We start from the raw sequence: 144,179 nt of genomic DNA, 5'->3' as shown, positions 1-144,179 counted from the left end.
GAAGCATTGGCTTCACATGGATAGGAGTGTGGCGGGTCGCACGATCTGGGACCTGGTGTGGAAACCTAAGGGGGACAGGCCCAAGAATGCTTACCTTAGCACCCCCACTGGCACCGCCCTTAAGATCTGGGATACGGTCTCGGGGGACAACCGCTGGACTACTTTCCCATCGCCCTTCACTCCCATCCATTTTAATCCGGCTTTTCCGCCTGCGCTTCGGGAGGGCCCCTTTGACGCTTGGAGGGAGGGAGGATGCCTAGCCCTCACGCATTTGTTCCACGGCACTGCCCCGTTGACTTTCCCGAATTGTGGACGAGACTATGGGGTTGCCGAGACGGAGAGGTTTCGTCATGGCCAACTGCTACACTGGGCCTTGTCCCCGGCGGTTCGGGAGGCGGCGACTCGGCCGCCTACCCCCTTTGAACCCTTTCTATCCCGCACTTCCACTATGCATGGGGCTATCTCTTTCATTTATAGCCATCTCCTGACCACAGCTGTCTCGCCCAGGCCACGGTATATGGGTCAATGGGAGGGCCTTGTGGGGCGTGACATCACGGATGAGGAGTGGTCCCACTTGTGGCGAGACCTGGCCAGATTTAATCACTCGATGGATCTTTGGGAGGCACATATTAAAACTATGATGGATTGGTACCTCCCCCCTGCTAAGCTTCATCGTATTTTCCCTAGCTCCTCAGATAGATGTTGGCGGGGCTGTGGCCTGTTGGGGGACTTCCGCCATATCTGGTGGGACTGCCCGGTTATACGCCCCCTATTGGGAAGAGATTTTATCCCATATTAAGGACATCCTGGGGTATACGATCAAGAACTCTCTGGAGCACGTGCTGTTGGGCCTTCTGGACCCGATTTTGGAACATCAGACGCGGGCAGACAAGAAGATCTTTTGGCTCTGTATAGGAGCTGCTAAAGTCACTCTGGCGGCGGCCTGGAAAAAGAGGGAGGCCCCAGCGATTTCATTGTGGCATGCGAGATTATGGAAGTTGTTGAGCATGGAGCGTATGGCGTATATATTTCTAGGGGACTTCAAAAACTTTATTTTCCGTTGGGGGCCGTTGGTGCGCTTCCTTTCTCGAGGGCTTCCGGCTGCTGTGTGCCCGCCGTCGATCCGAGCCCTCCATCTGTTTCAAGTGTGACTCTCATTAGACGCCTGCTGTGGTGTGGATGTGTGCTGCCACCACTGGAGGGGGTGGGGGACGGTTGGGAAGGGGGGGGAAGTTCTATTGGTTTTCTTTTTTTAGTTTTGGTTGAATGTTGCGCCAGTCCTCAATGGCAGGAGGGGAGAGCCTACAATTATGGGTTTGGCTGGTCCGACCCCGGTAATTGCAGGTTGTTGAGTGCTCTGGCTGGGTGGCCTTCAAACGCCTGTGTAGCCTCTGGGCTGACGACCTGGACTTGGTCCCTCTTCATCTCTGTTAGATTGTTGCCTAGCTGGGACGGACTCCAGGATTGTTCCTAGTCATAGCGGCCCCCCTCCGCGTGTGCATCTCCCCTGCGTGGGAATTGTGACGGGACTGCCGCGTGTTTCCTTTTTGCTTTTGTTTTTACTTTCTTGAAAAAATAAAAACACCTTTGACAAAAATCCTACCCACAATAACATGTTTTATTTGCTATTCAGTAAACTTTGTAAAAAATCATGAATTTATAATTAATTAAAATTATTTTAATTTTTATAAAAGCTAGAACATTTAATTGTTTTTTTTATCAAGTTCATGATACTTTTTAAAAATAGTAAAAGAAAATTCTTCTGCCTGTAGCAGAGGAAGGCAGGTCTGACAGCAGTGAAACAGAGAGGCCCGTCTGGTGTCCGGCTCCTGTACTATTCATGACCTGGCACTGGTTTCTGGGCTAACCCCATTGAATCATCCTGACTGTGTCCCTCTTCTATGTTCAGACACCATGACACAGACAGCAATGGCCATGCACAGTCAGGGGCTTGCCACAAATGGCATTTTGTAGTACATAAAGCAGTACCACTAACGTTCTGCACTTTGCCATTCAGACACTAGTGTGCAGAGACCTCTGTCTTTCTGTGCATAGATCTCTGCCAAGTGGCAGACATCTCAGCGCATGTAGGTATGTGTTTCAGTGTTAAGCGTGGGAGGAACAATGAGGAAAACATGGAATACTTACTCCAAAATAAGGGGAAGCTTAGAGAAAAGTAAGAATTAATTTAGTGAGGAATATGCTAACACAAACACACCCACAAAAGTGTAAGACCATTGCTATTCAATCAATCAATCAAACAAACTTTATTCGGCTTTTACCAAAAAAAACATAAAAAGTTCAAATATAGAATAAATGTACAACTTTAAGAATCTGTAAAACCATACATATGCCACACCACACCTCAATATCAATACAATCAAATTAATGCTGGGTTGGTAAAAACAATTTGGAAAGTTCAGAGAAATACATAAATACAAAAAGAAATAAATTAAAATAATCTCTTAGCAACACATTTGACCCTAACTAACCCTCATCTTTTAATCACAGCTGGATCTAACCCTAACAGGATACCTTAGAAAACTGAGAACATAAAGTGCACTGCTAGCTGAAAGCATTTGTATAAAAGGTAAAGGCAGGTCGGACCTGCCTCAAATTTGCCTTTTTTTGAATGGGGATAATATATGACTTGCTGGGCAACTCAAAAATACAAAACATTACAAAATTAAGCATGTCCTGTGGAAACTTTCCTTTAATACCTGGGAGCACCGCAGTATACTATCAATAAGCTCCAAGTCATACAGAATTGTGCTGCCCGTAGACTTCTTCCTCGTTGGCATTCTGCCAAACAGGCATTAAAGAGCTTGCACTGGCTGCCTATCAGAGAAAGGATCCAGTTTAAAGCTATGTGTCTGGTCCACAAAGCCTTCTGGAAGAATGGCTCTCCCATTCTTCAGTCACTGATTTCCCCTTATCATCCGAAGAGAGACCTTCGGTCATCTGGATCTTTTCTTGCCCTTCAACCCAGAATCAGGAGGGCCAGATGTGGTGGCCGAACCTTTTCATATAATGGTGCTACCGGTTGGAATGCTCTTCCGCTTCAACTACGGAAGGAACCTAACCTTTTATCCTTCCGCAGGCTACTAAAAACTTGCCTGTTTTAGCTTCCTTCCTTGTCTCCTGTTCCTTGCCTGTCTGTCTGCAGTGCTGGGAGTCCTACGGGTAGCCATCGCGCTTTATAAATGTCATTCCATTCCATTCCATTCCAACTTTCTGTCAGAGCCACAGGGCAAAAGACTCTTTGCTATTCACCAACTACACTGGTAAAGTTACTCCAGCACTAAAAGTTTCAGAGCAGGTGTAAATGTACTCCAAATCAAGAGCCACACATAGCAACTCATGGATTCTGCAACACACTTTCATAGAAAAAAATGAAGGTAGAGACATAAAATATCACCCCATAGGAGCAAATGTTAAAATAATTAAATATGTTGACATTTATATGAAACATGTATATATCAATTATACATGTATGTATATATATATATATATCACCAACACTCGCCCACAATCCGTATATTTTCTTTGAAAGACGAGGCGAACCCAGATTCTGTGATTTCAAAGATTTATTCCGTGCCCTGCACCGCCGCCATTACGCGTTTCAGCTCCCAAAGAGCCTTGGTCACATGATACACCACATGATTGACGTTACACCATTTAAAGTGACACTGCGCGGGAAGGGAACGACAGGCTCTGCCGTGTCAAAATCATAGACATAGACAACATACCAGCTTAATGCTTCCAAATTCCCTTTCCACTGTATAAGTTCAAATTTGTAAAAAACAAATCAATATTCTTAGCATTGTAACAATACTAAATGTGCAAAATAATGCTATGTACAAACAGATGCAAGTGTTATGGTCTAAATACCAAACGAACCTCATGGTCAATAAATATATGAATAAATATATAAATATATTCATTAAAAACAATCATATATGGTTAAAAAGGGATTAAAAAAAAACGGGTTTAAATAACCACTCATATTTTAGAAAACCCTAATACATATTGTAACTTTGGTTTAAATCCATCTATGTATAACCTTATTGACACATGAATAAAACTTGCTCATATTTGTTGAATAACTACCACACTGGGTAATTGTACATAGCAAAAACTAATAGCACGCTGAGTCAGTAATCTACCCGGTGTCATTTTCAAATGGTGTTAAAAAACCTAATGTGCAAAATTGTGCTATAAATAACAAAAATCATAAAATTGTGTGTGTACAAAAATGTTTTAAAAATCTTATACTATCATAGGTTTAAAAAGAGAGAATGCGGTAGTGATATAAATGTTCAAAAGACAGCAGGATTGGATATTAGTTAAATCAATATATCATAAGTGAGTAAAAAAGTCCTCACTAGAATTCAATCCATTGGGGATCTTGCTATCTAACTCAATTATATATCTTGTTTCTAGTTTTCTAAGTAGGGAATCACGATTCCCGCCTCTCCTTAGGGGAGGAACTGAGTCGATCAAAAAATATTGTAGTTCACTAGATCTCCTAGAGTGTGTTTCGTCAAAGTGGCGGGATACTGGGTAACTAGGGTCACCATGATTGATAGCTCGAATGTGCTGCAAGATTCTTTTATGTGCCTGTAGTTTTGTACTGCCCACGTAGCGTAAGCCACATGGACATTCCAGTACATAAATAACAAATTCTGTTTTGCAAGTGAGTTTTTTATCAATTTTGGTCATCCTGTCACTCCATGGAGTAGTATATTCTGTTTTGTTTATTCCATGTTTACATGCTTTACAACTTGCACACTTTATGAAACCTTTGCTAGTGGGCAACCACGTGGAGTTATCAATCAGCTCAGGACTGCTTTTGACCAGTTGATCCCTCATAGAGCGTGCCTTTCTGAAGGTCAGGTTGGGTGATCGACACAAAGTGTCTCCCAAAACTAAGTCACTTTTGACCAACGCCCAGTTCCTAGAGACAATCCTTCTTATGATATGCTGTTGTCGACTATATGTCAGGATTAATCTAGGTGATTCTGAGGTACCTGGGTCAGTGGTAAGACCACTAGATGATTTCTTAGTTAGTGCCTGGGTCTTACCCCGATCATTGGCTTTAGATATAGCTGTGTCTATCATTTTCGTGGTATATCCCCGAGTCAGAAACCGTTCTCGGCATTCTGATTGCGCCTTAAAGCAGTCTAAGTCAGTAGTACATATTCTTCTGATGCGCAGCATCTCCCCAAAGGGGATACTGTGAATCAGGTGTGCAGGATGGTGGCTAGTAGCATGTAGGAGAGAGTTTCCAGCAGTCGCCTTTCTATGGAGTCTAGAGTGTAGGTGGTTATTAAGGATAAACAATTCAACATCAAGGAAACAAATACTGTGACAACTGATTTGACCTGAAAATCTGAGATTCAAACTATTGTTGTTGATGGCGTCAATGAATTGGAGAGCCCCAATCTCCGGGCCCTTCCAAATAATCAGAAGATCGTCGATGTACCTGTACCAACGAACTATGTGGTTACTAATGACCTCTTGAAAGGATGCCATGAGGACCTGTTCCTCCCAAAGTCCCATATGCAGACAGGCATAACTTGGGGAGAAACAGGCCCCCATCGCCACGCCTCTAATCTGTTGGTAAACAATTTTCTGAAATAAAAAGAAATTGTTCTCTAGGCACATGGAAATGATTGACATCAGCAATTTGTTGTGTTCAGTAAAACAAATAGGGCGTTTGTTCAAGTAAAACTCTACAGCTTTAAGACCGTCTCTATGATTGATGCTAGTATATAGCGAAGAAACATCAGGAGAGATGAGCAAATAATTATCATGCCAAACAACATTTTCCAATTTGCGCAAGAGATCACCAGTATCTAGGATAAATGAGGGTAACTGTCTCATAAAGTCTTGTAGAAAAAAATCTACATATTTACTTGCATTCTCTAAGATACTGTTGCGGGCTGATATGATTGGCCTCCCAGGTGGTACAAGGGCATTTTTATGAACCTTTGGTATAAAGTACAATACCGGCATGACAGGGTTATCGTTCTTAAGGAAATGGAATTCATCCAATGTTAGTAACCCTTTGCTCTTCCATGCCAGTAGGTTGGAGTAAAACACTTTCCAAAAGGCTTTGACCGTAATCATGTCACTCCTTCTGTAACAATCAGTCACATTTAGTTGGCTGAGAGCTTCTGCCATGTACATACTGCGTGGCCAAAGAACGATGTTGCCACCCTTGTCGGATTGTCGGACGATTATGTCCTTATTATCCTGTAGTTTTTTTATCAAGCAATAGTATTGATTGTCCTGTGCAGTGTACTTCCTTTTGATGGCCCCCTGTTTTTTATACAGGGATTTCAGTTCCTGTACAACCTTGTCATGAAATAGGTCGATGTTGTCCTTGATCATGATGGGGCAAAAAGTTGATTTGGGTTTGAATGTTGTTAATGCCCCAACATCTCGTCGCGCTAATTCTTGGCTGAACGTTGATGTGCTCTCGCCAGACTCTTGTTGTAGGTCATGTAAATCCCGCATCAAACCCATGTCACCCACCGTTAAGGCCTGCGTGATATTATCGGAAGCCTCAACTTGCTTGTTTCTGGCGGGTTGTAATAGATGAAACTTACGCAGTTTCAATTTGCGTATGAATTTGAACATGTCGATGCGGCATTCTGTATAGTTGAAGTCACTCTTAGGACTAAAGGACAAACCTAAGGACAATGTAGATCTCTCATTTTCAGTTAAAAGAATGTTGGAAAGGTTAATGATAGTTTGGTCATCCTTGTTTGCATTTACTTGCGCACCCACTGCTTCTTTGCTTTCTTGTTGTAGTGATTTTTGCCTGCGTTGTTTACATTTCTTTCGTCTTTCCCCTCTTTTGAAGTTGCGTCCGAGACGTCCTTGGTATTTTGGACACATGGACGTAGGGTTTGTCTTCTGTCTTGACGTAGACAATCCAACTCCTGCCCCAGAGAGAATTTCTGAAACCCCGACCTCTGAGCCCTCAAAAGTTCATTATCGGACTCACTGTCGATGGCAGAACTCAAGTCAGAGATTGACGTTGAGGGAACCAGGTCATTGGATGCGCCACTAGGAACTGGTATTGGTAACGCTATTCTTTTATTCTTTGCTTTCACGCTGTCGTATTTTTTAGAGAACGTGAACACCTGCCCATTTTCATAGTCTAATTTGTCCCTCTGGAATTTGTATGTTTTTCTTTTCTTTATGATCTCTTCCTCTCGTGCAAGTCTGCCCATCATATCCTCTCTATACTTAGTGATAAGGGCTGTCACCTCAATTTTGTTAATTTCCATATTGAGTAAGTCAATCTCTTTCTGGATTCTTTCACGGTCACTCTCTGCATATTTCATGAGGAGAACAACCAATCTGCGTGAGGATTCTAGATTGCATTCGGCCCACTCCGAGAGCATTTTGGGGTCAGGATTCTCATAACTAGGGGCAGGCATTATACGAAGCCCCCTCGGTATGCGCCCAACTTCAAGATATCTACTGAGGGATTTATGCTCCCACCATTTAGATTGTTCTGATTTCATCAGTTTTTCCAATTTCTTAAAGAGTTCACGTACATCAGTACTGTCATCCAATGTACTACGAGCCACTGGTCTGGATACAGGTTCATTGCTCGGTGAATCATTCAACATATCACACGCTGCAGCCTCTCTACTGCGTAGTGTATCAGCGGACATGGTGCAATATTGTGTGGGGCAAATTTTGGTGGTGTTCAAACGTGCCTGATTGAATGTCACTTGCCTTCAAACACCGCACACTCCTTCACCGGGCACTGCGTAAGCTCCAAATACTGCTATGCTTCCGGCGCTGGTTTCTTCTGATTCCAGCTCCTCGTCGCGTTGCCGTAAGTGCTTGTTTTCGCCGCCCGGGGGTACCGCGGTTTCTCCTTTCTGAAGACTGTATTTATCCCGCCAAAAGATTCGGAATGGTAGCTTCTTGCCGCTTGACCCAGAATACGAAGGAGGGGTTTCGCCAATACCGAGGAAGCCACTCGGTAAATATCACCAACACTCGCCCACAATCCGTATATTTTCTTGGAAAGACGAGGCAAACCCAGATTCTGTGATTTCAAAGATTTATTCCGTGCCCTGCACCGCCGCCATTACGCGTTTCAGCTCCCAAAGAGCCTTGGTCACATGATACACCACATGATTGACGTTACACCATTTAAAGTGACACTGCGCGGGAAGGGAACGACAGGCTCTGCCGTGTCAAAATCATAGACATAGACAACATACCAGCTTAATGCTTCCAAATTCCCTTTCCACTGTATAAGTTCAAATTTGTAAAAAACAAATCAATATTCTTAGCATTGTAACAATACTAAATGTGCAAAATAATGCAATGTACAAACAGATGCAAGTGTTATGGTCTAAATACCAAACAAACCTCATGGTCAATAAATATATGAATAAATATATAAATATATTCATTAAAAACAATCATATATGGTTAAAAAGGGTTTAAATAACCACTCATATTTTATAAAATCCTAATACATATTCTAACTTTGGTTTAAATCCATCTATGTATAACCTTATTGACACATGAATAAAACTTGCTCATATTTGTTGAATAACTACCACACTGGGTAATTGTACATAGCAAAAACTAATAGCACGCTGAGTCAGTAATCTACCCGGTGTCATTTTCAAATGGTGTTAAAAAACCTAATGTGCAAAATTGTGCTATAAATAACAAAAATCATAAAATTGTGTGTGTACAAATTTTTTTTTTAAATCTTATACTATCATAGGTTTAAGAAGAGAGAATGCGGTAGTGATATAAATGTTCAAAAGACAGCAGGATTGGATATTAGTTAAATCAATATATCATAAGTGAGTAAAAAAGTCCTCACTAGAATTCAATCCATTGGGGATCTTGCTATCTAACTCAATTATATATCTTGTTTCTAGTTTTCTAAGTAGGGAATCACGATTTCCGCCTCTCCTTAGGGGAGGAACTGAGTCGATCAAAAAATATTGTAGTTCACTAGATCTCCTAGAGTGTGTTTCGTCAAAGTGGCGGGCTACTGGGTAACTAGGGTCACCATGATTGATAGCTCGAATGTGCTGCAAGATTCTTTTATGTGCCTGTAGTTTTGTACTGCCCACATAGCGTAAGCCACATGGACATTCCAGTACATAAATAACAAATTCTGTTTTGCAAGTGAGTTTTTTATCAATTCTGGTCATCCTGTCACTCCATGGAGTAGTATATTCTGTTTTGTTTATTCCATGTTTACATGCTTTACAACTTGCACACTTTATGAAACCTTTGCTAGTGGACAACCACGTGGAGTTATCAATCAGCTCAGGACTGCTTTTGACCAGTTGATCCCTCATAGAGCGTGCCTTTCTGAAGGTCAGGTTGGGTGATCGACACAAAGTGTCTCCCAAAACTAAGTCACTTTTGACCAACGCCCAGTTCCTAGAGACAATCCTTCTTATGATATGCTGTTGTCGACTATATGTCAGGATTAATCTAGGTGATTCTGAGGTACCTGGGTCAGTGGTAAGACCACTAGATGATTTCTTAGTTAGTGCCTGGGTCTTACCCCGATCATTGGCTTTAGATATAGCTGTGTCTATCATTTTCGTGGTATATCCCCGAGTCAGAAACCGTTCTCGGCATTCTGATTGCGCCTTAAAGCAGTCTAAGTCAGTAGTACATATTCTTCTATATATATATATATATTTGAAGGGTCACAACGAGTGAAAACCTGAGTGTCCCCGAAGCCTCACCGCGTGATGGAAGGAAATGAGGAGATCCTCATCCTGATGACAGAGGGAGTTTCGGAGCTGGGACCACAGAAGGCAGCTGCCTAGTGGTGAGGAGCAAGGCCGTAAATTGGCACATTTTGCACAGTGGATGTTATTTTTCTCGCACTTTAAAGACAGACATTGGTCTATGAATTTAAAAAGACACTGGTCATTGATTTAAACGATTTTAATTTGGTGCTGAGAATCAAAGTATTTTTACAATTTCGATCTAACGGACTAACGTGCAAACATTAGAGACACATATTTGTAACAGCACTCCCAGCAGTTGAGAAAGGCTGCAGAGACTGCTGAAACGTGTCCTGAACTCAAGTTGCCAATAGGCTTGCCAATAAAATAAAGGAAGTACTTGTTGGGTCTTGAGTGCAGATTCCTTCTTGCAGTATGGAGAAATATTGGGAATATATATATATATATATATATTCACTGAAAAAACCATAGGTTTCACACATGTTATAGTTAGCGGAAATTTTACTGATAAAAAACCAATGAAATTCCCCCGTTATAGTTAGTGCAGGCAACTATAACTCACGCGACCGCAATCCTCTGCTGATGCTAATACTGTATTTAGACACTTATTTGCCCATGTCTTCTTCCATACATTTTTAGCTATACATATATTACAAATATTTTTTTTTCATAAAGACACATATGTCATCAGCAGAAGATTGCGGTCGCGTGAGTTATAGTTGCCTGCACTAACTATAACGGGGGAATTTCATTGGTTTTTTATCAGTAAAATTTCCGCTAACTATAACATGTGTGAAACCTATGGTTTTTTCAGTGAATTTGCAAGGTTTTTTAAATGCTAATTCCTAACTATAACGTGTGTGAAACCTATGGTTTTTTCAGTGAATTTGTACGGTTTTTTAAATGCTAAGTTACTTTACGCCATTCGTGGCGTGCGCGCCCACTTAACGCAGTTCGTTCCGTGCGCGCACGGTGCGCTTCGCGCACCGTGCGCGCACAGTGAGCACGCGGTGCGCTTCGCGCACCGCGCGCCCACTTTACGCAGTTAGTGCCGTGCACGCACAATGGGCACGCGGTGCGATGACAAAGCAAGAAAGCACGTCAACAAATCTGTTTCTGCTTTCCTCCGTGACTATGGTATGGGTGCCATTTACCACAACAACTTGCGTTATGACATGCAAGACATTTATAGAGGAGATGGTGTGCACTTCAATGATGAAGGGAACAGAGTCTTCCTCTTGAACCTTAGACTCTGCATCGGTACTTACTTGTAGGTACCACTAAAAAAAAATCATTTCATAAACACAACGGCTCTTTTTAGAGCCCCCTAATATCTAAACACTTAAATCTGATTTTCATTTTTTTTTTTTTTTTTTTTCTACCGTACGCTTACCGTAAGCTTACCGTACGCGTACCCCGTGATTTTTTTTAAAATCAATAAATGTTTTCTTTGTACTTTACAGTCCTTCTTTGACCCCCTCACAAATGTAAGGGGGTCTGTAACTCTCCTCATTGCCCCCTTTTCTTGTTTTCACTCTTTTTTTTCTGAGTGAAATACACAAAATGGCGGCCGCCGCTTCCTGGTTTCGGCTGATTCGAATGTTTACTAAGATCTAAGAGCCAATCAGAATCGCGCTCGCGCACGCCACCGTACGCTTACGGTAAGCGTACCGTAAGCGTACCGTAAGCGGGCTCAGATATATATATTGATTTAAAGGCTATTTTCTCAGAATCTACTGAACAGATTTACACCAAACCTACAAAAGGCACTTCCTTGACCTAGGGACTACCTCTCTGCCAAATTTCGAGTAATTCTGTTCAGCCGTTCGGGCTGTAGCTCGTTCTAAAGGTCCTATGGAAAAATGCATGGGGAAAACGCGTTTTGGGACCCCCCTTTTATCTCAGCCCCCGCTTGACGGATCCCCCCGAGACTTTCAGGGTAGGAGCGGAGCGTAGCGCCCCACCTATTTTGAGAAATTCGCGAGGATTCATCGACCGGCGCCAAAGTTATTCAAAATAGAATGTTGAGGTTTTCCTATGGAAAAGGGGTCCTAACTATAACTACCTACTGGCGACCGCCAGTAGGTAATATATATATATATATATATATATATATATATATATATATATATATATATATATATATTACCTACTGGCGGTCGCCAGTAGGTAGTTATAGTTAGGACCCTGTTTCCATAGGAAATCCGCAACATTCTATTTTGAATAACTTTGGCGCCGGTCGACGAATCCTCGCGAATTTCTCAAAATAGGTGGGGCGCTACGCTCCGCTCCTACCCTGAAAGTCTCGGGGGGATTCGTCAAGCGGGGGCTGAGATAAAAGGGGGGTCCCAAAACGCATTTTTCCCATGCATTTTTCCATAGGACCTTTAGACAGGGCTACAGCCCGAACGGCTGAAAAGAATTACTAGAAATTTGGCAGAGAGGTAGTCCTCAGGTCAAGGAAGTGCCTTTTGTAGGTTTGGTGTAAATCTGTTCAGTAGATTCTGAGAAAATAGCCTTTAAATCAATATATATATCTGAGCCAGCTTACGGTACGCTTACCGTGAGCTTACCGTACGCGTACGGTGGCGTGCGCGAGCGCGATTCTGATTGGCTGTTACATCTAAGTAAACATTCGAATCGGTCGAAACCAGGAAGTGGCGGCCGCCATTTTCTCTCTCGCACTCTGAGGGGGGGCTGTAAACAAAGGCAAAAAACATATAAAGGGGCTGTTTAGACAGCGCCCATGCACATAGCCATGTTAGTTGAGTCCTCAAAGATCCCCTAAGGCCAAAAACGGTAAATTTTTATTTTTTGAAAATTTCGCCGATTACGCTTACCGTACGCGTACGGTGCGCTTACGCTAAAACTTTAAAAAAAAAAAAAAAAAAAACACTCTCTGTGCATGGCGTATTATTGTCATCACTTACAAATTAAATTTAACAGATTACCTATCACAAGGAAGCGCATAATATGTCCTCCGCGTGCCCACCTTGCGTGTACGGCACTAACTGCGTAAAGTGGGCACGCGGTGCGCGAAGCGCACCGTGCGCGCACGGAACGAACTGCGTTAAGTGGGCGTGCACGCCACGAATGGCGTAAAGTAACTTAGCATTTAAAAAAACGTACAAATTCACTGAAAAACCCATAGGTTTCACACACGTTATAGTTAGGAATTAGCATTTAAAAAACCTTGCAAATTCACTGAAAAAACCATAGGTTTCACACATGTTATAGTTAGCGGAAATTTTACTGATAAAAAACCAATGAAATTCCCCCGTTATAGTTAGTGCAGGCAACTATAACTCACGCGACCGCAATCTTCTGCTGATGACATATGTGTCTTTATGAAAAAAAAATATTTGTAATATATGTATAGCTAAAAATGTATGGAAGAAGACATGGGCAAATAAGTGTCTAAATACAGTATTAGCATCAGCAGAGGATTGCGGTCGCGTGAGTTATAGTTGCCTACACTAACTATAACGGGGGAATTTCATTGGTTTTTTATCAGTAAAATTTCCGCTAACTATAACATGTGTGAAACCTATGGTTTTTTCAGTGAATATATATATATATATATATATATATATCGGTTCCAGGCAGGCGAAACGCGTCTGACTCTGTTCAGCTGACATTAAAACAACTTTCCAAACGACACGGCGTCGACATTCCGTTTTTCTGGAAATCGAATTATATATATGTTAGAAAAACCCCACTCCCACACCGGAAAGGGTGGTGGTAACGGGGTCTCTCCAGACATACACAGTGGTAGCTTGGCTCGAGTGGTCAGGGGTCAGGCACCGTGTTAAGCATACGCAATACCCATACAATAACCATGCGTGCATCCGTTCCAAAAACGACACTACACCTTAAAAATTATGAAAATATCTCTGTGTTTATCTTAAATTTTCTCTTAGTTGCAGGGTTATGTCACAAATACAATACAAGAGGATTTTCTTCAGGAATAGCAGGTCAATTAAATAATAACGCTTTACAGGTGCAATAAATAGGATTAGGTCATAAATACACAAGGAATAAATATAGGTGTGATAAATACGTAGGGCAAATAAATACTGTCAGACAATAAATACCAGGCAGGAATAAATACAATCAGACAATAAATAACACTCCTTCAATAAATAATATAAGCAATCAATAACAATTGCAAATCAGACCACATTGATGAGGTAGATTGATTTTACCATGCCCAAGTACAGCTTGTGGTCACTGGGGTGGCCTGGGAATGTCCCACCTAGTATGGTCAAGGCTGGGGCCTAAGCTGAGGTAGAATGGGGGAAACCTAAGGTTCTGGCTCACCAACTGCACAGTCCCTCACACAGGTTCCTGCACCAGTCTCAGTTTACCCCCCCTAGCACTCTCAGGTTGGTCCTAACACCCCTCTAGCCCCTAGAATGGTCTTTTAGGGCTCCACAGGGCCTCATATGCCCTTTCTACCACTTACTGCCCTTTTCTCGGTGTTCGGCTCCACTCGGCGCCGGGTCGACGTCGATGGGCGGCTCCGGTTCGATGACGAGTCGATCGGTTCCACTTGACGCCGTGTCGATGCCGTCGGCTGGTTCCGGTTCGATGTCGCTGGGTGGCCTCGGTTCGATGTCGCGTCGATCCGCTTTACCTGACGCCGGGACGATGCCGTGAGGCGGCTCCGGATCGATGACGCTGGGCGGCCTCGGCTCGATGTCGGGTTCCGGCGTCACAGGGTCACGGCCTCCCCGCTTCCGGGCGACTCCGGTGTGCGACCTCCACACCCGACCTCCGTCGGCTCCACTTCGGGTTCCGGCGACTCCGGAGTGCGATCTCCACTCCCGACCTCCTGCGCGCTTCGCCTCGACTTCAGGCGACTCCGGAGTGCGATCTCCACTCCCGACCTCCTGCGCGCTTTACTTCAGCTTCCGGCGACTCCGGAGGGCGGACTTCACTCCCCCGTCGACGCCTCACCTCGACCTCAGGTGACTTCTACTTGACCTCCGGTGTCTCCACACGACCTCCGTCGGCGCCCTCACTCGACCTCTAGCGGCTCCGGGTACGACGTCTGCCTTCTGTCAGCGCCGCTTCTCCACCTCGGGCTCCAGGTCTCCAGGCTACTCGACGTCGGGTCTCCAGGAGGATTCCACCAAACAGGTTAGGAACTTGCTGTTCTTCTCCTTTAAGGCCTGTTCCGGCTGTTCAGGTCCTTAAGATGATTTTCTGGTCTTTATCCCACACAGGGCACTAGGCTGGGCTTGGTCAGTAGGGACTAGCATCAAGGGTGGGTTTCTGGACCCCACTCCAAGCACTGGTTTCCACCCCTGCTGCCTCACTCCTTCCTCCTTCTGTTTCTCTGTCCTCTCTCTTCACTAGTCAGGTGCCAACTGCCAATTCCAACTGCCAACTCTGAGCTGGCTTCCCAACATTCCAAACCTGCCTCACACTGTCACAGGGTTCTAGAATGTTCTGGAAGGTACTAGTAGGTTCCAGTGATGTCACAGGTGACAATGGGTGGCCACCATTTTGTATCTCAGGCCCTCAGACAGAAGTTCCAGGGGTAGGGAAAATGGCTCCCTGACACTGCATCAACACTAAAAAGTCTGGTGGTTCCCAAAAAGGAAACATCTTAACAGGGTTTGAGGCAAAAGTGGGACAAAATAAATAATGATGAGGAGGGACCACCCAAAGGGCTGACAGGTCTAACAATATATATATATATATATATATATATATATATATATTACCTACTGGCGGTCGCCAGTAGGTAGTTATAGTTAGGACCCCTTTTCCATAGGAAATCCGCAACATTCTATTTTGAATAACTTTGGCGCCGGTTGACGAATCCTCGCGAATTTCTCAAAATAGGTGGGGCGCTACGCTCCGCTCCTACCCTGAAAGTCTCGGGGGGATTCGTCAAGCGGGGGCTGAGATAAAAGGGGGGTCCCAAAACGCGTTTTTCCCATGCAATTTTCCATAGGACCTTTAGACAGGGCTACAGCCCGAACGGCTGAACAGAATTACTAGAAATTTGGCAGAGAGGTAGTCCCTAGGTCAAGGAAGTGCCTTTTGTAGGTTTGGTGTAAATCTGTTCAGTAGATTCTGAGAAAATAGCCTTTAAATCAATATATATATCTGAGCCAGCTTACGGTACGCTTACCGTAAGCTTACCGTACGCGTACGGTGGCGTGCGCGAGCGCGATTCTGTTTGGCTGTTACATCTAAGTAAACATTCGAATCGGTCGAAACCAGGAAGCGGCGGCCGCCATTTTCTCTCTCGCACTCTGAGGGGGGGCTGTAAACAAAGGCAAAAAACATATAAAGGGGCTGTTTAGACAGCGCCCATGCACATAGCCATGTTAGTTGAGTCCTCAAAGATCCCCTAAGGCCAAAAACGGTAAATTTTTATTTTTTGAAAATTTCGCCGATTACGCTTACCGTACGCGTACGGTGCGCTTACGCTAAAAATTTTACTAAAAAAAACAAAACACTCTCTGTGCATGGCGCATTATTGTCATCACTTACAAATTAAATTTAACAGATTACCTATCACAAGGAAGCGCATAATATGTCCTCCATGTGCGCACGGTGCGCTACGCGCACCGCGTGCCCACCTTGCGTGTACGGCACTAACTGCGTAAAGTGGGCGCGCGGTGCGCGAAGCGCACCGCGTGCTCACTGTGCGCGCACGGTGCGCGAAGCGCACCGTGCGCGCACGGAACGAACTGCGTTAAGTGGGCGTGCACGCCACGAATGGCGTAAAGTAACTTAGCATTTAAAAAACCGTACAAATTCACTGAAAAAACCATAGGTTTCACACACGTTATAGTTAGGAATTAGCATTTAAAAAACCTTGCAAATTCACTGAAAAAACCATAGGTTTCACACATGTTATAGTTAGCGGAAATTTTACTGATAAAAAACCAATGAAATTCCCCCGTTATAGTTAGTGCAGGCAACTATAACTCACGCGACCGCAATCTTCTGCTGATGACATATGTGTCTTTATGAAAAAAAAATATTTGTAATATATGTATAGCTAAAAATGTATGGAAGAAGACATGGGCAAATAAGTGTCTAAATACAGTATTAGCATCAGCAGAGGATTGCGGTCGCGTGAGTTATAGTTGCCTGCACTAACTATAACGGGGGAATTTCATTGGTTTTTTATCAGTAAAATTTCCGCTAACTATAACATGTGTGAAACCTATGGTTTTTTCAGTGAATTTGCAAGGTTTTTTAAATGCTAATTCCTAACTATAACGTGTGTGAAACCTATGGTTTTTTCAGTGAATATATATATATATATATATATATATATATATATATGTGTGTGTGTGTGTGTGTGTGTGTGTACACATAAATTTAGAGTGTCGCTGGTGTTGAGAGTGCTCTATACTGGAGCTGCTTTCCACCTAAACTTGAGAACTACCCAGAGTTCTCTGCTTCTTTTTTTGCATAATTTATGCGTCACTCTATGTCTGAAAGGGTTCTGTTGTGACTTATACTGGGTGCTCCCTTGTGTCTGGACAGAGCTATACCTCTCTGAAGAGCTCTAATGAGAGCGAAACACGTGTCAGGGGTTGCTGTTATTCATTTCAGGTTGGCTTTGATGGTATATTTCCAATCCAAAGCTGTAATACTGTGCCTGGAGTGGTAAAAGGCTTTCACCAGTTTACAGCTCGGCATGGATAGCACTGTGCTAATACTATGCGTAAAGACTTTGCTGTACGAATGGCAGAAGACTTTGTCCCTTTCTATTGCAGCTTGGATGGCACTGTGTTAGTCCTACGCTTAAAGACTTTGATAGAAAAGAAGGAATTTGAGGTGAGCAAATTTAGAATGTCGCTGGTGTTGAGAGTGCTCTACACAGAAGCTGCTTTCCACCGAAACTTAAGAACTACCCAGAGTTCTCTGCTTCTTGTTTTGCATATATATATATATATATATATATATAGCAGGAGACTTCTCACCCACAAAAATCCAGTGTGGAGGAATGGCACTCAGCAGGCTTGCGATGTTCAAGATGTAGTTTTTATTCCATCATGAAAACAAATCAGTAAAACGCGTCTACGCATTTCGGCGCAGAGCCTTTGTCATATATTAATTGAATTTATCCTAGAACCATGATATGTGAGGTGGTACATACAACTAAAAACTGAAACTATGCAGCCCTGACACGAACAACTGTGACATTGTGTTTTGCATGTTCGAGTTGCTTTGGGGTAAAAATGTTAAAAGAATGAATGTGAATGTCCTGAGTTTTCCCCTTTTCTAAAAAATCACGCAGGATTAAATACGACAGGAATGAAGCAAAAAAGACTTAAGGTACATCTTTTTTACGATGTCCTTGCATGTTCTGTGAAATAATTGTAAGGGTCAAGACTGATTTGCATATGGCTACATCTGAACTGGGGTGGCGTGGTGAGCAAAATAACGATGAATTAAACCCAGATCTGTGACTGGGGGTGAATGTTTGACAATGTTCAACATTATGGCCATCATCTTTTTGTGTTGCATTTTCACCCTAAGTGGGTCCCGTGCTCACTACGCCACTGGAGTCAAGCTATCCTGGCTGATGAGGGTTGAAAGCCTGAAACTGGTCCTCGGATGCTTGATTCCTGTCCAGGGAAGACATGGCCTGGCAGTTCGGTCTGGACTGTTCCCATGAGGCACAGAGTCAAGACTGATTTGCATATGGCTATGTCTGAACTGGGGTGGCGTGGTGAGCAAAATAACGATGGCTTAAACCCAGATCTGTGACTGGGGGTGAATGTTTTGTGGTAAATATTCTTTTTACCTTGACTGAATTTCATACGGAATCTAAAATAAAGTAAAATAGCTCAGAATAACAAGAGGCAGAATCCGTGGTATAAGAGATTTTCTGAATGGGCTTTATTCCAAAATGGCCGACTCGAGTGGCGGCCTTCAGGTTCCGTCACCACGAGGGTTCAGGAAGTGAAGTACAATACTTTATTGACAAGAAGTAACTTTTATAGGTCATACATTACAATGAAACGAATGCAAAAGGCGTAACAATTGATAAGGAAAATGACATAGTAATACGTAATCGAAACTAGGCGTAATAAGGAGCAAAAAGAAACATGATTGGCTCTGATTATCATACATAGGTGGATCTATAAGATAATACTTAACATAGATGCGCGCGCAGCAGCATGACGTGTGATTGACGTGCAACTAGGGGGTGAAGGGGACTTGACATTTAGCTCTACATGTGGAGACAAGAAGTCTGGGGGGTCAAGTCAACCTAATCCCAAATCATATCTAACATCCTATGTTTAGAGAACTATGTTATCCGCAAGGAAGGACTCTCGGACAGAATCTATTCTATACTGACTGTGTGTGCGTGTACAAGCGTCTAAGTGTCTATATGAGATGCGAGGGGCAGAAAACTTTCCATGGCAACAGGGCTATGAATTACGTGCAGGAGGACGGAAAGGCCGAGTCCTTTGCTTGTGAGCTAAAGGAGATGTTTACCTAAATCACTAGACAGGAATGCATCGGCTGAAGAGCAAAGTAGATAATCTGAAGGTGAAATACAGCTTCTTGGCAGGCAGGCGAAACTGGCCGAGGCAGGCACTGTTAGCTGCACAGGGAGTAGGACAAAGTTCATGGATACAGATGCGAGCTCAAGCTGAAGCTGTCAGAGACAGAGAGCAGGGAGAGGCTTTGAGGACAGGATCGGGCCTACTTGCCTGAACTGTAAAAATGGAGTAACTTAGCCACATAAAGTCGGTGGCCTTTCATACTTAGGAATCGAATATCCAGCCCATTGATGGCGGATCTGACAGAGAACATATTGACGGTGGACGCACATATGTTTGCGTCTTGGAAACTGGAACTGGAGGGAACATACATGTACTTGTGACATGCACATAGAACCGTTGGGGTCCAAGATAGGGGACATAACTGATCAGGAAAATCCACATTTCCACATTCCCTCCTTGTCCCCTACTTGCCCTTCAAGAGATATCAATCTTCATCATTCCATTGATTTGCTCATGGAGCATCATTTCTTCTTCCTTCTTCTTCCGGCATTTTGAACGAGAACCTTGATATGGAATGCATGATGTGGCACACAGACCACAAATCGCTGGTCCACATTGCAGGCATAAACAACAACTGAAGAGCATAAGAAGGCCAATACCTAGGAAGGATAGAACTCTCCATCCCCAGGCTGATATCACACTCCAAAACCACCCGGACCACGTCCAGGTGCCTGGATTCTCGTGTATCTGGCTCACAATCTTATGAAGGCGTGTTATAGCTTTATATACAGATGGCGAATTTTCTGGTATGAATATGCAGCAGCTGGATCCGATGACCCTGCAAGCTCCGCCCCTATCGGCCAGGATGACGTCAAGGACAAGACGATTCTGGAGAACAACAATTCTCATCACTGATTGTTCCTCTGTCAGATTGCCTAGGGCGGCTATAGTCTCGTTTACTACAGCTTCAAGAGTCTTGGTTAGTCTACGTATCAGCTTACTATTTGATATTGTACCTATATAGGGAAAGATACCTTTATTGAAATCTACATACTTATCCCATGCCGTCTCAGTATAATCGACAACTGGGAGATCTCTTCGCTCTCTATTGTGTACTAAATGAACATTTCGATAATAATCAGGAGGAGCTAGGAAAACAGGTGGCAAAAGGAATGCTATGTAACAGGTACCATCCCAATCTAGAGGCAGACGCATATATGCCGTCTGACCACATATAAAGTAAGAATGGCGGGAAACTCTAAATGACGATTTACCTTGATCACTATATTCTACTGTAGTAACGCATTGGCTATGGCCCATATGTATGGAACCAACTTTTCTTACACATAATTCACCCTTGACTGGAAATACTGACATAGTGGGCAGAATTAGTTCAACTTCGGATTTGACATTCAGAATCATAAGATTAGGTGTAAAATTACCTAATTTATACACTTCATTTTCTAGATCAGTTCCTGTTCTACTGGGGTGACCCTCCTTATTAGGGTGACAGACTTTGAATAAAACTAGATTCAGATTTCCCCATATCCAATGTTGTTGATAAACTGCTGTGTCTGGGTCTATGGAATTTAGTAAACTAAACCATGCTCCACAGGAGCCATTATGTGTGAACGGATGTGGAAAGAAAGGCAGAACTCCTTTGTTATTCTGATAGGGAGGGAGTCGGCCACACACCCAACAATTGGTGGCATTACTAGTCTGATGGGAATGATGTAACATACTAATGAAAGTGTTATTGCGCAGCGCAAGTCTATAAGATAATTCATGTGGCGGTAGTTCACTAAAAGAATGTTCAGCAGCAACATTATAAACATGTCTAGAAATAGGATGATATATGTGCAAAATCACACTCGTAATAATTATTAAAAGACTCAATAAAAACAGAATTAATAATGTCCTCATACAGTAGCTACGCAGTGATTTACAATACGCCTGTCGTTTCAACATTTCTCGGGTTTTTTCTCTACTCAGGTCCAAGGGATACATGTCAGAGACAATTCAACCGCTTCACCTTGGAGAGGACTTAAACAATCAAATTGCTCGACTGTTTGGGCCTAAGCTTTAATTTATAGTTCTGAGAGTCGTTCTGCTCAACAAAGGGAAGTTTTGAATCAGTCTGTGAGGTAGTGCAGGGCACAGTGTCTATATCCGAAGGTAGTCCATGAAATTTCTTGATGTGGCTGGAATGTATCCAGCCCTTGCGGCCCTCAACTTTCACGGCTGTTCTTGTGGTCAGCAGGACTAGCTTCGGTGCTTTCCACCTGGGCTCCAACTGGGTCTTGCGATCGAAATTCCTCACAAACACCAGATCACCCGGAACAACGTCATGGGGTTTCACCTCAGTGTTGTCAGGAAAGGCTGCAGCTACCTGTGAACGACAAGATTGTAGTGCAGACATCAAGGAAGCCAAGTAATCTGTTAGCATATCACAATTAACATCAGTTATTTTACGTGGTATTGGCGTCCCCCACATATTTGGTGGTCTTCCGAAGATCACCTCATACGGGGATAGCCCTGTTCGAGAGTGTGCTACCATTCTTATGTAAAATAGTGCAACTGGTAAGGCTACTATCCAGTCAACACCTTTCTCCTTACATATTTTAGACAATCTGATTTTCAAAATTTGATTATGTCGTTCCACGAGACCTGCTGCCTCGGGGTGTCGGACACAGTGGAATTTCCACTGATATCCCAACAAAAGTGAGACATGTTTCATTAATTCGGATGAGAAAGGCTGGCCGTTATCTGAATATACAACACGTGGTAAACCGTACCGTGGGAAGAATTCTCGGACTAACTGTTTGGCAGTAGTCGGGGCCGTGTAATCTGATACTGGGTACGCCTCAGTCCATCGGGAGAGAGCGCAGACAACTACAAGAACATATTTGAATCCTCGACATCGTTCCATCTGGATATAATCCATTTGGAGCACTTCAAAAGGATGATCAGGAGTCTGGAATCCACCCTGTTCTACGGGAACACTTTTTCCTGGGTTGAACTGACAACATATCATACAGGTACGGACCTTTTGTTTAGCTGCTGCTCGTAAATGTTTATTGAACCAAATGTGTTGAATGCTATCTAGCATAGCTTTCTCTCCTAAATGTGCCGGGCTGTGAATTGTAGCTATAATGGCTTGGACCATAGAGTCAGGAAGAAACCATACAGATTTCTCTTTCGTCATCCATCCCTGATCTGTCTGGATCCCTCCTAGTTCAGTCCATTTCTTTAATTCTTCTGCAGTAGCATGTGTCTGTATGTCAATTACGTCGAGTGCGGGATCCTTAATTGTCATACACTGTGTTGGTGTCTGAACTATTGGCTTTGTCATGTCTAATGTGCGATTCTGAGCAGTCTGTTTAGCTGTTCTGTCAGCTAAATCATTGCCTTGAGAAATGATATCAGTAACCTTCGTGTGTGCTTTACATTTCATAATCGATATAGCAGTGGGTAGATGTATTGCGTCTAATAAGGCATGAATGAGGGATCCGTGCTGAATGTGGGCACCATGGGAAGTTAAATAACCTCTCTCTCGCCACAGCACGCCGAAGTCGTGTACAACTCCGAATGCATAACGTGAGTCAGTGTATACATTAACTTTCTTATTTGTGGCTTGAATACAGGCTTGTGTTAGAGCAATAAGTTCTGCTGCTTGGGCTGACAAAGTATCTATACAGTTTGTCTCAATAACTTTAGTGTCTGTTGTGACTGCATACGCGGCCACTAAATCTCCTGTACTTGTTCTCATGCACGATCCGTCTACATACAACGTCAGGTCTGGATCTAACAATGGAACGTCTGTCAAGTCTTGTCTAGGTTTCGTCTTTATTTCAATAATTTCAACACAATCATGAGCTAGTGGGTCTGTTCCAATTACAGGTAACAATGTAGCAGGATTCAATGCATTACAACGTCGGATCTCTATGTGTGGCTGAAACAATGTCAGTTCATAACCGGTAAGTCTTGCTATGGTCAAGTGTTGTGTTTGTGTTCGGTTCACAAGAACTTCTACTGCATGTGGTACTTGTACTGTCAATGGATGTCCTAACACTATGGCATCGCTTTGTCTGATTGCTAAAGCTGTTGCTGCCACTGATTTCAGGCACGCGGGCAAAGCCTGAGCTACGGGATCTAATGTACTGGAAAAATAAGCACATGGCTTGCGCGATCCTGCTTGTTCCTGAGTGAGTACTGACAAGGCAGTACCTTCGCGTTCTGTAACAAAGAGTGTAAAATGTTTGCTATAACATGGTGTTGCTAAAACAGGTGCTTGACATAAAGCTTTCTTTAAGCTTTCAAAAGCTTGTGTATGTTCCTGAGTCCAAGGGAGAATAGTCGATGTGGCTGCCTCCTGTGTGGTTAACTGAATGAGTGGTTTTGCTAGAAATGCGTACTGAGGGATCCACTGCCTACAATATGAAGTGAGGCCTATGAAAGCCCGCACCTCCTTTTGTGTCTGGGGTATTGACATGTTAGCAATTAACTGGATGCAATCTGGTGTAAGCTGCCTTCCCTCCTTGGACAGCGAGTGACCAAGATAAATAACTCGCTGGACACAGAATTGCAGCTTAGAAGGAGACACCTTGTGCCCCTTGTCGGCTAGAAAATGTAAAACTGTCAGAGAAGCCTTTTCACATTCGGGTTCGCTTCTCGCGGTGATCAGCAGATCATCGACATATTGAAGCAGTGCAGTATTGACTGGCATGTGGATACTGTCAAGTTCTCGTTTCAGTGCTTGGCTGTAGATGCTGGGGCTTTCTGTGAATCCTTGGGGAGCGCGTGAGAATTTAAAGCTGCGCCCATTTAAACTGAATCCGAACAAATATTGGCTTTCCGGATCTATTGGGACGCTGAAAAAGGCATTCTTGAGATCAATTACAGTAAAGAATGTTGCTTCGGAATCAATTGCTGTCAATAATGATGATATATCGGGGACCACAGGAAATTGTGGCACAATGCACTTGTTTAGTTCACGCAAATCAATAACCAATCGGTATACTGGCGGAGCAGTAGGATCAGTTCGTTTAAGAATCGGAATTATCGGTGAATTACATACATTGGAGTCTGTTTCTACAACTACTCCTTGGGCAATTAGCTCATCAATGATTTTCAACAAAGCCACTACAGCATCTTGCGGTAACTTGTATTGTCGCATTCGTGGTAATACCACTCCTGCCTTGAGTGTAACTCGGTATGGTGTAATGTTCATGTAACCTACATCAGTAGGGCCTTGTGCCCATAGATGCGCTGGTAAAGTCTGTAGTCGGGGATCCATGTCTCTAGACACATAGTGACCTTTAAAATCACGTAAAAACAACCTTACTCCTTCCGAAGAACAACATATTATGGCTCCTAGGGCTTTCAGAGTTTTAATTCCTAACAGATTTTCTGGGCATGATTTAGTAAGCAATAAATCTGTAGTTCGTGTCAAAGGTCCTATCGTAAGTGGAAGAGGCTGTGATACTTCATTAACAATAGGTTTTCCTGAAAAACCAAGGGAAACATTTTGAGAGCCTGAGAGGGGTGCCCCTGGAACTTCACTACGTTTTATAGTTGTTCGACTTGCCCCTGTATCGAGTAAGAATTTTCTATCTTGACCTAATAATTCACTATGTACATAAGGTCCTTCTTGATCTACAGGAATCTCGATAAGGGGTAAGTCAACTTCCCTCTCTAGGCTGGTTCATGCGTAACGCTGATACTCAGGATATTCATACTGTGCAGTCTGATACATTTGTCGTGTTGTGGTTTGTGTGGCAGTAGCAGGCAACGGTGGTGCAGCTGGCACAAACTGTATTGGCTGTTGTGCGGCTGGCATGGCCTGGGAATGCGGCATAGCTCCTTGTTCATTCTGATCTTGTCTGAGTGGCCGTGATCTTTCTTGTGTTTTACCTATGGCGATATTATGCTTTAAAACTGGACAATCGTGTACGTAATGACCTGGCTTTTTGCAATAATTGCAGGTCCCTTTTACCTGTCCTGCTGAATCGGAATGTGTCATACCCTTTTTATGTCCTTCAGCTGGTACTGTCTGAGACACTAGCATTTTCATTTTTGTATCTTTCATGCGTCTTTGTTCGTGCTCTTGTTCATCTCTAATTCTATTGTGATGATACTGTAACATTTGTAGCATTTGTGACGGAGTGTTACTTTGCCAGGTACTCTCGAATTTCAATATTCTATTCTTTACTGGAGGTAATGCATTTTCTACTAATTTTGTCACAAATAAATGTGGATACGACTCACTACTTGTTTTTATACCACTATTTATTCCAAAACATTTTTCAAATCGGGCATAATAATCACTTGTGTCTTCATCATGCTTTTGTTTACAGGCCGTGATTGCACCCCAATCTTCCTTTTTCGTAGTTAATAAACGTGGCAGTACTTGTACTAGTAAACCTGGTAATGCTTTGACTTTATCCCCGAGCCCTGAACCTGCAGTTCGGGCCTTTTCTTCCGTTTCTAATGCTGTCCAATCTATCTTTTGGTCTCCCACTTCCCACTCTTTCTCTTTCAGTTTTTCATAAATGCCAGCAGGTAAGAGCACCTTTAATATCGTCATAATATCAGGATAGGTATACTCTCCCATCAGTAACATGTCCTTAATTTCTCGGTGGAAACCCGCTGGGTCTTTGTCATGACTGGGTACTACTTTCTTCATTTCTAACAATTCAATTTTTGATATGGGTGTGTATACAAATACACGGTGAAACTGATTGTCTTCGCCTTTTATTGGGTGCACTTCTCGTAAGGGATTTTGTCTATCCATACAATACGGCGTTCTTTCTCTGCGGGGCAGCGGGAAAGAATCCGGACTTACAAAAAGGACATACTGTTTACGTGACACTAATATTTCTTTAATTAACTTATTACTAGAACCTCTCCATCTGTTCGTGAGTAGTTCCGTTAATATATCAGGTAAAGGACCAGGGTCAGCATGTTGGCTCTTATATAATATAAGGAGTTGCTGAATCATATAGATTCCAGCTAAACGTTGTTCATCTGCACTGAGGTTAAAAAACGTGTGTGCTACGGTCTCATCACCGTATTTTTCAGGACTGTCAATCCAGTGAACGGCTGATCTAGCTAATTCTTGCTCATCCATGGAATCGAGGAGGTGGTAACCCCTTCGTTCTCGTAGTATTTTATCTGCGGCTTGAAACAAATGTTCAGGAGACTTCAGATTTATTACAGGCGTCGGATACGTTCTGCTATTATTTGGACATACAGAGTGTATGGGATCAGAAAAGCATCTAGTATTATCACAGGATCTTCCTCTGCCTACGTAGGCTATGGTCTCTGACTGTCTTGCGGAATTCCCTGATTCGGACACTTCATCTTGCTCGAATTCGTCTGTTTCCAATCTTTCTTCATGAATACGTTCTATTTCTCTATGGATTTTTCGGCACATGGCTATTATACAGTTTTTCTTATCGTGTCTCCCTTCTGATATATTCTGACTCCATCTTGTAAGCATAAGCATTGCATTCGGGTCTACCCCCGGTCGGTCTTGATTTCTGATCACACAGTTTATGAGGAAACGTAACAGTTCCCCCTGTATCTCTACTTTCTGGAATTCCATAGCTCTGTTAATACATTCTGGGTCTCGCCCTGTTTGGACAAAATGATATATTTTATCTAGATGCGTAATCATTCCTGGTAACCTCGCTAAATACTCTGCGGCTCGTCTGATACGTAATGATGCCAGGACCATTTCATCCTCTTTACCGGCCACCGGGTCATATCTACAATCTATAAGGAGTTCCTTAAGCGTACGTTCACTTACGAATTTGGGTGTACGTGAATGCGCTGACTCTTGGAAAACAAGTTTATTTATTCTAGGTGGTGTAAAGGTATTGCTAGCACCTCCCGTGGCCCCATCTGGGGTGTCGGGTGTGAATGGATTCGTCGAACGTGACACAGCAACTATAGGTGTCGATACCACTGTCGGATCGATTGCGGGGACAGATGAAACAGATGTGCTTGCCGGAGTTTGAGTCGGAATTTGCTGTTGCACGGGGACAGATACCTGATCCTGACGTTGAACCCCTCCGCCAGACGATCCATGTGGTGCGGGGTTAGCATACTCGGGAGCTGCGTCATCTAGATATGAGGAAAGAAAAACATCTTCTGCGGTTCGGGGATGCCCTTTTGGATGTACCTTAATTGGAAATAATGGGGGTGGCAAGTCTTTTGGCATCTCCGGAACAGCCTTAGGTAGTCCTTCGGCTAGGAGGGGATACATACCTTTCATAAGAGCATTTCTTTGTCTATCTATTTGTTCTGATTTCACTCGGATACCTTCCTCAATTAATAGATTTTCTTGAACTTCCTTTGAACTTTCTTTACTCCTCTCTTCTTGTCTACGTGCTTTTTCTGTACGTCTATGAGATTCTTTACGCCATAACTCAACAGCGTCTTTCTGTGACTGTCTGACTTTTCTTTTCCATAACTCTTCCTCCACTTTCATGATGCACTCTGCATCCCAGGTTCCCGCTGCGGGCCACCTTTGACTTTCCGGCAATCCCTTGGTATAATCTACCCATAAATCAAGAAATAATATGGCATCTAAGCCATGCTTGTGATACATAAAATGCCCTGGAGTGTCCCTAGGAGGAATAGGAACTGCTTCTTCAAGCACCCCTTTTCTAGTAGTAATCTGTCTTAACTTCGAGAAGAGCGGCATATTGACAACTGATCTGATACTTACTCTTGAACTCACTTAATACGAAAAAACACAATAATGAACAGTGAACAGTGAACAATCATTCATACCACAATATGCAAGACATTTGAACAATTTAAACATTAAACATTAAACATTTAAAAAAAATGACCGACAATGATGACAGTCTGCATAACTAATCACCAAGCTGAATTCTTGACAATAACTGAATACTTCGGAATACTTGATATACTGCTAAACAGTACATATACACTGCTAAACAGTGCAGACCGGATTTGTGTACCCAAATCCGTCTTGACCGGCACAACCTATGTGCGCGTCAACACGCCTCCCCGGCGATGGTACTCACCGAGTAGCTCCTTGAAACGGAAGGCCTCAGAGAATGGACGGGACTCGATGACTGCGGACAGCGGACCCTCTGGACATCGGGATTTCGAAAACCTGGTGGGCCTCTGTATACCTCGGATCTTGCTCTCTCAGCTAGGCTCTGGTCGGGATACTTCGCACTTCTCACCGCCTCGTCTGGGTTGATCGCAGCCTCAGTCGCCCCCGCTTGACCGGAGGGAGCTACAGGAAATCCTGCTGGTACGCGTTTATGGTCCGTCCAGCTGTGGCAGGAGACCGGGCCTGCAACGCACCGCCGGCGCGTGAGATGAGAAAGTGTCCCTGTTCGGGCGCCATTATGTGGTAAATATTCTTTTTACCTTGACTGAATTTCATACGGAATCTAAAATAAAGTAAAATAGCTCAGAATAACAAGAGGCAGAATCCGTGGTATAAGAGATTTTCTGAATGGGCTTTATTCCAAAATGGCCGACTCGAGTGGCGGCCTTCAGGTTCCGTCACCACGAGGGTTCAGGAAGTGAAGTACAATACTTTATTGACAAGAAGTAACTTTTATAGGTCATACATTACAATGAAACGAATGCAAAAGGCGTAACAATTGATAAGGAAAATGACATAGTAATACGTAATCGAAACTAGGCGTAATAAGGAGCAAAAAGAAACATGATTGGCTCTGATTATCATACATAGGTGGATCTATAAGATAATACTTAACATAGATGCGCGCGCAGCAGCATGACGTGTGATTGACGTGCAACTAGGGGGTGAAGGGGACTTGACATTTAGCTCTACATGTGGAGACAAGAAGTCTGGGGGGTCAAGTCAACCTAATCCCAAATCATATCTAACATCCTATGTTTAGAGAACTATGTTATCCGCAAGGAAGGACTCTCGGACAGAATCTATTCTATACTGACTGTGTGTGCGTGTACAAGCGTCTAAGTGTCTATATGAGATGCGAGGGGCAGAAAACTTTCCATGGCAACAGGGCTATGAATTACGTGCAGGAGGACGGAAAGGCCGAGTCCTTTGCTTGTGAGCTAAAGGAGATGTTTACCTAAATCACTAGACAGGAATGCATCGGCTGAAGAGCAAAGTAGATAATCTGAAGGTGAAATACAGCTTCTTGGCAGGCAGGCGAAACTGGCCGAGGCAGGCACTGTTAGCTGCACAGGGAGTAGGACAAAGTTCATGGATACAGATGCGAGCTCAAGCTGAAGCTGTCAGAGACAGAGAGCAGGGAGAGGCTTTGAGGACAGGATCGGGCCTACTTGCCTGAACTGTAAAAATGGAGTAACTTAGCCACATAAAGTCGGTGGCCTTTCATACTTAGGAATCGAATATCCAGCCCATTGATGGCGGATCTGACAGAGAACATATTGACGGTGGACGCACATATGTTTGCGTCTTGGAAACTGGAACTGGAGGGAACATACATGTACTTGTGACATGCACATAGAACCGTTGGGGTCCAAGATAGGGGACATAACTGATCAGGAAAATCCACATTTCCACAGTTTGACAATGTTCAACATTCCGTCCATCATCTTTTTGTGTTGCATTTTCACCCTAAGTGGGAAGGGTATGCCCAGACGTGGGTCCCGTGCTCACTACGCCACTGGAGTCAAGCTATCCTGGCTGATGAGGGCTAAAAGCCCGAAACCGGTCCTAGGATGCTTGATTCCTGTCCAGCGAAGACATGGCCTGGTAGTTCAGTCTGGACTGTTCCCATGAGGCACAGGGTCAAGACTGATTTGCATATGGCTATGTCTGAAGTGGTGTGACGTGGTGACGATGGATTAAACCCAGATCTGTGACTGGGGGTGAATGTTTGACAATGTTCAACATTCCGGCCATCATCTTTTTGTGTTGCATTTTCATCCAAAGTGGGAAGGGTATGCCCAGACGTGGGTCCCGTGCTCACTACGCCACTGGAGTCAAGCTATCCTGGCTGATGAGGGCTGAAAGCCCGAAACCGTTCCTAGGATGCTTGATTCCTGTCCAGGGAAGACATGGCCTGGCAGTTCGGTCTGGACTGTTCCCATAAGGCACAGTGTCAAGACTGATTTGCATATGGCTATGTCTGAACTGGGATGGCGTGATGAGCAAAATAACGATGGATTAAACCCAGATCTGTGACTGGGGGTGAATGTTTGACAATGTTCAACATTCCGGCCATCATCTTTTTGTGTTGCATTTTCACCCTAAGTGGGAAGGGTATGCCCAGACGTGGGTCCCGTGCTCACTACGCCACTGGAGTCAAGCTATCCTGGAACGGTGAGGGCTGAAAGCTCGAAACTGGTCCTAGGATGCTTGATTCCTGTCCAGGGAAGACATGGCCTGGCAGTTTGGTCTGAACTGTTCCCATGAGGCACAGGGTCAAGACTGATTTGCATATGGCTATGTATGAACTGGGGTGGCGTGGTGAGCAAAATAACGATGGATTAAACCCAGATCTGTGACTGGGGGTGAATGTTTGACAATGTTCAACATTCCGTCCATCATCTTTTTGTGTTGCATTTTCACCCTAAGTGGGAAGGGTATGCCCAGACGTGGGTCCCGTGCTCACTACGCCACTGGATTCAAGCTATCCTGGCTGATGAGGGCTGAAAGCCCGAAACTGGTCCTAGGATATTTGTTCCGTTTCCAGGGAAGACATGGCCTGGCAGTTTGGTCTGGACTGTTCCCATGAGGCACAGGGTCAAGACTGATTTGCATACGGCTATGTCTGAACTGGGGTGACGTGGTGAGAAAAATAAGAATGGATTAAATCCATATCTGTGACTGGGGGTGAATGTTTGACAATGTTCAACATTCCGGCCATCAGCTTGCATTTTCACCCTAAGTGGGAAGGTTATGCCCAGACGTGGGTCCCGTGCTCACTACGCCACTGGAGTCAAGCTATCCTGGCTGATGAGGACTGAAAGACCGAAACTGGTCCTAGGATGCTTGATTCCTGTCCAGGGAAGACATGGCCTGGCAGCTCGGTCTGGACTGTTCCCATGAGGCACAGGGTCAAGACTGATTTGCATATGGCTATGTCTGAACTGGGGTGGCGTGGTGAGCAAAATAACGATGGCTTAAACCCAGATCTGTCACTGGGGGTGAATGTTTGACAATGTTCAACATTCCGTCCATCATCTTTTTGTGTTGCATTTTCACCCTAAGTGGGAAGGGTATGTCCAGACGTGGGTCCCGTGCTCACTACGCCACTGAAGTCAAGCTATCCTGGCTGATGAGGGCTGAAAGCCCGAAACCGGTCCTAGGATGCTTGATTCCTGTCCAGGGAAGACAAGGCCTGGCAGTTCGGGCTGGACTGTTCCCATGAGGCACAGGGTCAAGACTGATTTGCATATGGCCATGTCTGAACTGGGGTGGCGTGGAGAGCAAAATAACAATGGATTAAACCCAGATCTGTGACTGGGGTGAATGTTTGACAATGTTCAACATTCCGTCCATCATCTTTTTGTGAAACATGTAGGCTGTCATCATTAATTAATGGATGTATGAACCATTGCTTTTCATGACACATCCTTGCTCCATTATATTTCACCCATGACATGGGTACCCACAAAATTAAGAGATATTTTAGCCTCTACCAAGTCATTTTACGAGAAAAAATAAATCTGTTCACTTATCTAGAAGAACAACTTTGTAACAACAATGTATCTCCCTACTCGAATGAGGAGAAGGCACCTATGATGAAGCATCAGTGGATGAGGTGTTGTCTCTTAATCTATTAACATGTCTGTGAAGTGGTAGATAATTACATAACAAGGTAGCCCTTGGTCAGGAGGCCTCATGCCCTCGTTATATGTTTTTTTTTTACAGATGTTATTGGCTTTGAATGTAGCAACAAACATCAGCCATCCAGTGGCAACACACCATATAGTATTTAGTACAGATCCAAAACAAACTCACGCAACTCCCCAGCCAGGTCATCCCACCCACCTACCGGAGTCACGCCCTCAAACCTACAAGGCAACTCCAGTGTCCCGTCATTATCTGCCCTATCCCGCAAACCAATGGCAGGGTACACCCACAGTCAGTGCAGCAAGGGCCGTACAGGAGGAGCACACACCTACAGAAAGGGTCAGAGGTTCATCAGCAGGTCTAGTCGATGGCCGGGGCCACCGGACTGCCAGGAGATGCCACCTATGAAGGGCGTCCTAGGTCTTTCAAACTGTCCACCAATGTTCCCCAGGCCCTGGACACCTCCATCGAGCCACAACCGTGTGTGCCTCTCTGAGCAACACACCATTTTCATTCCCAGCCCATCATTCAAGTTTTTTTCCCTAGAAGCTTTCCAATTTGTGGTGCTTTCTCTATTCGTTATTAGGAAGGCTAAATCTTGGAATCTGCTGGTAACCGTAGTTTTGGCGGTATGTGGGAACCAATTCACTAAGCAGTGCCCCGGAGAGCAGGGAACCTCCCGCAGTGTGATGTCAGTGAGTGTGTGATCTCTTCCCAATGGTCTGCCAGGGATGGTCAGGTCCATAGCATATGGAAGAGTTCCGCTCCAACCACCCCACATCTTGCGCATGCTGCACCAGCAATATTGAAATATATATTAACTCTCCCAGGAGTGAGGCATAGAAATTGATCAATTTAAATTGAGCGTTCCGAGAGACTCTGGGGGACTGTTCTAACAAAGTCGCCCAGTCAACCCCTGGAATTGGTATTCCCAAGTCCTTGTCCCATCTGGCCCGTAAGGAGTCTAGCGGTTGCGTGCCTTTGTATGTTGATGTGTATCTAGTAGGGAGCGGGGGTGGCTCCTCCGCTATGGCGGACGAGCAACGCCCCACTGCCTGCAGAGGCAACGAAAAATTAAAATATCTTAATGCAGATCATTTTATTTTTCATCCTGTGGCTGAGTCTTGGGGGCGGGGCCACAGCACTGCAGCAGGGGGGAGAGGTGCTGGGCCCTACTGTCAGCGTGCATGCCTGTTTGGCCAGCTGTCTTAGGACATCCAAACTGTCATGCGCACTGACATCTCTCCAACCCAGCTGTGTTGCTGGGTGGAGAGATCAGCAGGCACAGGCTCCCAGCTTCCAATAGAGTGCAAAACAAGCCCGCTACGCCCAATCCCAACACTGCTCTCTCAGTGAGAGCAGCCTCGGCATTGGCCGCAGGCGAAGCTGGGTGCTTCAACCTGTGCCCAGAGGAGAAGACCGGCGAGCAGAAGACTGGTAGGTGAGTTTTTTTATTTTATTGTTTCAGCCCTATCGCGCTGTCCTCCCCACGCTGCCCCATCACATTTCCGTTGCACCAGCCGCTACTGGTAGGGAGAACGTGCGCCGGCTCAGGTCTTTCACTCTCCTGATATGTGTGTATAATACACTGACCTATGTCTACCATGCGTGGTGTATAGAAATGTCATTTTATATATAATCCCCCTGGCCCACATGGGCGGTCAAGTAGCCAATTGTAGCTTGTATACAGGCTGCATAAGTCCCTTTTACAGCTTGGCCTTCTTACACTCACCAAAGAGACAACTGCTGTGGGTCCAGCCCAGGGTGTACCAGTCCACGGCAACAAATCACCACCAGCACGTGTATGGTGCACCTGGAGAGACCTGCCACGCGCCGCTGGCCAACAGAGGACTCGAGTTTAGATCATCGCTGCAGGTCCCAACAAACGACAAACTTTTACCGCTTCTGGACAGCTCACAGGAGCAAGCAGGTCTGGGCAGATAGCAGCAAAGTGGCCCCAGCAGATCTCTCCCCCATCCCCCCCCCCCCCACACTGTCTGCTCAGAGCCTTACATTTTAAGCGAAATATACAAGGGACAACACAGGTGGTCCTCACGCACATCATGGAAACACTTCCCGCACTGGATGAAAACAAAGGCAACATCCTTCCAACCCCTGGCCCTTCGGGGTGTAGCATGCTACCATGTAGGCCAGCGCTTCAGCGCCCACCATAGGGGTTGCAAGCGCTATATCCATGTTGCAAAAGAATGCAGTACCCTGTGACGTGTCTGTGTTTACAGTGATTTGCATTGCGGTGTCTGTGTGTGCATCAGACATGCCTTCTGTGTCTCTCCTGCCCATATGGCCGCCGTCCCCAGCAGATGGCACCTGTCGTCGTGTTGGTGTTGTGGGCAGCACCCTCTGCAGCAGCTGTGCTGACGGCTGGCATCCCTGCAGTCTCACACTGAACGCAAAGCTGCCCCCACAGGCCACACCCATCGACCTTTTTCGTTCTCCGCGTCCCATTATCCTTTCTTGCTTTCCTTCCTTTCTTATTCATTAACTTATCTTCCTGTTTCTTTTTTTCTCTCTTTCTAGTTCTGCATTTCGTTCGCTTTCTCCTTCAACAATCTCTCCCTCTCCTTCGCCACACTTCGACCCCGCCCCCCGTTTTGCGGCATATCTGTCTCCTTGAGTTGGTGAGTCACCCCCCCCCCCCCCCACGCCACACAGGTCACGTGCCTGTGTCTGAGCTCCACCCCCTGCCCCCTCCATCTCTCGCCATCTCTTGCCGGAGCCCTCCTGGTACCCTCTCTCCCTCTGATACCGACCTTTCCTTCCGCAGAGGTAAGGCGACGCTTTAAGTTGGATTATAGATGTGTTTATTTGTTTACATGCGGTCCATAGCGCGTTGTACACAGCTTCCTTGTATAGCGCTATAGTGCCCCAAGCCCTCCGCTCCTTCCCTGGATACACGCACACCTTTCAAGGCAGAGGCATCCATGTATCTCTTGCATCAGGACCAGGGGCGGGGGGAGAGCCCCGGTCCATCGACCTCCCCCACGCGCTCGGTACCATGCAGTCTCTTGCCGGGAGCCCACCTCCGCTGCAATGGACAAACGCGCCCCCCCCCCCCCCCCAGGCACGAGGGTGCAGTTTCCAAGCTGCCCTAGGCCACCCTCTGCTACCTGCATGAGCGAAAACACGGGGGTTCAGTCCGATCCCCGTATTCATGTCCATGGACAGCTGCACCTCCCCCCCGATATCTTGCAGCCCTCTCTCTTCCGATGCCCAGTCAACCCCCGTCCCACCTGCCCCAGCCAATGCGGTCCCTCGGTAGTGACCTCCGCTGAATTTACAATGTCCTTGAAGTTATCATTGGTAAAAGCCGGTATCTATCACTTACTGCAGAAAGTGAAGGAGGCCGGCTTGGGGGGCGGGGGTGGTGTAAGGGGTATGTGGAAGATTATGAAGGGGCATAAGAAAAAAAAACCTTAACGGTGGACGGCGCTCACCCTTTATCGCTTGACAGATGCAGTGTTCTGCAGCAGTCACTCTGTCATAACCCTCTCTGTCAGCGAAATTGAGGGCCCGGCACTGACAGCAAGTCACAGCCTCGCTGTCAGCGAAACTGAGGGCCGGACACTGACAGCAAGTCACAGCCTCGCTGTCAGCAAAACCTGAGGGCCCGGCACTGACAGCAAGTCACAGCCTCGCTGTCAGCGAAACTGAGGGCCGGCACTGACAGCAAGTCACAGCCTCGCTGACAGCGAAACTGAGGGCCAGACACTGACAGCAAGTCACAGCCTCGCTGTCAGCGAAACTGAGGGCCCGGCACTGACAGCAAGTCCCAGCCTCTCTGTCAGTGAAACTGAGGGCCGGACACTGACAGCAAGTCACAGCCTCGCTGTCAGTGAAACTGAGGGCCGGACACTGACAGCAAGTCACAGCCTCGCTGACAGCGAAACTGAGGGCCGGACACTGACAGCAAGTCACAGCCTCGCTGTCAGTAGAACTGAGGGCCCGGCACCGACAGCAAGTCACAGCCTCGCTGTCAGTGAAACTGAGGGCCGGACACTGACACTGACAGAAGGTCATTCCCACTCTTGCAACCGAGGGCACTCTTTCTCTGTTATAAACTGAGGGCCACGCAATGGCATCAGGTCATACCATCGCTGTCAGGTAACTGAGGGCCCAACACTGACCAATGACAGCAGGTCCCTCCCTCTCTGTGACTGAAACTGAGGGCCCCGGCGCTAGCCTACCCCTGACACCGAGTGACAGGGGTATGACCTGCTGACGAGTCCCAATGTCACCGAGGGCCCAGACACTCCCGCGCAGCCAGACCTGCGCTGTCATAACAAAGAGGGTTTTTTTGGGGGGGTGGGGGGAGGGCGGGGGGTTTATGGCTGAGCAGCCATTCACTGCCTGAGGGGCACCGCGGGGCCTCTCAGTGCATCTGGGCGGGGGCTTCTTTTTGAAACATGCAAGGGCGGGCGATTAATGAGCCCGCATGGGGGGGGGGGGGGCGCTAAGGGGCCGAAGCTCCCTATGTTCTCATCCCAGTACACAGCTCAGTGGGTTAATGATCCCGCTGCAGGTAGAGAGTGGCGCGTGTGTCACGAGCTACAAGGGTTAATCCCAGTGCTTTGAATGGGCCGCTACTGCCCGGTACGGAGTTCCGGCATATTTTGAGAGCGAGAGGACCGGCACTTCTCAAGAGAGATGTAATACCTTTAATTGGAGAGGACCGGCACTTCTCAGAAGCAAGCGGGTACTCCGGTACGGAGAAACTGCTCTCCGATTTTCCATTTCAAGCACTGGCTGATCCCCGAGAGATTATAAGGAAAGAGCGGAAGTGAGAGAACAGGGCAAAGGGGGGCGGGGGGGGGGGGCAGATGTAGAACTGGAGAGGGGGTGCGGGGGCACGGGGGTAGCGGAAGAGTCTCGAGAGCCCGGAGATGGGGCGAGAGAGGGAGAGCAGTGAGGAGGGAGAAAGGAGAAAGGAAGAAAAAGGATGGTGGGAGGTCGAAGATGAAAAAGAAGGAGTTGGTTACGGGAGCAAAAGAAAGTGGGGGGAAAATGGTTTTAAGAGACGGAGAGAAAATGCGCCGGGAAGGAGAAGAAGGAAAGGGGAGTTAATGCGCGAAATGGAGAGGGGCAGAGCTGGAGAGGAAGGAACGAGGGCCGGGGTGAGGCGTGTGGGGGTGGGGGGAGGACAGAGTTGAGGGTGGACAGGAAGGGAGTCCGTGAAGGAGCCAGAGAGGGTGGCACACGGAATGATAAGAAAGAGTGAGTGGGTGACAGGTGGGGGAGTAAGAGAGAGACAATGTTGTAAGAAAACATGATGACCCCTACCCCCCCCCCCCCCCTTCATTTGGTGATGGGTCCCTAAAATCCATTTACAAAGGCTCTCTCACAGATATACAAAGGCATTGTCCTGAGCGGGGGGCCTTCCGGGGTGCCCCCATGCAGAGTCTTACCTTGCAGTCCTGGGGAGGAGGGATGGAAAGATGGCGTCAGGAGGGGGGTGTAAGGATAGTGGTGGAAAAGGGAGACAAGGAGGGACGGAGGGAAGGGACACCGGGGTAGGGAAGAAGGCAGATATGGAGGTGGGGTGGGGGGTGATGCTGCCGTGGTCGCTCGAGGTGCACGCCCCACAAACAATCAGACAGGCGCGCGCCCTGCAGGAAATAACTGTTGGATGGAAAAATCAATGCCTTTGCAGAGGCGAGCAGCGAGGCACCAGGGCATGAAAGGCCTTGCATACACCCACTGAAACATTACCAGTACCCTCCCTTAAATGCGGGGCCTCAGAAAGAATGGGCATGCAACTTGAAGCCTCTCTGAAATACTACGATATTTAAAAGGAGGTTGAAATACTATCAAAAGGCTATGAACTAAAAATACCATGGCACCCCTTAAACTTTGGATGAGTGAATAGCATAATGTGCTTTAGTAAAAGGCATATTTATTGGGGTCTTTATGGCAATATAAAAGACCCCTACCAGTCCTGGATACTCTGGGTACTCACTCACCCACCCTCCACAGCCCTGGATACTTTGGGCACTCACTCACCCATCCCTCGCACCCTGGATACTTTGGGCACTCACTCACCCACCCTCCGCAGCCCTGGATACTTTGGGCACTCACTCACCTATCCCTCGCACCCTGGATACTTTAGGCACTCACTCACCCAGCCCCGCAGCCCTGGATACTTTGGGCACTCACTCACCCCCCCCCCCGCAGCCCGGGATACTTTGGGCACTCACTCACCCATCCCTCGCATCCCTGGATACTTTGGGCACTCACTCACCCACCCCCGCATCCCTGGATACTTTGGGCACTCACTCACCCATCCCTCGCACCCTGGATACTTTGGGCACTCACTCACCCCCCCCCCCCCCCGCAGCCCGGGATACTTTGGGCACTCACTCACCCATCCCTCGCATCCCTGGATACTTTGGGCACTCACTCACCCACCCCCCGTAGCCCTGGATACTTTGGGCACTCACTCACCCACCCCCGCAGCCCTGGATACTTTGGGCACTCACTCACTCTTCCTTCCCTGGATATCTTGGACACTTACCCCCTCGTCCACTCATCCCTCTCTAGCAGCCAGAGACACCTTGGGCACTCATTCACTCTTCCTTCTCTGGATACCTGGGGCACTCATTCACACACCCAGTCCCGTGATACCGGCTGGGGGCTCTTCCCTGCTCGAGTAGACCCCCTCTTGCCCACCTCCTGACATGAAGCACTGAAGTGATTGCGAGGCGACACTGACAACCTCACAAAATCGATCATTAAACAGTATATGGTTCAGATCCTCTCACGGACAGTGCTTCAGCACCCTGGACAGCAGCTCGAGGACAGGACATTCTGACCCCCTTTAATCCTGTGTTCCGGCCTTTAGTCATGGGATCCCAGCCTTTAATCCAAAAGATTGTGCAGTCTAACTCCATAACTCCATCTGTTTGTCTTGGTAAATGCTTGCACTGTGTTTCTTTTACATAGTGCTTAAAAAAATAAATAAATAAAATATATATATATATATATATATATATATATATATATATATATATATATATATATATTATATATATATATATATATATATATATATATATATATATATATATATATTACCTACTGGCGGTCGCCAGTAGGTAGTTATAGTTAGGACCCCTTTTCCATAGGAAAACCTCAACATTCTATTTTGAATAACTTTGGCGCCGGTCGATGAATCCTCGCGAATTTCTCAAAATAGGTGGGGCGCTACGCTCCGCTCCTACCCTGAAAGTCTCGGGGGGATTCGTCAAGCGGGGGCTGAGATAAAAGGGGGGTCCCAAAACGCGTTTTTCCCATGCATTTTTCCATAGGACCTTTAGAACGAGCTACAGCCCGAACGGCTGAACAGAATTTCTAGAAATTTGGCAGAGAGGTAGTCCCTAGGTCAAGGAAGTGCCTTTTGTAGGTTTGGTGTAAATCTGTTCAGTAGATTCTGAGAAAATAGCCTTTAAATCAATATATATATCTGAGCCCGCTTACGGTACGCTTACCGTACGCTTACCGTAAGCGTACGGTGGCGTGCGCGAGCGCGATTCTGATTGGTCTATTAGATCTTAGTAAACATTCGAATCGGCCGAAACCAGGAAGCGGCGTCCGCCATTTTGTCTCTCGCACTGAGTGTTGTTTATCAAACATGATGGCCAAAAACATGTTACGGGGCTGTTTTGACAACTCCCTCCCACATAGTCATGTTGAGGGAGTCCCCAAACATCCCCCAAGAGCAAAAACGGTTTTATATTTTTTTCGGCAATTTCGCCGAGTACGCTTACCGTACGCTTACCGTAAGCGTACGGTAAAAAAATAAAAATAAAAAAAAACACTATCCACACTTACCCCACCCCCTGTGCTTTTGGTGGCCGTAGGCCACCAAATGTACAGGGCTTATTATTAGGTAAAAAACTAAATTTTGGCAACATGAAATTATAAAATCGAAATAAAAAAAACACTATCCACATTGACCCCACCCCCTGTGCTTTTGGTGGCCAAAGGCCACCAAATGTACAGGGCTTATTAAAGTTGATAAAAACCGTGCACGGAACGAACTGCGTTAAGTGGGCGCGCACGCCTCGAATGGCGTAAAGTAACTTAGCATTTAAAAAACCGTACAAATTCACTGAAAAAACCATAGGTTTCACACACGTTATAGTTAGGAATTAGCATTTAAAAAACCTTGCAAATTCACTGAAAAAACCATAGGTTTCACACATGTTATAGTTAGCGGAAATTTTACTGATAAAAAACCTGTGAAATTGCCCCGTTATAGTTAGTGCTGGCAACTATAACTCACGCGACCGCAATCTTCTGCTGATATGTGTCTTTATGAAAAAAAAATATTTGTAATATATGTATAGCTAAAAATGTATGGAAGAAGACATGGGCAAATAAGTGTCTAAATACAGTATTAGCATCAGCAGAGGATTGCGGTCGCGTGAGTTATAGTTGCCAGCACTAACTATAACGGGGCAATTTCACAGGTTTTTTATCAGTAAAATTTCCGCTAACTATAACATGTGTGAAACCTATGGTTTTTTCAGCGAATATATATATATATATAAACACACACACGTGTCTCTCCCGTTCACTACAGAGGCGGGACTAGTCTCACTGTCCACATTTGCAAGCGGAAGCGCTCCAGGCCCAGACGGTATTCCTCTTGATTTGTCTGTTCAGGGTACTGATGCCTGGGTTGACTCTATACTAGCTCTATCGAATGCGGTTGCACTGGGAGCATCCGTTCCTGAATCTTGCAAGGGCGCCAAAGTTATACCGGGATATAAGAAAGGCGACAAGTCTTTACCGGTCAAAAATAGGCCCATTAGCCTTATTGATTGTGTTCAAAAAGTCTTTTCTCGTTTGATTCTGATAAAAATTCAAACGTGGATACCAGATTGGGATATCATAAGCCGGCTTCAAGCGGGTTTCCGACAAAACCTCCACGATAGTCCAGGTCTTTCGGTTTCTTATACATTTTTTTAAGACTCTTTTGATCTGCAAGGGCAACTTAATTGTTGCCTTCGTTGACCTAAAATCTGCCTTTGACCTGGTTGCGTGCTTGAGGCTGTGGCAGGTTTTGAAGGCATGGGTATGTCTCGCGATATTCTGTCGCTACTGATTAGGCTACATGAGGATTCAACTATAACCCTCAGAAGGGGGTCACAGGGCCAACTGACCGGCAAGTTTCAAGTGCTGAAAAGTGTCCAGCAAGGGTGCATTCTGGCGCCCACTCTCTTCACTTTGTATCTAAATGCTTTGGTTGACTATCTTTCTGACTCCCCTGCGGAAGTCCCTGCTATAGCTAGCACCAAAATCCTTATATTGCCATTTGCAGACGACACTATTTAATATCAAAACTCCGAGTGGCCTGCAAATTCTTCTTTACAATTTGTTGCCTTCTGTCATGTTCGTGGCTTAGAAATCAATGCAGATAAAGTGAAATGTATGGTGATTAGCAACCATCAAAAAGGTAAGGGAAAGCTGATGCTAGTGGATAAGACCCTCGAGAGGGTTGATTCGTTTGATTACCTAGGGATCAAACTGTCGGCCAACATGTCATGGTGTCCACATATCAATAGGGCCTGCTTGACAGACTGTTGGCACCATCCTGAAAGAACATCGGGGTTCTTTCACTAAGCCAATAGCACCAGCTCTACAGGTGTATGATGACAAGACCCTTGGCTTGGAACTATATGGTGCGGAGCTGTGGGGCTTTGCTGACGTCTCTGTGTTGGAGAGATCGGAGAACAGTTTAAGATCACTGACCTCCCTTCCGTCAAGTGCACCATTGCACCCTCTATTTCTGGACATGGGAGTTTAAAGGTAGTCCTTACAGAACCCTTGCAGCTCCTGCTATTCGGGCAAAGATTATGGGCTACTCCAGAGCTGGCCCACTATGCTGCTGCCTTAAAAGACATCATTAAGTTAGATAGATTTCACAAAATTCCCTGGTTGACCTCAACCAAAAAATTGTTTTTTTTCTCGGCTTTGGGGGTATTTGGCACCACCCTACTGTACCCCAAATCCCCCCCAAGGAGGTGCTAAAAAAAGAATATTGCACATTTATGTTGCAGAGGGAGGAGTAAAATATTGCATGCACTTCACTGACGGGGAATTTTTGATGTTTAAATCAGTGTATGTCTAGAAAAGTCCTGGGACTTGATTGTTGTGCCTTTAGCCCATCAATTTAGAATAGGGTCACTCCCTCTGAAATCATTCACTGCATAATGGTGAGGATCTGTCTCTGGGAATTGCTCTTTTTTTCTTGATCAAACCAAGTCTATTTGCATGCCCGGCTTATGTCCAGCCATGCTCCAAAATGGCTGGCACCCATTTGTAGACAACTGGGCACATCTAGCCACTGAAGCGCTTTCAGGCTATTGAGATCGCACCCCTCCGTACTCTTTGCCTGTACAGTTGCAACATTTTTGGGGCTGATGTGGGTGAAGAGAACTGCCTTAAAATGATTATGTTTTTTATATTGATTTTAGGATAGCGATGCACTGGTACTGGTCTTATCAATTTTTTAATTTTATGTCATTTTTAACAATTTGTGCATTACATTGTTGATTTTAACTTGGCATTGTGACACTTCCTCATTAACAATGTAATAATGTGTTGCAAATTTTCATTAATTACTTATTTATTATATTTTATCAAACTTTTATGACTTTGCTGGAATAAAGTTATTTTTGACTTGACTTGATATATTTAATTTAAGAAAATAGCTCGAGTTGGACATTGCCGATTTCCTAACAGTAATGTAGCCATGTTACAGTGCCTCTCACTCCACCCTGACAGTGCCCTGCAGAGCAGCACACTTGCCCTTTGACCTCGCCTCCAAAGGTGAACCAAGGAAGCTGTTGGTGGGTCTTGTGTGGTCTTATAAGTGACTCTATCTCTTCTGTGAATGGCTCGTAAGCGCAGGTATCTCTATAGGTGTCTCTTTACACCTGTGGCTACAGAGCACAGAGCAGTGAACACATGACATATGTTAGGGGGCTGTGGCTGCAGCCAAGAGATGGTGGGATAAGATGGCTTTGGAGGTTGGGTGTTAAACGGGTAGGATAGCCCTGGCAGTAGTCTAGGTGTCAGATGGTTAGACGTCCATGGTAGTAGGCTGCGTGTTAGATGGGTTGTACGTCCTTGGTGGTAGGCTGGGTGATAGATGTGTTGGGCAGCCTGGGTAGTAGGCTGGGAGTTAGATGGGTTGGATGGCCCTGGTGGTAGGTTGGGTATTAGTTGGGTTGGATGTCCCTGGCGATAGGCTGGGTGTTACATGGGTTGTACGGCCATCACGGTAGGCTGGGTATTGCATGGGTTGGACTTCCCTGGTGCTAGGCTGGGTGTTAGATAAGTTGGACGCCCCTGGTGGTAGGCTGGGTGTTAGCTGGGTTGGACAGTCCTGACAGCTGGATGTTAGATGGGTTGAACGGTCCTGGTGGTGGGCTGGGTTTTAGGTGGGTTGGACAGCCTTCGGAGTTGGCTAAGGGTTAGGTGCGATGTACAGCTCTGCGGGTAGGCTGGCTCTTATACGGGGTGGACTGTCTTGGTGGTAGGCTGGGCGTTAGACTGGTTGGACAGTCCTGGCGGTAGGCGGGGCAATCAACAGTTTGAACAGGCCTGGCCCTAGGCTGGCTCTTAGATGGGTTGGATGTCCCTGGTGGTAGGCTAGGTGTTAGATGGATTGGCTGTACCTGGTGTTAGGCTGGGAGTTAGATGGGTTGCATGTCCTTGGTGGTAGGCTGGGTGTTAGATGGGTTGCATGTTCCTGGTGGTAGGCTGGGTGTTAGATGGGTTGCACGTCCTTGGTGGTAGGCTGGGTGTTAGATAGGTTGGGAGTCCTGGTGGTATGCTGGGTGTTAGATGGGGATGACCCTGGCGGTGGGCTGGGTGTTAGGTGGGTTGGATGACCCTGGCGGTGGGCTGGGTGTTCGATGAGTTCGACGTTCCTGGTGGTGAGCTGGGTGTTAGATGGCTTGGTTGTTCCTGGTGGTGGGCTGGATGTTACCTGGGTTGGACGGCCCTGGTGGTAGGCTGGCTCTTAGATGGGTTTGACGGCTCTGGTGGTAGACTGGGTGTTAGATGGGTTGGATGACCCTGGCGGTGGGCTAGGTGTTAGGTGGATTGGACGACGCTGGTGGTAGGATTAGATGGGTAGGCTGGCTCTGTAAGTTGGATGAGTGATGTTTGAGGGAAATGAGGGTCTTGGAGGTAGGCTGAGGACAGGAGAGCTCTGTGTTAGGCTGGCTCTGGAGGTAAGCTCTGTCAGGATTAAGAGGCGTGAAGGGCGCAAAGGTAGGAGGAGGGTTAGTTGGGTAGTAAGTCCCTGAAGTGTTTTTGGTGGGGTGTACGGGAAATTAAAAGTCCTGAAGGTAGGCAAAGGAGGAAAGCCCTACAGGTACATGCAGCAGAGGTCGAGGTGTCAAAGGTCCTGCAGTAGGCTATGGCTATTAACAGAGGTAGAGGTCCTAGTAGGCTCCAAGAGGCACAAGGGTAGGCAACCCTGGGAGTAGAGTCGAGTAGGAGTGGGCATGAAAGAGGGATCAGCACCATGATATAGGTTTGATGGAATTAAAAGAGAACAGTATTTTTCAGGATCCTAAAGCAGGTCCTATGAAGTAATCCTAATTTTACAGCCTACTGGTAGAAGCAGAAAGGCCAAAACAGCAAACTACAACACCACATACCACTAGCACAAGAAGTGCAGAAAAGCCCGCCATGGGCAAACAGGGATCACATACAGGTGACCAGAGACTAGATATAGAGTCTGTCTATACAGAAGCAAATCAGGCGGGGAGGTAGACCTCCAGCTGCGGCCTGCACAATTGTGCCTCGTCGTCGTCTGTCGAAATATCCCCCCACCCCGCCCCACCGCTCTTACCTGCACGGGTCACAGCTGCCTACAGTGTGATTCACTAGAGAGTGAGGGACACTTCCGGGGAAGAAAGGAAAACTATGAGTCACCCTTATTGAAATGCAGGAAAACAGCAGAAAAAGCAGAAAAGCGTGCTTGTGCATTTCACAGAAAACAAGCATTGGCAAAACCATTGGGTCTCTCCTTTCTTTGCCACTGCTTTTGGTGATGCTGAACAGCAGCAGTAAAAAAAAAAAATGCTTTTTGCTGGTGCTGTTTAATATCATAAAAAAAAGTCCCAATGATGGGACTGCTGTTGCCTACAGAATGACAAAGGTGCCATTTTCTTTCATTTCTCACTGACCAATCTAAGATGATGAATGCCACTTAGATCAGTCAAAATATATATATATTTGTGGGAAAACACTTTCGGGGTGGGCCAGCAGCAATTTTGTGCCTGACCCTCACAATTTTTTTTTTTAAAGAATGGTGGTAGCGGTGGGTGGTCAACAGAGGAGCCAGTGGGGGAGAAAGTGTGGAAAAGCAATGTAATGGTGGGCTGAGAGCATGAGGGGAGAGCAACATGTAGGGGAAGCAGACGAGGGAGACAACAACACAGAGGGCTAGTGGAGAAGCACACTAGGAAAACAACAACATTGAGCTTGGGGAGGAGAAGCACACTGATGAGAGCGAGCATCAGAGTATGGGAGAAGAAGCAAACAGATGAGAGAAAGCAACACAGAGCGCAGGGACGAGGAGCACACACAAGAGCAACAGCTGGTAAACACATGCACTCTCATGGAGTGCTTAAGTGAAAAAGTAGTTCCCTAAAAGTGAGCAGTGAAAGGACACAAGTAAAGAGGATATGCTCAGGGTTTGGGGGGTAGGGGGAATACAAACACAAAAAGGACAAGGCAGGTCAGATCAATAAAGAAGCAATCAAATGAATGAGACATTAATGCCGGCAAATGGTGTGCAATGGCGGGCTTTAAGCCTGCATAAGTTCGTTGCCAGCTGCCAATAGGTCTTTTAGAAACTGACAGCTTGCCGTGTCTGGTAGGCATGACCTTAAAATTGCAAACTTTGCTGCTGATAAACTGCCCTGTTTCACTGTGCATGCGGTAGGACCAGGCTTGAGGGCAAGCCCACACAAAGTAAAAGGAACGTAGCATGAAACTCAGTCAAACTGGCAATGACTAGAATTTACATGGAGAATGACCTTAAGGTGGAAAAATCAAGTATAGCTAAGAGAGATTAGAAGCATTCCTCCCATAACATTTTGAGTGTTTGATGTACTGCCCTAGGAGGCAAGTGTATGCCCAGACATGGGTCCCGTGCTCACTGCGCCACTGGAACCAAGCTACACCCAACTGACAAGCCCCATTCAGGGTGAAGCCAGTCTTGGACAGTGGCGGCTGACTGCTTTAGAAAGTGGTGCGGCGATCAGGAGGGCACTCCAGGAATGCCCTGAGGCGCAACCCCAAAACTCTTAATCGTGGTCTATTACAAAACAGTGTTTATAATGGGCCATGATTAAGAGCTCAGGAGTTAGGGCTGAAGGCAGTGCGAGTTTCTCACACTGCCTGGCAGGGTGTAGAAATAAATAAAAAGTACAATAAATGAAAAAAATTAAAATGCACTTACCTACTCCAGGCCTCTCCGGTTCCGAAGTTCGGTAGTAAGGGGTCTCTGAGCCAACTCCCCTAAGCAATCCATATGCTGCTTTCATGCAGTAAACAAGCATGAGAGAAGTGCCAGGATTGGTTGGAGCGGGCTGGCTCAGTGCTCCTGCAGGCACTGGAGGCCTGTGTCTGCTCTCCACCTCACATGTTTAAGACAGCTTGGGCAGGAGAGGTTTAAAGTGCGCATGTCAGGCTGGCCATTGCAAGATGCCTGGCCAAAGTGCCATACACAGTTTAAACTTTAGGTGTGCACCATTCCTCCTCCCCTGCTGCCAAACAGCAGTGATGGCCTCGCCCCAACACCTGGCTTGGGCTGACCTGATAAATAAAAAGGTAATAAAATAATGTTATTACTGTTTTATTTTTCATGTTTGCTGCGCTGGCAGCAGGGTGGGTGATGCGCCTCTGGCCTTATGGAGGCTCCGCTACTGGTCTTTGGTTACTTCCGGTTCAGGGAGGACCTGGCCTGGCAGCTCGGGCTGGACTGTTCCTATTGGAGCAGGGTCAAGACTGATTTGCATATAGTTAGGTTCAAACTGAGATGGCATGGTGGGTAAAAGAATGATGGCCGAGCAATTGCCAGTGGTTAGACTTAATGCAAGCATTACCCCCATCACCTTTTGCATAATCGCTGTTTATTGTATTGCCAACTGTAATTTTGGAAATGTTTGTAATATTGTTGCTCACCTGATGGTTTCTCTTTGGGAAAGCTTATGCTCAACACAGTAGGTCTAAGATGGTGATGGTGATGGTGACAAGCCAATGATGAAGGCTGAAGGCTTGATAGGTTCATTGTGAAATATATGTCTGAAGCAATATGATTGATCTGTTTATTACAAAAAGTTATGAGAGAGCCAGTTTGCCTAAGCAATTTATTGTGAATAACTTATGTTAAAGCCAATATGTCTTTAACGGTAAATTGCTATTGTAATGTATTAAAGCGTGTAGACAGGAATTTTGTAACATGGAATCTCACGATTTCCTATAGTAAGGAAGGGCTTTTGTGTTAGTTACCCCCTCTGACAAGTCCCGGGGCAGAAGATTTGCCCTGTAAGAATCCTTGTCGGGCCCTCTTAGTGGGGGCTGGACACTGTTTTACTAAAAGTAGTTTTGTGCATATTTGTAATTTAATGACTGTATACATGATGATTGCCTTTTGGGAAAGATATTGCTTGATTCATTAGGTCTTTAAGAGTGCATTGCTTGCACACTGTGACGGCAGACAGGCACTGAGGTACATCGGATCGCATAGATTTCTTGTAGAAGTCGAGGGCTTTGGTGACCACCTGCCAAACCTTGGGTGTACAAGATGTTCTGTTTGATAATCCTTGGTGACTCTCTTAGGAGTTTGTATATTGTTTTGCCAAGGGCCATTCTTACATATCTATAATTTTATGACTATATGCCTGATGGTTGCCATGTTGGAAAGCTTATGCGCAAGCTGTAGGCCTGAGCTGGTTTTGGCCTCAAACAAAGGGGAGTAAAGACGGAATTAGGAAAAAGGGGGAGCTCTCCACTCAAGACAACACAACAACAAAACAAAAAAATTCCCTCACCCCTGAATTTATTTTTCCTTTTCACAAGTGAATTAAAGCCCCAAACATAGAACTTCACTGTATGGGGACGAGCCAGGGGTCGTGGTGGTTGCTTACGGGAGGCGACTCCTACTTTGTTTAGCTGTAAAATTAAGCACCAGGTATGACATTGTTCTTTTAAATGGGCTGTGAACACCCCTGGTCTTTCTGGAACAGAAGATTATACTGACTGGTCCCCATACAGTGACATTCTATGTTTGGGGCCTTAATCCACTCGTGAAAAGGAACTAAACAAATTCAGTGGTGCGGGAAACAGCTTTTTGTTTGTTATTGTGCTGAGCTGGTTATGGTGTCCAGCCAATGCTCAAAGCTGTAGGCTTGACTGGTTCATTGGGAAATTTATTTTACTTTAGGTTCCAGAGGTCCGCTCTGTTTATTATGAAAAGTTACAACAAAGGCAGTAGCCCTAACGGATTTGATTGTGAAAAGCATGATGGGCAGTTATTAAACTGTGTTAAAACCTGTAGCTACTGTAGAGAGATATTTGTTGCGTGGACTCTCATTGGTTACCGCAGAAGGCAATGGGGTTGGTGTTGTTTATTTCTCTGACAAACCCTTGGGTAGAAGCTTTGTACTATGATTATCCTTGGCCCTCTTGAGTGGATTTAAAGAGTGTTCTTCCGGCTGTAATCGGGTACTTATTTTTAGTTTTAACACTCTATACCTGAAGAGTGCCTCGACGGAAGGCATTTGCTCAATACAGTAGGCCTGAGATGGTTATGGTGATAAGCCAAAGATAAATACGGTGGGCCTCATTGGTTTATTGGGAAATGTTATATCGGAGGCCATTGGTCTGATCTGTTTATTCTGAAAGGTTAAGACAGAACCAGGGGACCTGATTTATTTATTGTGAACATTTGGTAAAGCCTGTAGACCTTTAAGATGGTATTGTTATTACACTGTGTTAAAGCCTGTAGACCTTTAAGATGGTATTGTTATTGCACTGTGTTAAAGCCTGTAGACAGGTATTTAGTTCCAGGTGATCTCATAATTTATCCCGTAGGCATAGTGTTCAATACCCCCCTCACAAACCCTTGGCGTAGATATTTTACACTCTCAGAACCCTTGTTAGGCCCTTGTAAGAGGAGTTGCACATTGTTTTGCCAACTGTGATTTTGAGTTTATTTATAATTTCATGACCGCATACCTAATGGGTGTCTTGTGGGAAACCTTATGATCAATAAAAAAGACCTGAGTTGGTTGTGATGTGAAGCTAATTTCAACGGCTATACACTGATTGGTACATTGGGGAAAGTTATGTCAAATACCATCAGTTTGCAAATTAATGCATAATTTCTCGAAATTGTGGGAAATTGTTTGCAATTTCCACAAAGGAAAAACCTCAGTTTCACCTGGCTTAGTTGTCTCACAGTCTCTTAGAAACAAGTAACTTCTTTCAAATCTATACATACGAATACAGAGGGCCTTTAGATCAGCCCTATTCTACTATGAGTCCAATACAGTGTCATTCACATTCTGCTTCTACCTACGGCAGCAACCCGCTTGGGCCTATGAGTCAGCCCACTCCAGCCATTGGCTCTATTCATCTGTGAGCGATGGCATTTTGCCTGATCACACGCGCACATTCATCTGAAAACACGTGGGCTTCAGTGCCAGAGTTGGTGAGCCAGTACTTTCTCTCTTTTTATAATTCCCCTTTCACTTCTTTCCTCCTCCTTTTTTATTTTGTTTCTGAAGAGTTACAGACTGGATATATGATGACTTATTGAGCGCCTAAACTCACCAGTGACTAAAGAGGCACTCTGATTTATAAGCCACACCCATTGGCATTGCCAGTGCTTCTTTGTTTAGGACGTGCCTGCTCCTTGGAGGCTTTAGTCTTGCATAAAGGTGTGCATAAAGGGGTGCAGGTCGAGCAGTAAACGACCCCCCCCCCCCTTCAGCGCCTTGAGACCCTCACGGGTGAGTAGCACGCTCTATAAATGTATTGATTGATTGATTGATTGACTTTGAGCTCTGAAAGTGTGACAAAAGGCTGGAGATTACCTTTACGGCTCCTTCCCGATGCACACATAGGCTCTGCAGTTCCACCCCTCGGCCCTACCATCTAACAAAGGGGGCGCCCCAGGAAGAGTCGCCAGCAGCCCTTTGCTAATAAAGGCTGTATTGAATGTTTAGGGAGCCTCCTCACCTCAGTGTCTGGATCTCCACCCACAGGAATGCATGCAGTGAGTCAGCACTGTCTGGGGAAGCTCTCCTCGCCCGCCATCTTCTGCACATCAAACCAGAGGCGTCCTGAATGAATGCCTCTCTGATTTATAATTAATACTGTGAGCCAGGCTTGAGGATGCACATCAGTAGAATCCCCTGCAGCATCTGCAGAATCTCCTGCCAATGATTGCAGCGAGCCGTCACTGTACACACCACTCCATGAGCCGACCAGCTCTCCCTGCTGAAGCGGTGATGTGGTGGTACGCCGGAAACATGGGCGTCCGCAGAAATTTTTCCAGGGGGGGGCGAACCTGGCAAATGAAGGGGCGTGGCTAATGTTAATGGGGGCGGGGCTAAAATGGCAGACAATCCGGATCGGGTAATGTTCAGGCCAACCTGAGAAAAACAAGCATTGGCATAGCCAATAGGTCTCGCCTTTGGGACCTTATGACTGACTCACTGACTGAAGAACTTATATAGCGCACTTCTGCCAAGGCGTCTTGGTGCTGGGTAAGTATGATGCCGGCAGTATAAGTATTTAGTTCTGCAGCAGGTCCCAAAGGCGAGACCAATTGGCTATGCCAATGCTTGTTGTTATATCTGGGCATGTTGAGAGGCTAGGGGACTGGGTCTCGATGTCAGGTTGGGAGCACTGCAATGACCTACTCAATTTGAATGCGTAGATAATACAACCGGAGGGGTGAAATGAAAGGTTCACTACCAGGAATAACAGGAAAGTAGAAAGTTAGGCTGGTTAGAAAGGTAAGGAGGAGTAGAGGCAGGCATGGTGGTGAGGGGAGAAACAGATGCATGCTAGGAGAGCGCTGTGAGGGAGTGAGGCGAAATGGGAAAAGGCACTGAAGGTGGGTCGGGTAAAGACCGTAGTGAGGCAAACAGAAGGGTAGCGAGGGGTGAAGGGTAGACAAAGAAGTGAGGTGTAGGAGTAAAAGATTCAGGAGCAGAGACAGGTAAATCAAAGCTGGAGAGGGGAGAATAACGCAGTCGTAGAACCAGAGAGGGCCAGGTAGAGAGAGGGAGAGGTGTGTCAGAGACAGGTAGAGACAGCTGAGGAAGAGGGAATAATAAAGACTGAATTAGACTGGTGAGGTAGAGGGGTGCATTGATATAAAGGAAGTGCAGAGATGTGTCACAGATGTTACTGAAGTGGAAAAGAAGTAGAGATATTGAGAAAGAAGTAAGGCACAAAAAGAAGTAAGGGGTGAACAGAGGTAGAACGAGTGGAAGGGGAGAGATCACGTAGAAGATGAATGGCAGGGTAAAATGAGCGATCAGGCAGTTAGTGTGAGGAGTGGGATACAGAGGCATATGTGGCAGTGAGCGCGAAGTGCGGGGTACAGAGGGATATGTTGTGGCAGTTAGCGCAAGGTGTGGGGTACAGAGGGATATGTCGTGGCAGTTAGCGCGAGGTGTGGGGTACAGAGGGATATAAGGCAGTGAGCGTGGGCAGGGCCGACTTTAGCGCTCGTGGGGCCCAGTGCGATAATGCTTTTTGGCACCCCTAATGACCACCTCCACTACAGGTTCTTCATAACCATCCTTTCACAGCGCCCCTCAAGCCTCCGTAACCATTCAGTCTCAGGTGCATTTAATTCATTTTATAGCGCCGCTCCTATCAGTGTAAGGTGTCACAACACTTTACATCACACAGATTACATAGAGACAATCAATCATAGGTGTGTAAATCAGTGCATAGGAAATGTTACATAAGAGAGAGGACAAGAAGGTGTAGGAGTCACATGTCATCCGTACAGGTAGGCAGGATAGTTTAAGAGTGCTTGGTCAGGAGAATCAGAAACCTAGAATTTAAAACCTAGCACCATGGATGGGGGGGTTCTCTTTGTTAATAAGAATTGATTTCTACCCAAATTAACCCATTTTGCCACATTAGGATAATGAAAAACTGGGGGGAAATCATAACGCCCTAGCCCAGTTTGCATGCATCTTTGATAAGTTACTTGCTCACTGTTCCACATTAGGATTTTAACTCATAAAGAGTTATCAACAATATGGTCTCTCTGACAAAAGTGTGACCCACTGACCTATTTACATTACATTATACGCACTTTGTGAGCTGCACGTTCTTTGCAGCAAGCATAGTAACCCTCTGCGCTACCTTAGGATGAGTAGAAACTTCCACTACACAAAACTTTGATCTCTCCCTCTCTCTAAGGAAGTGCATTAATCACTGCAGTCATTTAGACATTTTTATAGGTGGCTGAAAGTTTCTAGGAGTCCAGGAAAGAAGCAGGTGCTTTTAAAATCATCATATTAGGGCCCCCTACACGAAGTCAGCAGCCGGTGCGGTGGCACCGGTCGCACCGCCCTAGAGCCGGCCCTGAGCACGGGGAGTGGGATACAGGGGGATATGAGGCAGTGAGCGTGGGGAGTGGGGTGCAGGGGGATATGAGATAGTGAAACACAGGGTCGGGACGTCCTGCCAGACATGATAGGGTGCATACTGGCAGATAGATATGTTATTGACACAAGTCTGTGTATGTTTTAGTGGGATCTGAAAACCGGGCTATGCTGCAACCTCAGTTTTTGACTTGGGAGAATAATGCATCGACCCCCCCCCCCGAACTTCATTCAGAAGACCCCTTGCTCTCAGGCTACAGAGTGTTCAGGGCCGGCTTTAGCGCTGGTGGCACCCTGTGCGACAAAGTTTGTTGGCGCCCCCCACGGGCGCTGCCCACAGACTCCCACACTACTACCCTTTAACAGTACAGTACCCCCTCAAGTCTCCATAACCACTCTCTCTCAGATGTATTTAATAGTGCCACCTGTACCAGTTTAGGGTGTCAGAGCACTTTACATCGCAAACACTACTCAGATGCAATCAATCATAGGTGTGTAAATCAGTGTATAGGAAATGTTACATAATACAGAGGACTACAAGGTGTAGGAGTTGCATGTCATCCATACTGGTAGGCAGTATAGTTTAAGAGTGCTTGGTCTGGAGAAGCAAAGACTCAGAAAGTAAATCAGAACCCGATGGTTGGAGGTTACATTTCATAATGATGATTTTTTTTTACCGAAAGGATCTCTCTGACAAAAGCACTGACCTATTTAAACTATATGCATTTTGTGATCTGCATGGTACACATTCTTTGCAGCACACACATTAACCCTCTGTGATACATAAAATGAGTTAAAACTTCCACTTCACAAAACTCCTTTTCTCTCCAGGAAGAACATTAATCACCAAGTTATCTTGACATTTTTATTTTTGAATGACAATTTCGGAGGCCGGCAATGCAGCAGGTGCTTTTAAAACCGTAAAATACTTCTAAATAGGCGCCCCCTCGAAGAGTCAGCACCAGTGCGGTGGCACCAGTTGCACCGCCCTAAAGCCGGCCCTGAGAGTGTTAAAAGAAGGTCTTTGTGTCCAGACCTAACCACTGGTGCTTGTGGCGCGCAGCTCAAACCGGCCATTGTCATTCTGTTTGTGGCAATCAGTCGCAGACAGAATGACAATGGGCGGGAGGGGCAGCGAGGAGGAGTGCAAGGAGCCCCATCAGGGAGTTGAGGCCTCTGGCAGGGAACACCTCTGCTCCCTGCAGGGCCCGTAATCCCGAACAAAAGGCGTCCGTAAAAGCATAAGTGGCCACAGGGGGGGCAAGGAGGAGCAGTCCAGGGGGGGGCAAGCGCCCCTCCTTGCCCCCCCCTGCGGACGCCCATGCCCGGAAATGGACAGACTGCTGGCCGTACTCTAGCGCCAATCAAAGTACCTAATATAGCACTATCTTCACATGCAAATAATGCTTTTCCTCTCCACATTCTGGCATCCTCAAATTGCCTCTATATTGCTTCAGCAAGAGATGGGAGGGAAATGAATGTCCCAGGGGAGGCCAGGGGTTAGCTCAGTAGGAAAGGCCCAGGTAGGTGCAGGGGCTACGGGGTCAAGGGTTAGAAGGTCCTGCAGGTAGGGTAAGGATATTCAGAGGGAGAAGAGGTCCTGCCACGCTACCCTGGGATTAGGCTCGAGTAGGAGTAGGTTTGAAAGAGGGGTTTGGACCATAACGGAAGCTTGATGAGTTTGTAAGAGAAGTGTGTTGTTCAGGAACCTATAACAGGCCCTGTAAAGTAATTTCACAGCCTATTGGTTGAATCAGAAAGGCCAAAACATCAAACTACAATACCACATACCACTAGCACAAGAAGTGCAGAGAAGCCAGCCATGGGCAAACAGGGATCACATATAAGTGACCGCAGACTAGATATAGAGGCGAGCCGACACGGTCATACGACACAATTAGTAATGAAGATAGACACTCAATGTAATTTACTAGAGACTGAGGGACACTTCCAGGGAAGAAAATGACATAGGAATTATCTGAGTCACCCTTATTGAAATGCACGAAAACAGCAGAAAAGCGTGCTCCTGCATGCCACAGAAAACAAGCACTTGCAAAGCCAATAGGTCTTGCCACTGGATTTGCCACTTTTTTTGGTGATGCTGAACACCATCAGTTAAAGGCAATGTTCTTTGCCGGTGCTGGTTAATATCACCCCCCAAAAAAGCACATTGACATGACCTCTGTCAAAGTCATTCCATAGGTGCATGCATGTGTCATAATGCATGCACTTGCCTCCAGAATGACACGTACATTTTCTTTTATTTGTTATTGACTTATCTAAGATGATAGCTGCCACTTAGATTGGTCCATAAAAAAATGAAATTGTAAGTGCCCGAAAGCACTTTCTTGGAGGGCCAACAGGAATTTACTGGCTGGCATTTCCAAACCTTTTTTTAAAAGGACGGTGGTAGTGTGGGGTGGGCAACGGAGGAGCTAGTGGGGCAGTAAGTGTGGGGGATGGCAATGGAATGGTGGGTTGAGGGCACGAGGGGGGAGCAACATATAGGGGAAGCACAAGAGGGAGAAGCAACACAGAGGGCTGCAGGAGAAACACAAGAGGGAAACAGCAACGCAGAGCCTAGGGAGGAGAGGCGCAGAGAAGCACACGAATGAGAGTGAGCAGTATGAAGGAAGAAGCAGACAGATGAGATAAAGCAATACAGAGTGCAGGGAGAAGGAGAGCGCACGAGAGAGACAGCTGAAAACACATGCACTCTCATGCAGTGCTTAAGCAAAAAATGATTCCATAAAAGTGAGCAGTGGAAGGACACAAGTAAAGAAAGAGGCTATGCTCCAGGTTGCGGGGAGGATGGAACCAAACACAAAATGGACAAGGCAAGTCAGATCGAATAAGAAGCAAGCAAATAAGAATGACATTAAAGCCGGCAATGGTGTGCAATGACCAGGTTTTAAGCTCCTGTAAATGTTTTGTATGCTGACAATAGGTGTTTTAATACCAGACTGCTTGCTCTGTCCTTGGAATTGCAAATTATGTTGTTGATATCTGTCCTGTTCCACCGAGCCTGTGACAGCATCACACACAAGGGTAAGCCCACACAAAGTGAAAGGAATGAAGCATGAAGCTCAGCTAACCTGGCAATGGCTAAAATCTGCCACGAAAACTGATTTTTGCTTAAAACATCTGATAGTCAGCTCTCTTGTTTCCTTTCAAATGGCTCTCTCCTACCTTTCCATCTGGTGCAAGCCTCTGGCCTCTAAGCAGACCCATCACATGCATGTTTGCCTTACTCTCTGTTAATGTATTTCTGAAAATTGGCCACAACTCATTTTGAAGATCACAACCTCTCTTGTTTTAGAGTGATACCCCTGCAACCTAACAACCATCTACTCTCCTCTGGTTCATCTTTTTACCCCACCAAACATTAGCATGAAAACACATACATACACACATACATACATACAAAAATGATCATTCCAAACTGATGTTATTTTAATCTGCCACAATAAACTGGAGTGAATATATAGAATGGGATTAGTGAGTGCCCAAAACTAATCCCAATAACCATCAATAACCAATAATGCTGAATTAACCTTTGACCTTTGGTACTGGAGCAGCGTGCTGCCTGGTGTAAAGCACTTCAATGCCTCGTCAGGGGTAATAAGCCATATCTTGAGTGGACAATGCAATACAATAAAAGACAGTGCTGTTCACCGGTCTGCATTGTGAAGGTTCTGTTTCTGCTGGCCTAACATGTTGCTGGGTTTAAAGCTTTTACGTTCACAAAGACGTGCATGCACGAACACTTTCTTTACGATGCAACATAACTATCAGCAGTCTGCTGGAATATCTTTATTTCATATGTTTCCTTCTATCCTTTCAGTTCACTATTTACAATGCAAATATCGTCTTCTGACTCCTTTTTGTAACACACTTTTCTGAGGTTTCGGCTTTACTCTACTAATGCAGCCAGTTCAGCAAAAGACCCCTAAGCCGGCTTTCATAATGTTGTAGCCAGATGTTGCTTTTGGAAGGGAGTTGATTTCAAGGCCAGTTGGGGCAACACACATACGATTGCCTGTTATCAAACTCTTCCTCTAACAAAAAGCCAGATCTATTGGCTTTCCCAATGCTTGTTTAGCATCATTAACAATGACATATGGGCCGGTCTTTAACTTACGCTATTCTCCACAGGAATAGGTAAAATTTTGTGTCTGTGGTCTAACTCACTCATCCATTGCACGTGTTCGCACTTTACGAGGGTGGGGGAAGTGGGAAACAAACTTCACATAATGTTCCATCAGCCCCAGGGTCAACAGTTTGTCAAGTTGATGGACGGCTTCTCATATGCTTTTTAACAAGTCCGCCCTTAGGGGACACAGTGCCTTTCAATACGATGTGCCCCAGAAGCAGGGCACTCATTCATCACAGATCAGGCCGGACTGGCCATAGCGGGCACCGGGCAATGCCCCGGTGTGCCGCACGGGTGGGGGCCGGTTTTGGGCCCCTGGGGGCCGTTTTTGTTACAGGGCCTGTAACAAAATCGACCGAAAACCGGTCCTGGCAAAGAGCTCGGCGGCACCCCCAAGCCCCGGGGGGCCGGCCCAGCACTTTGCCAGGGCCGGTTTTGGTTCCCAGTCCGGCCGTGTCACAGATGCCTAAGTGTAATTGTGCGAGCTGGAGCTCTTCTGATAGGTGTGTCCGCGAATATCGAATCAACTATATCAATGGGACAGAGTATCGAGGACAGAATATAAAAAATCAGATATTGACAGGTAAATAAATCTAGATTTTCTGTAGCTAACTCTGTAAATATGAATCAACTTAGTAATATATCTTCAAGGTACGTAGATAGGAATAGTAAATCTCGACTTCACTATACGCACTTAGCTTTCGATATTTAGTCCCTCGTCATTCTGTCCTCGATATAAGTATACCACGATATTGTTGGTGTCAATATTCAGTAGTACAATTCTTCTGAAACATTAAAACCTGGCTTTATTCTGGAACTTTTGCAACAATTGTGAATCACCACTAGGTGGCGCCCAGGCCCTTCACTCACCTAATCCAAGCGCCAGCCAGGTTGTACCACAAGCCCCTCACCTTCATTTGACATTTGGAGGACATAATGGCGCGGCCCCACCATTTCAACACATCCAAAACTGAGCTCACACCACCGTCTATCGCGGCTGATAATTCATTCTACAGAACATACGAATGCATAATTTGAATCATAAGCTACAACCAGGGGCAACAACATCACTGCCCTCTTGAGACATAACATTCCATGGAACATAGTCCAGGACAGTTCTGCACATGAAGACTAAACAACCTCTTCGGCCTGGGCATGGGTGGATCTGGGTTTCTGGTCTGATGCCAGGATTATAAGGGTCTGTGAGTGAAGTGAGGGGCTTGCCTCAGTGGTCAAAGAATTGGCGAAGGGTTGCAGTGGTATGGGTGGTGAACGTTGGAGATGATTGGTAGACGGGTGTGAATGGGGTGGGAACCTTGTGTTTTGCCTTCTCTCTCCTAAGCTAAACCCCCCATGTGCTTGTCTCTCTTTCTCTCTCCACCAGAAATAACCCCGCGTCTTCCAAAATGTCCATCCAGAAGATTCACGCGCGCGAGATACTGGACTCGAGGGGCAACCCCACCGTGGAGGTGGATTTGTGCACTGAAAAAGGTGAGCACCCCCAAACTAACTCTAGCCCCCCCTTCCCGACTTCCTGGTGTGAGACCAACCGAAACTGATCGCACTCTCATAAAAGTGGAACCCTAGAAGGACAGTGTCCCTCCTCCCCTCAAAGCAGGAGTCCGCCTGATATACCTTTATCATTCCTTAAGGCGACATCTCCAAAGAGATCACATTTCACCCTAAAGATGAGATCTGCTCCCCAAACAGAGCAAATCCCCCTAAAGGTGAGCCCCAATAAATGTACACCCACCCCCATTCAAGGTTTGAGCTTCTCCTCAAACGTCCCCTGTGTCTTACAGTTGACAGCACCTCAAACTGATGCCCCTCCACGTAATACTCCCCCACCTAAACGTATCTCAGGTCAAAGGGGACCCCCAAAAAATGTTTTACACAATATACAACTCGAGATAACAGGAGTCTCCCCTGACCCGCTCCTGCTCCCTCGGCTGAGACACTCCCCACACTTTGAAGAGTGGTGCCCCGTCAATGCTACATACACCCAAACAGGTCCTACGCTCTGACCTGACCCTGGCGCCTCAGCATGGGAACTCCCCATGCTGAAGCCACCTCTGACCCCGCCGCCCTCAAGGTCAGCTGCCCTTAGCTTTATCTGACCCTTGTCCCCTTATTACACGAGCCGCAAACTGAGCGCACCCCCTAAAGGTGAGACCCCTCAAACCTCAAGGTGAGATGGACCCTGATCTGAACACCAAGTGGAATCTGAACCCCAAAAAGTCCTCTATCTGTCTCACCGTGACAACCCCCACACCGATCCCATGCCGCCTCGCAGTGACAGCCCTCCCCTTACCCTCATCGCGCCCACCCCCCTCAAGGTATGAACCGCCTGAAATGTCCATACACCTGTCAAGGTGCCAGCCCCCTCCATGGTCCGAGCCCCACTCCATGCAGCTGCCTTCAGGGGGGTTGAGTGAGTCTGCAGGCAGGAGCAGACACTGACGCAGCCGTGACACCCAGGGTCCAGCCAGAGGGTGGCGCTGGCGAGGTATCAGGAGAGTGGCGTGACAGAAGCAGCGACAAGCGACCTGCTTACTCGAGTACGCTATTGAGCGAAGGCCTGGAAGAAGCATGCAGACAGCTACAGCAAACAGTAACATGACCGTCTAGGGTACTGATTGGTACAACAACGACATCTAGTGGTCAATATTAGATAGCCTCAAATGCTGCAATGGTGCGTAAAGAATGAGATGGAATGGGGTCCGACTCCTATATCAGTGACTCCATTCCGTGACGTAATGTATTTCCCGATAGCAATCCAAGTCTGCAGTGTTGTCACTTGGCTACTTCCTTTTGTATCATTACTATCTTGTTTATTACTCATCCCCTTCGCAGTTTGCTGACCCTTTCTGTGCCCTGCCCGGCCCTGTTAGTTGCCTCTAACCAGCTCCTCAGCAGCCTTGTACTGCTGTACCTCTCTTCTATCATTCCATTCCACCAATAGCTACCCACAATGTTTCCAATTCGCTATTATTTTGAATTGTTAAAAAAACAACCTCTGATCTCCCCACTAAATATTCCCTCCTATCAGCTCCCTCTTTAGAACTGGCTTGACAGAGCAACTGTCTGTAGATATAGCGTTACCGAGGTTTCAATCTATACATAGAGTGGGCTTTGCTTCTACCCAGAGAAATATGACCCTCTCACCTGCTGCTAGTGGCCGCTTGGTATGTCACTCCATCTTCTAGGAAGTGTGCCTATTGGAGCACACGAGGGACTCTTTTACATCTGAAAAGTGTATTCAATCATTGCAATGTTTATCACATTCAAGTATTTATATCCATTGTGTATTCGAGACAGAAAGTGATCCTCTGTGATAGTTTTCATCGCCCTGACAAAGCCAATAGGGCTTCCTTCAACGTGGTAAACAGCATTTATGCGTGAAACGCACAAACAACATCTGTGAATGCCTATGTTATCATGCACTGGCAAATTAAAGCTAGGCTTTCTGACTTTGCCAATATTTGTTTATGTAAGATAGCTAGTTTTAAGTTATATTGTTTTTTTTAATCTTATCTGCTCTGGAACCTGGGTTCTAATCGGCTGAATTACTCTTTACCATCAACCTATCCGCACTTCATAATTATCTGTCCTTCAGCCAATCAATCAATCGATCAATTAGGGAGAGCATGCTGCCTGCTCTCCTATTGGTTAAACATCCAGGTCAACCTAACCTCCTAGAGCACTCTGTACTTGTTGAAAAAGCTGACCGCCCATCTTTGCTCTCAATATTTGCTTGTTACACTGGTCCAGATCCTATTGTTAAATGCCTTTTCTCTGTATCTTCGTCCTCTATTTCCCCACCTGTTTCCATTCCACGAGGGTTTATCCTTCAGTCTGTTCTCTGTTATGCAGCACTTCCCTTGGTAGCATCACCTAATTTGCTTTTCTTACCACCCATATGCTGACAACATTCTCATATTTTTGTCTTTGCCTTCTACCTCTCCATTTCTTTTTGGCCTAAGGATTTGAACGTGCATCGATTTTTTATATCAAAGCAACACTGTGTATAGGCGCTTTCTTCTCTCAAGCACCATATGGCTATTTTTTGCCATTTGTTGAAATTTGGCGCCCTCTTGTGCCCATTTGTGGTGATGCTATATAAAACTGCAATGGCTTTAAAGTGACTCTAGGCATGCTGATGATCCATGGCAGTCTCTCTCGGGTCGCGCTCCAGTCATGTATGCAAGAATCTGCCAAAATAGAGTCAATCTCCTTCCCAGAGTCTGCAGCACTGTGCCCCTTCCTGGCACCATACACTCCACTTAGAAATCTAGTCTATGTCCTGCCATACACAATGCTGGCATACTCATCAGTTCTGACAGGTGGCTAAAAGTTGTCATCATTCACAGCTACGAATGTTCGCCTCCCAAGACCTGAATATTCTCAAAATGTCCATGCTGTAAAAATCCACACAATTTCCACATGAGTGCTACTCGAGAGCAGACTTTTCTTTTGCTTTTGCTTTCTAGATTTCCTTCTCAACTGCCCCTTTTTGCACCAGATAAGGGTGTTAACTTTGCTACACATGTTCTGATTCACCTCACTCAACCTGAGATTGGTTAGACTGAACACTCTAACTATCCCTAAACCAACCTGTGTGTCATGTTTCATTCATTCACTGTTTGGGACCCTTGCACTGGAACTCCCTCCCCCTAACCTGCAGCCGCATAACAGATACTAAGGCAGCATTGCCACCTAGTGGCCAATCACAATAATGAGACATCTATTAATTCCATGAAGCCTAGAGCCATCTAGTGGCCAGTCAGCCTATGGTAACGACTTAAGTTCTGCAGTGAGTCTGGTGGCTAAGTGTGTAGATGCTTCCATTGCGGGAATCTTGTGGCTACAGGTTCGACTGTGGGTAGGTGAATGCTGCCTTTTGTAAGAGGACGATAAAATGCTTATCAATCAATTGGGTAATATTAAACCTCTGAAATAGCTTTGGTGATAGTAAATGGATTGTAAACTATGTTATGTTGGTAAGCATTTTACTAAAATGGTCGGCATTTTTATGTCAAGGTCAATACAAACATTAGAAAAATCAACAAAACAGGGTATTTTTCCTCTGAGAAACATAACATTAAAAGAAAAATGCCTGTGAAAACGAGCTCTAAAATATATCAGAGCTCTTGGAAGTATTCCTCAATAATTCATTAAAGCGCACAGAGGCGTAGTTAGCCTTTTAAAAGAGAATACCAATATGTGTTTTAACAAAGTATTTTTCAGGCATCAGCTTCGGATCCTTCCAGACTCTGAAGACCCGAACCATATTTTTTCTGAGAAATTTGACCAGTGACCATTTGAAACAGGCTTTGAGTGAGGCATTGGAAGGAAAGTGCATCAGTGCCATCCAATGGTCAATGCCAGTATTACATTGGCTGATATTGTGGCTGCAATACACTGCCTACCTGTGGATAACGGACAATGACAATTTAAAATTTTAAAAGCGACAAAATAGGCAGTTTGGAAAAGTGTAGAATAAATCAATAGAACAATTCCTCATCCCTAAATTACACCTGCACAATACTTCCACCCTGGGCCCACACACTGTGGATGCGTTAATAATGCACAGTGTGAGATTAGAAACCCTCTTAGGCTCCCCTCTGCTCCCCATGGACTTCAGGCCTGAGCCCCTCACAGGCACCTCAGTACACTGGCTGCTGCCTCGCCACCGGCAGCCAGAGGTGATTTTACCCCAAAAAACAATGTTATTGTCATTAGTGGTACTATTTTTGGTAGTATTACTATTTTTGGCAATATAAAAAAAATCTACATAAAAATGATATTCTAATAATAATAATAGACAATAATAATAATAATAACAATAATAGTAAAAATTAAAAATAGCAATAACAACATACTAACAGCAGTAATACATGATAATAACAATAACAATAATCACAACAATAATAATATTAATTATAGTAACAATAATATTACACAATAATGTCAATAAAGAGCAATAATATTAACTATACTAGTAATAATTAAAAATAACAATAGTAACATAACAACCTCAGTATTTAATAACAACAATACTAATAATACCAATAATCATATTAATACTACCAAATAACAATATTAATAAACAATAATAAGATTACCAATAATAGTAATCATTAAAAATAATAACAAAATCATTAATAACAATAATTAGACTAAATAACAATAAGAAGATAACAGCAGATTTTTTACAATTACTACGGTAGTAATAATAATAATACTAAATCGCAATAATAATAAACAATATTAATAATACCAATAATAGTAATAATTACAATTAACAATAACAACATAACAACATCAGTAATAAATAATAATAATCATAAGCGTCATCCTCTTTATTATTCACTATTATCACTGTTTGGCAATCGTTATTGATAAGCGATTAGCAATATTTTGAATAGCTTTAATATTCATCCAGATAATAATAAGAATGATATATATTGTTATCTGCTGTGCTCTTGCTATCAGGGGCGTATCTTCAGGCCAGGTGTATGGGGGGAATAACCCCAACCCCTCCCCAATACTTTTTCAGAGTCGGGTTCAACGAGGCCCCAATTGCACTTGTGAGTGAATGGTTGGGTCCTTTCCTCCACTGTGCCCTCTGCAGCAGCTTTGGTTTGTCCCACACTTAAGTGTGTAACCAGATCAGACCTGCGCGCCAGTGATCTTTGGGGACACCTCAGCGCGCAATATAGTCAGCAAGTCCCAAAGCACCTCAAGTTCAGACTTTTAGGCACCTCTGCAGCACGGCCCATCAAGCATCCTGCCTGTATGGGAGGTAATGCAGGGGCTCTGCACTGCCCTGTCCATCAATCATTCTGATTCTATCTAGAGAAGGGTCTGTCAGAAAGGTTACACTACAAACAATTCATTTTGATTTAGCGCTTCATGCAGGAGTGCCATCCTGGATGTTTCTCATGCTCACCGTTACTCAGTTAGTTAATGCACTTACTGGAGTCATGTTCCAAAGTCTAATTCCCAGTGACAGTTTTGTAGCTTCATAAAGTAACTTGGAGGGTTAATGTACCTGTTACCACCAGTACAATGCATATAATGTTAGGTCAGTCTTTTGTACTCTATGTGAGATAGATCAGTTGATTACTGCTTTTGTTGCTCTCCGAAACCCAGTGCAACTTGTGTGTAGCAAGTTCAAGTCCAAGTAAATAAAGCTCAGTGAGTTATGCACCCACTGCAAACAGCTGCATGTAACATGCAAGGCAGATGTTTGTATCCTGCCTGTTTTTTACTGTACTGGTTAAACTGTGTGCTAGCAAACAATGTTAAGGCATTTATTATTCGTTGCACAGAGCGGTCTCTCAGAGTGCATACCGCTCTGGCCCTTACATGTTTTTTGGTGTCTCAATCTGGAATTTTACCAGGCCTCCAAATACCAGATCCAGTAACCTTTGACCCGTATACACTGGATACGAAAGTGACAGGGTAGTTAAAGGGTTTGAAGGAAACTGCAGCACCTTGCCCCCACTCTCAGGTAACTGAGGGCTGATTACGAGTATAACAGTCCTGGGACCCCCATACCCATGGATGGTGGTCCGACCACCACCATCGCGTCGGGCCACCCGCCCAATTATGATGGTGGGACCGCCACAAGACAACTGCCAGGATCCTGTGGCAACAGCGGTGGAGAAAGCAGGCGGGAGTCATGGCGGTGCCAATGCCGGCACTGCCAAGCAGATTACGACCTGCCTTTCTGCCAAGCATTTCATGGCGGGGACCCCACCGTGAAATGCTTGTCAGAAAAGGCATGTAAAGGGGACCCCCTACAGGGCCCCTGGGCTAATCTGCCCATCGGGGTGCATGCAGGGGGCACATGATGTGTCCCCCAAAAGTGCACAGCCGTGCAACATGGTGCATGCCACACTGTGCACTGACATGCTGGAGGTGCTGTCATGGCAGTGGTATGCTTTTTAGGCTCTCCTATGAGCCAAACATTCCTGCTGATGTGACACCGCCGCACTTACAGCCCTGGATTACTGTTGTAATCCAGCAGGTGGGAACGCCGAAGGCTTGGCGGTCTTCCACGGACCGCCATGGCGGCAGTCCAGCGGGAAGATCGCCAAAGTCATAATCAGGGCCTTAGTGTTTTGTAATTCTAAGGTTATTTAACATGAGTTCTGTTGGGTGGTACTAACACTTACCATAACCGTTTGTAAGCTTGTGCCTTGATTCAGAGAGCTGAACATGTGCTCAAGAAACATGCAGTGATCTGCAGGTCCAAATTTCAAAGTCTCCAGCCTTCTGAAGTCCAGCCTGGTTTACTGTTATCTTATATCTGCCGTAATGGTGTCACAGTTAGGGCATAGGCTGAATGATAACGGCAACTCTTACGTACAGTGGTCAGAAATGCCGCAGTTGGGCTATATTACAAAAAATACACCTGTCAGATCTGTTTGTCTCCTGGCAATGTACGACGACCCAGTGTGTCTTTGTTCCCCTGATGGGCTGCTCTGTCTGGAGGAGTTGTGAAGCTCCAGGTGGGCTCTCAGTTTCACCTCTAAGACCTGCTGCCAGTCCGGGAACATCTTGAACAAAGAGAATTGTGGTTGCCTGTGAAGCTGGGCACTCGCAGCCTGTTCATTGAGTGTGTGGGTGCTGCTGCATGTGTGCTTGTGTGAGCTCTCTCCACCGATGGGTGCATAGATGGAAGGATTTGTTGGGACAGTCTCCCAAAGTCAGGTATAAAATATCTGTTGCAGTCAGCAGCAGAACTGCTGCGACGCGTCTCCAGCACGGCTTCCTGTCGCATGCACGACCCCAGTCCTTCTCAGTTGGGTACGCCACTGTGCTTGTTGGGAAATCTCAGACTCACGCCCCCCTAACAATATTGGTTACGATACTCCCCTGCTTGCTATTGAAACAAATACTGTTTATGTCTCCCTGTTAAGGCCTGTTTCGAGCCGCCGTTCCCAGCGGTGCTTCCACCGGCATCTACGAGGCTCTCGAGCTACGAGACGACGACAAGTCCCGCTTCCTGGGAAAAGGTAAAGACATAAACGTCACTTCCATCTCTGTGGGGGGTTGAAATGTGTTCCTATAGGTGGGCTTTCTGGGCATGGGTTGACTGAAGGTCCTGATGAGAGTTGCGGCTCATGGCGAAGTGGGAGGCAGAGCATGGCGAGGAGGGTGGTCTCAGTATCACAGCAAGGCCCGAGGACACGAAGAGTTGGGTGGGCTGCAGCCAGAAGGAGTAAGTAGAAGAAGACATGACTTAATGGTGAGATTTGAAGCCCAGCCTGGGGGTGCAGGGTGAGGCCTCCTCTGCAGGACGCGTTGTGGTTTCTCGACCACTCTGCAGGCCAAGGTGGAAGGCACAGCCTCATTAGTGGACAAAGTGTGAGGTACTGGTTTCTAGGAGCAGGGGTGAGGCTCAAGGGGTTACATAACCGGGACAGGACCCGTATTCAATGCTCCAAAAATTGAACTGCCTGTCAGGTGGCACCACCCCTAATGTCCACCAGGTAATTGGAAAGGTATTTCAGGGAGAACTGGCCATGCCTAGGAAGTTGATGGTTTATTTCAGGAATAAATGCCCAAGACATTCTTTGTGTCTTTGATTTGCTTTTATTAAAGTCATCAGGGTGTCAGCCGACAAGTGTTTCGCCCAAAGTGGCTGGCACGCCTAGGGCTTTCTCAAGGCAGGAAATCAAAAGAAACAGCGTTCCAATCATATTTGTCGCATAAATCCAAAAGAAAATACAGTAAAATGGTCTCTGCAGTCATTGAAGTGTGATGTAGGCCGCAAGATAAGTTGTGAACTCCAGTCTATGCAGCAGCCTGTGGCAAGAGGTACAGTTTATTTTGCAAGGCAAAGGTTGAGGTACAGCCTGGGCTCTGAGGGAGGTGAAAGTCACAACCATGTTTACCACACACATACACACAGTGTGATCTGTGTCTTCTTTTCCCTGCAGGTGTTCTCATGGCTGTGGACCACATCAACAACACCATCGCCCCTGCCCTGCTGGAGTCTGTAAGACATTTGACTTACACGTGTTCTTCACTTACATTTACAGAGTTGCAAAGCGTTAATTCCATGAAACGTTGGTTCTTTTGGTCTCCAAGTCTGCTCCTCTTCTCTTTCTTCCCTCTTTGTCTTGTGGAGTTGACTGTTCTACCTCATTGCGCCACTCACACAGGAGCTTCCGTATGCACCTATGGCTAGACAGTGGCAGTCAGAATTACTTTTGAACTTTTTCAGCTGTCCCAGGGCAGGCGGGGGTTCCTGGGCCCAGCCTGTAACAACCAAGGTCTCTTACCACTGGCGTCGGGGGCTTTATGTTAAAATTGACTTCAAAAACTGAGCACCAAGTACACCCTTTAGCACTTGTCCTCAGGAAACTGAAGTTGAGTGGTCCAAAACTTGCTCAGGGAGGTGGTGTGGATGTGGGTGAGAGCTTAGATCTCAGTCAAACATGTAACAGCAGTCAATAACTCAATGTCCAGCAAGAACGTCTGCACTTAATACAATGCACTACTGAACAGATAACGTTTTTAGATTTATATAGCACAGCTTTTCACCCTAGAGCGTATCCAGGCGCTGTCCATGGACATGGGGAGATTAAGTGATTTGCCCAGAATCACAGAATGTTGTGCCGATGCCGAGACTCGAACCGGGATCCCCAGCTCCCGAGTCTGCAGCTCATAGTGCACAAAGTAATATTCGCTATGCCTGGGGGCCATACTCTAGTTGCTGGGGTTATTACCCGATGGGCACATGTTGGTGCAAAATATAGTCATTGCAAAGTATGGTAAATTGCCCTCCTGGAAATCGGTACAAAGGGTTCTTTTGCAGCCATTTATATTTTCATATATCCCTCCAAAAGATAGTCCTGGATTGATTCTTGGTAGCATGTAAATTTAGTCCCTGAATGTTCCCCTCCCGTCAAGGCTATACTCTTGGACTGTGCCTTCTTTGTTCAGAGGGATACAAGATCCCTTTTCTACAATCTTTGAGTGGGTTCTTTCCAGCTGCAGATGGTGTGCACCCTGCATGGCCCACTCAGAACAGACATGCTAGCACATCCCAGCCCGCCAGACACTGCTAGTGTCTGGCCTCACATCTATCAACCTCATGCCTATTACACAGGCACGCGCTCTGGCTAAGGTTGTGGGGTGGCATGCACACATGCGAGATGGAGGCCACTCTCCGGCAGTGCTGCCCGTAAGCATAAAGGCCCTCGCTAGATGTTCTTCTTGATACCCAAGCATAAAGCCACCTCCCAAAGGGAAGAGCCCACCCAGTAACAGTGGTGATCTATCAGAGGTCAGTGACAAACCACTGTTTGTTGTGTGTGATCCCTTTACACCGCCAACCCTCTCTTGGCCCTCTGGTTTCTGTTGATGCGACTGCCGTCATGCCGTTTCGATCCATTGATTGCCATGCAGTCACAGGTGCCTTCATCTTTTTACAGGGACGCTCTGGGATGCTTTTGTGATCCCAGTGTGCACCAAGCTATTGCAGACCCTTTATCATCTGGGCATGCCACAGAGGCTGCAAGGTCTCTAGGCCTCATTCATGGCCTGGCAGTACAGATCTTTCCCCGGGCTTCAGCTGACCGTGTTCTCATTCTGCCTTAGGTCCTTGCAGTCCGCTTCCAGACATCATCTTCCTCATGCCTGAGGGCCTCCAGCACCCCTCCACACTAGTCAGTGATCAACTTCCCTCAAGGCAGCATTTTCTGGCAGGGCTCAAACTGTCCAGGTTCTTATTCCGGAACCTGACTCAACCCTGGAGCACAAAGTGTTTCTAATGTGCTACAACTCTGGATTCTGGTGGAGGAATCTTGCTTCCCCGCCTGGTAGTTTCTGCCCCAATGTATACCAAGTTTGCAGACAGAGAGAGTTAGTGTATTCCACAAGTTCAGTTGAGACTGGTTTCAGGTAATTTATGTCTTTAGTGTATTCCTCTCTGACTGGTGAAGCCATAGCCTTTATCCCACAGTGTCAGCAGGAGGGTGGAGAGGAGCTGGGAGGTTCCTGCTACTGAGACCCAAAACAAAGACACCAAAGAGGGTGAGGCTTCACCTCCTAAATACCACTCAACTTCTGGTGGTAACTCTTCTAGGGAACAATGAGGCAGGACAGGGCAGGGAACGTTGACCGCACTTTAAAAAGAACCTCTAACTCCTGTCCTGCAAACCCAGGAGTCTGGTCCACTACAGAGGACATCAGGAGTGCTGTGGGGCAGCCCTGCAACCAGCATTGCTGAGTAGAGCTCTCTCCATCCTCTGTTATGTACAACTCTGGTTTATGAAATCAAAAGAAATTCCAGAGTTCCCACAGTCAGACACAGTGCACTCGCTCTGCAGACATACAGCGCACTCGCTCTGCAGACATTCCGCTGCACATTTATTATATACGTGTCCCACATGGATGAAGTTAAAGCCAAGTGAGCAGACAGAAGTCACACTCGGAAAAGAATGAATGAATGGAAGGAGACTTGTAGAGTGCACAGCTACTCCAAAGAGTGTCCCGGCACTGCACTTATCGGCCGCCTACAGTATGTGTACATATGCACATTCTGTATCCCTCCAGACCCCTGATCCCAGCTCTGGGTCTCATTCCGTGTCACAGGATACCCTCAGCGCCCAGGCCTGATTGTGTCAGTGCAGAGGAAAAACCTCAAAACTGACAGAAACTTGGTATGGGGTTCTCGAGGCAGGGATGCGTGCTCTCCAGAAGCAAGCAGGAACCTTTTCCAGCCCAGCACTTCGCACTTTGCTTAAATTGACATCAATTCAACAAAATGAATTGCCAGGGGTAGCAGATGTAACAGTGTCCACCCACTGACCCAGAATGACAACACATATATTACACTTCATCCCACCCTGTGCACCTCAACAACTCCCATTCGGACATTCCTCTCCTTTAGAATAATCCCGGGCGCCATATTGGATTGGGATTATTTAAACAGCAATTGGTCCTGCATGCTGAAGAGGCATCGCCAGACTCTGCAAATGATTCGCCCCACCCAAGTAGTGACAGGCGAAGCCGTATTCAGGTGCCACCCCAGCACACTGATGTCACTTCCTATCTCTCTGTGCACTTCGTTGTGGATCTAGAACTCCACTCCCAACTCCTTCAGTTGTATACCACAAACTCTTAACCTTATACCATTAATCCTATATCTAGAACCCAATACCATTAACCCCTATACCTTATACCCCATACCTTTAAACCTCATCACCCATTTCACCATTTCCTTACTTCAACATATTTTGGGAACAAACGCCCTGCAAATTTTCCATTTTCAAAGTATTTATTCTTAGAAATAATAATTGGGAATAGTTCTATTTAGAAGTGTTATTTTCGAAGTATTGAGGCAATAAATTATAGAAGGTCGTCATGCAAGACCATTCCATGTAAGCGCGACAGACTTTAACATCTTTGCACCATTTGAGAAACCGACTGGCTGAAACCCCTGAGGGGTTGCTGTTGAGAGACAGCAGCCTACTGATTCCATCATTCTTTACCAAACGTGTCTTCCAGCTAGCCAATGTGGGACAAAGCCAGATCAAGAAGTAATGTGTGGAGAGATGGTAGAACCATTGATAAAAAAATGACTTGTGTGCTAAGCAGTTGGCCCCCCTGATTCTTCAGCTCCGGTTGTCACCACGGCCGCTACACCTGACCATTGGGTTGAGCCAGCGCAGACTTTGGCTGACACCTCCTAGTTGTCGTCGAGGATTACTACAAGTACACAGAAGTAGAGGCCATGCCATCCTGGTCTGCTGGTGAAATCATTTGGAAGATAGAAAATATCCTGGCCACATATGGACAAAAAAATTAGCTGCAAACTGGCATTGGCCACCATTTCAAAGCCAAGAGGTGGCATATTACCTCACTTCACTCAAGTTCACCACCTTCTGGGCACCCCTCAGTGGCACCCAGGCCAGTGGTGAGCCCAAGATGCTCATGTGGACTTTAATCACCACACTTCACATTTCTCATGCTACAGGACACAACCACAAGTGGGCCTTGTGCTTATTCTTGAGAGAATACTGCAGCACTCCACGTCTGACCACAGGGCAGCCACCTTTGCAACTCTTTATGGTTGTCGATACCATCTCACATCATCCCATATGGTCTCCAGCTCTCCAGATGATGAAACCGACTGGAGAGTCTGATTAGCCAAACTCACAGGGATGTTGGACTGATAAAGTTAGCAGAACACCATCCATGTAATCGGTTTAAATTTTTTTTAAAAACAACATTTTATTGAAGGTGTGACAACTCATCCCCGGATAGGGGAGTAACATTTATGACATGGTATAACAATATGACACCGATCCCTCCCATTCCCAACATCCCTCCTGATTCCTGTACCCACTTGGTGGTGGTTGGAAGGGGCCGCAGTTTCAGACCACCATAGACCCCGGCCATGTTTCCTTTTTTTCCCATGGCCCGGCGATCTGATAACAGGGCTTGTTGCTGCTGGGTCGAGAAGGCCCACTCATTTATTGTGAGCAGTTGTGCAGCCCAGTAATAGAATTTCAGGTTGGCTAAGGCGTTACAGCCATCATATAGCCTCCTAATGAGTCGCTGTAGTGCCCCTCTGGGTGGTCCCCCATCTCACAGGAGCTGCCTGGTGACTGTCAACTTCTTGGAAGAAGTCATCGGGCACCACGTATGGTGTATTCTGCGGCATGTAAACACATTTCGGTAGGGTTATCCTTTTAAATAACGCTGTTCTCTCCAAGAGCGACAATGGGTGACCTTTCCAGTGGGCGGCATCTTATTTATATTCCCTCAGCATCCTTCCCAGGTTTGCCTGTGGAGCCCTGATAGGTCCATCGTGACAAATAATGCCAGGTATTTAAAGCCCTCAGGGGCCCATTGCAAGGGGAGCCTCCATTTTCTTGGTTGCTCCCATCGCACGATAGCAAACAGGATTGATTTATGCCAGTTGATCTTTATCCCAGAGTTGTTCCCAAAAATGTACATTATTTCGAATAACTTGGGAGGTTGTCTACATTTAGAGGCACTGGGCCATCCCACTCCGTATCCCCCCGGAAGCCCCATACCTGGGCGTTTCTCCTAATCCAACAAAGCCGCCGCTATGTCCTGAGCTGTTTCCACCATCTCCTCACTCTCAGTGTGGATCTTGTGGATCCATTGTGGACCCATTGTTGACTCTCATCTTGTCATGCCAGCTATTCCAGCAACTTCCCGGCCTTATTACCCCGTTTGTACACTCTGTATTGTTTACCCCTGTATTGTGACCTCACTTCCTGGTTCGTCACTGTCCTGTATTTCTCTGTGGTGATCAACAGCCTATGGCGGAACTCTGGGCTTTTGGGGGGATATATATTCTTCCTCTATCTGTAGGAGGAGCGTTTCCAAATTGGACACCTTTCTTTACTTCTCCTGAATTTTTGTTGCAGTGTGAGAAATTAGTATCCCTCTAATGGTGACTTTGAAGGCCTCTCAGACCATTACCGGGTTGTCTACAGAGTCTAGATTCTCCTGGAAGTATTGCTCTGGGGATTCAGTAAGCATTCATTCTGTCTCCCAGTCTGTGAGTTCCCATGGCACCGATTTCCATCCCCCCAGTCTCTGGGACTGCGGGAATTCCAGCCATGTCTCCATAGGGGAGTGATCCAAGATACCTCATGCTAGGGAGTGTGTGTTTTTATAGTGCCCCCTGCGTGGCCAGAACTAGCATATAATCCAGATGGAACATGGCCTGTCTGGTTGGGACTGCATAGGAGTAGTGTCTAGTCATGGGGTGATCCCTTCACCATAGATCTATCAGACCCAGTTCCTGATGTAAAATTAGCCAGCTAGTGGTCATTCCTAGTGGCACCTGTTCCCTCGCTGAATCTGTCTAGGGTGGCATCTATTACTAAATTGAAATTCCCTCCACTAACCGTGTGGGGGGATTCTGTAATCCCCTCATCCAAGTCAGCCATCATGGTGACCTGGAGACCCGGTGGGAAATACCACAATGTCTCTAGTATCGAGCGCCCAGTCCCATCCCCTGCTATTGCTGCCCCCTCATCCCCTCTGGTCTGTCCAGGTCTTGGTAACCATCAAGGGTAGTGCCATCTTGACCTGACCCTCTGGACTCAGGTGTAAAGCTGGAGTGGCTTAATAGTTTGTATGTGCCCCGACCTAAGAGCGTGTATTGAGCGCCCACCAGGTGTGTCTCTTGTAACAAAATGATATCCAGGTTCAGTCGTGTTAGGAATTTGAAAACCAACCCCTGATTAACCTCAGACTCTAGACCATTGACATTTCATGACAGGAAGGAGAAACCCTGCCTCTGCATGTCACAGTCTTCCATTTGTCGAAAGGTCTTTAATCTCTGGGTGATTCCTATATGTCTGTCCTGTCAATGGGGAGGCCATTGAGTGTGGTGTGGTTGGTGTTGTAGAACTGTGTTTCCCAATTCCTGCCCCCTCCCCACAACCTCAGCTGGCGAGCATAGAATGGCGCGCCTCCCTAACTATAGAGGTGTCTGTTGCACCTCCATTTTCCCCCTCAACTCGTGTGATACTGCTGCGTGCCTGTGCTAGATGGCATCTGCCATCTAACGTTGTTCTGTGTTGTTGTCTGCATTCTGTTACAAGTCTGTCTCCTGCCTTGGCCTGCAGCCGGGGTCTTGAAATGAATGTGTAGCTTCATCGTCCCTCTCCGCCTCCCTCGGTGGTGTGTCCCCTGGCCTCCGTAGGTCCATCTCCGCATCTGGGGCTCCCTGGGCGCCTATCCAAAATTGACTCCGAGGATCTCGTCTCCGTTACATGTTTGGGGTTCTCCAGCCAGTCCCATGCTTCACTTGGGCAAGTGAAAAACAACAATGTCCCCTCTGGCAGTATCTGTAGTTTGGCCGGAAACAGCATGGCGTACTGTAGTTCTAGCTTGTGTAGTTCAACTTTCACCTTAATCAAATGAGTGGCGCTGCATGCACACCACTTGGGGGAAATCTGGGAAGAACATTATAATATGATGTTCATAGTGCAGAGGGCCTTGTTGTCGTGCCACTCTGAGGATGGCAACTTTGTCCCTGAAGTTGAGAATTTACACTATTATCTGTCAGGCTGCCCACCTGGTTTTTCTGGAGACCCCGGCGTGCGGTGTGCTCTTTCTACCGTGAATTGTGTGGATAGGTCTCTGGGTTTCACCATGTGTAAGATAAAATCTTCCAAAAATCTTTCCATGTGTCTCCCTTCCACCTTTTCTGGGAACACCCCCAGGTGAATGTTATTTTGCTGTGCCCTCCCTTCAGAGTGCTCCGCACAAAGGTACAGTCTCCTTGTCATTTCTTTGAGCTGGCACACTTCGACCTGTAGAGGTTTAATGGTTTCTGCATGGTTTCCCAGGCTGTTTTCTGCTGCCTGTACCCATGCCAATAATTTTCTCATGTCTTCCCTGAGAAGTGTAATGTCCAGGGCCACTGTGTCTATTTTGGTAGTTAATGTCTTTCCGGACTCTTTGATCGTAGCCATTAACTCTCTGAGTCATGGCTCCCGCCCAATCGGTGACCCTTGGTCACTGACCAGCAGGAGGTCATCGTCTCCCCTGAATGGCAGGGTCTTGAAAGCCTAGCGGTCCAGGTGGTTGGCTCTGATGCTCTTTTGCCCATTGTACCTTCCGTTTGTGTAAGGGAGTGGGGGTGCCTGAGGGTTCAGGCATCCCCCCCTTTCTATGTACAGTCCCCTTCTGCTGGTGCTGTGGGCCAAGCAGTGCCTACCCCTTCAGCATCCCGGGATTGAGAGAACCCCAGGGGAGGTGATGGGCAGCCGGCTTGGCTTTGGTGATGATGGGGTGGGATATGGTATCAGCTATCCACCATCTGGCATGCAGTTCCGTCTCCAGTAGGCCTCAGGTGTCCCCTAGTCTCACCAGCATTCGCGAAGATATGCAGTCTGATGCCCTGGCTCACCACCACACAGGTAGCCCCCCCCCCCCCACCACCAGGCCACCATCTCTCTAAATTGGCGAGGAGGCGATGGCTGTCACCCGCAGCCACATCCTCATGGTCCGCTCCTGCCCGTGGTCAAGCAGCAACGTTGTCCCGTACGGCTGTGGGTCTTGCCGAGCGGGGCAGGATGTGGTCCCATGAAGTGTGCTATGACTGCAGGGAAGTCCCATCGGGTGTGTGGGCTCACTGTGGCTCTCCCCAGATCCTCTTCTCATAGTAGACCCACTGGTCTGTGCTCTCTGATAATATCAGGACTGGCGGGTCTGGGGCGTCGCTCACATCAGTTCGTCTGTTTGCAACACTTCACCTCCCACCTCATACTATGAGGCGTCGGGCCGGGGCCTCTCTGGAGGATGTGAATTGGTGTCGTTCAGGGCTGCCCCCTGGCAGTGAAGGCCGCAGCCAATTGCGGGCACATTGTGTCATCTTGGAGGCAAGCTTTGGGGGAGCAGTGCGCCAGCTCAAGAGCAGAACTTTACGGCTCCCACGGGTATCTTGCCATTCTGGACACCACCGGTTGCCACTGCCTCTTGCCAGTCAACAACAGGGGCGGCGCCGGCCCTAGTGGGCCCAAGATTATAATCGACGGGCTCCTCTGCCGGTTGGAGCTCAATGCGGATACGCCATCTTGGATTGGTGTCCTAGCCACGTCCCCCAACTTTTTTTTTTTTGTAATGGCAGCCCACCCCTTCCAAATACTGGTATCCAGTCCCAATTCCATTTTAATATTTTGGAAAAGTCTACAGACTCCTAAAATGGGTTTATACAGGCTTTTTTGCTATAAGAAATGCCGAATCCCGAGTGTTTGCAATCGCTAAAAAGTTTCACACCACTGGCCCAACTTTGTGCAAGAGTTGGGATGAAGACTTGTGTATTAAGCTATGAGGGCCTCAAGTAATATATCGCCAGTGCATGTCTATGTCCTGAATTGTTTTCCCATTCATATTAATAGGAGCTGCAACTTTTTGATGCAATTCTCTTGTTTTTAGGGTCTGACTGTGACGGAGCAAGATAAGATCGATAACCTTATGCTCGAGATGGATGGGACGGAGAACAAATGTGAGAAGTGAAGAAACACAATTCTACTTAATCAATACATTACAAATACTCTTGCCTTTTAGGACCTTTACAGCTGGATATAATTTAATGAAGGAGGGTTTATGGTCATTCTCTGCCCAAACACCTTCATGTTTAACTGGAGCACGAGACAGAAAATGGTGAAAGAAATTAAATCCTAGGGGAGAGGATGGGTGGGAAAATAGGAGAGTCCCAAGGAGAGAGTAAGGGCTACAAAGGACAGTCATAATGAATTTACAAGACTGAGATGAATAATAAATCCTCATCAAAAATGATTAAAACTATTTAACTAGAAAAACACTTGGGATCTGTGCTGTGTTTATATTCACAAAAGACACACAAATGATGGACAGACTGCGGAACAATCAAACATTCACCCCCCAGTCAAGAGATCTGGGTTAAATCCATCATTCTTTTGCTCACTTTGCCACCCCAGTTTAGTCCCAGCCATATGCAAATCAGTCTTGACCCTGTGCCTCATGGGAACAGTCCAGCCCGAACTTCCAAGCCAGGTCCTCCCTGGACCAGAAACTAGCCTCTTGGGACCGGTTTCAAGGATATCACCCCTCATCAGCCAGGCTAGCTTGAATCCAGTGGCACAGTGAGCCCGGGCCCCACTACTGTACTCACCCGGGACTCATGTCTGTACTCGCCCGGAACTCACGTCTGTACTCGTCCGGGACCCACGTCTGTACTCTCTGTACCCAGATCTCTGTACTGGGGGTTTAATGTTTGACATTCTTCAACATTCCGTCCATCAATTGTTCTGTCAGTGTGGCACATGGCAATATGGTTGTTTTTTCTTTAGGAAAATAAAATAGCATTCAAATTAAAATGGAAACCTAAAAGGAGGAGGGCATTCTACTAGCTGAAGAACGAAGCTGGAGATTGTCCCACTAAAGACAGTGCTGTTGCAGATGTGGAAGGTTATGTTGTGGATCAGCATCTGCACTTTTGCACCCATCCCATATGACTCAAATGCTTTCTTTTTTCTGTGGTGTCTACAGCTCAGTTTGGTGCCAATGCCATCCTCGGGGTGTCCCTGGCAGTGTGTAAGGCGGGAGCAGCAGAAGAAGGCGTGCCGCTTTACCGCCACATTGCCAACTTGGCGGGCAACACAGACCTCATCCTCCCTGTGCCGGTGAGATGACTTCCAGGTCTTGGGCTCTCTTTTAGGGGCAGCATGTGTGACAGGAATCTCCTTGGGGAGGCTAAGAGTACTCCAGGCCCATTCATTGTCAGGCCACTTTTTCTCTGGATAAGTGTGGAAGGGAGTTCTTGTCTGGCCTGCTTCATTCTAATAAACTCCTCTTACTTTGGCAGGCATTCAACGTCATCAATGGAGGCTCACACGCGGGCAACAAGCTGGCCATGCAAGAGTTCATGGTTCTCCCAGTGGGGGCAGAGAGCTTCCGGGATGCCCTTCGCATTGGTGCCGAGGTCTATCACAACCTCAAGAGTGTGATTAAGGAGAAGTATGGGAAGGACGCCACCAATGTTGGTGACGAGGGAGGCTTTGCACCCAATATCCTGGAGAACAGTGAAGGTGAGGGAATGACTCTAAGTGGTGTGGTCTGTGTGTCCTGCATGTTGGGTAATATTGTGAGGAAAAATATATATCTATATGTTTGCATCAGCCAAATAAGTGAATCAATACCAAATTCTCACCCACACTATCTCAGATCCACTGAGCTAACTATGTCTGTCTCTGAACAAACTGCTTGCTCTGTGTTCCTAAAATCACCCCTCCTCAACAAATCTATTCCAGCCTGACCCAAGGACCTTTTATTGCCCTCTCTGACATGTCCTGGGTTAACAGCTGTCAAAAGCCTCCGATTCTTGCAGGTTTCGCTTAAACTTGCTTTCTGTCCCCTTGTGTCCTTATTTTGCTCTATGTCTTGTGCTTGCATGACAATTCTATTTGTATATGTACAACCATATTTGGCCTTGTCCACATCCAAGGATTTTACTTATGACAGCACTTTCTGCCCTATATATGCTCCCCTGATTATCTATGTGGGGCAGAAGAAGCTTGTTCCAAGACGTAACACTGCGTCTGCCCTCTGCCTTGGCATGCCAATAAACAGAGAAGGGTGCAAATACATTTCCTGTGTTTTGTGGCTGCTGGAGTCTGTTTGCTTTGCATCACTCTGAGGAGGGTTGGAAGATTTATTACCCAACACTTCAGATCTCAGTGATGTGAAACTGTGAGAGATGTATCAGGATATTTAAGTATGTTTCTTGGCACAACTGGGTTAAGATGGGGTAGAAACATGTGTTTACTTTCAAGGCCCTGAAGCCTCTGTGTATCCGGCCTTCCTACTGGGTTTGTTGGGGCCCTTGTGGTACTGGTTCTGATGCTTTTCCTGTTCTTCACAGACTTCCAACTCAATTTGGGGATGGGGTAGGCACTGGAACCTCTTTCACTAGTGGGCAGGTGTGTGTCTCCCCCTTTTTTGTAGATGGAGAGAGGGCAGGTCTTATGCTTCCTTCTATTCACCCTGCTGGACTAGGTGGTTTATGAAATGCATACCCTGTATCCCTGTTTCACTTCGGTCCCTATGCCCCTGCCTCTCTTCTGAGCTTATTGGAGTTGCATGGTACCAGTAATGAACTCTGGCCTGAGCTTTGCACCCTCGCCCCCCTTGAACCCTCTGCACCCTGACGGACATGTCCCCTGACTCAGTCCTGGGCTTAGATATCTTACCCTTCCCTTTTCTTGTTCCTAAGGTTTGTGGCGTGCCATGGGTCTGTCCCTTGTGCCCTGCTAGACATTGTCTTGCCTGCTATGAGTGTATTGCTGGTGGTCCTTGTTCTTGTGTGATGTGACTTTTTCTCTGTTCCATCATGCCACCCTGCCAGCCCATACCTTTTTTATTCGTTGTTTGCATTGTCAGTGGACTGATGGCCGCTTGCACACTCCACCCTCCCTACCCGGATTTGATAGTCTGTTTAGGGATTATCTGAGTAGAGGTGGTCATTTATAGGCACACCTGGAAGGGGGGGGGGAGGGGTTGATTTTTTGGTAGGCTGCAGAATGTCTGTGTGGGCACACCTCATGACGTATGGAGTGCCACGGGGGATGGTGTATCGGGATAATAGGATTACCGGTAAACAACTGAAGCATTCCAGTAAACAAACCCAAAGATGTAGTTGATCATGGGTGCACTGCCACAGGCACATATGTGGTTACGGATGGATCGTCTCAGACATTTCTGAGGTCCTATATAAACCCCTGACGTTGCCTTTGGCACCAGCTTGATCGTCTTTGATAATTGTTGACCTGTTTCTGCATCTTTTCTAGCTTTGGAGCTCTTGAAGGAAGCCATCGAGAAGGCCGGCTACACGGATAAGATTGTGCTGGGGATGGATGTCGCTGCGTCCGAGTTCTTCCGTGATGGGAAGTACGATCTGGACTTCAAGTCACCAGATGACCCCAGCCGCTACATCTCAGCCGAGGAATTAGGCGAACTCTACCAGAGTTTTATCCGGGACTACCCAGGTGGGGACTTAGTGGATCAAGACCATTGATTCTTTCACAGGCAGTATATGCAAACCTGTGTCTAATGCAGGCTTCTCCAATGAGATCTTAAGGATAGAGGCAGAGAGTTCCTAAGTGTGTGGGCTAAGAATGAGAAACTCCTGCCACCCCAGTTGGCCTTCTTTATGTTTGGGATGGCCATCAATTTAGAAAGAGAAGATCTCAATTTTCGCCGTTCATTTTGAGCGTGACCACTGACAGTAGGTATTGTGAGGGAGAGCACTGGTACTACAGCTTGTGATCTTGAATCCTGGCAGTTGTATTTACACGCTCAAATCTCCTTGATACTACTATGTGCATCCTGGCAGTAGTTCATTGAAGTGTGTGCTCTGAAAAAAGTGCTATGCTAATCACTGCATAAGTGATTCTGTGAGTGAACCTTTACACTATTTGAGCATAAATTGGGAGACAGGTACATGTGAGGTAGCTTGATTCCTATTATAAAGGCTTTTTTCAGTAGTGGCTGTGGATAGGAGTTCAAAAGTTCCTGGCTGTGAATGCAGATACTGATCATGCACTTTTGTGGCTGGACTCTGACTCTATGGGCCCAATTCACAAAAGTAATCTGAGACAAAATCCTAACTTTAAGACTTGCGGTATTCACAAAAGGCATTTAGGAGTAGTAAAGTTAGGATTCCTAACTTTACTACTCCTAAACTGAGACAAAATCCTAACTTTATGACTTTCGGTATTCACAAAAGGCATTTAGGAGTAGTAAAGTTAGGATTCCTAACTTAACTACTCCTAAACTGAGACAAAATCCTAACTTTATGACTTTCGGTATTCATAAAAGGCATTTAGGAGTAGTAAAGTTAGGATTCCTAACTTTACTACTCCTAAACTGAGACAAAATCCTAACTTTATGACTTTCGGTATTCACAAAAGGCATTTAGGAGTAGTAAAGGGAGGATTCCTAACTTTACTACTCCTAAACTGAGACAAAATCCGAACTTTATGACTTTCGGTATTCACAAAAGGCATTTAGGAGCAGTAAAGTTAGGATTCCTAACTTTACTACTCCTAAAGTGAGACAAAATCCTAACTTTACCTTCGGTATTCACAAAAGGCTTTTAGGAGTAGTAAAGTTAGGATTCCTAACTTTACTACTCCTAAACTGAAACAAAATCCTAACTTTACGACTTTCGGTATTCACAAAAGGCATTTAGGAGTAGTAAAGGTAGGATTCCTAACTTTACTACTCCTAAACTGAGACAAAATCCTAACTTTACGACTTTCGGTATTCACAAAAGGCATTTAGGAGTAGTAAAGGTAGGATTCCTAACTTTACTACTCCTAAACTGAGACAAAATCCTAACTTTACGACTTTCGGTATTCACAAAAGGCATTTAGGAGTAGTAAAGGTAGGATTCCTAACTTTACTACTCCTAAACTGAGACAAAATCCTAACTTTACGACTTTCGGTATTCACAAAAGGCATTTAGGAGTAGTAAAGGTAGGATTCCTAACTTTACTACTCCTAAACTGAGACAAAATCCTAACTTTACGACTTTCGGTATTCACAAAAGGCATTTAGGAGTAGTAACTTTACTACTCCTAAATGCCTTCTGTGAATACCGAAAGTCGTAAAGTTAGGACTTAGTCTCAGATTACTTTTGTGAATCGGGCCCTGTGTTTCCTACGGTGAACCCTGACAACATGTTTTTGTGAGGGTTAATCCAGTTGGTTAGTTTGATATTGTAGGTCACAGTTGATTGGATGGGAGTTTAGAGGACACTAGAGGTCATAGCATGGGGATATCCTCAGATCTTTTAAAATAAATCCGTGAGCATGAATGCTGACATGGGTTCCTTTGAGTGCTTGTGTGTGTGTGTGTGTGTGTGTGCCAACAATGATGATTGTGAACCTGAACCCCCCTGAGGCATATATGTGAGAGAGGGGGGTCTTTACAAATTTGGAAACTGCTCTCTGCGAGCATGATTTTTAAACTATTGTTTTTTGCATGAATTCTCTCAGTAGTTCTTGGAAGAGTGAATCCTGACAATAGTGTAACACTACTGCTCGTTTACATAAATCCTGACATGTACTTGCGAGTGTGGATGATACACCATTGATTGGAAATGGTGCACAAGGTGCCATAATCTTAATCCATAAATCCTGACATTAGCACGCGTTTGCCTTAATCATGACACTAGTACTTGTAAGTACGCATCATAACTCTAGTGATCCCTAAGACAAACATTTAGAAGTTCAAACTCTAACACTGGTGCGTGTGAGTTTCAATCAATTCGGGTGGTATTGTTTGCCAGCACGGATTTTACTCATACTAGCGATGTGATTGTTAACCCTGCTATCAGTGTCTTTAGACATGAGTCACAACACTAGTACGTGTGATAGTGATTTGGGAGTGTGATATCTGACTCTAGTGCCTACGAGTTGTAATTATTTCTGACATCGGCGCTATTGATGGTGAAAAGTATTGACACCAGTGCTAATGATCGTGAACCTTGATGTTTGTGTTTGTGATTTTAAATCTTGACTCTAGTACTTGATATGAAAATTCCCAACTCGTGGTTCTGTCCATGAAACCTAAGAGTGTCTCTTGTGAATGTGACTCTTGAGTGGAACACGTTTGAACTGGAATCGATTTGCACAATAGAGTTTATGAGAGTAAATTCCCCTGCCAATACTGTTTGTAATTGTGATTCCTGATACTAGTCCTTGCGAGAATGAATCAATGAATTGGTTTGGACACTTGTACGTGTTTATCCTGTGAGTACCCGTAAACATGAATCCTGACAGCTGTAAGTGTGAGAATAAGCCCCGACACTAGTTCTTGTGCAGGTGAATCCTGACACTAGTGTTGTGAGCATGGATTATGAGTCATGACGTGTCTTTGTTAGCCTGAGAGTTCTGATACTAGTGAGCAAGAATCTTCTAGGCACTGGTTTGTATTTTATGAACGTTGGCACCAGTGATTGTGAGCCTCTCTACACTAGTGCTTGTGACAATGAAGCTTGTGAATAGTGTTTATGAGTAGGAATTCTCCTCAAACTAGTACTTGTAAAGGTGGATCCTGACACTAGTGTTGTGAGCATGGATTATGAGTCATGACGTGTCTTTGTTAGCCTGAGAGTTCTGATACTAGTGAGCAAGAATCTTCCTGGCACTGGTTTGTATTTTATGAACGTTGGCACCAGTGATTGTGAGCCTCTCCACACTAGTGCTTGTGACAATGAAGCTTGTGAATAGTGTTTATGAGTAGGAATTCTCCTCAAACTAGTACTTGTAAAGGTGGATACTCGAGAGACTCCCAAGTAAATTGCCAAGAGTAATTTTGAGTGATAATCCTCTTGACACAAGGCTTTTGTACAAGGAACATGGCACTAGTTTTCATTGGTTTTAGTCCCCCTGACACTAGTGCTTTTGAGCATAAATGCTGCCAGTGGTGCTTGGACTGGTATCCGATCACGAGTACGCCTGAGTGCACATCCAGATTTTAGCATACATGGGTGTCAATTCTGCCACCAATGTTTGTGATTGAGACCATGAGTCTTGACAGTGATCCTTGCTAACATGAATGCTGACACTAGTGGTTATGAATGTAAATCCTGACCCTGATGTAGTTTGGCTTGAATTAAAACTAGTGTGAATTCTAACACGGGTCGTGAATTTCATGCATTCTCCTAATTCATATTTTAAAGCGAGAAGCTTGACACTAATACTTGCTAGCCTGAATACTGATGTTGGCACTATGGAGGGTATATCATGATCTTATGTGTACAGCTGTTAAGTTTGGAAGTGATGCTTGTGAGCCTGAACTTATTAAAATTAGCAGGAACTGCATGCTTTGATAATCATGCACTGGGGAATGCATTTGTGAACGCACATTTACAAGCCCCTTGCGACACCGTTGTGTCACGTTTTTGACGCAGCGACAACGCTATCAGTGCGCCACACTGCGCCATATCTGCAAACTGATGCATTGGGCCCAATGCGTCATATTGTAGAACCCTGCGTTACATTATAGCTGCACCAGGTATAATGTATGCAGGGCAGGCATTCCCATGCAAAAAAGCCACGTAGAACTGGTGCGGTAAAATTTACAATATTACTGCAACAAAATCCTTACGTCTGCTCAGACCAGGCATAAGGATTGACGCAGAGCTTTTACAATGGGACTCACCTATGCGTTCTGAGCATTGCTTGAGTTGTGTCAGTTTTACAACCAACTCCAGCAATGCGCCACTTTTGCGCCAACAGATGTGTCTGAATTTCTGATGCAAATGTTAATCCTTGCCCCTTGGAGCCCTGTATTGTAACTACAGCACATTCATGGTGTCGCAAGGATATTTGGCGCAGGCGCAAGGAAACTGACGCATCCAATCCATCAGTTTCTTGTAAATGAGGCCCTTTAGCTCTAGAAAGCAGCAATATGAATTCTGGCGCAAGTGTGAGCGACCTCAATTAGAAATGCCACTGAGTTTCTGAGGGTAAACATTGTGCCAGGGTTTATGGTGCATGAAGCCACTCACTAGTAAACCAGAGAGTGAACAGTCACACGTTTAGTACACCGAAGTCCAATCTGAGCAAACAGCAAAGTCACTCAACCTTTATTTCGATCAATTAAGATCATAAAAGACAATGTTACATTAAAAAGAGCAATTAACCTTCCGTAAAATGCTACAATCTATATACAATGTGCACTTACAAAAAAGATATCAATCATGTAAAAAAAAATCCATACATTAAAATCCATACATTAAAAATTGCGATTAATAAAACAGATTGATCTGAAGTTCGTAATTATGTTAAAAAGGACATATGAGCAAACAGCACCCAAAAACATTCTGCGGCCTCCCACTGTGAACCCCCCATTGCTTCGCTGATATGTATTGGCTTGTGTGGAGGCGGTTGCACAAGATCACAGCCTCACACCCTTCCATCTCATTCCTTGCAGTTGTGTCCATCGAGGACCCCTTCGACCAGGACGACTGGGAGGCCTGGTCCCGGTTCACGGCCGAGGTCGGCATCCAGGTGGTGGGGGATGACCTGACAGTGACCAACCCCAAGCGCATTGAGAGAGCCGTGGAAGAGAGCGCCTGTAACTGCCTCCTGCTCAAAGTCAACCAGATCGGCTCCGTCACCGAGGCCATCAAGGCGTGAGTATGCCAAGCGCCTTCCAGCTCACTCATGGCGCACCAGGAGGCGTTCGCACTCTTGTCATATGCCAAGTGCCTTCCAGCGCACTCATGGCGCACCAGGAGGCGTTCGCACTCTTGTCATATGCCAAGCGCCTTCCAGCGCACTCATGGCGCACCAGGAGGCGTTCACACTCTTGTCATATGCCAAGAGCCTTCCAGCGCACTCATGGCGCACCAGGAGGCGTTCGCACTCTTGTCATATGCCAAGCGCCTTCCAGCGCACTCATGGCGCACCAGGAGGCGTTCGCACTCTTGTCATATGCCAAGCGCCTTCCAGCTCACTCATGGCGCACCAGGAGGCGTTCGCACTCTTGTCATATGCCAAGCGCCTTCCAGCTCACTCATGGCGCACCAGGAGGCGTTCGCACTCTTGTCATATGCCAAGCGCCTTCCAGCGCACTCATGGCGCACCAGGAGGCGTTCGCACTCTTGTCATACTCCTCTCAGGTCTGGTGAGATGTCAGTGCTGGGAAGGATGGGTTTACGTCTCTATCAAAGGGTCACTTACAGGCCAAGTGTGGCTTTTAGGTCCACTTTCCTTCAGCCTTTCTTTGCCACTGGAGTCAGGAAAAGAGTTAACTCTGGCACTTACGGTGCACACGCCCAAGCAATGTATATAATAAAAGAGGCTGTAGAGAGTTCTGCATCACCCTGCATAGCAGCAGTTCTATAACAAGGTCCCTTTTTTCAAGCCTCACACTTGGAACTTACTTTTAAGTGAAAACTTTCACTTTTGTCCCATCCTCTCATATCTCAATTTTGGTGGTCTCTTAAACCTCAACATTTCTGAAGCCCCCTTGTGCAGGGAAATGGGGCAAGCGGATACCCTTTAACTACTTCCGATTATGAAAACCCAGTTGAAGAGCTGTGAAACTGTGTCAAAGAACCATAGGCCAACACTTATGAGCCAATACAGCAGGGGGGCGGTGAGTACATTTCCACGTAACCCTCATCTGATTCTAATGTTCTTGTTACAGCTGTAAACTCGCTCAGGAGAATGGATGGGGTGTGATGGTGAGTCACCGCTCTGGCGAAACTGAGGACACTTTCATCGCAGACCTCGTTGTCGGACTTTGCACTGGCCAGGTATGTGTGCATGTGATGCACGTTCATCTCTGAACAGTTGTGCAAATACAGATGCAGAGAGGGAGACCCTCACCGGTCCTGGCCTCCATGTGGGTGGGGGGGGTGTTGGGAGAGTTGGTGGAGGCCACAGTGGGTGTGTATGTGTGCATGTGATGCACGTTCATCTCTGAACAGTTGTGCAAATACAGATGCAGAGAGGGAGACCCTCACAGGTCCTGGCCTCCATGTGGGTGGGGGGGGTGTTGGGAGAGTTGGTGGAGGCCACAGTGGGTGTGTATGTGTGCATGTGATGCACGTTCATCTCTGAACAGTTGTGCAAATACAGATGCAGAGAGGGAGATCCTCACCGGTCCTGGCCTCCATGTGGGTGGGGGGTGTTGGGAGAGTTGGTGGAGGCCACAGTGTGTGTGTGTGTGCAGTAGTGTGTGTTTGTGTGTGTGTGCATGCATGCATGCGTGTGTGTACATGTATGTGTGAGTGCGTGTGTGTGTTTGTATGTGCATGAATGTTTGTGTGTGTGCACTCAGTGGTGTGTATGGCGTGCATGTGTATGTATGTTTGTGTATGTGCATGTGTATGTCTGTCTGTGTGTTTGCATGTGCTTGAGCCCCATGGGTGGCCACCTTGAACAGACAATTGCCATCCTGGCCGAGTACTCTCAGACTGGTGAGAGTTGCAGGGCAAATGAATCTTTGCATACTGGTCTCCAATAACTCTGGGGTGACTAATATAGTAAATCTCTTTGCAAGCATCCCAGAAGATTAGACTCTGCAAGGCCAGGAGACAATCTAAGTTGGAGCATTTCCTCCATGGCAGCAACCTCAATTTAAATAGCCCATGCCCTGACCATTCATGGTCGTTATGATCGCCATATCCTTTTGCGGGTCTCTTGACCAAGCCGCCACCTCCTTGCCTCTTCCTTTCACACAGTACCTGCGTGTACTCAACGGTGTATGTCCATTGTCATCCAAAATCATCTGGAGCCATCTATCGACATATGGCACTCTCGGGCATCTAACTTTCAGGCCCACAACTACCCCTGGAAGACCAGTCAAGGGTGGCACCTGTTACCCAACAGCTCACTTACTGTGCCAGTCCCCCTTGCCACTCCAACCCTTGCTACAAGAGTCTTTCAGATGCCCAGATCAATGGGGCAATAGTCCAATCTGTACTGGCGATCACCGATAGCCGTCAGCTGTGGATTTCAAGTGAAACACAAATCAGTAGCCGTCCCGGTGCATCGTGATCTATATTGTCCATTTCTGCAGAGTTGGAGGGCTCTCAGTGAGGCAAAGCATGATACTTATTTGTTTCCTCCTATGCATTAGATAGCCAACATAATGCAAACTCCAGACACATGGCTGGCTATTTGGAATCTTGTCATTGGAGTGCATCAGGAGCTGGGTGGTAATCATTTCCCCTTTCGTAAGTGCTCATCCATTTTGGTCCTGGGAACCATTTTATGATACAACATCCTCATGGCCCACTCAGAACAGAACTGGCCCTCATCAATTGCCTTTAGAATTGGACTTCAAGTGGAACAGGGGGTGAAGTAATAACACCTCTGTTGGACGATTGTTCTATGTTCAGGGCTTAATGTGAACTAGTGGTTGTCGGTGGGGCCCACCGGCACTCTTTTTTGAGGACCAGCACTTATTTTTCCCAATCAGATTTTGACCGCGAGCAAGAGAGGGAAAAACACACAAAGTGGAAAGACGGAGGAAGAAAAACATGGTAAAACCGGAGTAAAGGGAGAAGACAGAGATCAGCAAGAGTGAGATAAAGGGGCAGCAATTTCTGATGGTGGTTTAAAGAGGCTTGAGGAGAATTCAACAATATGCAGCCTCTATATCCGGCACACCCATTTTAAATAGCACCGCCGGAGCAGAGCTTTGAGCACCAGCTCTCATTGTTTTACAAATTAAGCACTGTCTTTGGTGGAGAATCTGCTCCACGATGCCATCTGCTCTAAATCCCTATAGCAGAGTTACATTCTGCCAGATGTTCTCCACCAGTGCTTTAAATGGGCTGGCACTCACATGTACTGAGTACCTGCACATCTTTAGTTGGAATGGAGTGTACTTGCACTTGCCAACCAGGGTTCAATGCTTTTAAAAGGAGACTTCCAGCACTTGTCAATTGCACAGAGGTACTCTTGGCCAGTGAGTACCTACCTTTCTGTAATTCCATTTCAACCAGTAGTCTTCACTTATTGACAATCCTTCAATGAACTTACTCCACAAATCAAACAGTTTTCTGTTCCTGAAAACACCTCTTCTTTCTGCACAGTAGCTTTAATTCTGACTTTTAGATCTTGCAAAAGAAAATTGGAACTGAATTGTTCAAAGTAGCAAAATAACCTTTTCTGTGTGCTACTAGCATCATCTTGCTTTTGAGGGCATCAGTGAATGGAATTTAGGAAACTGGCCTTTTTATGTGGTAGTGCTAATTGTAAGGCACACCATGCAAAAACTACAGATTACTCCTATTGCCTTACAGGGATTAAATTAATAATCCCAAGTGCTTTATTTGTGGTAGTGTGGTCGAGCACTTTAGGCTTATTAGAGGGTAGTGGTAAGTATTTATTGCACACACAGAGTCAATAAATGAGACACACACTCACAAAGGAAATCTGAGACCAATCTACAAAAATAACACAGATTTTTATATAATTTTTGACACCAAGATCGTCAGAATGAGGTAAGTACTATTAGAATTGTGGCTTTTTGTTGAAATAGAATATACAGATGAATAATGGTTTTGAGGTATGAGCCTCGAACGCAGTAATGTTATCTCCTGGGAGAAACATACACTGCATAGGTACACTTGCAAAGGTTTTTGAAGGATGCCTTTTAGGACTTAAGGCGCTTAGGGGCCAACGTCCGAAAAACCACCAGCAGTACAGGTTTTACCTGCCCTGGGGTGTCCGGGTGCAGAGGTGCTGGTCGCATTGGCAGCCTCGAGCACTACACTTTAAAGTCTATAGGAGGAGTACCTGCAAAAGAAAGGCTGCAAGTGGGGACAAGTCTGGCAGAACCCAAAGCGGGGCTCGGCTCCCGAGGATCTCTAGAGCACAGGGACACAGTTGTGAACCTGTGCTGGTGAGGCTCGGGTGCAAAGGTGTTTTGTCGGGCAGGCCGCTGTAGTTAGAGGCTCTCACTTGACTTTAGTGACCTGGAGAGGGAGAGAAAAGATGGCAGCAGGGCCACTCTTGATGAAGGCCTCATGGATCTTGAAGTCCCTGCAAATTGGTGATGGCATTGGAGCAACAAGCCTTGGTAGTTACAAGGGCTCCAGTACCCAGTGTATTGGTGCTGAGAGGCTCCTAGAGGGTTCAGCGTCACGAGACTTGGTGAAAGCGAAGGGGCTAACCTCCTGGACTCCTGATAACCTCTTCCTGGTGAGTTGCTTCCTCAATGGGCCTGATAGTCAGCAAAACAAAGTACCGGGTCAATGCAGTCAGTGCCTGTTGATGCAGGGAGATGCTGCTTGATTGTTGAAGGGGAACCGGCCTCCAAGGGTTTGCTGAGGCTGTTCAGCTTCTGTATGAGTCAGTCTTTGTGAATTGTCGCGATGCAAGCAGCCAGGCTTGGTTATGCGCCAATTTCGGAGCAGGACAGCTGTTCTCACGACCTTAACTCCTCTTTGTCCTTCCTTCGGTTCCTAGTAAACAAATCTGATTTCCTGATGTCGATGGGACCCTTAGGGTAGTGTAGGGTAGTAGTCAATGGGCTTCTTGCCCCTGGGGTGACTACACCTCCTATATTAACACTTCCTGTTTAGGGTGGCCATAATCCTGACCCAGATGTCCTAGTTTCACCAAATCCAAGAACGTGAAACCCCTTATTGACTGTCCACTTTGGGTGCCCCACCTTAGAGATGCGCCTAGCCTGAAAGTGTGACACGCCTTCTGGCTCATTTTCCTGCTTGCTCTGGTGCCAAATGGGCCTCAGGGCAGAGGGTGGCATTCTAGCGATCCTGCTGGATGAGGTGTGAACACCTTCCTCCAGCGCAGTCATTGTTTCTGGCCGCAGAGAACGCAAGCTCTCACTTACGGAGGATCAGAAACTCATCTGTGGTGGCAGGCTGAACGATGCTGGTCAGCCAAGCACTAGAGGAGTAGTAGCTTTTCAGGGCGCACCTCTAAGGTGCCCTCTGGGTGCATGTCCCAATACATCTAATACTGGCATCAGTATAGATGTATAGGTCACACCTCTAAGGTGCCCTTTGGGTGCATGTCCCAATACATCTAATACTGGCATCAGTATAGATGTATAGGTCACACCTCTAAGGTGCCCTTTGGGTGCATGTCCCAATACATCTAATACTGGCATCAGTATAGATGTATTTAGATGAGGTGTTTGATACCAAACACCATTTGTTTCAGTGCAGCCATCATGTTGCTGGGGATCTCGTGATGACCTGTGCCCAGTACATGCCCCTAAGAGTGGCTGTCTGATCACTTGCAATATCTAGTAATGAAACTAGACATCTCAGGAGCCTGTCTCCTAATGCAGGTGGGCCCTCACATATCATATGGGAGGCTTAGGGCTCTAAGGTCTGCTCTAGGGGTGATTTGCATATAGTATGTGCAGTGTACCTTGGCATGGCATTCAGTGAATGTGGCATGTCGTGTCTTCAGAATGGTTTGCACCTTTACACGCAGCCTGTAATGACAGTCTGCATGCTGAGTGGGTGTGGGTCCCTAAGAATGGCATAATACATGCTGCAGCCCATAGGGACCCTATTTAGTACCACTGACCTGGGTAACAGGGGTACCATGTACTGTAAACTTACAGGGGCGCTAAAGTCCTTGCCAATTGGGTTACAATTAACATGTGCCTTGTTTTTAAGGGAAAGAGCACTGGCACTGGAGGCCTGGGCTGCAGGGACCCAGTGCACTTTCAGTCAAAGAGCATCAGTACTAGGGAACACAATGGGGGTGAAAAAACACATGGCTTGCTCTTTCACTCTGTGTGCTGAACTGTGTGTTGCCAAAAACACCACCACCCATTACAGGTGCAATATGTCATTTTTGGAGATGGTCCAAATGGTGCTTCTATTTACCTGGTAAACAACACTCAGCTCTGCTGGTCTCCGAGTTGAAGGGAATATCCTTTTCAACCTTGCAAGATGGCCAGTACGAAGACAAACCTGAACAGGCAAAGTGCAGTAAAAACAACTGTCAACATTTGCCTTTGAGCCTGCAGTTAGAACTTAAGACCATAATTGGATCTCAAGCACAAATCACCTCTAGTTCTGTTAATCCTCCTCTCAAACCGCAGCAGCCACAGCAACTAAGGCATCAGGACACGAAGCAGCAAACAATAATATGAAGCCAAAAGTAAAGCAGACACAATTACCACTCATATTCGATGTTTATTTATTAATCAGTCGGTACAATTACCGATGTGTTGAATTCATTTTGCACATTAATAAAAATAGGTATTAAGATGTCCAAAATAAATATTTCAGACTCTAAAAGAAAAAAAGAAAATAGTTATCACCTCAAACTGGAGTAATACCCTCTTGAGAATGTTTATGATTTACCATAAGATCTACATTACCAGGCAAGAAATAGAGTCTGAATGAAACAGACCAGTCACTATAAGTGCAAATTGAGACCAGTGATGCTTAAATAAGCAGTGATATCAAAGTAGTAATTTCAGCTTGGCCAATTTAAAACTAGTGAAGTCTAAGAAATGTAACCACATTTGGACAGACTTTACGGAAGGACCACAAAAACAATAAACCGGCACTGAAAAGCCAATAGGTCGCACTAGCCATGTCATAGAGCCTTTTTTTGTAACTTTCAGCCATGCTGTACAACATGGCTAAAAAACATTGGCAAAGGCAATAGCTCTCTCGGGGTCGAGATCTATTGGTGTTTTTTTAGGTTTTAGCCATGCAGTACAGCAGCCATGCTGAGGTACAACATGGATAAAAAGCATTGACAAAGGCAATTGCTCTCGCTGAGGTGACACCTATTGGCTTTTTCAACTTTTAGCCACTGCCGTGCCACCACGAGTCTGGCAAATCTACTAGGGCCCTTGGAGTGCATTCCAGCACTGGATCGCTTTCTGCCTACTTCCAGGTACTACCAGTAGGTGGCAAAATCAGAAGCTTGCTAGAATCCAAACCGCGATATATTACGAGCCCTGGCATAATCATTAAGACTATTGTGAGAGCTCTGGTATATTGAGAATACTGCCATAGATTTTCACCTCACTGCATGGCACCAAAAATTATGTGGATTTTGTTTTCCAAGACTAGCTGATTTATGAAGCATCCCACCACTCACACAAGTAGATATTTTACAAAATTCCACACACTTGAGGAAGTTCTGACTGTTGCACTGGCATTTGTGTTTTTTGGGTCTCAATGATCAAGTTTCTGTTTTCTCTGGCAGATTAAGACTGGCGCCCCATGCAGGTCTGAACGACTAGCAAAATATAACCAGCTCATGAGGTAAAGACAATTTTCTGCAATTTAGTATGTTAACTACATATGTTGTACATGATGTGTACAGTACCTGTGTGATGTTCACCTTAACAATGCATTGGCTCTGTGCAGTCCAGCAATACAACACCTGTGTGTAGCCAACCCTACCAATGAAACTCCTGTGTGCAGTCTCCTCGACAAATACAACACCTGGGTGCAGTCCACCCTATGAATGAAACACCTGTCTGCAGTCCACTCCACCAATGCAAGGCCTGTGTGTAGTTCACCCTACCAAGGAAACACCTTTGTGGAGTCCACGTTGAGAATGAAACACCTGTGTCGAGTCCACAATGTGAATGAAACACCTGAGTGGAGTCCACGTTGTGAACGAAACACCTGTGTGGAGTCCACGTTGTGAATGAAACACCTGTGTCGAGTCCACGTTGTGAATAAAACACATGTGTGGAGTCCACGTTGTGAATGAAACACCTGTGTCGAGTCCACGTTGTGAATGAAACACCTGTGTCTCGTCCACTCTACCAGAACAAGACCTTCTTGCAGCCAACCTTACCTGGGAAGAATCTCTGTAAAGCTCACTTTACCAAAGAAACACCAGTTTGCTGCCCAAACTGCTGTAGCACCCACTGCTGCTGAAGCCTGTGGGTGCACTTCGCTCCACGAATGCATGTGTGCAGTCCATGGCACCAGTACAACACCGGGGTGCAGTCCACCCTGATATTGAAACACCTATGTGTAGTCCATTCCACCAATGTGACATGGGAAACACCCTTTACCACACAGTCTAAACCAAGTAGTGGCTTTACAACACAGGCACTACATCAAACGTGTCATTACCACATGTTCCTTTAGTGCTCAAGTCGTTACAATGAATTGCTTTAGGGAATGAGGTGTTGGATTGGTGTTGGATTTAAAGTCCAACACCTTCCCTACTGATGCACCAACTGAAGTTGGATTAATAAATTATACTATTCCAACATCCAGCGCCCCGCCTAAGGCAAGTTGTTGCAACAACTTGCATGGCAAAGGAATGCGTGGTAACGACGCAGTTGTGGTAATGACTGCGTTGTTAAGCTATGCGTGGTTTAGGCATGCGTGTTTCCATCATACAACTATGTTACACAGGTGTGTAGGCAGCCCTGTTAATGAAACACCTGGGTGAAGTTACCTCCTCCAATGAGCGCATGTGTGCAGTACACACCTATGGGCAGGTCAACCCTATCAGCGCAACACCTATATGCAGTCCGCTCCACCAAATAAACACGTGTGTGCAGTCCACCTTAGTCCACGCCCAACCTCGTATTGAAACTCCTATGTGTATTCCATTCTCCAAGGCAACACTTGGGCAGTCCACACCACCAGTGAAACAACCGTGTGCAGTCCACTCCACCAATTAAACCCTGGTGTATGGTCCACTCCACCGACGAAACCCATCTGTGCATTCAACCCCCGCCCATTCACAAAAAACACTTGTGTGCAGCAGTGTAATTACAGTGATGGTGTTTGTATGGTGGACTTTCAGTGTAATTCTGCTGTTGGGATACCAGCAGTGTAATTGGAATGGTGTTGAACCGGTTCTGTAAGTGCAGGGCTGGTATTGGCAGTGGGGTCCCTACACTTTTATAACAGCAGTGTATGTGGCTACCTGGTATACAAGCAGTGGATTTGCAGTGCTGGTGTAGAGACCGTGTCTTCCCAGTGCAGGTCTATGGTAGTGGAATCATCAAACAGGTGCAACGGCTTTGTAACTGCAGTGCTGATATACTTCCAGTGCACTGGCAGTGCCATTGTACTGGCACAGTAATTCTAGTGCTTACACTACTGGTAACATAGTTCTGTTGTGATACTGATAGTTGTATATTGCATTTCCAGAATTAGAATGACTTACAGGTCTTTTATGATGCCCAGGTGTGTGCTGCAGCTAGTGAGCAACATGGTCCTAGGTGAACTGAGAGTGCAAAGCCATCAGGCTCCAGGGGTGTACACAAGGTTCAAGAAAAGGGCGCTGTGACTCTAGTTTGACAGGCAGATTGTGGGCAGGGTTGTGAAGAGAGAGAGGCCAAGAGTGGGAACTAGTGTTGAGAGACACTCTTGCTGGCAGAGTTCATATAAAGACTGAATGCAGGACCTGAAATTGGGTTGTGCGGTGCCATGCAGGAGTAAAGCAAGAGGAGCAGGTGGTGTAGGTATTGTGTTGAGAGCCATATATTACTAGTGTGTTATATGCGGAGAAAACTAGCATTGACAAACCCTACTGGCTTTGTCAATGTTTTGTTAACTATGTTGTACAGCAGTACAGCTGCTGTGCAGTATGACTGAAAGTAACAAAAAAACGGCTGGCCAGAATGGAGTGTGGGGCAGGAGGCACATAAGGGAGATGGCCTGCAAACACGTGCACTCTTGTGGAGTGCTTCAACGAAAAGAAAAAAGTAGCCCTGAAAGCACGAGCAGTGGAAGGGCACTAGTACTTGGGCAAGGGTCCAGAGGAGGGCCAAACACAATAGAAGGAAGTGAAGCTGGCACATGCTGACCACAGAGAAGCAAGCAAATGAGAGGCCAACCAATGGTAAGCAATGGGTGGGCTCTAAACTTACTGTAAGCTAACAAAGTGTCTTGCAAGTGACAGTGCATGCGCTGACTCAGGTGAGACCTAAACAGCATAGCTTGAAGGGAAAGAGTGGAACTTGGCTACAAGTGTTGGAGACCAAAAAATGTGGTTGTTGTAGGGTGGCCTGACATTGTGTCAAAGGCCCAAATTTCGAGTTTGAAGAAATACAGGTGCTTTGTATCGCAGTCAATATAGAACGGTACCCAGGGGTACATTATTTATTGAGTGCAATAAATAGTACCTATTAGGAATTTCTAGTGAACAACATGTGAATTTTGATACTTGCTGCACCAAAATCAGCATGGCATTGTAATACCATACACTTTTCCCCTGTTAAACCCAGGTTTGACCTGCAGAAATTTAACAAAGGGTGACATATTTATGGCATCTGGTGATTACCAGATGCTGTGAATACCACCCAACTCATAATTCCGACCCCTGCACAAGCAGGTGTTCATGCATGGGCCAGAAAATACTGACAAATGTGTAATCAGGGCCTAGGAATGTTGTTTAAAGCAATATGCAACCTGGCAGGAGGCCTCTGGTGCTGTGAAAGGCATTTTTGTTGAAGACAGAATAGGAGGGTTATTGAGTGGTGCTAAGCATGGGGCATACATGTGTGAAGCATGGCAAAGAATAGTGTAGGTGAGCTTGTGGAAGGCGGGGTGCTTGCAGGAAGTGTGTGTTTTTCATAGAAGTCTGTAGAGATGATGAGTTGAGCTGTACATAGTTAGTAGGCCAGGGTATCAGATATGTTGCTGTTGGTGCTTTAGGTGTCAGTGTTTAAGTTAAGAGTCTTTCTTGTGTGAAGGTTGTATCTATATATAGTGTGCCAAGGAGGCATTAGAGTAGGAAGGACAGGAGATAGGCTGTGATGAGTTTCCTGGAGGCGTGTGACCGTGTGTGGTATGGCTATGTCTAGAGACGGCCTTTCATAGTGTGGTGGCTGGCTCAGAGAATAAGAACCCTCCTAGGAGTTTACGAGAAGCAGAGGGACAGCGAGCAGGTCTGCTGATGCTGATTGGAGCCTACAGTTGTGACAGTATTGGCCCAGTTTGGCTTGGAGGAACCCTACACCACTTCCAAGTTCAATGCCGTGTGACGGTGATAGGGCCAGGAGTAGGGATAGCACTGCTGCTTTGCTGTAGATCCTGAAGTAGGGAAGCCGGGAGCCCGAAGCAAAGGTTGTAGGTGTAATCAGAGTGTGAAGGGACCGGTGTGCTTATTATCACGATCCTTTGTGGAAATGCAGAGAGAGGAAAGACTTCCCTCCGACTTTAGGTGTCTTCCACCTAGAGCTGAATCTCCCAAAGAGAGTGGTGTATGGAAATGAGTTGTTGTGAATAGGATAAGTAAAAGGTTTGCGATCTTTCAGATCTGTCAGACAAGGGGGAGGTTATCCAATCTGCAGTATTTGTTGCTGATTCCCATGTAGTGCATCGAAATCACAAAAGGTGATGGGAGGAATGCTTACAATAAGTCTAACCACTGCCAATCGCTTGGGTGGCCACTGTTCTTTTGCCACCTGCAACTTGCTAATAGGAAGTCACGCCCTTGTCACGCCTCCTTTTTTTTTACAGAGTTTTATTTAGCGCGAACAAGACCCAAAGATATCAGGTATCAGAGCGCTTTACATGAGCACCAGTTTCAATACAGATGGACACATTCATTTTTTGGTAGGCACAGGGAGATTAAGTGATTTGCCCAGAATCACAGGATGTTGAGCGTCATTGCCGAGAACCAAACCTAGTCACTTAAGTTGTTAGCAAATGTAGTGTTTGTGTGAAGATCTGTAATTAAGGAGACGATGGTAGTGGGTAGAATTACCATGGGAGCATTAGGCATTTCCAGTCTTGCGTGACAGACCCTTATTGAATTTTGGCGCGTTTGTAGGTGATAGCTGTCCGTCCAGCCCTTTAGTTGAGTACTTTCTTTATCAAAGTCTTGTAACCTGGAGGCTATGTAGGGTTTGGGAAGATTCATTTCCAGTCACATTTCCATCAGTATCAAGAGATCCAGGCCCATGGTGATTTAAATCTGATCCTATGAGTTATGAAGAAGACATCATAGCACAGAAGTGGTTGTGGATTCACATGAAAAGGATGCTCTCAAGATCTCATTAAGATTGTTTAGCTCAGCCCATCTGTTGGACAGACTTTTACAGAGGAGTCACATTCAGACTGTGATACTGTGAATCTCAGGGCTTGTGTGTGCTGTAAGAGGGTCATCGGGTCTCATTAGCATGTCAGAGGTGATAGCAGCTTCAGGGCGTCTTTCAGGGTGTCTTTTCATCGTATGGGATTCCGCTGCCTTGGAGCGATAGCCAATAGGTCAATCACTCCTGCGAGGCTAAGAGGTCCTTATGGAAGTGTCCAATGGTTACAACTGGAGTATTTGGAAGTGTAGTGTCTTGGTTTCTGTGTGTTGATTTCAGGGGATCTCTTAGTCCCAGGGGCTGTGCGATCCAGCGTACTGAGATTCAATATTTTGGTAGTTAGGCGATCAACCTCCATAGATGCAGTTTTGATTTTATTAGATGACCTGCTCAGAGCATTCGATAAGGTGATGCATTTGTGATCTGTGAGTTAGGAGCATTTGCAGTGTTTCTCTATATTCCACAAAGCAAAATGGAGATAGCACTTTCTACAATCTTTCCTGTGGATAGGCCCGCTGGCCCGATATTTTACGATGTGAGGAGTGGTGTTCAAGTGTCAAAGGAGATGTGCGCGTACCTGGCCTGATGCTGAACATAGGCGCAGAAATACTTTGGGAAATTGTAGAGTGGATTACAGCATTAACAGCATGGTAGGAGGAAGTGGGACAATTGAGAGCATTTTCAGGGTTGTGAGATGGAGAGGAGTAGTGAAGTGAAGAGTAAGGGGCATTTGCAGAAGGCTGATTAGGGAGGCCGGAGGAAAGATTATTGGCTGCAGTAAATGATGATTGAATTATTCTGGTAGAGGACTGGTTACTGTTAAGGAGTTGACCATTAAAGGAAGTTGGAAAAGGATACTTCATCCATGGAAATATCTCAACTGGTACTGGAAGGTGTGTTAAGAGAGGGAAGGAAAACGTTGTAGGCAGGGTTGAAAAAGATAAATCGGAACCGAGAGGGATAAATCGAAAAAGCGGGTCAAGAAAAGACTCTCCTTTTACAGAACAAGAAGTAGAAGAAAGAGGCATGAGAGGTTCAGCCAGGACAGATGTCTCTAGGGGGCATATGTATCAAAAAACGTTTTTGCGATTCTCAAATAGCGATTTTTTGAGAATCGCTATTTGAGAATTGCAAAACGGTATGTATTTAAAAATTCGCACATATTTTGCGAACTCTTAATATTCTTTAATTGCGAATAGCAAATTGCGAAATCGCAATTGAGGAATACCTTCCCATTCATTCCTATGGGCCAATCGCAAATTGAGAATAATTTCAAAGGTGCAAGGGTGTCATGATGACACCCTGATGCACCTCTGAAATGAACATGTGTGCGCATATGGCGCACATACATGCCCTAAGGGCATGTATGTGCGCCACATGGCACTTTGCAAAAATGCCAAAAATTGCATTTTTCAAAGAATTCGCAAATTACCACCAACTTGAAGTTAGTGGTAATTTGCGATTTCTTAAAGAGAATTCGCACAACTTGGGTGCGAGTTACATAGCATTTAAGGAATCGCAATTTGCGATTCCTTAAATGCTTACGCAAAATTAAGGAATCGCTAATGCGATGCGAAAATGTAATATACATCGCGTTTTGCGATTTTGTATTCGCAAACGCTGTTTTTTTGTGATTCACAGCGTTTGCGAATACAAAATCGTTTGATACATATGCCCCTAGGTCCTTTATGAATTATAGACAAGTCCAGGAATGACAATCAGACTTTTCTAGGTTGTCATCTGAGCCTTGAAGCATGACTGTCAGAGTGATGACGATAGAGATGAAAGATGGTCTTTGATAAGTGAAGAAGATATTTATCCTTGAGCATCTTTTAGGAGAGAAACGCAAGATTTCTGCCTTTTAGCTCCCATACCTCAAACAATTATATTGGTCTACAATTGGAGATTCAGAATATTCTCGCATAAGACTGTGTTTGTAATGTTTAGCTGTATTTTTGGATAGGTCTGAAAGGTAGAGGATCTTATAGGACTTCGGTCCTGATTTACGTGGACTATTTGGTAAATTGAGAGAGATGTGATGACTAAAAGGAAGGGAATAGCAAGTAACACACAGATTACAAGGGTTTTTAAAAAGAAAGAATTCAGCAGCAAAGTATTTTGGCTAGTCCAACTATGATGCATAAAAAGAATCATTTTAGGACCTACAACTGCCCACTTATGTATATCGTAGGCGGGTTGTCAGTAGCATGAAGTTCTGACTAACTGGCTTGTACAAGGTCAAGTCAAGCAAGTACACAAGGCTAAATCCCTATTTCTATTTCTAGATGTCTTTTGTTTGGGTAACACGATTTGGCTGCAGTTGTGTTAAACAGAAAGAAGCAGTTACACAGCAAGGGCAGTTACATATTTAACGCAAATAGCATACCCAAAATGTGAAGCGTCATGATTTTTTTTTTCAACAAATTTTATTGATTTTCATACAAAGCATATAGGGCCGTTACGCCACGTCCCTGACAATCAGCCAATTTACAATCAAGCTACTTGGGATATAAGTAGGACATCACATAACTTAGATGTAGGAGAGTAGGGTCTGCTATCCTATGGTCACCCCAAATTTTTGCTTTTTGCTTCACTGGTTTTTGACATATTGAGGCTGTGGGCCTGCCAATCAGACCCCCAGCCTGCTGTTCTCTCTACTAAATTTACACTATGCACCATAGGTGCATAACCAATTGGAAGTGGATCACCCTGTGAGCCCCTGTACCAGTGTACACTAGGTACCCAGGGCATTGGTGTATCTAAGGCCTGCCAGGGGCTGAAGCATGTATTATGCCACCCCAGGCTTGGCCTAACAAATTTGACACAACTGGCTGATCACTCAGCTGGGGTAAGTTGGTGTAACCACCTCTTACTTAGGTGTAGTATACCTATACCTAACCTTAAATGGGACACATGTTAACCTATAAGTCACTCCTATGGCAGGCCTTGACAATCCTGAAGGCAGAGTGCTTGGTTCCATGTGAGATGGTGCTCTGGCATGAGCTGAGCCTGTCTGCAGTGGTCGGAACCACTTCCTTCTACTGTTTCCAGATATCGTCATACCATATACTATTAAGTGCATTATGAACCTCGCGGTTAAATTCTAACTTTGGTTTGGCTTTATCAAAACATGTCGAGTAAGGTGTCATACGAATTGGAATACTAACCCCTCGCCAATTCTGGCGACGGGGTTAGCATTCCACCCTTCTAGGGGGACACGACATGTACAGTACCTGAAACCCGGGTAAAATCAGACATAGCCTCAGCTCCACAAAATGGATGCTGCCACCACAGACACAAGTCTGCCCTCCTGCTGCTGGGAGTCCTTCCAGCTTGGGAGGTGTGGACAAAGGGTTTCCTGCCAGGGGAGGTGCGTGCACCACCCCAGACAGGATTTTGTGTATTGGTCAGGTAGGGCTTGAATAGAATGAGACATGCCTGAGGCTCACAAGGAGCCTCGGTGCATATGCCAGTTCAAACCGGTCCTGGGGCACACCAGCCCTGGACCTGGGGCGAGCTGGACAAAGGATTGGGGGTGTAACCACCCCCCTTCCTGGTCCCACCCATAGGGAGGGACCTAGCAGGTAGTCCGGCCCCTAGAATCCGAATAAAGGTAGGAGCTGTGTCCTAAGACTTTAGACATCCTGTAATCAACTTGAAACTAAGAAGAAGACGGGAACTTCGACATTCTGCTGCACAGAAGACTGAAGAAAATCTCCCCTGTGGTCAGGGAGTGACCACCTTGCTAACGCAAGCACCATCCAGCGAATCAACGTCTGCTTTGCCGCCGCCTCCCACCGGAGCCCGAGCCCAGAGACTGACAAGACCTGGACCTCCAGACCTCTCACCGCCCGATCCACAGTCCCTGAAAAGAGGAGACCCGTGGAGGCAACGAGACACGTGGAGCCAGCCATCTTGATATGACCACGACAAGCTGCAAGTGCAACAACCGAGGCTCTCTCCAAGTTGTGCTTTGGGATCTGAGAAGCCCAACCCTCGAGCAGCATCTGCACCAAAGGTGAGCCCTCCAGCATCTCGACGATCTGCGTGGGGCCCTTCTGCATTTTGCCACTCGACGCGCCTAACCGGTTGCTGGCCTGTTGGCTAGTGGCCATCTTGGCGACGAACCTCAAGAAATACACCGCTGGTCTGGTTGCTCCAGACTGGCCCTTGCTCCCCTCCAAAGGAGCAGTTCTTCTGACCTTGCTGGTCAGAGCCATCAGCTTATTTCGTTTTCCACAACAATTGCTTTTGCCAAGGCTTGTTTGCTTCGATCAAGTCGCCGACACCGCCGACAGCGAGAGCCTGCGTGGGACAGCTCGTGAACCGACTCCTGGACGTCGTTGACCTTCAGGGACCACGTGGCTGCAGAGACAAGCTACACCTTTCTTCCTGTTTGCACCCGACATCGCCTGGTACCCACCTGGTGCCACGCTGGTCACTGGCTAGTGACTGTGAACACTGTCCCCTCTGCTTACAGGTCTTCAACAACTCCGATCCACCCTTGGATCCACCGCATCTCTCCCGGACCGACCGCCTGCAGCATCTTTGTCTTCAGGCTCCACGGAACAGATAGAAGAAACCCGACGCACTTCGAGGCCTATGCACCCGCTTCCTGTAGGTGAGGTAAAGCTGGCACTCCTGTGCCCAAGTGTAGTATTACATCTCTGGTGCCTGTGTTTCAAATCTTGAGTTCCTAGTCCATCCGGAAGATCCTCTTTGCAGTAACTTTGTACTTTTTACGCACCCATTGAAAACCTATGGGAGCTCGCGTGTGACTATTTGCTCTGCACACGCAACCCGTGGACCTCCTGGTCACTAACTAAAGTTAGCTCCTTGTAGGCCCAGCGATTCTAGAGGCCCTAGTCCTTTTCCCTTTTCTGTTCGTGGTACTTATACCACTATTTTAGTATATGGTTTGAGCGGCCACCAGGGCCTATCCATATAAAGTGCAACTTCTGTGTATTCTACTGTATTCTTGTTTGACGATTTGTGCTCCTGTGCTCATAAAGAGTCTAGGGGTTACTTTGAGAAATAAATACATATATATTTTCAATATATATCTGTGTGGTGTCCTTTCATTGGTATAAGAGGGGGTTACATTTGGTAAAACAGCCTGCTTAACACGCTTCACAAGTTTAGCCTCAAAGACTGCTTAGCCTACGCTACCACTAGGGCAGCTGGTCCGAAAAGGTTGACTTACAACCACACCATAAGGGTTGCTTGGCATGGTACAAGGTGGTCACTTTAACTAGTGAACATCATATACCAGGCCAACTTCTCACATTAGAGATAACAGTTCAGTCGAAATGTAGGATTAGCACGATAAACACTCACAGTACTGCATATGTATTTGTGGTCAGCTCCTGCTGCAAACACCCGTCCCCTAACGTGAAGCGCCATGAAGTATCAAAAACTAGCATAAGGAGGCGGGCGTGGCTAGCTGCCAGGCAAGATGGCCGCAGCCTGAAGGAGCTCCGAGGGTGAGGCCTACTCCCCTTTCATCCGGACACTCATCCGTTACATAAACTGTCCCCAAGCAACATGGGCTGTGAGCCTGAAAGTAGCGACACCGCCTGAGGCGTCTTGGAGGCTCCTCCGTGCTCCAGAACTCAGTCAGCGCCGACCTGACATTTGCGGCCTGGGCCGCCGGCTGCGACTGGGGCCTCGATTTGGCTGGGGGCCCGGGAGAGGTGCGGAGGGCGTCCGGCCTGCCCGCCGGGGGCGCTGGAGATCGGGCGGCTCGGCGAGGTGGCCTGATCCGAACACTGCACTGGCGGTCGCGGCGCTGCAGCGGGCCGGGCACAGCACTGTGATGAAATAACCTGGGATCTCCCCGCGGCAGCGACGCGGGCCTGACGTAGGGCACTGTGAGACCGCACCACAGGCGTCAGGAGGCAGCCCTGACGGGGGGCTGGCGCTGGCATAATCCGAGGGAGAAATACTTGCCCTACCTTGGGGTCATGGTCCGCGAAGAGAGTGGATGAGACACGATCCGCGGTCCCGCCAGCTGAAGAGGTCCTTCGCCCCAAGCGCTGACGCCCTCAGGTGGCCCACGTTGGTCACGCGGCACGATCGGAGGGTTTGAGAGGATACGAGCGGGAGTTTGGGGCCCCAACTGACCTGGAGGTGAGCCTGCAGCCGGACTACTGGTGAGGGAGGTGTGATACCGATTGAGGGCTGCAACGTCGCTGCGATTTGATCTGTCTGGTGTGCGAGGGTGTCTGCCCGGGGCCCCCTGCTCCCCCAAACTGCCGGTGAGGCGCAGAAAAAACTCGGAACGGCATCCACCTGCCCAGAAATGAGTGGGAAAGGGACTCGTACGCACCAGCAGGGTAAACTGGACAAATTTGCTTATAATAAAGACGCCTCCACAATGTCGGAGAAAAATGGGCGAGCATAAGCTAGCAAATTTACTATGTAGCGAACATAGACCAGGAAAGCAAATAGTACAGGTTCTGTTTTCATGTACTACAGTTAAGATGCACTCCTACTATTAAGCTATTGATTTATTTGTACCTAAAACCCCAACATAATTGGAATCCAACACAAATACTTAAAACTCTAGTGCATAATCTAAACTTTTTAGGTGAGTCCAAACTGATAAGACCAAATGTCAGAAACAGAGTCCGTTACCACGCGAGAGGATCACTCTTATGACAACACAAAGCTGTGTATTCCAAAGGAGAATAGTGTGGAGTATTGAACTTCAATCCTTTTTCTGTGTTTCTGCTGCCAAGCAACCAGGGACATTGGTGAAAGCAACATATTGGTCCTTTTTTTGTTTTTTGTCACTCCAGCCCTATCAATGTAGAACGCATACTGGGTTTGGTGCCGTATTATGTGCAAGGGGTTGTCGGTGGGTCTGCCTAACCTGTCCTTTTGAGGTTTACAAATATATATATGCATCTAACAGGCGTGCCTGAGAGGTTCTCACTAAAGTATACTCACAGGTCTCGAAAAATGGCAGAGCTGCAGTCTGATATGTCCAAGTGTCTCCTCGACATTAAACAAATGTTTTGCATGTTGACGCCCCTAAGATGAGAGCACTTCCCAAAGCTTCCTGTTAGCCTCTACAGATCACATGCCCTGTACAGCTCTGAAAACAGTTGCATTTAGAGTTCAGTTTTAGGCCTCCTCACAAGGTGTGACATTGTATCTCCTTTCAGGGACATCTCACCCCACCCACCAAATGTGTGATTCTCACTCGCAATGAGTGAGACCTGAGGCACCTGCATTCTGGTTGTGTAATTGTGTAGCCAATGTAATGACAGTGTCATACAATTCTGGTGTACATGCAGTGTAATTTCTAAAGTTGTATCGAAAGTGTGACTGCGATGCTGGTGTAGAATAAATGTGATTTTACTACGATATGTGTTTTTACTGTTTGGTGAACTGATCTAAAATCATCTTATTTGTATTCTCCTCCTTTCAGAATCGAGGAAGAGCTTGGCGACGAGGCGCGCTTCGCTGGTCACAACTTCCGCAATCCCAGCGCCCTTTAATTCAACTGTTGTGGAGGCCCCGAAGGGCCCAGAGCGCACCTGCTGTATCAGCAACCACTTCGCCAACTGCTTGCAGGCTCCACTCTCCTCCCAGGAAACCTTCCTTGCACCTCCATCCTGGTCCTGTTCCTCCTCTTCTCTCCCTCATCCCCCAATTTACTATCACCATGCTCTCCCTTGCTAGCCATTGCATACTTTAGTCATTGCAATTTTTCTCTGTTGCTTGTCTTTCACTCCATTTCTTTTTCTCTCCTCATCAGTATATTAACTCCGCCCCCTTGCCTGTCTCTTTTACTCTTTCTTTCACTAGCAGACCCATCTCTCTCCTGTGTCTGAAAGCCTTTCTGAGCCAGGTTTTGGTTCCCTCAACACCCAACTCTCTGTACCACCCTCCAGTACATCTCTTTCTCTGTTCTCTCCAGGCCTTTCTCTCTGGCTTCCATCTTTTATCCATCTCCCAAAAGACAACAATGGCCATTTATATCCGCTTCTGATGGGACAGAATAATTTTTAACAAAAAGGGAGGACATTTCCAGATAAAATGTTTCTTGTTAACCAATCCACAGTAGCCCCAGGAGCCATGTTCCCTCCTATAAATCACCCCTGCTGGACCTCCTGCAGCAAGTGGCCTGGTGTGCCACCATGGCTAAGCTTCCCGTTTCCACACCTCGCGGACTCCTTTGGAGTGACAACCCTTCCCGGAGATTCGCTAGTGAGTGGGACTGGTAATCAAAGGGGAACCAAAGAAAGACAATGGGTAAGCATGGAAGGTGGGGTGCTCACCCACAACCAAACCGGCCTAATCTGACAGCCCACCACATGAAGGAACCAGCATCACATTCAGAAAACAGTAAAGTTCCATTTTCAGCTGTGGTTTCCAAACAAGCATATGAATACTACTTTTGACCTGATCTGGACCTGCTTTGAAGCACCACTGAGTTTGTGTTATTACTGGTATATGAAATAATATTCCCCTGTTTTCATATTTTGAAAATCAAAATGCCAGCAGAATTACCCAAAATATGGAGACACCGATATATTAAGTGGCACTTAATATTGAATTATATTCCTAATATTGTATAAATATATTTTGGCCATATGAAATAGCCGGCTATTTATTTTGAAATAGTTTGCTGATAGTATCACACGCGTCACATGCTCTCCCTCCGAAAACGAGACACCCCAGCGATGCCCCTGTTCCACCAATCCCTGCTATCACATGCGCTTTTAGCCTGTTGAACACAATAAAAATGCAATGTGAAAACTAAGACTGTAAATGAATAAAAATCGTTGATCTCATCATCACCCTAGCGTCTGTCTCCATTGCCCTGTCCGTCTTATTGGAATACAGTTGTGGCAAACCCTTCAGTGGATTAACTAGTGGGGTGGACATCAAGCACACAAAAGGTGATGGCAGGAATGCGTGCAATGTGTCTAACCACAGGTGACCACTCGGGGTAGCATTCCAACCCATCCTTCTTTTGACCACCATGAATCCTCAGATTACACCCAGCCATATGCAAATCACTCTTGGTCCTGCTCCAATAGGAAGAGTCCACCCCGACCTGCCAAGCCAGGTCCTTTCTGAACCAAAACACAATCAACCCAAGAGCAGGTTTGGCAAAAATGGGCCTCTTCAGTCTGCTGGATCTTGGTTCATGTGGCACAGTGAGCAAGGGACCTATTTCTAGCCATACTCTTGGTTCCTTGGGGCATTACATCAAATACACAAAAGGTGACGGGAGGAAGGCTTGCAATTTGTCTAACCGCTGGCAATCGCTTAGCATAGCATTCCAAACCATTGTTATTTTGCCCAGCATGCCATCGCGAATTAGACCCAGTCATATGCAAATCTGTCTTGGTCCTGCTGCAATAGGAATAATCCTGTCCGAACTGTCAAACAAGGTCCTCCTTGAACCAGAACATAAGCAGCCCAGGACCGGTTTCGGCGTGGCTGGAGCTTTTCAGTCGAGTGCAGCTTGCGTGTTTGATATCAAGGGGGGAAATCAAACAGGCAGTCAGTCACATCCTTGGTGTACAGGTTTAAAAAAGGGCCCGGTTCTCTGACTTTGGATAGCAAATTACTGCGGTTTCGGCCATTGACCCACTGCCTAAATTATAGAAATGGGGTGGTTTTGCTTCCTGTAGGTGGTTGTTTCTTAGATCTATCTGGGACAGCAAATGTCAAAGTGAATGCAATAAGTGCTACAAAGATTGTTTAAGGTTATGTGCTTTGCATTTAGAAATCTAATGATGATAGTGCTCCAGGAACCAAGTCATAAATTAAACCTGCCCCAGCCCCTTCTTTGCAGTTTCCCAAATGGAACCTTCTCATATAGATAGATTTTTTGGCCCTCACATTGCTTTTTTTTTACCAGGAATATAGCAATAATATTTTATGTTTCACATGATCTGACTCCACATTGACCCAAGACCAAACCATGGGACTTCAAACAGCATTGTTCATTTGACCCAATTTAGGGGTTGGAGTCAAGATGCAATCGTCAAACCAGAGGACGAAGATGACACTAGATGAGAACAGATGAACACATGCTTTGAACTGCGGAAACTCCCGCAGCACCTGTCCTCACCGAACTGTTCACGTGGGAAGACAAGTTGCATCTGTTTCCAGATGTTCTCAGTGCATAGAATTGCCAACTCGCTCCATGTCATGTGGGCTCCAACAACCTAATGCCATCTGAGAGTAGAACCCTTTGGTTGCTGCCATTAACCAAATGAACCAGCTCACCTTCCAAATAAGCAAGATGCAACCCTATAAGAAAGGATGCAACAAAGCTGAGGCAAGCTGCAACTTTTTCATTCATTGACAGGTGAGAAGTGCTTTACCGATATTCCATCGGTAACACAAAAAAATGCACCTTTACCTTCAGTTGGTCTATGGAGAGCCATATTTACTCCTCTTGGTGCTGCAGACCAATAGCAGTCCACCAAACTAAGCATGAATAGCAATCTATGAAAGATACCAGTGCTGGAGAACTGGAGTTACAGGTAAGTAACTTATTCCCGTACAACTGTGCTATACGACAGCATCGCCCATGCTTCTCGTAACCATGCATTTCCAGCCGACACGAGGTTAGCACAAAGTGTGCTTGAAGCCAAGGAAAGGATCTGCATACTGACGCTTCCAGTGGTGCTACATCTGTCTCTCTTCTCGTTGTGATTATAGACCGCTGTGCCTTTGCTTTAATCGGACAAAGAACAGCTTCACGTTTGCTTCTACACTTTGCAGACTACACCTTACATGGCTTCGAGGGGTGGCCAAGGACAGTGCGGTTTCAGTGGGGCTCGGAACCGCTGCGTCAGCTCATAGTGTACTTGAGTATGTAGAAGTATTTGTATAGCACAAGAGTCTTCACCCTCTTCTGTAAGGAAACCTATTTTGGTCAATAGAAATCATCTTGAGCTACTAATATAGTAACTATTACGGTAGTTACCACATCTGGCATGGTCATCAGAACAGTTTTTTAAGTTCGCACACTTCAGCTCTTGCAGCCCCTCACTCGAGGTACCTGCTCTTCCCTCTCAGACAAGACCTTACTCACAGTGTGGCTCACAGCACCAGGGTTCACCTGAGCAAGGCCTTTGCTGCATGGTGATTGGTTATGTTGCATGCTTCCTGAAAGTGGGCTTGGACCTTTGGAATTGATCAGGCTGGCTGCTGCTTCTGGGGTCTCCAATTTAGTAAGGCTGACTCCTGCATAATGCAGGTTCCGCACGGCTATCAGATCCACTGAATTATGTATTGGGCTGGCCTCCATGTCCAAGAGCTGCCTACTGACAGCTGGCGAGCTGCTGGTAGCTCCAGAGGTACCCGCTGGAGACCCATGGCTGGACAATGCTGAACAATTGGCGAGGTCCACAAGTCAAGCAAGTACACAAGGCTAAATCCCTATTTCTATTTCTAGATGTCATTTGTTTGGGTAACACGATTTGGCTGCAGTTGTGTTAAACAGAAAGAAGCAGTTACACAGCAAGGGCAGTTACATATTTAACGCAGATAGCATACCCAAAATGTGAAGCGCCATGATTTTTTTTTTTCCAACAAATTTTATTGATTTTCATACAAAGCGTGTAGGGCCGTTATGCCACGTCCCTGACAATTAGCCAATTTACAATCAAGCTACTTGGGATATAAGTAGGACATCACATATCTTAGAGATTACAGTTCAGTCGAAATTTGGATTAGCACGATAAACACTCTCAGTACTGCATATGTATTTGTGGTCAGCTCCCGCTGCAAACACCCATCCCCTAACGTGAAGCGCCATGATGTAGCAAAAACAAGCATAAGCTAGCAAATTTACTATGTAGTGAACATAGACCAGGAAAGCAAATAGTACAGGTTCTGTTTTCATGTACTACGGTTAAGATGCACTCCTACTATTAAGCTATTGATTTGTTTGTACCTAAAACCCCAACATAATTGGAATCCCACACAAATACTTAAAACTCTAGTGCATAGTCTAAACTTTTTAGGTGAGTCTAAACTGATAAGACCAAATGTCAAAAACAGAGTTCGTTACCACGCGAGAGGATCACTCTTATGACATCACAAAGCTGTGTATTCCAAAGGAGAGTAGTGTGGAGTATTGAACTTCAATCCTTTTTCTGTGTTTCTGCTGCCAAGCAACCAGGGACATTGGTGAAAGCAACATATTGGTCCTTTTTTTGTCACAGGTGTGACCCTGGGTCTTTTACTCAGAGGCAGGTGAAAGCTGAATAGGTGCTTTCAACCGAGTCATAGACATCTGTATGGGTGTATCCAGATGAGCTGTGAGCAGCTGCACCAGAGTGTCTCGGCAAGCTGATGACATCTGCACCTGTTGTAGTGGAGGGCAGCTGTACCTGTTCATTCAGCTCTGCCTAAGATGATGTGTCCGGCTTCGTCTCTCTGGGTCTGTCTCTTAATGCCTCCCTGTCAAGGTTCAAACTATGTCTATATCTCTCAAATGTTGTATGTCTCCTTCTCTGCGCATTTTGTCTGCCTGGCTGTTAATCTACAACTGTCTCTCTATGCATGTTGCTGTCTCTTTCTATGTGTGCCTCTCTGCATGCAGGTCTCACTGCTTGTATGTCTTTGCGCGTCTCTCCCTATCTTCCTCTTTTTAGATAGCTGCCTTTTTTCTCTGGATCTGCCTGTCTGCTTTCCTCTACCATTTTTTTTTTGCCTAGGAGGTTCGTCTATCTGTATCACTTTGCCGGAATATGGCTGTTTTTGCCAGCTTTTGTTTCTCTCTTTTTTTTTTTGCCTACCTGTCTGTCCGTGGCGAGCTATGCCTTTCTCCTTTTGCGAATCCCTATCCGCCTGTCTTAGTCTATTTGTGTTTGTTTGTTTGTTTATCTCTCTCTCTCTGCCTCTCTCTCTCTCTCTCTCCCTCTCTCTCTCTATGTCTCTGCCTATCTAAAACTATTTTTATCTGAATGTCTGTCTCTGTGAGTCAGTAGGTTTTTCTGTGCCTCCTTAGTTTCTTCATCCTCCTGTTTCTACCTGACTCTACCTGTTTGTGTGGACTTTTCTCTTGGCGTTGAGGAAGTCAAGGGTTAAAGAGTAGTATGAATGATGGTAATGTGATTTTCCACTGAAGAAAACCTTAACTCTTCAAGGGTAGGGAGAAGTGAAGTCTTAACCCAAGAGGTGGTAGAGCGTTTGGAACCCAGATACTGTAAGATATGAGAAATTACCCTCAATAAACTCATGGATCAGTCAGAGCTACAACTTTGAGACACAATATGTTCTTACCTACGTATAGGAAAGGCAGGACAGTTCAAATAAGGCTCAACAAAAAACCCTGTAGCCGGATAGTCAACGGGAAAATGCTTTGCTGTGCCCCGCCCGATTTGTGAACTCTATGGTTTACAGTAGCCTTTCTTTACTTTCTTTACTTCCTCTATGGTGCAGGACAGAAGGCTACAGGGCATAAAGTTGGCAATGATGCATCAGCCTTCTGCTCCTGCTCCTCAGCCACCCTGGGTAAAGAGCTGAACTATCAGCAGCTCCAGCCCTGGTGGGCTACTTTGATGAATACAGGCCCCAGCTAGGCCCGCAGGACACAAGGGTTCGCTCTCCTGCAATGGAATCTATAAGGAAGTTGGCACGGAAACTGTAAAGTACAAAGACAAAGTTTATTAACCCTTAAGGGTGGTCCTACAATCCATACAACACCCTTCAGTATTGCATAGAGTAGCACAAAGAACTTGCGTACACAGTCCCCTTTTATACACAACAGAGGGGCTCATAAGTGGGTGGATACAACATGAGGCAAAGAATATTACCTTTTATGGACATTTTCGATACAAGATCAATATGTGGGCGGAGCTGACACACTCCTTGAGCCCGCGAAAACATGGTCAAGCAAGGACTAACTGATAACAGATGTGGTCAAGCCTGGGCATGCGCCAGACGGACAAAGGAGCTATTTATAGACTGTTACTAGGCAGATTGCAAGAGCAACTAACACGAAGATAGGACTCTTCTCGTGTTGAGCACGTGGAGACATGACAATACAAAATGGAGTCCAGACTTTAGTCAACATAACGAAAGAGACTTGGTCCTAAAGGGGAATTCATGTCTTTAGTGAATGCTTAATAAACATCGACGTTTCAATTTACAACAGACGACCCTTTCAGCATTTACTGAAGACATTCGGTTTGTTAGGATAATCATCGTATATGTCAATTGTCATCATTTCCTCTACTTCTTTAGCTAAATGTTTCTGATAAGTGACATTGGCAATAGCTTTCTTATCAGGAATACAGAATGATACACATAAGGAATAGAGCAAAGGACCACATTGGACACAAATGCAACAAGAAAACAAAACTGCTACAATTATATAAAGACCAGTTAAAACCTTCCACCCCCAAGCAGTGATCAATGCCCAGAACCATCCAGAAAAGGGCCAAGTGCCGTTTTCTGTATGGATTTCAGCTGCAATTTTATGCAACCTGTTGATGGCATTATAAACTGACGGCGTGTGGTCAGGGATAAACACACAACAACTACTTCCGATAATTTTACAAGCCCCACCTCGGTCAGCTAACATAACATCTAACACCATACGATTCTGCAATGCAACAATTCTAGTAATCTGTAATTCTTCCGTAAGATTCCCAAGAGCAGCAGCGGTTTGGTTTGTCACAGCCTCTACCACTCTTGTTAACCTTCGAACTTTCCTACTATTTAGGGCGGCTCCAACGAAGAAAAACAATCCTAAATTAAAATCAATATACTGCTGCAGACTAGTATCAGTCTGATCCACATCATCAATTGATAGAGTACGTTTATACCTATTTACAGTCACATTATTTAACAACTTCAAATCCTTATGATAGGATGCAGGTGCCAAAAATACAGGGGGCAATAGAAATGCTACATAACATACTCCAGACCAACCGGCTGGCAAACGGTAATAGCCTTTATTTCCACATACGAAATATGTATTATGGGATGCTAAAAAGGTACTGTTATTCAACCCGTCGATGTTTAATATGGTAATGCAATCACTAACACCAACAGGAATATAACCCACACTCTGGGCACACAGGTCCGCTTGAGCTTGTGCCACTTGAATCACAAATCTGTCTTTTCCCACAGTGTCTCTGGTGTTTGTGAAAATATAGGGAATCGATTCATTGTCTGGTCGATACTCTTCCCATTCCCAAACTGTCCCATTCGCTTGCGGATATCCATCTTTATCCTGATGACATTCTTTATTGAGTCTGAAGAGTAATCGTCCCACTGTGGGTTTCCGGGTGGCAAAAAGCAAAGTGTACCATGCTCTACAAGAGCCATTATGAGAGAAAGGAAGAGGTATGAATGGCGTTCCTCCTTTCTTCTGATGAGCTGGCATCATACCACATATCCAACAGTTCGTAGCATTTGTGGCAACGTGGGTATGATGCAACATCTGGATGAAAGTGTTATTCAAATAAGACTGACGATGCTTCAATTCTTGATACGGAAGGGTATAGAAGTAGTGCTCCTCAGGCACTGGAGTGGTCAACACAAGTAACTTTCGAGCAGGAGTCACATCCTCCACAAACCATGTGGTTATCCCAACAATAGCTACCGTGAGCATAAAACCTGTTGCACAAAGGATTTTCTTTTTCTCCATGTCAGAATAAAGAATCAATATCTTCCTGAAACTGAAAGGTTTGTCAGAACTCTTCCCCTTGGGCAGCGGTCGATTTCTTCACCAGCAGGCCAAGACGGGTGTCGCTACACTAATGCAGGGCTGATCCCCCCCCCCTTGCCTCATTGGCTCTCCGTTTCACTAACCCAAGGGCCGTTCTGACAACATGTCCTGATACTGAAGAATTCAATTCCTTGGTCTCAGATGATATCGCTTTCCTCCAGGAGTCGCGTGATCCGGAAAGAGCTCCTCAGTGTCGTTCGGTTCCACAGCACGGCCTTTCTCTGTAGTCAGAATCTCTCGTTGATCGGTCAATACAGCAGGCTCCACCAATCCGGGCGGTACTTTGCGGCAGTGCAGGGAATGGATCCAATTCTTTCTGTTGGAAACTCGCACAGCCGTCCTCGTTGCAAGTAGAACCTGCTCAGGACCCACCCATCTCGGCTCCAAGCTGTTCGTCCTGTCAAAGATCTTTACCATGACATGGTCGCCAGGCCGGAGACCATGTCCTTCACCAGTGGACCGATCAGGGAGCGCCTCCCGGACCTGTTGATGAATAGAAACCAAGTTATCCGTTAACTGCGCCAGATAATCATTCATCATTACACAAGGTACATCATACACAGTCTTAGGTTTTGGTGGACCCCAAATATTCATTGGGCGTCCAAAGACGATCTCGTACGGTGTAAGACCGGTTCGAGAGTGCGGTACCGATCTGATTGACAATAACGCCAGCGGTAAAGCATCTGGCCAAGTCAAAGATGTCGAAGCTTGGATTTTAGCAATCTTGAGCTTCAGTGTACCATTATACTTCTCGACTAGTCCTGCAGATTGAGGGTGAAACACTGCGTGGAACTTCTGGGTGATGCCCAGACCCTTCAAAACATACTTTATAACATCCGCTATAAAGTGGGGTCCGTTATCACTCCACAGAAGTCTACAAACGCCATATCGAGGGAAGAACTCCTTCAACAGCATCTTGGCGATAGTCATTGCAGTATTGTCTTTCGTAGGGTATGCCTCAACCCATTTGCTAAAGGCACAAACCACTACTAGAACATACTTCAAATTGTTACAACGCTCAAGCTGGATGTAATCCATCTGCAAAACCTCAAAGGGTGCAGTAGGTGTTACAAATCCTCCTGCTGGAGTTCGAGTACCCTTTCCTGGGTTGTACCTCAGGCAGATCATACAGGTCTGCACCACCCTCTTTGCCGTGCTAGCAATCTCTGGATGCTCCCAAACTTGGGTAAGCAATTTTACAATTGCGGAAGCTCCAACATGTGCTAGCCCATGTGCCATCTGAACCATAGGTTGTACAAAAGCCGTGGGTAACTTCCATCTATCCATCTGCTTATTTCTCCAGCAACCCTCATCATCCAATTCTCCCTCACTGGACCATTGCTCCCGTTCTTTATCAGAAGCTGTTCTCTGTATTTCTCGCACTTCTTCCTTCGCATCGTGCCATCGTTCTACCTGCGACTTCACTACATACATGGCAGTAGCACCGGGCTGCATCGCAGTCTCCCGTGCTACCCGGTCTGCTAACGCATTCCCTTCTCCAACTTTATCAACTACTTTCTTATGGGCACTACATTTAATGATAGCAATTTTCCTCGGATATGTCAATGCAGTCAAAAGGTTGTGAACTAACTCTCCATGCATTATTTGTACTCCATGCGACGTTAGAAACCCTCTCTCCTTCCAGAGTAGGCCGAAATCGTGCGCTACTCCGAAAGCATAGCGGCTGTCTGTATACACATTCACACACAATCCTGTACTGAGCTCACATGCTCGTGTTAATACTATCAGTTCCGCTGCTTGAGCTGATTTCTGTGGTATGCGTGCTGTCTCCACTATTGTTCGCAATGTGGTAATTGCATACGCTGCTGAAGTCGTACCATCTGGTAGCTTCAGGCATGATCCGTCCACCCACAGTTCTCCATCTACATCTGGAAAGGGCGTATCCTGGAGATCAATACGACCCTTTGTTTGTTCCTCAGTCACAAGAATACAATCATGTGCTTTCCGTGCTTCAGACTGAGTCTCGGGGTATGGCAACAATGTGGCCGGATTTAACGTTACGCACCTCTTTAACGTAATATGAGGAGCCAAAAGCGTCAGCTCATATCCCGTTAAACGGGCACTGGTTAAATGCTGCGTCTTTGTCTGATTAAGCAGGGCATCAACAGCATGGGGGACTAATACCAACAGCTTATGAGATAACACAATTCCCTCGCTTTGGCGTATTGACACAGCTGTCGCCGCAACCGAGCGAAAACAACCAGGCAATGCTCGGGCAACAGGATCAAGTACAGCCGAAAAATATGCACAAGGGCGCTGCTTGTCGCCGTGCATCTGCACTAAAACTGATAATGCACATCCATCTTTCTCATGCACATACAGCAAAAAAGGTTTGGTATAATCAGGGGTCCCTAACACTGGTGCTGAACAAAGGGCCTGTCGTAATTGCTGAAAAGCAGCGTCACACTCATTTGACCAAGGAAGCGGAATAGGTGTGTCTTTTGTCAAAAGGGCTAATAATGGTTTGGCTATGTGTGAGAACCCTAATATCCATTGCCTACAAAAAGAAACAAGACCCAAAAATGCACGCACGTCCTTCTGCGTGGAAGGTACTGGCGTGTCCAAAATTACTTGGATACGATCTGGTGTGAGTGCACGCCCCTCCTTAGACAAAAGGTGACCCAGATAAGTCACCTTTGGTCTACAGAACTGCAATTTCTTCCGAGATACTTTGTGATTGTGGGATGCCAAAAAGGAAAGTAAAGACAACGTACTCGTTTCACACAACTCCGGAGTGTCAGCCGCCAGCAAGATGTCATCGACATATTGAATGAGGGCGACACCCTCGGGCAGAACAAAGGAGTCCAATTGTCTTTTCAAAGCTTGACTGTAAATGCTAGGGCTCTCCGTGTAGCCCTGAGGGATTCTACAAAATCGATAAGACCTGTTATTTAGCGTGAAACCAAAAAGGTATCGGCTATCGGGATGAATAGGAATCGAAAAGAAGGCATTTTTCAAATCAATAACTGAAAACGTGGTCGCCGTAGGCGGGACCAAAGTAAGCAACGTCGTGATATCAGAGACCACTGGGTACTGAGGTATCACGATCTTGTTGACTTCTCTCAAGTCAATTATAAACCGATAGACTTTGGCATCCGTATCCTTTTTCAAAATGGGTAGAATCGGGCTATTACAGACGTTGTAGGGAACTTCCTCCACTACTCCCACCTTAATCAAATCCTGCACAATCTGTATAAGAGCCTCTTCCCCCTCCTGGGAAATACGATACTGTGGAAGGCGTGGTAACACCGCCCCCTCCTGGACACTAATGTGAACAGGCGGAATCACCATCTGTCCCACATCAGTATCCGAAGTGGCCCACAAAGCACAAGGGAGGGTAGCTAACACAGCATCCTCTGCAACCACACACATCCGTTCAGACCGGGGGTAATTGTCATTTAATATCACCCGCACTCCAGCAGGGGAGCAGCGGATCGTAGCTCTGAAGTGCTTTAACATATCAAGGCCCATAATGTTGTCCGGCGTGTTCGGGGCAAGCAAAAACGGACAGGGTGCAGAAAAAGAATCAACCTGAAATGTGAGGGGCCGCGAAAGAGGGCTTCGGGAGAGTGTACCATCAAACCCTACCGATGCAACCATTAAACCAGATGGGGGAGCCCTCGGAACCAATTGTTTAGACAGCGCGCTACGAGTCGCTCCTGTATCTACTAGGAACTGATCAGTAGAACCCAAAACCTCCGCTGATACATAAGGACCCTTCTGATCAACCGGCACCTCAACTGATTCTAACCCCCATCCAACGCATTCCTATGCATGCTGAGAATCATGGTACCCAGAGCGGTCAATCCCCGACACTTGATACTGGGTTTGTCGATCGAAAACATTAGGCCTATCTCGTTGCTGCCCGGCAGGGTCAAAACGAGCGTGATCGTTAGAATTCCCTCTAAAATTCGAGAAACCCCCTCTACCTCTCGGGCCACCCTGATTGTGTCCCTGACGCGAAGCATGCAACGCCGGGCAATCCCTGGCCCAGTGTCCCGATTGCTTACAATACGCACATTGATTTCAAATCAGATCGGCCCGAGGGAGGACCATAAAATCCTCCCCTACCTCTATTGACACCCCGACGGGGCGGACCATATACTTGCGCTAACATCACCTTTGTTTTTAAATCTTTCGATTTCTTCTCCTCCTGTCCCTTCGCTTCTTGCTCCTGACGCTCATAATACTGAGCTATAGTCAGGAGGGCTGTCGGGGTCGCGGTGGACCAAGAACTTTCACTCGCTTTTAGGCGAGCTGCGATCGCCGGTAGTAAATTCGCCACATATTTATCAGCAAAGAGGTGTCGACCCGTATCATCCGTAAGTGACTGACCACTAAAATCATGAAACGTCTCCTCAAAGCGCGTAAAGAAATCTGCAACTGATTCATCGACTTTCTGCTTACACGAGGCTAACATATTCCAGTCAATCTTTTTAGGGGGGATGATTGTTTTCAACTTAGTCAGAATAGCAGCAGGGAGATCTAAGATAAGCTGAGGTGGTTTCTGCGCGGGTTTCCTCTCCCTATCCTCATCCTCAAGCTCAGACCACCGAGCCTTAAAAGCGGCAACATCGTCCACCTTCCGCACAGATCGCCACATATCTGGTGGTAAAATAAGCCCAAAGAACAAATCTATATCTGCTAAGGTCATAGTACAAGAATTCAAGGCCCCCTCGACTTCTTCGTAAAAGGCCGCTGGATTCTTGCGGGGATCAGGCAACGCATTCTTTAATGCCATGACGTCAGCCCTGTGCCAGGGAGTATAAACCCAATTGTACACAAAATATCCCTTAGCATCGGCGGAGGTAATATCCGAGCTAGTCCCCGCTCCTTTAGGAGGAACATACAAAGGCGCCGCCTCTCGCATTGGTTTAGCATGCACTAGGTCGGTCTTATCTGACTGAGAGGTGGATGAGTGGCCATCTCCGGTATGCGAATCCGACTGCTTCTCCTCCTCAGCTTGTTGGCGTGCTTTCTCTTTAAGGTCCCTCACCGCGTCCCGCAATGCAAACAGCCGCCGAACCGCATCAGGCGCCTTAGAGGGAGAGAAAACACCATTACGCAATGCTTTAGCATCTGATACCACATCGTCAGGCTCAAAAACACTGGAATATTTCCGAAATGCAGCAATAACTTCATCAGAAAAGTGGCCCAAAAAATACAACCTCTCTCTATCCTGCCACAACTCCCAAGAATTCAACAACTCAGCAAGGGATAACTTGCCCTTAAGTGCACGATAGGAAACTTGCCGAAGCTCACCCAATCGGTCAGCCGATAACATGGACCGCGTGTCTACCTTACCCGAACCAGAATCTTGTGGCCTCGGGGCAGACGCGCCGACATAAGGGGGCGGAGAACGATCTAATAAATAAAAATCATCGTCAGGATTATTAAGGACAGGATAAAGTGATTGGCGAACAGCATATTGACCCGAGACTTGCAACCGACGCTCTTTCTCTTGTCTCTCCGCCAGTTCTCTTTCCTCCCGACGCTTCGCTTCCTGTGCTCTCACATGATCATTCTTCCGTTGCTCTTTATCAAACAGCGCTTTCTCACGTTTCTCTCGCTCACGCACTTCCTTCACCCATAATCGCACACATTCAAACATGTCTTGCCGAGCACGCCGTTTACACATACACTGTTCCACATACTCAATCTTACGCATATCAAACGATCCATACAAAGGCCACCGTAACTCAGGATCCTTTCTGGTATATTTCCTCCATACTGTGCTGTACATTATGGAAGAAAGACCATGCTTCACATACATATCCCTATTAGGAGTCCCCTCTGGGGGAGCTGGAGCAGATTCCTCGAGGTTTAACCGGTTTCCAAAGCAGCAGCACCACTTACGGAGTGCGCTAAAAGCAGGCATGCTCAAAAATAATGCAAAATATGCAGTATTATCAAAAAAATGGCACTTAAACGTTGTGCCGTTCAAAGTTACACAGCTCTGGAGAAATATCTCCACATTACCTGCCTATATGTGTTGCAACGCATATATTCTCACAATAATCAATACAAGATATGACCGGTCATCACAAATCAAACTCAAAGAGCCAAGCCAGGCTTCAAAAACTCGGAGCAAGTACCGTACAACGGTTCTTACCAATCAAGAGTCCAGATTCCAACTGCCAAGCTCCAAAATTCGCCCAAACGGCTGTCACGGCAGGACCGACAGAAGAGGTCTCAGTCGAGGACCGGCGCCACCCAGATGGTCAGCTCGGAAGGGAAGGAAGAAAACCTCGGGATGCCAGGACTAAAGTGCCTCTGGCAGTGATCACATCCCCGGCCAAATTCCTCACCTTCGTCACGACCAATCCTTCGAGCATCCGAGTCGCCGATGAGCCCCACGTGACGGGCGCCAATTGATGAATACAGGCCCCAGCTAGGCCCGCAGGACACAAGGGTTCGCTCTCCTGCAATGGAATCTATAAGGAAGTTGGCACGGAAACTGCAAAGTACAAAGACAAAGTTTATTAACCCTTAAGGGTGGTCCTACAATCCATACAACACCCTTCAGTATTGCATAGAGTAGCACAAAGAACTTGCGTACACGGTCCCCTTTTATACACAACAGAGGGGCTCATAAGTGGGCGGATACAACATGAGGCAAAGAATATTACCTTTTATGGACATTTTCGATACAAGATCAATATGTGGGCGGAGCTGACACACTCCTTGAGCCCGCGAAAACATGGTCAAGCAAGGACTAACTGATAACAGATGTGGTCAAGCCTGGGCATGCGCCAGACGGACAAAGGAGCTATTTATAGACTGTTACTAGGCAGATTGCAAGAGCAACTAACACGAAGATAGGACTCTTCTCGTGTTGAGCACGTGGAGACATGACAATACAAAATGGAGTCCAGACTTTAGTCAACATAACGAAAGAGACTTGGTCCTAAAGGGGAATTCATGTCTTTAGTGAATGCTTAATAAACATCGACGTTTCAATTTACAACAACTTTCCAAAAAAACAAAATCCTGCAAAGCCAAAAAGACCAATAGCCATGCAAGAACAGAGGTTCAATCTGCGCCCAAGTTTCTTTTTGAGATACTAACGAGGGCTTCATGAATCTTGAATGCATGGATTCATTAAATATCATTTATCGAACTTGCTGTGACCAAAAAGTGTCCTGGAGCTGAAAGACTCATAGTCTGGCCTTTAACAAACATTAGACTCAAAAGAAATATGTTCTAAGGTCCATATGAAAAGAGGACAGATCTCAAGCCAGGATGGTCCTGATTCGCGACAAAAAACCCAATAAAAAGTGTTTTTGTTTTTTGTTTTTGTTTTTTCTTTGTCCTCATATATGACCTAGGCAGGAGACACAATCGTGAAAGTGATCAGGGAAAACACAACATGGCCATCATTGATTTTAGACTCCTTTAACCAGCCTTTATAAATCAATTGTTGAAGAGGGTTTAGGTGGTGACCGCCAACTGTTGAAGTGTGTCTTCATCCTTGGACTTTTAAGAGAATGGTATTGTTTGTGCCATAAAGCCATCTTACTATGAATGACATTAGGTTACATTTTAAAGACAAGGGGCCCACATTTTCTCCCTCTTTGCCGAGAAGGTTAAGCAGTCTAGCCTACCAATGTGTCTAGCGATGGCCACCCAATCCAGACAGGAAGGTGGCACAGTAGAGACCCATTGTACACAGATTTCTCTTTGTGCAATAATTATTAATGTAAAGATCAACTGGGCTCGGAGCTTCCCAAATTTAGAGAGACCCCATCGCTAACCGGAACCCCGAAGATAATCAAAGCAAGGCTTACCTCAATGTTTACACCCAGGATTCCAGGCAACACCTTACCCACTTCTTGCCAGAAGGACTGGATGGCTGGACACTGCCATATGCGATGGACATCATCCGCATTTTCTAATGCGCACTTGAGGCAATAGCTCTTCTTGCATCCGCCCATCTTTGAGAGCTTCTTGGGAGACCAGTACACCCTGTATAGTGTGAATAAATGATTTCTCCTAAGTGATGCGGACTTCACTGTTGACCAAAGTGTAGACATGGATACTTGCCATAAGTGTAGGATTTCGGAGCCTGGCAGGTCCAGCTTCCGGATCTCCTCTGGTAGAGTTGGAGGGCCATCTTCTCCCTGTAACAGAGCCCTGTACCATTTGGATACTTCCTTCCTATATGCCTGGTTCCTCTGTAGTTCTTCCTCGATTTCTGTTTCCATCCCTAAATTGACTTGTTCATGGTACCAGCTTGCTAACTGGTAATATTTAAATCTGGACAGTCTGTAATCTGTACTTTTTAATAAAGAGTCCAACGATACCAAGGATACTTGCTCAACTAACTTACCCCGTCGCACTATAGCAGCCGATAGCAATGGAGCGGCCACGCTATCTTGCAGACATGGGGGGTTCCCATATCAGGGCCCTGTTACTTTATTATGGGATTCCCAAAATTATTTTAACTTGAATCCATACTTTACATGCTGCAGTTGAAAAATGAGAATTTTATCTTTTTAAAGTACTTAGGATGACCAAATTTGAATAAGAAATGATTACCTTCCTCGGGGAGGTTTTTGTTAGCGCTCTAAGGCGTAAGGGTGTATCCTGATTGCCATCCATTAGTGGCCATCTTGTATTTTTTAAGAAAAAAACCCAGTAGTATAGTTGAAAATCCGGGAGTGCTATTCCTCCATCAATTTTCTGTTTCCGAATGTATTTCCAAGCTAACCTTACAGTCTTATTTCTCCATATAAAGCTACTAAGTTCTCCATGTAACTTTTTAAACCATTCTGTTTTGAAGTGCAGAGGAAGGGCATTAAAAATAAAAGTACATTTTGGTAGGATCATCATTTTACCTATGTTCGTTCTCTCTAGAATGGAAAGTGGGAGATGAGCCCACAGAAGCAAACGTTTTTTAGTTTCTATCATGAGTCTATTAAAATGTATGTACACCCTTCTCTCCAGATCTTTAACCAGACAAATCCATCCCCAGAAATCTAATTTAAGACTTTTATAACGTATTATCACTTGGTCCATTCCACGTCATGATCTCTGTTTTATCTCCATTGACTAGGTAGCCTGAGATTTTCCCAAAGTTATCTACTAATTCCATTATTACACAGAGTGACGCTTTACAATCGCTTGTATAGATTATCTGCGTATATATATTCTTTTTTAACCCAATCCAAATAATGAAAAGGTAACACATTTTGTTCTGCTCTTATTCTTCTAGCCAATGTGTCTATATATACATTGAATAACGGGGGGGGGGAGTGGACAGCCTTGCTGAGTATCTCTACTTATGCGGGAAAAGTGCAGCAAGTGAGCCATTGACCAATATCCTTGCAGTGGGGGCATTGTATATAGATTTTATTGCTCTAAGTACATTTTCCCCTAATCCATTTTGTTCAATTACTTCATATAAATCTACCGTTACAATGGTTAAGGGGGTGCCCGTAACCAAGGCCACGTCGATCGCACTGGCCAAATCTTGAGTTAAATCAACAATATCCCCATAAACCCTATCCAATCTTTTAACAAGTATTTGCTCGTATATTTTACAATCGGTGTTAAGCAAGGATATTGGTCTATATGACTCACATTTTTTAAAATCTTTATTTTGTTTAAGAATTAGCGTTACTATTGCCTCATTCCATGAGGATGGCGGGGGAAATGATCGATATAAATCGTATTCAGTAATTTAGTAGGGAACGGCGTGAGCTCCTCCTTTAACACCTTATATAATTGATTGGGTAGACAGTCAGAGCCTTGCGCTTTCCCGTTTTTTAATCCTTTAATAGTTCTATCCATCTCCAGGGTGGTTAATTTATGGTTAAGGGATGTTTGTTGTTCTATACCCAATCTAGGAAGAGCATCCTCCTGCAACCACGCCCTGATTTCTGCGTGTGTTGCTTTTTCATCATCAGTGTATACATCCTGAAAGAAGCCCAAAAAACCCTCCCAATCTTCAGGTCTTCCATAGATTACTCTTTGGAGGCACTAATCACATCTTCCTTGATCTCATTCCGAGTATTATCCTGCCTTGTCTTCCAACCTAACAACTTGCCACACCCTCTCCATACTCATAATGTGCCAACTTGCTAGCGTTCCACTTCTTCTGCACCCTCCCTTCCAGATATTCTGATAAGAGCTCCTTACCCTCTGTTAATTTACTGTGGAGTACAGAATCTGTGCTAACATGCATACAGTGTGCTATTTCTCCCTGAATTTCTTCAATTCTCAATTCATATTATCTAAGTTTATTTTTACCTTCTTTTCTTCTGTGTGCCTCCCACAAAAAAAAAGAATAACATTTGTTGACAATAAAAATAGGACATATCTTCTTCTCTAGTTGATGGAGCTCCAAAATGTTCAGTAGTCTTAGGGTCAAGGCCCCCAGGTAAGTCTGAGGAAGTTCCATTAGGGTTCCAACTGAGCATTAGTCATGGCAGGGAGACCAACGGTAAATCCGCCAGGGATGTGCAAGTTCAGGGGCCAGTATCTTGAAACTGGGTTCTTCGGTGTCATAGATTCCCACCAGCCTGGGAACACCTACTGGGCCAACAGTCTCATCAGCTGGGTCTGGGGACTTGGGTTATGAGATAAGGGCTGTACTCCAAATTCAAAGCAGCATACCTCAGGAATCCTCATGGCTGGAGTATTTCAAACTGGTCGGACGTGGAAAGTAAAAACGTTTGTCTCTCCAGGTAAGAAAACAGACCAAGATGAGTTCCCCTCAGGCTGTAGATGGTAAGAATTGGGATGGGGTGACTCACATACATGCCAAAACACAAGATTCTGGGGGGAGACTCACAATTTTTAATGACAAAAATGGCTTCTTTTTTCTTTAGCTTTCTCCCACCTAAAATTGCCCACAGTTCAATACAAGTCATTGGGGAAAATAAACTCTCTAAATTTATTTTTCAAAATCTCCCTCCTTCTTTCTTCCATATGTTGGCACATATTCTCACGCTCCCCACACTTGATGTTCTGGAATAAATCTAAGTTGATTCTCAGTCTAGGTCACACAGATTCTTTTTGGATCAGTCCAGGCCATGTGGGCTGCAAAGTTCTCATTGGTACTGGGCGGCTCACTCCCTGGACACAACCTCCACAGAGGCTTCAGTCAGCTGAGCTTTACTCCTTGTCTCCTCATAATGGGAAGTCTTCTGGCCTCACACCAGGTATACAACACCCTCTTCTTTCAAGGGGGGCTTATCCAAGGTCCCAGGCCTTTTCCTGGACTTGATGGAATTAGCAACCATAAATGTCCTATTCCTGGCAAGCGTCTTTTTTCAATCAATCAATCAGCATTTGTAGAGCGCGCTATTCACCCCAAGGGGTATCCAGGCGCTGCATGCGGTGGGGCTACTCGAACAGCCAGGTCTTGAGGCCACTCCTGAATTTGCAAAGGAGGTAGAGATTCGGAGGTGGATGGGGAGGTCGTTCCAGGCCTTGGCAGCGAGGTGGGAGAAGGTGCGTCCTACGTCTCAAGTACAATGGATGCGGGAGATGGTGGCGAGGGCCAGGGAGGCAGACCACAGGTGTCTGGTGGGCTGGTGGAAGGCCAAGCGGATATTCAGGTATTCAGGTCCCTTGTTGTGGAGGGCTTTGTAGGCGTGCGTGAGCAGCTTGAAGTGGCATCTCTTCTTGACGGGGAGCAGTGAAGGGGGTGGGGGTGATGTGGGATAGTCTGCGCAGGTCCAGGATGATTCTTGCTGCTGCATTCTGGATTGTTTGGAGGCGCTTTAGGAGGAGGGTGGTGGTTCTAGTGTAGAGGGCGTTCCCGTAGTCAAGTCGACTGGTGATGAGGGCTTGAGAGACGGTTCCTCTGGAGTCGATTTTTTTGGGGTGGTGCACAGTCTCCTTGTGAGTACACATTACCTACTGGTGCAGGCATTATTGGCTCAGCAATAATCCTTCTTTGAGAGCAGTGGGGGCTGGCAGAGGCAACCAAAGCATAAAGTTGGTTCATAACAGGAACACGGAAATAGAATGTATTGCAATCTGACCCCGGAAGTGACACCAGGAAAAATAGGAGGTGTTCATGTACTGTGGCAGGCAGACATTATTCTGCAGGGACCCTGATATATAATCTCCCAGCTCACAGCTCATCTATGTGGGGCTCATTCACTGGTACCATGGCATGTAAGTGGTTATGTTCACAGGGAGCAGTCAGGATAACCTGAGAGGAAAAGACTCTTTGTGCATGTCGTGCTTTCACAGAACATACTCCACATCGCACACCGTTTAAGAGTCAGCAACAATTACATAACATGCCACAAAACCCCTTGCACACATCCATACATGTCAAGATTTTGAAACTGGAAAGTGCGAGACTTTTAACAAAAAAAATCAGGGAAATTAGTTTTCTCTATAGACTTAATTGACGTGGAGAATATTTTGGCGGGGCAACTACAATAAAGCCATTTTTTGATTTAAAAAGTTGGGTCTCCAGCCCACATCGGGTCTATTGGCATATATTCACATTTTATGGGGAGAATGTGTGAAAATCAGTTATGGAGGACTGCACAGAATTTCCAAGGCAATCTTGATCCCTCTCAGTCTGGTTTCAGACCTAATTACTCTACTGAAACCACCCTCATATGTGTCACAGACTACATCAAACTGGCGCTGCTAGTGCTGCTGGACTTGTCCGCAGCTTTTGATATTGTGTCTCACCAGAAGTTACTCCATAGATTGAATGAGGTTGGTGTACAGGGACTGGCACTAAAATGGCTCGCTGGTTTTCTGGACCAGTGTACTCAAACTGTCAACTTGGAACCTTTCCGGTCACGCACCTTGAAACTCACCAAGGGGGTACCGCAGGGCTCTTGTCTCATCCTTACCCTGTTCAATGTGTATGTGGCCCCCCCTTGCTAAGATCATCTCAGAACATGGGATTACTCCATACTCCTATGCGGACGATACCCAACTCCTCCTATCTTTTGATAACAACAAGGTCTCGACCAAATCTCTCTTCGCTGAGGGTAAGTGAGCAATCTCCGGATGGATGACGGAAAACTTTCTCCGGCTCAATGCAGCTAAAACTGAAATGTTGCTATTTGGCAGTGCTGAAACGCAGTGGTCCCCCGACTGGTGGCCCGCAGAGTTGGGCTCAGCCCCTACCCCTAAAATTGTGGCACAAATCTGGGTGTCGGACTGGGCCACTTTCTAACTATGAGAAACCAAGTCATGGCCACTTTTGGTACTTGTTTCCACACGTTGATTCTTCTCCGTAGAGTGTTCCATTTGCTTCCCGTATCTGTCCGCAGGCCCCTGATTCAAGCCTTGGTAATCAGCTGCCTCGATCACTGCAATGCCCTTCTTGTTCCCGCTAATGAATCCCTGCTGAACAGACTGCAGGTGGTTCAGAACACAGCAGCCCGCTTGGCTCTGAATATTCCCCCCCCCGATTCTCTTCCCGGCCATTGCTGAGGCATCTTCACTGGCAGTTCAAAATCTGCAGTCTAGTCCACAAAGCACTACATGGCAGAGGCCCAAGTTACCTGGCGGAAAAAGGTAAGCACTATCTGCCTAGCAGATCACTTCATTCAGGGGAAAAAGCTCGGCTTGTTGTCCCCCGCTACAGAAAACTCCGAGCTAGGGGCAAGACTTTTACCTATCTTGCTCAAAAATATTGGAACTCATTACCTGTTCATCTACATAAGTGCACCAATCCCCTCCACTTTAGGAAACTACTAAAGACAGAACTTTTCTGTAACTGGTCGCTCCTCCAGCGCAGAGATACCCCTTCGGGGCGATTCCAGTGCTTTACAAATCCCTTCATCATCATCTTCAGGGGAGTGACCGTCGTTTGCCTCCTCTCCATGTTAAAAGACAAAAGGACATACATGATCCACTGCTGCAAACCATAAATCACCCTACAGCCTGGTAGAAGAGGGACAGTAGGATCCCTCATTATGGGGGCACCCACTGGTGAGCACAGCCCAGACCTCTCCTACCAAACACAGACCACCTTCGGTGGACTCAGACGGGATGGCCAGCCGACCAGTATCTGTGTCGATATTTTCATGCCAAGACAGGTAAAAAAATTAGGGAAATCATTAAAAATTTATTTTTTTCTCCTTTTAATATAAACTTAAAAGCAAAAAATACAAGACGAAAATACGTCCCAAGGATTACATGATGAGAACAAGCCTAAAACACTTCTAAGGCCAATAGGGGCAGAATTACTGAGTACAAAAGGAGTACGGGGGATTTCACAGTGTTATCGATATCACGTGGAAAAGAAAAAAAATGTTGAAATATGCCCAAAGGCTAGTATTTTTCTCTAAGAAAAATGGCAATCCTTCTCACAGACAGTGACGTCCACCTAGGAAAAAACATACAGGGCAAGCCACAAAAAAAGGCAAACGGGCAGAGCGACTCAGCTTTCCCAGCCATGTGATGGTTTCTGCCCTTACACTCTGACTATCTCTGCCGTTTTCTCTCTTCCTGTCACTGATTGTCTCTGACTTTCTGTCAGGTTGTCCTATATGAATTTCTTTACCTCTCGTGTATCCTAACCAAGTCTAACTTTATCTAATGATGGAGGCGTGTTTCTTGGTCTGTCACTGCAGGTCTGTCTCACTTTCTGCTTCTGTGTCTTGATCTGTCACTGCAGGTCTGTCTCACTCTTTCTGTTTCTCTCTCTGTCTCTTGATCTGTCTCTGCAGGTCTGTCTCCCTTTCTGTCCTTGTCTCTGTGTCTTGGTCTGTCACTGCAGGTCTGTCTCCCTTTCTGCCTCTGTCTCTTGATCTGTCACTGTAGGTCTGTCTCCCTTTCTGTCCTTGTCTCTGTGTCTTGGTCTGTCAAAGCAGGTCTGTCTCACTCTCTGTTTCTCTCGCTGTCCCTTGATCTGTCTCTGCAGGTCTGTCTCCCTTTCTGTCCTTGTCTCTGTGTCTTGATCTGTCTCTGCAGGTCTGTCTCCCTTTCTGTCCTTGTCTCTGTGTCTTGATCTGTCTCTGCAGGTCTGTCTCCCTTTCTGTCCTTGTCTCTGTGTCTTGATCTGTCTCTGCAGGTCTGTCTCCCTTTCTGTCCTTGTCTCTGTGTCTTGATCTGTCTCTGCAGGTCTGTCTCCCTTTCTGTCCTTGTCTCTGTGTCTTGATCTGTCATTGCAGGTCTGTCTCCCTTTCTGCCTATGTCTCTTGATCTGTCACTGTAGGTCTGTCTCCTTTTCTGTCCTTGTCTCTGTGTCTTGATCTGTCTCTGCAGGTCTGTCTCCCTTTCTGTCCTTGTCTCTGTCTCTTGATCTGTCACCCTTTCTGCCTCTGTCTCTTGATCTGTCACTGTAGGTCTGTCTCCCTTTCTGTCCTTGTCTCTGTGTCTTGATCTGTCTCTGCAGGTCTGTCTCCCTTTCTGTCCTTGTCTCTGTGTCTTGATCTGTCTCTGCAGGTCTGTCTCCCTTTCTGCCTCTGTTTCTGTGTCTTGATCTGTCACTGCAGGCCTGTCTCCCTTTCTGCCTCTGTCTCTTGATCGGTCACTGTAGGTCTGTCTCTCTTTCTGCCCCTGTCTCAGTTGATCTCCACTTCCACAAAAGCCCATGTCACGTGACTCACGTATAGCAGGCACTGCACACAGGTACGAAGGACCGTGGCTGTGGGAGCCTGAACAGGCTCTGAGAGGACCCGTAGGCCTTGTTGGGTCAAACCCCTCTCATAGCATTATAAATGGTGTAATCAAGCCAGCCTCCTTCTCCCAGTGGACTAGAATCGTGAGGCCATCCACATCTTGTTGCTGTCTTCTGTATTTTGCAGAGTTCTAGACTCTGCTAGTCTGGGAGTCTCTGCAGAGCAGACATTCACCGATAGATGGCAGTGTCCCCTGCTCCCTGCCGAGCCCATGTGCAGCGTTGGCTGGCGGTGGCTGTTCATCGAATGCAGGGGTAGAGGTTATTACTCTGAGTCAGGACTCCACAGGCCCTTGTGTTACACGCTGATCATTCTCTCAGATCAGGGGCACTTCTCTTTCTTTCGAGTGGGGGGGGGAGGGGGGAGGGGGGAGGGGGCGGCTAGCAGGTGGGTTGCAGTTTTTTTGCGGTAAGACCAGGCCAGGTGACATTTTGGAAGGACATTGTAACTGTGATCCCTCCTGGAGGTCCCTTTGAGGTAGGCAAGGTCCATTCCAAATTGTCTTTAGCTAGAATGTGTCTAGAATGAGCCCCATCCTGTGCACCCCCTCACCCACACCCTGTTTTTTTCTGTCGTGCTATTGGCTCATAATATGTATATACCAATGGCTGCCCCTCATGACTGAGACAGAGGGAACCCAGCATGAGATGATGCTGTTGCCCTGTGCAGAGGATGAGAGCAAAGTCAGACCAATCTGTCCAGAAACAGGAACCATCTTGGGTTTGTGGACTGAATTCAACATGCATTTGCAATGCAATAGGTCTCGCATTTGCAAGAGTTTAAGCTATTGGCATTGTAAATGACAATGCCTTATATTTATCTCTTTTGATAATTAATACATAAATAAAAGCATTGTCATTTACAATTCTAATAGCTCAAACTCTTGTAAATGCGAGACCTATTGCATTTAAAAGAAGCGGCTGCCATTGTCCCGGGCTGCTTGGAAAGTTTAAGTGCGCACGGCGCACTGAATGTTGCAGGAAAGCATGTCGTGTCTGCAGTAGGAGAAACTCATTAAAGAAAATAGTGCTTACAGACTAAATAAGACATACCGTGTAACAACAGAAGTAAAAGGGCCGGTCCTCATGGGAGGTTACAAATGAAGACAAGGCGGTACTAAGGAGGGACTAACAGGCCAATTAACGAATCAGAAGCCAGCATTTACAAACAACAATGACACAAGCCAATGAAAAATATGGGCGGAAAGTGGGCTGAGCTTCAAGGCTATACTCGAATACAGCATGCCTCTCAGAACAGCGCATGCGCTCCCCAGGCTCGACCTAAAAACCAGACCATTTGGTGGTCCCCCATCTTCCTTCTCTTGGTTCCCTGTGGTAAAAGCTTGGCACATTTGAACAGACAGTTACCTGAATTTCAACAGTAGTAGTTCCTGGAACTGGGTACCAGCTGTCTCTCCAGTGCCCATAACTTTATAGAAACACTGGCCTCTGTAGGGCTCTCCTCTGATTGATTCCAGCTTGCTGAGATAGCTCCCTGCTTTGTCCACTTGCACACCCATTACTTGCAGTCCGCCATTTGGCAACCAGAGCTCATGTCTCAGCTGTGTCCAGTTGTGAGAGGGTGATACAAGATCCCCTCCTCGGCCTCCATCCTTTCTCTCCACGTGGAGAAAGAGCGCAGGCATCCAAGGGTGCTCCAGCTTCTTGTTCATCTGCCCTAGAGGGACACTCTGGTAACCCCCAGCCACTCGAAACTGTCCTAGAGTCTGGCACATTGTAAGATAACGTCCCTAGAAGTTATTGAACATTGGCAAAAGCCATGTTTTGATCTAACCTGTGAATTGTGTGTTTTTATTGCCTTTAATCCCATTAGTGCCTCTGTGGTCATAAACAGTGAGTCTGAGATTTCTTTGGGCAACGCTTGCTGGTGGGATTTGGGATGTTTGCAAACAACAACCTCTGCGGCACTGGCCCCGACTGCTGAGCCAATGGCTACAATCTGCTTGGGAACTCACCGAGACACAGTTGTAGCAAATATCCTTCGTGGTCAAGGTTGGTAATAAGACTGATCTCCTTGTTATAAGGGACATGTCAAGGAATGGGAGGCTTCCATATATCCGTGGCAGGATTTCTGTGCCAGTTATGAAGCCGCAGAGCACTACTATGAGAACGTAGGCCCTTATGTATGTGCACATTTTGCCATAGACAGAATGAGTAAAACCCTTTGATACATCACATTAAAGTGGTCAATTCTCAGCCACAGATTGTGCTTGGACCTCCTGGTTTGCTCTGTGTATCATCCTTCTGCTGTTCAAGTAATCTACAATGTAATTAAAGATCTGTGTTGCCTACCATAACCCTGGCTGGTTTCTGACCTTTGAATGTTGAACGCATCATACATTATCTAAGTTCCCATCCCATAAACTTTGCCTTTCAAACTTTGATTGCTCAGCCTCACTGCCCTAAATGAACGAGGCCCCAGTATGGAGGGTGTGGTACAACAGGACAAATGGCCAGATTTACAATGAAGTAACGCAGCGCAGTCTTGCAAGCCATTCGGCTGTGCCGTGCTGCATTACTTTCGGAGCAGAGGGATAGGTTATGTTTACAACAATATGACGTATCCCTGAGCTCTCCCCTGTGCTGGCGCACAGTTGGCTGCCATGCGCCAACGCAGGAACCCTTGCACCATGATGCAAGGATGCCTGCGTTGTGGGAATGATTGTTTTTGTGCACCTTCCTGCACAAAAACAATCACGACAGGTGTTTTTCTCTTTCTATGTCTGCTGCAGGAGGCTCCCCTGGGGAGATGCAGGATTCTGACGCATTCCCAGGTTTACAAAATGCTGTAAAACTGGGAATGCGGCAGAATCTATGTGTGTTGCATGGGAACACCCACAGCAACACCCATGAAACACCTCTTTCACGCAAAGTGCTGTTTTTGAAAAGGGGCCGTATTTACAAGGACACGAAAAGCCACAAAGGGTGGCTTTACGTGTCCTTGTAAATATAGAGCACCACACTGCGTCTCTGGTGCATCACAAAAAGTAAAGCACCAGCGGTGCAAGGGGCTTGCAAATATACCCCTGAGTTTTTAACATTGAGGTGCAACAATAGGTATTTCACATTATCAACTACACTCTATCATCACGGTAAGTTTATGTAGGTAAGTATACATTTACTATTAAAAAATAAGAAGACATGAGATGTCTTAAAGTAGGGTTATTAACACAGTATCATGGGCACAGGGGCCCCTGGTTCCCACATTACAATTTGATTATCTCTACGTACACCGATGACACACTTTAATATGTACACAACCCCGAGTATAATTTATCTCCGATCCTGCAGGAGGCCGTTTTACTCAGCAGGCACTCTAGTCTTCAAATTAATTGGGATAAGTCCCTGATCCTCCCATTCACTGACGCTACAAACCAGGTTCAAAAATAATTTCCATTACAATTTACTTCTGATTCGGTGAGATACCTGGGGATTCGGGTGCACACAGACCCATCGGTGGTTCTACTGGATTACTATGGCAGAGAACTGCAGAAGTTCTTGGATGCTGTCGAGCGGTGGATTAAATTTCCTTTGTCGCTCAGTAGGCGAAAATCCATCATGAAAATGGTTGTGCTTCCCCAATTTCTCGTCCTGTTTGCTAATATCCCAATCTTGCTGTCACGTGCGGTGTTTAACAATCTGAGAGGTTCTTTTGGCCCGGGCTGGGAAGCAACTGGGGGTGAGTTGGAACATGCTAGCACTACCGTATTACATGGGTGTTTTGAACACTCCAGACTGGCAGGCCTACTACAGGGATGTACTGCATGTTTGCTCATTACTGGGTACATGGTCTGAAGAAATTACCACTGTGACTTGAGCAAGAGGCCGCCTCACCGTTAGCTCTACACCAGACCTTGCTTGTGAAGCCGATGCAATACTACTATGCCCTGGATCCACTGAATGTGATGGTTTATTCCTGGCAGCGGCTTCGAGAGCAACAGGCTGGATCGCTCCAATCTCGTAATGTGTTCTGTTGGATGGGGGTACGTGGTTTCCTCTGTCACAGGAGAAGGGGGCCATACCGTCGCCATGGGCGTTTGGTCTAACGACTATGGGAGATGTCTTGCAGGATGGTACAATGTGTAACTGGGAACAGGCTCCTGCACAGAATGTAGAATCCTCTGTCCTGGCCCAGTTCTATTACTACAGGGCCCGCCACACGATGAGTGACCTACTAGGGGAGGATTTCCTTGAACCGCCAGAGTTGCCAGTGTTGACTCACCTCTTACAAATGTCCACACCATGTCACATCATTGCCAAACTTTATGCACTCACACAGGCAGCACGTGCCTGGGCGTCAGGAAGGCCAAGCTAGATTGGCATGGGGTCCTCGGCATTACAATCAGCGACGCAGTGGACTTACTCTTGCTCCGTCATAACGTCAGCCATCAAAGGCTTATATATTTAAAGTACCTTAATAGGATGCATTATACACTTGCCTGCTTGTTCTGGTATGGATTAAGTGACACTGCCAGCTGTCCTAGATGTGGTGTAGACGGGGCAGAATTTGCCCATGTGGCTTGGTTCTGCTCAGAGGTGCAATATTTTTGGCAGACAATCCTGGTTCACCTTGAAGAAATTACTGAGAGCATAGTGGAGACCCAATCACTGGCGCTGTTTGGCTATGACAAAGATGTCCAGTCATCCTCTAGGCGATTGGTTATTGCTCAATGGGCGTAGAATAGTGATGAGCTGGTCTAGAGGCCCACTTCAGATTCTCAAAGACTGGCATGTAGCCATGGCATACTGCAACACACAGTCAGATCTGTACCACGAGTACAGCCGGTGGGTAGCCACCCCAAAGATATATGGGGGCCATATCAGGCCCACCTGGCTTGATGGCATGAGGAGGCGGTGACCAGAGAAGAGGAGGGTGGGGCAATGCCCCTTTAAATGCCCTGTGGGCGGTGCATAATGCCAGATTTGTCTGGAGGGTGCTGTGAACTCTGGTGTCTGAAGTCCTGATTAATGTCTGCTATGAGTAGAAGTGGTTGTCGTTTGATCTGGAGGCGGTGATGCCAGTGTGTGTGCTTTACGTGGGTAGGACCGAGGCACTTGCAAATTGTGCACCTGCATCATACCAGCACCGATTTTAATGACTGCTCATTAATTTGTATCACTATAACCCTAATCACTCCACATGTAAGTCGTCTTGTTGTACTCCAGGCCCGGAGTCGGTCTGTGCCATGCCAAATAACTTTGCAATGTTGTTTCAGCGTATAGCTGCTTAAACTAAAAAATAAAGTTTAAAAGAAAACTTTGACAAAGTATGCAGATGTGGAGTTAGGAATAGTAAATCTACACTCACCTGTATAAAGGAATTACGAGTGTCTGCAGCTGTGGCTTTTTTCGCAAAATGATGTATTTGCCAAATAATCCATCATCTGCTGCATTATTTGCAGATTTTAACAGAAAATATTTGTTTTTAACTATAAAGAATCAAAAGTTAGTAAAAAACATGGCAACCTGTTCACGTGCAAAGGAAGGACCTTGGCAAAGGTTAACTGGTCATCTTTCAGTAGCTTATTCCTGCATTTGGTTGTTAAACGGGTATTAATGAGATGCAAACTTTGCCCTGACAGTATTACCATGCGTAATAATGAAAATATAATGAAGTAATGTTATCAAAACATGTTGCATTATGCTGCATATTTTGCATTTTCTTGGTGCTCCCCTTCTGCCTAATTCCAGTTACTCTGCCTATAAATACTTACTGTTAGAAATTGAGGTTTCTGGTTTGCAGAGTATAAACCCTGTCCAAGCAGGAGCCACAATCCTAGTAAGGGTAAGTCAGATACACAACCTAAACTAACCTGTGCTCATCATCTGGTGGCTTGGGACAGAGCAGTCAGGCTTAATTTAAGAGGCAATGTGTAAAGTATTTGTGCAGCACTTAAATTACAGTAACAGTGAAAACACCACAAAAAGAATCCACGCCAGTTTAAAAAATTGAGAATATTTATCTGAGTAGCACAAGACCAAAACAACAAAAATCCAATAAATAGAACTCGAGATATGAATTTTTAAAGATTAAGGGCCTAATTCTGAGTTTGGCAGTCGGACCACCGTATTACGAGTTGGGTGTTCGTACTGCCATTGGACTGCTGGTAATGCCTGGGATCTGCGATCCCTGGCGGTCTTGCAGATGTGTGAGGCCCCAATATGCTGGCGGTGCTGCTGCGGCACCGCCAAGCAGATTACGTGTTTTCTCACTGCCACAGTTTTCATGGTGGTAAGCCCGCCATGAAAAGTGAGGCGGTAATGAAAATAAGGGGCCCTACAGGGTCTCCGGTAGCCTCACGGTCAGGGGATGCATGCAGGCGGGCTCATGTTATGCCCCCCTGTTTGTATGCACCCCCTGTTGCTGCACGGCATGAACTTAACAGTCCATGCCGGTCCAGGACCGTGGTGTGGCAGTCCCATGGCACTGCCTTTCTAAGGCTCGCATAAGAGCCTTTAAAAAGGGCACCGCCGTGGGCCAGCCACAGGACCACCCAATCAGAATACAGCGGGTGGCCATACTACGGGCTTGGCGGTCTTGGAGCAGGGCGCTGGCGTGGCGGCACGCTCCAAGACTGCCAAATTTTTAATCAGGCCCTAAATCCCAAAACAGTGCTTAGGAGTCAATAGAGCTAAGAGGTAGCTCTAGACCGGGGTCCATAGTTCAGGCCGACGGTGATAGAAGGCAGGCCGGCTACAGGACCCACGTAGGCCCTGCTGAAAAAGTACCTTTGTGTGGAGCTAGTGTTGTCGAAGACTCAATGCGTTTGTTCTGATTCACGCAGTCGGTTCAATGCGTTATCTTGGAGCCAGGAAGAGATGTCCTCGGATTGTCATTAAATAGGAGTTGAGGAAACTGCGTCTGTTCTGATTGGCGCAGTGGTGACGATGTGTTGATGCATTGATTTTTGCTGAAGCAGCTTCAGAACCCACTTATGCGGCCCAGGACTGGAGATGGCAGAGTTGCAAGAAGTCTTTTGTGTCCCTGAGACTTCAGAAAACAGGGAGGAATTTGGGTTCAAGGATGTAGAGCGCATGTCCAGTCCCTCTCACTCCCAGGCAAGAAGTAGCAGGCAGCAGGCCAACACAGCAAAGCAGGTAGCAATGTGGCAGTCCCTCCTACAGCACAGCAATCGGCAGGCAGCAAGCCAAAACAGCAATGCAGCCAGCAAAGTGGCAGTCCCTCCTACAGCACAGCAGCTCCTCCTCCAGTCAATTGTCATTGGTTCCAGCAAAGTTCCGATTTGGTGGCATCAGGGGTCAAGTACTTATACTCAAGTATTGTAGGAGAGTGGAATCTGACTAATGGTTGCCCCCAACTTTTTGCCTGGTATTTAAGTGGTTTTTGACTAGTCTGGCTGGGATCCTGCTATCCAGGACCCCAGCCTATCTGCTTTCTCCCTAAAACTGTTGTGAGTACTCTAGGTACAAACATAATTGGATGCTGGGCATGCCCTACCAGTCCCTTGTAGATGGTACCCTAGGTACCCAGGGCATGGGTCCCCCAGTAGGCCTACCAGGGCTGCAGCACTTATTGTGCCACCCTGGGACAGCCACCCAAACTGACACCACCAGGTCACTACTGTAGCCTGGGTAAGGTGGTGCTAGCACCCCTTACAGGGATGTAGGTACCCTATGTCCCATACCTTACAACACATATACTCTCATAGGTCACCCCTATGGCAGGCCCTGGTAATCCTACAGGGCTGGGTGCTGAGGTATGTGTGAGGGGGGACCCCTACGTGAGTAGGACCTCTCTGCAACCTTCGTAAAATCGTTACTGGGTTGTTTGTAGTGTAGCCATACCATATACTCTTAACCGCATTATAAGTTATTGCGTCATCGCTGTAACTTAGGAATGGCTACACAGAACCATATCGTTTTTGGTGTCAAACATGAAGGAATCATACCCCCAGTCCAGCCATGGGCATGGGGGCACGATTCCCCCTTGCTAGGAGGGTGATATGGGAAAAGCGGTAGAATTTGGACACCAATTTAAAAGTGCACATGTACCACAAAATGGCTACTGTTCGCCACCTACACGACTCTGGCTGGCTGTTGCTGGGGAAAACCCCAGCCTCGCCATCTGGACAATAGGGCTCCTGTGGCAGGGAGGTGCCAGCACCTCCCCAGACAGGATATGTGGATTGGAACAGGGTGGGTGCACCAAATGTCCTTTCAGAGTTGCACGTAGGCAGATGCAGAGCCCCAATTCTGCATACACCGCCTGGAACCGGTTCAGGGGTGTCCTGCCCCTCGCCCAGGCGGGAAACACACAAAGGGGAGTGGGTGTAGCCACCCTTTCCCGCCTCTACTCTGATTGGTAGGCTCTCTTTTGGACCATCCCCTAATCTTGGGGATATATGGGAATAACTTTGCCCTAGAGCCTTAGATTCGTACAGGACTTCACAGAACTGACCTTCGACGAGCTGCTGCCCAGCTGACTGAAGAAATCTCCCTTGGGATAAAGGAGTTATCCCCCTGCTTGGCAGGCACCTAAAAGACTACAAGATACCCTGTTGGAACTTCGTTGCTCTCACGACCTTCGGCGCCTTCCAGCAACCTCGAGGTGGGTCTCCAGTGCATCCCAGCGTCCTGTGAGTGTGCCCAGCAAGTCTGAGCACCCTGGACCACGTGGGTGTCGAGATCCCCGCATACCCCGAGACACCGGCCACCTCTTGTCCAGCACACGACCCCGACCAGTGGGGAAGTTGTGCTTTGGCCCATTCTTGAGCCAACCATCAAGCAGCATTTGTGCCGACTCTCAGCTCCCTGGCCCGCTCCGGTGGCCCGTGGGAGCCCTTTTACGCACTCCATTTTGCTGCCTTCCGCGGTCCCTTGTCTCTCGACTTGTGGGCCCTGACGGAGGACAATCTTCTTTTCCAAGAGTTCCCCTGGTTGCTCCAGGCCTGCTCTACGCTCCCTGCAAAGGAGAGCACCCTCAGACCTCGTGGGTCTGCACCAACAGCTGCTTTGTTCATCTTGCGTGGGTTGCGGTTGCCAATGCTTAGTGGATCCAATCGGGACACTAACACCGCAGCGACCCTCAGCCGACGTGGGACAGTCGCCCTCCAGAAGCTGGCCTTCCTTGAAGCCTCCCGGAGCCCGTGACTGCAGAGCCCAGCTGTACCTTCCACACCTGAAGCACCCGACATCCACGAGTTCCTTCCTGTGAGCTCCCTGGTCACTGTGCTGTGACCCAGACTCTGTCCCCTCTGCTTTCAGGTTCATCTTTGTCTTTTCTTCAACTTTAATCTTCACGACTTCAACGACACTTCCAGCTAGCAGCAGTTTGGACTCCTTTTCCATAGAAAATCAGCCCGCGACCCGACACCAGAATCGACCTATGCACCCGGCTTCCCTGGGGCAGGTAACAGTGGTACTTCGGTACTTCCGTGGTGGTGGGCTCTCCAAAGCCTTAAGTCTCAAGTCTTAACTTTGTACTGTTGTTAGAAGTGTCCTTAAACCTTAATTATTCAACCGCGACATTCTCCATAGGCTAACATTGCGATCCCGATAGCAACTTCTCGCACTGCACACGCCTCCCGTGGGTCCCCTTCCTCTTAACTGTGGGTGGATTCCGAAGGGGCCAGCGATCCTGAATGCCCTAGGCATTGCCTGTAGAATTGTCGTGGTTCTTATACCACTATTTTAGTATATGGTTTGGTCCCCCCCTGGGGCCCATTGATTTCTGTGCTATTTATTGTGTTTATAAATGCTTGTTTGAAGTGTAACTTTGCCACTAGCCACATAAAGTGACTGTGGGATTCTGTCTAGAATAAATACATATATTTTATATATATACCTGTGTGGGCTACTCTTTCATTTGGTTATTCAAGAGGTTATTATGGTAAAACAATAAGCTTAACACTCCTTCAAGACTTAGCCTGAAGGCTGCTCTCCACAGCTACCACTAGGATAGCTTTCTTTAAAGGTTGTCTTAAACCTATCATCAATAGGAGTCGAATTGGACTGGTGCAAGGTGTCCCTATAACAAGGAACAGCATATGCCAGGCCAACTTCTCACATTGGTGTGCAGCGGTTGGATTCAAGCTTGTCATTGTTTTACCAGATAACAAATTGAATTTCTAAAGTGAAAGCCACAAGGTACCAAAGGTACATATAAATTCAAGCTAGAATACAATAAGTTCTACTGAACTTAGAGTTGTGTGTAGAGGGTTTAGCACACCTTGACTACAACTCAAGAGAGGGTTCAGTAGGCCACACTTAGTGTAGGTAGATACATCACTACACTAAACATGTCTTCAGGTGCAGGTGCCACTAAGGCTATGGAAGGACCCCAGAGGGTCCCAGTAGATAAGTATGATAATTTCTCCTTTGCAGAGCTCAGGGAAATGTGCACCCTTAGAAAACTGAAGACAAACAAAGGTGCCAACACACAACGTCTCAGGGAAATCCTGCTCATAGCAGACTTTATGGAATCCATAGGGTCCAGAGGGACAGACAGAGTGGGTGGGCATCCTTCAGAAGAGGACACTCCCAGAGTGGACTCTGATGAGGAACAGGAAGAGGATGAAAATCCTGACCTGGAAGAAACAAACCACTCACAACATGGAGGTGATGGCTCAAGAGGCACTCCCTCCACCCTTAAAAGGAGAGTGGTGGATCCAAGAAGGAACAGATCCCCCTCAGTGGGATCCAATCATTCTAGGAGATCCAAAGGGTCCTCTGCCTCTTCTCAGAGAAGAGAATCCTCTCATGAGAGGAAATGCAGACTGATCAAATTTGAGCAGGCTAAGCTTGAGCTTAAAAGAGAACAGTTAGCATTGGACAGGGAAACCCTGGAGCTTCAGAAAGCTTCAAAGAAGTGGGGTCTAGAGATCCCTGGAGGCAGTAATGAAACCCCTAGAGTTAGAGAGAAAGTCCCTGACAATAGGAACCTCCACAAGATTGTGCCCCCCTATCAGAATGGGGATGATATCCACAAATGGATAACTGCTCTTGAAAGGGCCTGTAGAGTACAGAGGGTCCCTGTAGAGCAGTGGGCAGCAATCCTGTGGCTCTCCTTTTCAGATAAAGGTAGAGACAAGCTCCTCTCTGTAAGAGAAGAGGATGCTGATGATTATTACATCTTGAAAGCTGCTTTAATAGATGGGTTTGGCTTAACCACTGATCAATACAGACTTAAGTTCAGAGACACCCAGAAAGCACAGAATCAAGATTGGGTAGACTTTGTGGATTGTGCAACCAAGGCACTGGAAGGTTGGTTAAATGGCAGTAAAGTTAATGATTATCAAGGATTGTATAATCTCATTATGAGGGAGCAGATTCTTAATAATTGTCAGAACCAACTTTTACACCAGCACCTGGTGGACTCTGATCTGACCTCTCCCCAAGAATTGGGAAAGAAGGCAGACAAATGGGTCAGAACCAGGATTAGGCCTAAGAACCAAGTTGGTGACCAGAAGAAGGATTCCACTAAGCCCAAAGAGAAAGGTGGGGATGATAAACAAGAAAAGTCCTCTGAAGGGCCCCAACAACCCAGTGCTGGGGGTGGGTCCCAAAATACTTCCTCTAATAATAAGAAACCATATTGCCATGTGTGTAAGAAACCTGGCCACTGGAAAACTGACTCCAGCTGTCCAAAGAATGGCAATAAAGAGAATGTTCCTCCAAAACCAGCTCCAACACCTCCTGTTACTACTAGTAGTAATCCCCCAGGTGGTGGGAGTGCACCCAGAAACTTAGTTGGGATTTCTTGGGGAACTCAGGGGGACTCTGGCCTATCCAGGTCCCCTACTCAAGCAACTATGGTCTGTGATGGTGGCATGGGGTTTGCCAACTTTACCATGAGCCCCAGTATTCTGGGCAGGTACAGACAGGAACCAATAATCAATGGTCAGAAGGCTGTGGCCTATAAGGACACAGGGGCCAGTGTCACCATGGTGACCAAGAGGCTAGTGCCCCTAGATCAGCTTTTACCTGGGTTTAGCTACCAGGTGACCAACATAGATGGAATCAGGACAGATCATCCCATGGCAGTGATAAATCTCAGCTGGGGAGGGGTCACTGGCCCCAAGAGAGTGGCAGTGTCCCCAAACTTGCCTGTAGATTGTCTACTGGGGAATGATCTAGAAATCTCAGCCTGGGCTGAGGTTGACCACAAGGCCCATTTGAAAATGGTAGGAATCCCTGAGAACGTGGATGAGACCCTGAGGGCCTCACCTCCACCCCAGGAGAAAATAGAAAGAGTGAAGCCTGAAACTATGGATCACTCTACCCAAACAGAGAGCATAGGGGAAGAGGAACAGTCCTCCCCCCACCAGACTACGGGTAAGGGTCAAGTTTCTCAGGGAACTGATCCTGCCCCTTGTGAAGTAACTGCCCCAGAAGTGGACAGGCCTGACCTGCCCACCTCTCTGATGGCAGGGGATCCTTCCAAGGTGGTACCCAGTCTGGAGCAGGTATCCTGCCCCTCTCTACCCTGCCTCAGTCAGCCCAGGGCTGCAGAGGTCAGGGAGGTCAGTGGACCCTTATTGGGCCCCTGCCCAGAGGAACCCCCTCATCAACAGATTAGGGACACCCAGCAGAGTAGTTTCAGCCAGGTGAATATTCCTCTACAAACTGAGGGATCCCCCTTACCCCTAGGTATAGGCACCCCTCAAATGGATGTTGTTGAGCACAGGGAAACCTGGGGCCTAGCTGCCCCAAACCTTCCAGTGCCCTCCACTATTCCAGCCAAAGGGATCCAACCCCCAGCTGTAGGCAGCCAGAGGTTGACCCTTAGGGCCAGATATGACACAGTCATGGGCAGAAAGGCTTCCATAGTGGCCAGTGATCTGAGGAGGTTGAGACCAACCCAAGTAGGGTCTCACTTCCAGACTCAGACACCCCACCAGCCCACCTCTGACCCAAAAACCAATACAGGTAATTTCCCTAGACTTTGGAGAAACTCTAGAACCCCTTGGGGTAGGATTTCCCAAGTGGACCATGACACAGGGAGCAACCATGTTAGTACAGGTTCTTCCTTATATGGCCACTCAGGAAATAAAGGCTTATCTGGACAAGGTTTGCCTTATCTCCTTTCGTTTGGGGGGGGGGGGTATGTAGGAGAGTGGAATCTGACTAATGGTTGCCCCCAACTTTTTGCCTGGTATTTAAGTGGTTTTTGACTAGTCTGGCTGGGATCCTGCTATCCAGGACCCCAGCCTATCTGCTTTCTCCCTAAAACTGTTGTGAGTACTCTAGGTACAAACATAATTGGATGCTGGGCATGCCCTACCAGTCCCTTGTAGATGGTACCCTAGGTACCCAGGGCATGGGTCCCCCAGTAGGCCTACCAGGGCTGCAGCACTTATTGTGCCACCCTGGGACAGCCACCCAAACTGACACCACCAGGTCACTACTGTAGCCTGGGTAAGGTGGTGCTAGCACCCCTTACAGGGATGTAGGTACCCTATGTCCCATACCTTACAACACATATACTCTCATAGGTCACCCCTATGGCAGGCCCTGGTAATCCTACAGGGCTGGGTGCTGAGGTATGTGTGAGGGGGGACCCCTACGTGAGTAGGACCTCTCTGCAACCTTCGTAAAATCGTTACTGGGTTGTTTGTAGTGTAGCCATACCATATACTCTTAACCGCCTTATAAGTTATTGCGTCATCGCTGTAACTTAGGAATGGCTACACAGAACCATATCGTTTTTGGTGTCAAACATGAAGGAATCATACCCCCAGTCCAGCCATGGGCATGGGGGCACGATTCCCCCTTGCTAGGAGGGTGATATGGGAAAAGCGGTAGAATTTGGACACCAATTTAAAAGTGCACATGTACCACAAAATGGCTACTGTTCGCCACCTACACGACTCTGGCTGGCTGTTGCTGGGGAAAACCCCAGCCTCGCCATCTGGACAATAGGGCTCCTGTGGCAGGGAGGTGCCAGCACCTCCCCAGACAGGATATGTGGATTGGAACAGGGTGGGTGCACCAAATGTCCTTTCAGAGTTGCACGTAGGCAGATGCAGAGCCCCAATTCTGCATACACCGCCTGGAACCGGTTCAGGGGCGTCCTGCCCCTCGCCCAGGCGGGAAACACACAAAGGGGAGTGGGTGTAGCCACCCTTTCCCGCCTCTACTCTGATTGGTAGGCTCTCTTTTGGACCATCCCCTAATCTTGGGGATATATGGGAATAACTTTGCCCTAGAGCCTTAGATTCGTACAGGACTTCACAGAACTGACCTTCGACGAGCTGCTGCTCAGCTGACTGAAGAAATCTCCCTTGGGATAAAGGAGTTATCCCCCTGCTTGGCAGGCACCTAAAAGACTACAAGATACCCTGTTGGAACTTCGTTCCTCTCACGACCTTCGACGCCTTCCAGCAACCTCGAGGTGGGTCTCCAGTGCATCCCAGCGTCCTGTGAGTGTGCCCAGCAAGTCTGAGCACCCTGGACCACGTGGGTGTCGAGATCCCCGCATACCCCGAGACACCGGCCACCTCTTGTCCAGCACACGACCGCGACCAGTGGGGAAGTTGTGCTTTGGCCCATTCTTGAGCCAACCATCAAGCAGCATTTGTGCCGACTCTCAGCTCCCTGGCCCGCTCCGGTGGCCCGTGGGAGCCCTTTTACGCACTCCATTTTGCTGCCTTCCGCGGTCCCTTGTCTCTCGACTTGTGGGCCCTGACGGAGGACAATCTTCTTTTCCAAGAGTTCCCCTGGTTGCTCCAGGCCTGCTCTACGCTCCCTGCAAAGGAGAGCACCCTCAGACCTCGTGGGTCTGCACCAACAGCTGCTTTGTTCATCTTGCGTGGGTTGCGGTTGCCAATGCTTAGTGGATCCAATCGGGACACTAACACCGCAGCGACCCTCAGCCGACGTGGTACAGTCGCCCTCCAGAAGCTGGCCTTCCTTGAAGCCTCCCGGAGCCCGTGACTGCAGAGCCCAGCTGTACCTTCCACACCTGAAGCACCCGACATCCACGAGTTCCTTCCTGTGAGCTCCCTGGTCACTGTGCTGTGACCCAGACTCTGTCCCCTCTGCTTTCAGGTTCATCTTTGTCTTTTCTTCAACTTTAATCTTCACGACTTCAACGACACTTCCAGCTAGCAGCAGTTTGGACTCCTTTTCCATAGAAAATCAGCCCGCGACCCGACACCAGAATCGACCTATGCACCCGGCTTCCCTGGGGCAGGTAACAGTGGTACTTCGGTACTTCCGTGGTGGTGGGCTCTCCAAAGCCTTAAGTCTCAAGTCTTAACTTTGTACTGTTGTTAGAAGTGTCCTTAAACCTTAATTATTCAACCGCGACATTCTCCATAGGCTAACATTGCGATCCCGATAGCAACTTCTCGCACTGCACACGCCTCCCGTGGGTCCCCTTCCTCTTAACTGTGGGTGGATTCCGAAGGGGCCAGCGATCCTGAATGCCCTAGGCATTGCCTGTAGAATTGTCGTGGTTCTTATACCACTATTTTAGTATATGGTTTGGTCCCCCCCTGGGGCCCATTGATTTCTGTGCTATTTATTGTGTTTATAAATGCTTGTTTGAAGTGTAACTTTGCCACTAGCCACATAAAGTGACTGTGGGATTCTGTCTAGAATAAATACATATATTTTATATATATACCTGTGTGGGCTACTCTTTCATTTGGTTATTCAAGAGGTTATTATGGTAAAACAATAAGCTTAACACTCCTTCAAGACTTAGCCTGAAGGCTGCTCTCCACAGCTACCACTAGGATAGCTTTCTTTAAAGGTTGTCTTAAACCTATCATCAATAGGAGTTGAATTGGACTGGTGCAAGGTGTCCCTATAACAAGGAACAGCATATGCCAGGCCAACTTCTCACAAGTATGTCTTTGAAGTGGGGGAGACATCA

At 46.4% G+C, this 144,179-nt stretch overlaps 1 protein-coding gene across 1 annotated transcript; it reads left to right on the top strand.

Annotated features, from left to right (window-relative positions):
- The first annotated feature begins 34,715 nt into the window (after positions 1–34,715).
- On the top strand, positions 34,716–105,772 carry ENO2 (enolase 2). Its single transcript, XM_085619842.1, has 12 exons — positions 34,716–34,856; positions 58,294–58,400; positions 65,840–65,935; positions 66,863–66,921; positions 75,864–75,933; positions 76,959–77,092; positions 77,275–77,497; positions 79,256–79,453; positions 84,411–84,612; positions 85,632–85,740; positions 92,150–92,208; positions 104,398–105,772. The coding sequence occupies exons 2-12, from the start codon at positions 58,316–58,318 to the stop codon at positions 104,465–104,467; spliced, it is 1,305 nt and encodes a 434-aa protein (XP_085475968.1). The 5' UTR covers positions 34,716–34,856; positions 58,294–58,315; the 3' UTR covers positions 104,468–105,772.
- Positions 105,773–144,179: the final 38,407 nt, after the last annotated feature.

This window comes from Triturus cristatus, chromosome 7, assembly GCF_964204655.1.
Source record: "Triturus cristatus chromosome 7, aTriCri1.1, whole genome shotgun sequence".
Taxonomy (NCBI): domain Eukaryota; kingdom Metazoa; phylum Chordata; class Amphibia; order Caudata; family Salamandridae; genus Triturus; species Triturus cristatus.
The sequence above is the reverse complement of the archived record's forward strand: the minus strand, read 5'-3'. Positions and strand labels throughout refer to the sequence as shown.

Coding starts and splice junctions, on each gene's coding strand:
- ENO2 (XM_085619842.1), top strand. CDS start 58,316: ATGTCCATCCAGAAGATTCACGCGCGCGAGATACTGGACTCGAGGGGC. Junction 58,401..65,839: donor GGATTTGTGCACTGAAAAAG/GTGAGCACCCCC, acceptor CTCCCTGTTAAG/GCCTGTTTCGAGCCGCCGTT. Junction 77,498..79,255: donor TATCCTGGAGAACAGTGAAG/GTGAGGGAATGA, acceptor CATCTTTTCTAG/CTTTGGAGCTCTTGAAGGAA.